At 38.2% G+C, this 144,179-nt stretch overlaps 1 protein-coding gene across 1 annotated transcript; it reads left to right on the top strand.

Moving 5' to 3' along the window:
- The first annotated feature begins 45,457 nt into the window (after nucleotides 1-45,457).
- On the top strand, nucleotides 45,458-131,492 carry SNX7 (sorting nexin 7). Its single transcript, XM_080916576.1, has 9 exons — nucleotides 45,458-45,641; nucleotides 67,382-67,564; nucleotides 75,099-75,209; nucleotides 76,249-76,413; nucleotides 78,821-79,019; nucleotides 82,410-82,609; nucleotides 85,584-85,670; nucleotides 113,491-113,643; nucleotides 130,953-131,492. Exons 1-9 carry the CDS (start codon nucleotides 45,480-45,482, stop codon nucleotides 131,028-131,030), a joined length of 1,338 nt encoding a protein of 445 aa, XP_080772702.1. The 5' UTR covers nucleotides 45,458-45,479; the 3' UTR covers nucleotides 131,031-131,492.
- The last annotated feature ends 12,687 nt before the right edge of the window (nucleotides 131,493-144,179 follow it).

Below are 144,179 nucleotides of genomic sequence, written 5' to 3'. Positions count from 1 at the left end.
CAATGGCATCACTGAGAACAAAGAAATAAATGGGCAAAACTAAAGCAATGGAGACTTAACAAGCAAAAGGAACTCTTAGCATTAATGAAATACTAAAATAATCTAAATATTGTTAGAGTATTACAAAAATACAATACAATTAATAAGAATTAATAACATGGCATGGTATTATATCTTGAAATATGAATAATTACCCAGGAGCCTTCATTAAACTAGTGAGAAGTGTTAACTAATGGTTCTTCTAAATAAACAGTAAACATTCTAAGCACTTCCACATGCAACACTTTGCAATCCTGCTTTGATAGCAATCAATAATTTATAAAATTTACGTTTTTATCTTTTTACATGAGCTCTCACTATGTAGCCCATGCTGACCCCAAACCATGATCTTTTGGCCCCAGCCTCCTAAGTTCTGATATTGCACATAGGATTGTATACATGGGCTTCCATGCTTGATCCAACCATAGTTTTGAATATTTAATAAAGACATATGTACTCAGAAAAATTCATAAATATTTGAATTGAACCATTTCTCCAAAAATGGAAATCATGTGCTGTTTTGTTTCTTCTAGACTTGTGGAAGGAATGAAGGAAGAAAAGAAAAAAGAAAGGACAAATGGAAGGAAATGCTGGAGGGACAAAAGGGACATCTTGCAGTATCTTTAATTGTTTAGAGAAACACCATACAGAACTCTTGTTTTCTAGTAATTTTTTTGATATGATTTACCAAAAAAACCAATTGGAACTTAACTCTCCTTTGTGGAGTGGATTTTTAACTATGAATTCATTTTCTTTGCCATGAGGTTGTTGTTCAGTCTATGCCTTGCTCTCTGTTAATTACAGAATTTCCACTTCATCCAGGCTGTTAATTGCCTTATCAGAGTATCATAAGATTTTATTCTAATGCATTTAATAACTAAAGAAACCATAATTCATATCAGGCTACTTCTCCCATTTGTAAGGTTGGTAATTTGTTTTCTTTTTGTTCTTTGATCAACCTGAACATTTCCTGACTATACTATTCTAATTCTTTTTTTAGTTGAGTTTCATTTTCCATTTTTCCAACTTTTAAGGTAAGAGCTGTGGTTTTTTTCTTCCAATATCAATGTTTAGTGATATGATTTTCTCCAAAGCACTGTATTTGACTGATCCCACCATAGTATAATATATTATTCATTTTTTAAAAAATTTATTGGTTATTTCATGTATTTACATTTCAGATGTTGTCCCCCTTCCAGATCTCCTTGGCAAATCTTCCATCCCAATCCCCTCCCCTTCACATTTATGAGGATACTCCTTTCACCCACCCACCTCTTCCCTCCTCACCTTTCTAGCATCCCTCTATCTTGGGGCATCAAGCCTACACAAGACTAAGAGCCTCCCCTCTCACTGGTGCCAGATAAGGCAAGACTCTGCTTCATATGTAGCTGGAATCATTGATACCTCCATGTATATACTCTTTGGTTTGTTGTTTAGTCCGTGTGATCTCTGGGTAGTCAAGTTAGCTGATATTGTTCTTCCTGTGGGGTTGTAAACCCCTTCAATTCTTTCCCTTCACTCTTCCACTGGGGTCCCTGGACTCAGTCCAATGGTTGGCTGTAAGTATCTGCATTTGTATTCGTCATGGCCTGGCAGAGGCTTTCAGGGACCATCCTATCAACAACCACTTTTTGGCTTCAGCAATAGAGTCAGGATTTGGTGTCTACAAATGGGATGGATCCACAGGTATGGTAGTTTCTGCTTGGCTTTTTTTTTCAGTCTCTGTTCTGATTTTTATCCGTGCATTTCCTTTAGACCGGAATAATTCTGGCTTAAAATTTTTGAGATGAGTTGGTGGCCACATTGGGGGATGTGCCTATCTACTGGAGGTCTCTACAGATTCCATCTCTCTTTTGTTGGGTATTTCTGATAATGCCATCATGGCCTGGTTCTGGAAATCTCTAACTTCCCTGGTATCTAGAACTTTCTAGTAGCTTTCTCCAGTTCCCCACTGTGCACTGCTACATATTTCCATTCATTTTCCTGATCCTTTGTATGTCTCTCCTGTCTCTCCACTTCCCATACCTGATGATGCCCCCCTTTTTTTAGTCAGCTGAAATTTTATACCTGATTTCCCTTACAGTTCTGTTACTGAGCAGTAACTCACTTAGATGTGTGTTATGTTGTTCATATGATGTTTACCTTTCTATGTTCACTTGGATACAGTTTTGTAAAGCATCGTCTGGTCAAACCCTGGTGTGTGTGTTTTTCAGACAGAATTCACACGAAAGAACAAAAACTCTTTGGCAAAATATGAATGATTTCACCTGGTCAGATGATAACTCTCAAAGAAGAACTCTGACTTTAGCTCCCACAGATGGATTCTGTCTTCAGATAGAAAATGGATATCTTCTGCAAACTATTGCTCATTGCTCTCTCTTCCACTGATTCTCTTTCTGTGAAAATCATGACAAAAGTGGTCTTTAGAAGCTGGGAAAATGGGAATGATGGCACACTCCTGTAATCCCAGTGCTAGGTGGCCAGACTTGGGTAGACACCCAGGGCTCACAGCTCAGCCAGTCTTGCCTTCCCTGAGCTCCAGGAAAATAAAATTCTCTCTTAGAAAATAAGATGGACAGTTCTGTAGAAATGACCCCTAAAGTCTGACCTCCCCACACAAATGTATACATGTGTGCATGCTTCCTTCTGCACAGGAACAAACCAGATACATGAAGATAAATAAACAAAAAAAGATTTTTTGTCAAATATTTGTGGATATTTAAAAGATCTTGCTATTTTGTGGAATAGTGAATTGTGTATTTTATGTGATTTTATCCATTTGGAATTTAGTGAGACATATTGAGAAGAATGACACATGTGAGTAAATATTAAATGTTCAGTTTTAAACAGACTATTCTACTATTTGGAGGTGGAATGTTCCAGAAATGCAATTGATGTCAGCCAACCGAGGTGTTTGGTTCAACTTTACTTGTTCAGTATTTTTTGAGTAAGTTCTGGGATTCCAACTATGGCTCTGAGCATGTCAGGCAGACAGAAAACTGAGCTACGTGTCTGGCCAATGTGTAAAGCACTTTTCTTATTATCTTCTCTTTTAGAAATAGGAACATGAACATGTAGTTCTATAATTGTAAATTTGCCTGGTTATTTCTACAGTTTTATTAATTTTTCTTTTATTATTTTTGCATTGCTATGGATAAATAAAATGATTAGGGACATGATGTAAGATTTCAACTTAGCATCTTTATGACTATAACACAACTTTCTTTTCCCATGATAATCTTTTTATTCAACTAAGTTCTACATTTTTCAAATTAAAACAGCCCTTCCAGCTTCCTTTGGCTGTGTAGTGTTGGCTTTATATTTGTTCCTTCTGTTCTCATTATTCTCCTAGTTTGCCTTTTCTGCAAACATTTCCAATTTATGCATTATGAATATTTTATTCCTCTGAGTATATGTTAACATATTATCTATAACTTGTCTGTGTTTGTGCATGTGCATATGTATATTTCTGCATGTGCATGTATGCATGTGTATTTGTGTGCCTGCATGTGTGCGATTAATATCTTGTATAAATGTACAGGTTTATACGCTTGTGAGAATGCATGCACATGTATGCACTTGCATTTCGGCCCACAGAACAACCTTGGGTGCCATTTTTAGGTGTCATATACATATACATTATTCTATGAGATAAGTACTATCATTGGCCAGGGTCTTACCGAACAGACCAGGACTGATGGCTAGCCAGGGGGATTTGCCCATTTGCATCTTGCATCTTCCAGCCCTGGGATTTCAAGCAATAGACACCATGTCCAGGGATCAGATCCCTTCTCATGCCTACAATATGTTCCCTGTACTAACTGGGCTAAATCTTCAGCCCCTTTGGGTTTGTTTGTTGGTAATTATAATAGTCTATTTAGCATTGACAGAATATATTTATTTGTTGCAGAATTATTTGGGTAACATCAAATTTACCTTAACTTGAGCATGAGTTTCTTACACCAGTTTCCTTTCATTTTCTTTCTCCAGGATTTATTTTTGCTAAAATTCCCTTTCCATGTTGTAAGTTCCCACACACAAACAGACCATGCCCTCAACATGGTGCATTTAGTTTTGAAGCAGATTTTGATGTCAAAATATCATACTGATGGTCAAACAGGATATCCTCTTCTTTAGACTGGAAAGGATGACCTCTCCTTATTCATACCTAAATAACCCCCCCAATAGAAGAGGCAAACTGAGTTCCTAAGGCTTTTAGCAAATGATCTTCCACTTGAGCATAACTATTAGGTTAATGTTGAGTTTGATCTGTTTTGACAACCTTCAGTTGAGGGTTTTTCTTTTTTTCTTTTGATGATAGTAATCAATACACACACTTGCATATAGTGACCTTGTATTTTACTTGACATTTTGTGTGTTATCACTAATAATTAGTAGGTGATTGCTAAGAGCATGCAATCCTTGTCCTTTAATATTAAAATCTCTATATTATGAAGCACTTAACATGTCACCTCCTTTGCATCTTAATGTAATCCACATGATGGCTATGGAAATTGTGGGCATGCCAGATATCTTGGCTCAGACACTTGATAAATAAGTTCATGTCCTCTGGAAAAAAATGGATATAATCACTGGCAAGTACATGGCATGGCTCAAGTAATAAATCGTGGGGCTCATTAATTATTATATGAAAAGACAATGAAATACATAAGTAAGTGAATAAATCATTCCAGTACCTTAGCAAATTAAAATGTAAGTGAATGGCATATGCTGTACTACAAAAGGCAATTTTAACCAGAAAAACATGATTTATTATAGAAAACCATAGAATCTCATTGAAAGATGTACAATATTATCCAAATAGAGGTTGAAATTACCCATGGTCAGCTTTAATTTGATCCAATGTCCTTAAAGTAACAATCCTTTACAAATTTACATATTTCTGTTTACATGCACATAGATAAATGAAATCAAATTACATGGGATACACTTGGTAAAACAAATTTTTAATTGTACAAAATCATAGAAACTGCACAGGAAACAATAAATATATGACAATGTTTAGGAAATTGGCTTACTACGAAGAATACTGGATAATAACTTGGAAAGACAAATGAGCTGTATTTGATTGAGCACTTTCTATTCACACCTATATATTCATATACCAGTAATATCATATTCCTCATTGAAAATGGATATGTGTTTGACTGCATCTGTTTATGCTAGAAAAAACTTGGAAAGGTTATAGATCAAATTATCTTCAGCAATACATGCTGATGATCTATATGGCAAGGCTTGGTGAGATATTTAAATCACTGCTTCATTAAATCCTTGGAAACACTTGCTGGCATTGCAGCGCGTGGCTGTTCCTATGGTCCAGGTTCAAATTCCTGCCATAAAGGATGAAGGAGCAATGCTTTCAAAATAACTTCTTGTCCTTATCTGCCTTTCTTGAAAACTGTGAAGGGGAAACGTGGCTCCAAATCACACTTCCTGTAATCCCATAGGCTCCACTTCCTCACACACAGACTATGCCTTCAGGACTCACTGCTTTGAGCCTCTCCCAGACCCAAGCCTAAATGCACAAATCTTGGCCTCGCTCACACTCACTCTTCACACTACTCTGTCTTCCCAAACCAATAAAAGGAAAATTCCAAAAACCATTTAATCAAGTGTAACATGATTTAAACCAATTTCCTCACTCAAAAATGTCATAGGGGATATATATTTGTCTTCTGTATTGACATTGTGCTTTTCAAGGGATGCCTTATGACCAGTTACTATGTACCTTCTCACGCATTCCCTGCTCAACAGCAATACAAAAGAGAGATGCCATTAAGTATAATAGACCATCTACCACTAGTTTTTAACAATGCTTTGGATCTTGGAGTGATGGCCCCTGCCCAGGGATGACCCCAACTGCGATGGGCTGGGTCTTCCCCCATCAATCATTAATGGAGAATATAGCCCTACAGAAATGACCACAGGACGATTTAATGGAGGCAATTCCTCAAATGGAGTCTTCTCTATTCAGGTGACTGTCATTACTGTTAAGCAATGCTTTCGAAAAGTAAACTAGCATGGACTATTTCCCAGAGAACAAGCAAAGAAATCAGATGTTTAAATATTTTCAAATCACTTTCTTAGTTATAAAGGGATACAGAGGAGAAACAGATCTATCACTTCATCTATTACTTCAGGAATGAACAAAAATGTTTGAAAAACAGCATTGCTGGAGAAATGTTTGACTCCAGCGTTGCCAGTGGAGCTTCCAATTGACTGGATAAAATTTTGGGTTTTTTTTAATTGCGTATTTTCTTTATTTACATTTCAAATGCTATTCCCTTTCCTGCTTTCCCCTCCATAAACCCCTTAACCCATCCCCCTTCTCCCTGCTTCTATGTAGGTGCTCACACACCCAGTCCCTTCATTCCCTTACACTTCGACATCAAACCCCCACAGGACCAAGGGTCTCTCCTCCCATCCTTGCCCAGCAAGGCTAACTATCCTCTGCCACATGTGTGGCTGGAGCCATGTGTCCCTCCATGTATACTCTTTGGTTGGTGGCTTAGTCCCTAGGAGCTGAGGGGGGTCCGGTTGGCAGATATTGTTGTTCTTCCTATGGATTGCAAACCCCTTCAGCTCCTTCATTCCTTTCCCTAACTCCTCCATAGGGAACCCTGTGCTCAGACCAATGGTTGGCTGCCAGCATCGTCTGTTTTTTTCAGGCTCTGCCAGAATCTCTCTTTATCAGGCTCCTGTCAGCATGCACTTCTTAGCATCTGCAATATTGTCTAGATTTGGTGACTGCATAGGGGATGGATCCCTGGGTTGAGCCTTCTCTGTATGACCTCTCCTTCAGTCTCTGCACTACACTTTGTCTCTGTATTTTCTTCTGTGACTGTTTCGTTCTCCATTCTAAGAAGGACTGAAGCAACTACTCTTTGGTCTTCCGGCTTATTGAGCTTCATGTGTTCTGCGGATTGTATCTTGGGTATTGTGAGCTTTTGGGCTAATATCCACTTATCAGTAAGTGCATACCATGTGTGCTGTTTTGTGATTAGGTTACCTCACTCAGTATGATATTTTTCTAGTTCCATCTGTTTGCTTATGAATTTCATGAACTCATTGTTTTTAGTATCTGAATAGTAATCCACTGTGTAAATGTACCATATTTCCTGTATCCATTCTTCTGTTGAATAACTTTTGGGTTCTTTCCATCTTCTTACTATAATAAATAAGACTGTTATGAACATAATAGAGAATGTGTCCTTATTATGCATTGGAGCATCTTTTGGGTATATGCACAGGAGTGATATAGCTGGGTCCTCATGTAGTACTATGTCCAATTTCCTGAGGAGCTGCCAGACTGATTTCCAGAGTGGTTGTACCAGTTTACAACCCCACTAAGAGTAGAGGAGTATTCCTCTTTCTTCATATCCTTGACAACATCTGCTGTCACCTAAGTTTTTTATTGTATCCATTCTGGGTAGTATGAGGTAGAATCTCAGGGTTGTTTGCATTTCCCTGATAACTAAGAATATTAAACATTTCTTTGGGTGTTTCTCAGCCATTTGGTATTCCTCAGTTGAACATTCTTTGTTTAGCTCTCTCCCCCATTTTTAATAGGTTTATTTGTTTCTCTGGAGTCTAATTTCTTGAGTTCTTTGTATATATTGAATAGGAACCTTATATTAAATGGTGTAGATCTTTTCCCAACCTCTTGGTTGCCAGTTTGTCCTACTGACAGTCTTTTTTTGCCTTACAAAAGCTTTGCAGTTTTAAAATGTCTAATTGGTTAATTCTTGATCTTAGAGAATGAGTCATTGGTGTTCTGCTCAGGAAATTTTCCCCTGTGGATAATATTTTCAATACAAATTTCTCTATTTTAATGTATATGTCGCTTTATTACAGGGAAGCATGATAGAAAGAGTTGCAGGTAGAACACTGCTACCTGCAACAGACAGAGACATTCTCAACAGGGTCATCCACTTGTGTGAAAACAGAATTCACCACTGAGAAATAGTAAAGAATGTCAGGATGAACCAGTATAAAGCAGACTTGGAGTTTCTTAATAAAAGCTTTTTACACAGATTTAAGTGTGGAAATTAGTAGAAAGAGAAGCACACTAGAAATGAGGAAAGGGACAGGGGGGAGAGGAAGAAGAAGAGACAGACAGACAGACAGACAGACCGACAGACAGAGAGAAAGGACCAGATGCCACAATAATAGCCATATTTATGGTTTTATGGCTTCTGAAGTTATAGAACAATGTATGCTAAGCAAAAAATAGTTTTTAAAACCCTCCTCTGAAAAGTAAGATCATAGATTGATTTTTGAGGTGCCCCATATAGAAGTACAATCTAATACGACAAACCATTCAGGCATAAAACTCCCAATAAAGGGCTTAAACATGGCTTTTGCTATAAATAGTTAAGGCATGATTTCCCTTCTCTGTGGTTTATAGTCTGGAAGCACAAAGGCCCTGAACCTTCTCCCTGAAAGTTCAAAATCTAAGTTTTTAGATGTTCTTTATCCTTTTTTGTTTTACTTTGAGCTTTCCTTCTGAATTCATGTCTTTTTTGTCATGCTTGTGTTCCAAACTTTCACCTTTCTGCTAAGGCCTCTGTCAGCTCCTCCTAGTTATTCCCCTGAACTGTAAATTTGATATGACCATGAGAAATCATCTGTGGACTTACTTATATTGTCTATTTTTGTCTTACTTTCAGTCAGCAAATACTTTAATTATCTGGGACTTTTATTCTAGTATCATTTTAGCATCAGAGATGTGTAAGTACTTTGACACTAATAAGAGTTCCAAGATTATGACAGCTTCTCCTAAAGATTTATATTTGTTCGTCTGTCAATCTGGTTGGGAGTTAAGTTTCTTCATTCCCTTTTAGAGTGAAGTTGGAAACACGTTTTCAGTTTGGGGGAGCAATAGCTAACTTCTGTATATCTTTATTCCTTGGAATCTGGCTGAATATCTTGGGGGAAAGATCCAGGTTCCTTATCCTTTGCAAAATTTGATTTAATCTTTCTCTCTCTCCCTCCATAAGGCCCTGTAATTTCTGCTAGATTTCTCAGACTCTCAGCTGGTGCTTTCTGTCTGACTTCTTACTCTTTGCAGCAGCTTTCAAACAAAGCTGTGCAAGAACAGTGAGGCCACATGCGCAGTTGGCTCCACTGCATGAGTCTCTTAGAGATCATAGACACACACTTCCTGGACACCTTGCCAGTTCCTAATGTATATAGATAACTCTCATGTTTTCTCCTGTAAATCCTTCTGAGTAGTCATTTTAGAAATGTTGTTCTCACATATTTAGCTGTTTGTAGCCTAATTAGAAATCTCAAATAATTATAGCTTTAAAATTAGGTATTTTTCTCATTTGTTTTTATTTTTGTTTTGATATGTATTTGATAGCCAGGGTATCATGGAGTTGAATCTGGCCTCAAACTCACAATATAGCCAAGGATGGTCTCAAACCCCTTGTGGGCATCTAAGACCATGCTTAGTATCATTGGACTAGGGACTGAATCTGGTGTCTCTTTCATATTAGATTAGCACTCTACCAACTAAGCCACGTTTTCAATCTCCAATACCAATTTCATAGGTATATGGTTTTATCATTATCCTCAGGTAACAGTAATAAATTCAATTTCTCAGTTATAGATGCTATAAAAATCCATCTAAAACATATCTCTTAGAGGAATGACAAAAATTTCATACAAAATTAAAGCCAAGACAATGTACAGCAATGAAAATCATGAGATAAATGTTATTCAAAAATATATAGATTGGGAAAAAAAGGAATAGGGATGAGATTTTTTTGCTGACAGATTCTGAGAAATTAGAGATGAAAAAGAAAGAAACTTGCACAAAGTGATGACTGTAGTTATTGAAACACCAATTATTGAGACATTTTTAATACATGTGTGATAACAGTGTAAAGTTTCTAAAATAAAACAGAAAGCCTGTTTCACCATTTGTTCCAAATAAGGTGGCATAAGCAATTACAACAATTAAGTAAATGGTTTAGTTATATTATAACCATTAATTAATTAATTAATCACTGTGACTCCTTTCTCTAGTTTCTGAAACCTTTCTGCTGTTTCAATAATCAGACTCTGTTAGCTCTTCTCTGGGATCACCAAGAAAAACTATTGATGTTAAGAAAATGGTTGCAATTAGAGAATATCATCCTGAGTGAGATAACCCAGTCACAAAATAACAGACATAATATGCAGTCACTGATAGTGGGATGCTAACCCCAGAGGCTTGGACTGCCCCAGAAACAACTCACAGACTGTGTGAAGTTCAAGAAAAAAAGAAAAGAAAACAAAAAAAATTATGCTTAATTTTTACACACCAAGAAAATGTTGACTAATTCCAGGTTACATTCTGTTTTACATGTACTTTTTGCTCATTGTAACTAGTAAGACCTTAATGCAGAGTATCAAACGTTAAAAAAAAAAAAAAAACAAGCACTGACAAAAATGTATTTGTATACATTTATGCAAAAATGTTTAAAATTTTTTCTTTTATCTTTGTTTTTTAAAATAAGGTTAAAAAAAAAGATTAATGCATTTACCATTATAGAACACTTTCAAAAATACCTTGCTCATTTTCATGCACTGACTCTACCATTAAACATAGCCTTGTGTTTCATTGACCCTTTAATCCATGGTTTGAGTTGATCCTTGGGTATCTGATTGCATTTCTCAACACCCCTTCACGGGAGTCCTTTCCTGGAACAAATTTTCTTAAACACTTTGTCTCAAAAAGCTATGAAAACAGCCACTCAAATGCAAATTTTTAAAAAGAATAAACTCAAAGAGACTAAAATCCATATCTCATTAATTTGTATAAGAATAATTCATATTATGTAGGTCAGGAAGAAACATAATCACTGAATAATCAACATCCTTGAGACGGTCCGAAAGAGGTAGTTGGCTGCTACTCATCACATTAAAAACAACACATAGTATGTGCAAAGTGAAATGTCAAAATTCTGTATAATCTGTGCATGGTTTATTAAAGCAACTTTATATAGGCATGGGTTGAACAATTATACTTGTTAACTTACTTAAATTACTTACATATAGTTTTATAAAAATTGAAAAAAAGAAAAACTATTGATGAACAAACACCTTACTAAAGAACAATAAGTTCCCTGTGGTGGGAAGGGAAGTCACTAGCAAAGCTTATCCTCCATAGAAAATGAAAGTGCCAACTTTAGTATTGATAACGTGATATTGATAACATAAGTCTGCATAATATTATAAATATTTATTTTCCCAAATGAAGTGTGACTTATTTGAAGTCTTCCATCTTACTAGTTTTTACATTTATGTTAATATACTATCCACTGGGAAGAGATGAAGAGAATCCACTTTCCAAACACATGCCAATTTTACTTAATAAACAATGACTTCACATACATTCAAATTTCAAATAGGTATAAGTACTAACTAAAGACTGAAAAAAAATGATTTTGCCTGTACCTGGAGCTGATTCTGTGCTATAGATCTCTATACCCAGACTCCACTGGGAGACAGCTAGTCCCACAGAAGTGCTGACACGTCTGAGATCACAGGTAAGACCACAACTTCTACTCTGAGGGATGCATCTGTAGCCTTCAGAATACAGGGATCAAGAAGCAGGTTGGGACAGGATCCTTCCAGTTTCTGCTGTGCCCATAGCTCATCCTGTGCCACAGCTCTCTGTACTCTGATCCTGTTGGAAGAGAGGTGGTCCCCCAGTAGTGTTGACACACAGGCTTACAGGAGGGTCAAGACATTGTCAGAATCAACAAGACCAGCTAACACCAAAGATAAGCAGATGGCGAGAGGCAATTCTAAAAACCTAGGCAACAGAAACAAAGGCCACTTAATATCATCAAAACCCAGTTTCCCTGCCACACCAAGTCGTAGATACCCCATCATACTGTTAAAGCAAGATTTTGACTTAAAATCAAAAATCATGATGATGTCAGAGGACTTTAAAAAGGTCACAAATAACTCCCTTAAGGAAATACAGGACAATACAGGTAAACAGGTAGAAGCTGTTAAGGAGGAAACACAAAAATCCCTTAGAGAACTACAGAAAACATAACCAAACAGATGAAGGAATTGAACAGAACAATCAAGTATCTAAACAAAGAAATATAAACAATGAATAAATCACAAAGGTAGACAATCCTGGAAATTGAAAACCTAAGAAAGAAATCAGGAGTCATAGATGGAAAGATAACCAAGAGAAGACAAGAGATAGAGGAGAGAATGTCAGGGGAAGAAGCTACCATAGGAAACATTGACACAACACTCAAAAAAATGCAAAATGCAAAAAGTTTCAAACTTAAAACATACAAGAAATCCAGGACACAATGAGAAGATCAAATCTGAGGAGGAAAGATATAGAAGAGAGTAAAGATTCCCAACTCAAAGGGCCAGTAAATATCTTCAACAAAATTATAAAAGAAAACGTTTCTAGCATAAAGAGATGCCCATAAACATACAAGAAGCCAACAGAACTCTAAATAGATTGGACCAGAAAAGAAATTCCCCTTGTCACATAGGCAAAACAACACATGCACAAAACATAAAAAGAATATTAAAATCAGTGAAGGAAAAATGTGAAATAACATATAAAGGCAGTGACTTCTCAACAGAAACTATAAGACCTAGGAGATCCTGGGCAGATGTCATACAGATCCTAAGAGAGCCCAAATGCCAGCCCAGGCCACTATATCAAGCAAACCTCTCAAATAATATAGATGTAGAAACCTAGATATTTCATAACAAAACAAAATTTATACAATATCTTTCCAGAAATCCATACCTACAAAGGCTAATAGTTGGAAAACTTCAACACAAGGAGGAAAACTACACCTACCCTAGAAAAAGCAAGAAATCTTTCAACTAACCCAAAAACGGACAGCCACAAAAACACAATTACACCTCTAAAAACCAAAATAACAGGAAAAAACAATTATTAGTTCCTAATATCTCTCAACAACAATGAACTTAATTCCCCAATACAAAGACAAAGACTAACAGACTGGATATAAAAAGAGAACTCAACATTTTGTTGCATACAGGAAACATAATTCAGTAACAAAGACAGACACTACCTGAGAGAAAAAGACTGAAAAAAATAATTTCCAAGAAATTGGTTCCGAGAAAAAAGCTGGAATAGACATTCTAATATCTAATAAAATTGACTTTCAACCAAAAGTTATCAAAAGATGAAGGACACTTCATACTCATCAAAGAAAAAATCCACCAAGATGAACTCTCAATTATGAATACCTATCCTCTAAATGCAAGGACACCTGCATTCATATAAGAAACCTTAGTAAAACTCAAAGCATACTTTGCCCTTCAGAAAATAATAGTGGGACACTTCAACAACCCACTCTCTTAAATGGACAGATCATAGAAATAGAACCTAAACAGAGACACAGTGAAACTAAGAGAAGTTATGAAACCAATGGTTTCAAGAGACATCTATAGAATATTTCATCCTAAAAAAAAATAAAAATAAAAAGAATATACCTTCTTCTCAGTACCTCATGGTACCTTCTCTAAAATTGACCATATACTCAGTCACAAAACAAGCCTCAACAAATACAAGAAGATTGAAATAATTCCATGCATAAAACCAGATGACAATAGACTATGACTGGTCTACAATAACAACAAAAATGACAGAAAAACCCATATGCACATACAAGCTGAACAATGCTCTAAGTGATAACCTGGTCAAAGAAGAAAGAAAGAAAGAAATTAAAGACTGTTTAGAATGTAATTGAAATGAGGGCACAACATACCCAAACTTATGGGACACAATAAAAGGAGTGCCAAGAAGAAAGCTCACAGCTCTGAGTGCCTCCAAAAAAAAAAAAAAAAAAAAAAAAAAAAAAAAAAAAAAAAGAAAGAAAGAAAGAAAGAAAAGAAAGAAACAAGAGAGAGCATACACTAACATCTAGACAGCACACCTAAAAGCTCTAGAACAAACTGACATAAATACACACAAGAATAATATAACAAGAAATAATCTAACTCATGGCTGAAATCAACCAAGTAGAAACAAAAAGAACTATATAAAGAATCAATAAGACAAGAAGCTGATTTTTTAAGAAAATCAAGAAGATAGATCAACCCTTAGCCAGTCTAACCAGAGGGCACAAAGATAGTATTCAAATTAACAGAATCAGAACTGAAAAAGGAGACAGAACAACAGAAACTCAAGAATTTCAAAAAATTGTCAGATCTTACTACAAAAGTCTATGCTCAGCAAGACTGAAAAATCTGGATAAAATGGAGAATTTTCTAGACAGATACCCGGTATCCAAGTTAAATCAAGATCAGATAACCCATCCAAACTGTTTCATAAGCTCTAAAGAAATAGAAATAGTCATCAAAAGCCTCCCAACCAAAAGAAGCCCAGGACCAGATTGGTTCAGTGCAGAATTCTATCAGCCCTTGATAGAAGATCTAATACCAATACTCTCCAAACTATTTCACAAAATAAAAAAGGAAGAAACATTACCCAATTACATCTATGAAGACACAATTATGTTTATACATAAACCAAACAAAAACCCAACAAAAAACAATAATTCATACTCTTTTCCATCATGAATATCGATGCAAACATACTCAATAAAATTCTTTCAAACTGAATCCAATAACACATCAAAATATCATCCATAGTGATTAAGTAGCCTTTATCCCAGGGATGCAGGGATGATTCAATATACACAAATCCATCATTATAATCCAGTATATAAATAAACTGAGACATAAAAACCACATGATCATAAAAGGTTGCCTTTTTATTTTTATAGCAACAATCATCTCAATGCATGCCGAGAAAGCATTTGACAAAATTTAACACCCATTCATGGTAAAAAGTCTTGGAAAGATCGGGAATTCAAGGCCCATGCCTAAACATAGCAAAATCAATGCACAGTAAATCAATAGTCAACATCAAACTAAATGGAGAGAAACTTGAAGCAATCCCAGTAATATCAAGGATCAAATAAGGATTCCTACTCTTGTCCTATCTATTCAATTTAGTAATTGAAGTCTTAGAACAATTTGACAACAAAATCAGGTTAAATGAATACAAAATGGAAAGGAAGAAGTCAAATTGTCACTGTTTACAGATGATACGATAGTATACTTAAGTGACCCCAAAATTCCATCAAAGAACTCCTAAATCTGATAAACAGCTACAACAAAGTATCTGGATATAAATTAACTCAAACAAATCAGTAATCTTTTTTGACTTTAAGGATAAACATGCTAAGAAAAAATTTGGGAAACCATACACTCACAATAGTCATAATTATCTGAAATACCTTTTTGTGATTCTAACTGAGCAAATGAAAGATCTGTATAAGAATGTCAAGCCTGTGAAGAATGAAATTGAAGAAGAAATCAGAAGATGAGAAGATCTCCCATGCTCACAGATTGGCAGGATTAATATAGTAAAAATAGTCATCTTGCCAAAAGCAATCTACAGGTTCAATGCAATCCCTATTAAAATTCCAACTCAGTTCTTCATAGCATTAGAAAGAGAAATTTGAAAATTCATTTAAAATAACTAAAAGCCCCGGATAGTGGAAACTATTCTCACAAAAAGTGAACTCCTGGGGAAATCACCATCTATGACCTCAAGCTGTATTACAGAGCAATAGTGATTATAAATTGCATGGTATTTGTACAGACACAGGAAGGTAGTCGATGGAATAAAATTGAAGACCTGGAAATAGTGACCCAGAAACTTATGGTCACTTGGTAATTGACAAAGGAGCTAAAACCATCCAGTGGAAAAAAAAGATAATATTTTCAACAAATGGTGCTGGTCCAACAGGCAGTTAGTATGTAGAAGAATAAAAATTGATCCATTCTTTTTGACCTGCAAAAAGCTCAAGGTCAAGTGGATTTATGACCTCCACATGAAACCAGATACACTTAAACTAATAAAAGAAGATGTGGGGAAGAGTACTGAAAACATGAGCACTGGAAATAAGTTTGTGAACATAATTCCAATGGCTCTAAGATCAAGAATAGGCAAATGGGATTTAATAAAATTGCAAAACTTCTGTAAGGCAAAAGACACTGTCATTAGGACAAAACATAACCGACAAAATGGGAAAAGATCTTTATCAGTCTTATATCCAATAGAGGGCTAATATTTAATATATTAAAAAACTCAATAAGTTAGACTCCAGAAAATCAAATAATCCTATTAAAAAATGGGGTACAGAGTTAAACAAAGAATTCTCAACTGAAGAATATCGAATGGCTGAGAATCTCCTAAAGAAATATTCAACATCCTTAGTCATCATGGAAATGCAAATCAAAAAAAAAAAAAAACCCTGCCCCATCTCACACCAGTCAGAATGGTTAAGATAAAAAACTTATGTGACAGCAAATTCTGTTGAGGATGGGGAGAAAGAGGAACACTCCTCTATTATTGGTGGGATTGCAAGTTGGTACAACCACTCAGGAAATCATTCTGATTGTTCCTCAGAAAATTGGACATAGTACTACCTGAGGATTCAGTTATGCCACTCCTGGGCATATACCCAAAAGATGCTCCAATGTATAACGAGGACACATGCTCCACTACGTTAATAGAAATCTTACTTATAATAGCCAGAATATGTAAAAAACCCAGATGTCCTTCAAGAGAGGAATTAATACACATAATATGGTACATTTACAGAATGGTATACTATTCAGGTATTAAAAATGACTTCATGAAATTCTTGGGCAAATATAATTAAACCATATCATTCTGATTGAGATAACTCAATCAGAAAGCAATACACACAGTATATGTACTCACTGATAAGTGGATATTAGCCTAAAATCCCAGAAGACCCAAGATACAATTCACAGACCATGTGAAGCTCAAGAATAAGGAAGACTATAGTGTTGATGCTTCAGTTCTTATTAGAAGGGAGAACCAAAACATCCACAGGAGGGACTAAGGACACAAAATTTGAAGAAGAAACTGAAGCAAGGCCATCCAGAGGCTACCCCACCTGGAGAGCCAGTCCATATACAACCACCAAACCCAGACAATATTGTTGATCCCAAGAACTACATGCTGACAAGAGCTTAATATAGCTGTCTATGAGAGGCTCTGCAAGATCATGACAAATACAAAGAGGGATGCTCACAGCCAATCATTCAACTGAGAACAGGGTTCCCAATGGAGTAGTTAGAGAAAGAACAGAAGGAGATGAAGGGGTTTGAAACCCCATAAGAACAATAACACCAACCAACTCCCATGGACTAAAACCACTATCCAAATATTACAAATTGATGGATCATGGCTCCAGCTGCATATATAGCAGAGTATGACGTTGTTGGCCTTTAATGAGAAGTGAAGCCTTTGGTCCTGCCAAGGGTCAAAGCCCCTTTGTAGGGAATACCAGAGTGAGGAGGTGGGAGGGGCTAGGTGGGTGGTGAACCCTCATAGAAGCAGTGGGATAGGGTATGGGAGAGGGGGTTACAGAAATTGGGAAGGAGATAACATTTGAAATGTAAATAAAATATATTCAAATTTTTTAAAAAACCTGAAAAAATAGAGGTCGTTGACTCAGAAACAGCATGAGCAGAGCAGATGATTAAAGGTTCTCTCAGGTGTGCAGTACCGCAGGGCCAAGTCTTAAGATGAGGATGCTCAAGAGTTCTCCCAGCCCTAGCATCAAAGTGAATCCCAATTACACGTTCATTTAGGAGATAAAATAGTTTTGTTTGAGCTCTAATGAAAAACCTCCATGTTTGTAAGTGGACAATCCAAACCAAATTGCCTCTCTAGGATATGCAATCAGACATCCTTTGTTTTGTTTCCTGCCACTCTGATAATACTTCTAGGTAAAAACTAGGCTTTCAGAAATCTAAGTGAATTGCAAAGCCACATCTCCCAGAAAATGCATTAAGGCATTTATGATTCTACTAAGAGAGGAGAATTTGCAAGTCCTTATTAATTTTCAGGCTGATATTATTTCATCAGAAAAACTTTTACTTTCCAATTTATTTTATATTCTCACGCTAAATATTTTACTGCTAGTTTATCTACAACCAATCGAATGTCTATCAAAATGTTGAGCACATTTATTTCACTACTTTTAATATTGAGCAGATATGTAGACTATATAAGTTTTTTTTTTCTTCTGTGTAACTAAAGACATGTTTTCCTACTGATTCAACTTTTAAATATCACACACTCTTAGCACAATGGTGAGCAAGTCACAAATGTCAAATTGATAGTCTAGGGTTTGAAGATGTCCCCAAAATTTCATGTTTTTAAAACATAGACTCAAAATAATTTTACTGGCATTTGAATGTGAGGCTCTGAAAAGTAGCTAGAGGATGGTATATTTGATAGAATTAAAGGTTTACTCTAATGTTCCAGGCAATGCTGACTGGAGGTGAATAAAGCCAATGTAAAAATGTCATCAGACCTTCAAGGCTTGGGATTTTAATGTGCATTACACCTTAGAGTTAACAATTAAACGTTTTATTTCCTGCCCATTTGATTGATTACTAATTAAATAAAGTTTATAATTTTGTTGTTTTGTTTGTTTTTTGTTTCATTTTGTTTTTGCAGTTTTCTATTACTTGTAACTGAAGGTATGCTACTCTAATCTTTTTTTCTTCCTGCTAGCAACATGTATACATTCTAATGCAGTATCTATAGGTCTCAATTTTGACTTTTACCAAAATAAAAACAAATGTTCTAATTTTCCCCAAATTTCAATATACTTGCACAATTCTATCAAGAATGCAATCATTACAAATTAAAAAAAAAATCCAAAGTCACTCATAAATGCACATAAAACCTGATTAAGTGGAAGTATAAAGCTAAAATGCTTGGCTATTCGACTCCAGATTTAGATTTTAAACTAATAGAAATTAAACTAATCTGAAATTAAAATAACAAAAAATAATATAATAGCCAGGAGGTTATTTTTGTTTGTTTATTTATGTTTTTTGCTTTTTTGAGTTCTTGTGTGACAACTTAGCTCTAAGAAAACAATTATTACCAATTATTACCATTCTCTCTAATTCTCAGAGGACACTTCTGATAAGAGGTCAGAAAGAAGATAAGAGTCGTAACATAGACAAAGGCAGTTAAAGGACATTGTTTGGCATTACACAGCTAAAGCAGTCACGAAATTTTAACAACTATGGGTGACTATACTGGGTGTGTACCAGAATAGGCCTCTCTATATTCAGGTATGGATGGATAAATGATGTGCTCAGTGGGTATTTCCTCTTACTCTTGGACTATTGAATATTGAGGTTTTGGAAGTCAGGTTGGGAATGTCCTTGCCTTAAGCTGTGTGCCCCCTGGTGACGAATAGTCTGTAATAGATAGTTCCAAGCCCGTGGTCAAATAGATAGTTTCAAACAAATTTAGCTGGTCACTCAACAGAAGGACATGAAATTTGGGCAAGGACTTGGAGGAAGAAGCTAGAGCTGATAAGGAGGAAGGGAGACAAATAGCGTAGAAAGTAATAGTAGACAGAGTGTAGTGTGTGTGTGTGTGTGTGTGTGTGTGTGTGTGTGTGTGTGTGTGTATCTCAAAGAGAATACTTAATGCATACAAAAGTTTCTTGAACACTTAACTGTGCTGGTTCATCCCACAAATATCTATTGTACAGCAATTAATCAGGCCATGTATCAAGTAGACAAAATGAGATGTGTCCTTGTGGAGAACTCTTGAGATTCAGGGATGGCAAACAGTAAGTAAGCATATGCTGTGGCTAAGCAATTATACAGTTGTGATAAAAGCTAAGGAGAAAAATAGCAGAGAGAGACACAAGGGGGGGGGGGGAGATGGAGAGAAAGGAAGAAGGAAGGAAGGAAGAAAAGGAAGAAATGGAAAGGATAACCTCAGATAAGAGGGTGGGGTCACTTTCATTCAAACCAGCATTGTGCTTAGACATCAGGAACTGAAGACCATGTGGGCATTATGAAAGAACAGCTGCAATAACTTAGGAGCTCACAGTTCTCATTGTATTAGACACTACTGCCCCCCAACCCCACCGATCCCATGCCTCCTTAGTTCAAATGCTGTTGCACTGTTTTTTCCTATAATCTATTTTGCCAGGAGCCATCAAAGCAGATATAAGTTTTTGATTGTGCTTTTCTTTTTTTCTTTTTGTCCTTGTTGGAAGATTCCAAGCTGGCATCAAACTCATGATTCCCCTACCTCTGCCCTCCTTCAACAAATTCCACCAGTGAATGCCACCACAAACAAACAAACAAACAAAAAAAAAAAAAACAAATATGATCAGTATGCTGCTCAGTCTTTAGCAGAAAAGCTTCCTCCTACAGTAGATGGGAATAAATAGACACCTACAGTTGGGCAATGTACATCCTGAGTGTCCCTAGAGGACCCAGTTATAACTAGGATATCTCTACCAATCTCCTCTTGGACCTCAGGAAACTCTGCTAAGCCTTCCAGCAGCAGGACTGACACATGAAGTCACAGAGACTGCAGTGTCATATATAAATAAGGTCTGCACAGGTTCAAGGCAGATGGGATCCCAGCACTGAGATGGGGAAGCAGACACAGCCCCAACCCCTAACCAAGAAGCTATCTCCAACTGATAATTATTCACAAAGATATAGTTAGTTGTTTTCAGTAGGGTTTCATTGGGTGTAACCACACTCCAAGGCAGGCTGCATGCCCTGCACTAGACAGGTAACTCAAAATGAACCCATTGTTATTTGGGAAGATACTTTTTGTTTTATATTGCTTTGTCTGGCATGTTTTGTTGGTGCTGTTGTTTTTAATCCTTACTGCTACTTTGCTTACACATTATTGTGTCCAATTTTGTGTTTTTATGAGTGATAATTTTGTTTTTCTGCACGTGTATGTGTTTCTGCTTTTCTTTTTCTCTGTTTGTTTGGTTTGTTCCATTCTTGTTTATTTATTGGATCTGGAAGGAGACAATAGAGGGGAAATGGTGAGCAGAATATATTGCATGTGGAAAAATGTATGGTCAACAAACAAAATAAATAAAAATTGAAAAAGCCAAAGAACATGAAACTGTTGAATCAAAGTAGTTCAGGAGTTTTAAAGTTTATATGACTAAGTTTTTTTGTAATTTCCTATTTAGCAAATAAATTACAAACTTGAAATTAAGCAGTCTTAGAAGAACCATGAAGCATTCTCACACACATTCCTTCGGCCCTTCGTCTCTCCTACACCCCATTCCTCCATCACTCCATCCCTGCCTCACCCCATCTTTCTCTTACCCCAAACTCCTGCCCTCCTGCTCTCCATCCCTCCCATACTCTATAACCCCACTCCATCTTTCCCATACCTCATCGCTCCCTCACTCCATCTCCCCCACCCTTCTTTCCTCCAACACTCCCTCTAATTATCTTTCCTAATCTTCCTAGTGGATCAGAAGCATTTCAGCCCTTGGACTTCAAATATTTCTCTTATGTGAGAACTTATATTTATGGGTATGTTTTGTCTCCATATATGTGTATGTACCACCTGTATATCTGGTGACTGCAGATGTCAGAAGAAAGAGTTGAGTCCAGTCACCCAAGACTGGAATTACAGATGGTTGTGAGCTACCATGTGGGTACTGGACACTAAACGCAGGTCATATGTGTAAGATCCAATATTTTTAACTGCTGAGTCATCAGCCAAGCCTCTATATTTCAAGTAGTTTAAATTTTAATGACAAGCTAATACTACAGTTGAGATAAATGTGTATTATTATAACCAATGATTTCATTTTTCTGTTGCACCAGAAAGAGCACCTGTTATATATGGATAAAAAAGTATCTTCTATAGTTTGATGCCAAGAAACAAATTGTTCCTTTATTTTCTTTTTTCCACATCAAATTTCAAATATAACTTTAAAAAAGAATGTATTTATTTTTATGTATTGTGAATTACTGTTTTGATATATACTACATATATATCTCTAAGAGGGCATGAGATTCTCTGGACCCTGAGTTACAGACAGTTGTGAGCTACCATGTGGGTGCTTGGAATTGAAGCCAGACCTCTGGAAGAAGAAACATCTTTCTTAACCACTGAGCCATTTCTCCAGCCCTCTCAAATATCATTTTTGAAACCCATATGTGGGCACCAATACAAATGGGGATAAGGGGAACACAGTGCCCTGTCTTCTCTTTCTGTGACAGTAAGATCTTAGATCAAAACATGTGTTTTTCATAGCTTATGTTTTGTCACTGCTTCACTTAAGAAATGAAATAAGATAATGATGCTTAATGTATAACCGATATAAAAAGTTAGGAGGAGAGAGTTTATATTACAAGTTTCTGATCTGTCATTAGATTGTCAGACACTTGGCTGTGATCTAGTTACAGGTGTAAAAGCCTAACTGGGAATGGGTAACTTTGATTGTTTCCACATTTAATATCACTTGACAGGCAATCAAAGCATGTTTCTATGAGTGTATTCTTAGAGTGTTTTAAGTGATATAAGATGTGACCTGTTGTGAGGGCTCACAATCCAATCAGGTACCGGACTGATTAGAAAGGAGAGGGAGTAAACTACTGTTTCCTGACTGAAAACAACGGCATGGCAGCTGACTCAAAACACAAAACAAAGTAAGTTCTTCAAGTTGCTTTTTCGAAAAATTTTTAATAGCATGGAAAATAACCAGAGAACAGGGAGGTAAGTTAAGCACTACTGGCAAACTGACCTGTCAAAAACTATTCTGATTGGTTGTAAAATTTTTGTCTTTCAGACAGGTTGCAATAAATGAAAAATAAAAGCATAATATTTTATAAAAAGCAAAAAATAACTGACAAATTCTTTTCATTTATTTACAAAGAAAAGAATCTACTTTGGAGTGGGCATTTGATACTAGATTTTCATTTAAAACCCTCATATATGAACATTCAAACTGAGCTTTGACTTTGAGAAGTAAATTCATTTTCTGCATGGCTTATAACGCTTTTTTAAAATCCATTTGGTTTTGCTCCATATTCTCCCATTCTCCTTCTAGATCAGCCTACCATTGTACTTTGGACAAAAATCAATCTTGTTCTGTAACAGAGAGACAATCTATACACCTCGTATAAATAATTGATTATGAATCTGAATTTTGAGGTTAGCAAAAGACGTTGGAAACTTTTCTGCACTGACATGATACCCCATACCACATAATGGCAGTTGTGACAAATGCCTAGCAGAGTAAGTTTGCCTTCATCTGTTTCTTAGAATACAAGAAATATCCAGGCTCCAGTGTGGTGGGGAAAAAAAGAGTTAAATGTAGTGATGCGATGAGGGAGAGCTTTAGAGAAATCAAATTTCCTAGAGACCACTGAAATTCCTAGTTGTCTTCGATAAAGCTTATCTCTTTTTACATTTATTTATTCTTTGTATGGGAGTAGGAGGAGGTGTCATGTCTGTAGCAGTCAGAGGAAGTACACCTTGCCAGTTTTCTCTCTCTGTCAGGAAGGCTCTTTGGATAGAAGTCCAGGTATTAGTCATAGAATTAAGTATACTTACCTACTGACCCACAACACCATCCCAAAAATATATCTTTTTAAAAAGATGTTAAACTAAATCTGTGACACAGCTTGTCATCTTAAATGAATGCAGGAGAAGGATAAAAATTTACAGCATAAGGGTTACCTATGGGGTAATGTAGAGTCATGACCATTAGTTGAGGAAATTCCTATGCACAAACTTTGATTTTCTGGGAGCTTATGAAATTTTACTAATTCCTAGATGAGAACATCTTAGAAAAATATTCACAAAGAATAAAAACATCTATATTGTCATAAATAACAAGAGAATCATGCATGCTACAGCAGAAAAGTGTCCCCAGACTAGATTAGAGTATCTGTGACTCATGACTATGACCTGGATGTACCCAATCAGTGAAGGACATGCAGATGTGAGAAGCCAGCATGAATTTCATGATGACAAGAGCAGGTTCAGGGACAACTGGTAACTCACCTGAAGCACAGTATAGTTAATGTCAAATAAAAACATCAGGATTTGGTGACGCAATGAGGTTATTTCAACAGATTATTGTAAAGATATAATTGGAAGTGAGGATTATACCAATGAGAAGAGACAATTGGACGGAAAGAACATTAAATATGAAAGAACTGCAGTATGTGAACTCATGTTTTAAAATATTAATTGAGTGTTATACATGGGAAATGGTCTGCAGACAGCTTTGTAAATCTGAGGGGCCTAAAAAGAAATCTCAAAGTACAGATTAGGAATTGTTGCCTTGTAGAAGTAACTGAAGCACTGAATGACTGGCACAAATGGGGGAGAATTCATAAACAGAAGAGGGTCATGAGAACAGAGGACATTGTGAGTGATTGTGTATTGTTGACTTGGGCACAGCCATGTCAAATACTCCAATGCCTCACCCACAAGAGTGGCAACAAATTTTTTGGGTGAGACTAAGAGGAAAAACAAAGTCTTCCTCTGCTTCAAATACATGGAATGATTGGAGAGAAGGAACCATAGCTCCTACTAAGCAACTGCACTCCGACTCTGCTCTGCTATAGAGACCTCCACTGACCTTAGTCCATGCCTCCCCCTTGCCTCATACAATTTACCTGCACAAGAAACATAATTAAAATGATGGTTTCTGAGGTACCCTCCATCAAAGCAAGCACAGCCCACCTAATCCAAGCTTTTCTCTATGGATGCCTGAGATTCCTTCAGCTTCTGTAGTCTCTCTCTCTCTCTCTCTCTTTTTTTTCTATATTATACAATTAAGGTTAACCAGGGGAAGGCATTTAATGGCAGAGGGTAAAATATAAAATTCTGAGTAGCAAAGGCATTCAAGGAAAGGGTAAGGATGAAGGGCCTTAAAGAGAGCAGCAAGGAGTCATTAAGAAATAAAGACAAAAATCTAGATCACTGTCTACCAATTCCAATTCCAATTAAACACGTGCTTTCAGGGAAAAAAAAGAAGTGTAAACCTGCAGGATAAGAATAACGAATAAAATTGTGACACTGATTACTAATGAAATTATAATTCAGGGCCCAGTCTTGACTTGTTCATTTGGGAAACCCCATCATTCCCTTTTCCCCAGCTGGCCATGCAGGATGCTTGGAGTTCCTGTGAAGATATTGACCAGCACTTCCTCGGAGCTTTGGCAGCCTTTGTTAAAATGTCCAGGAAGCTGAATGGACATAGCCAAGCTGGTCAAACATAAAAGAGCTTGCTCCTGTGATGAGAACTGGTTCTACACAGGTTCTACACAGAAGCTGCTTCCACAGCCCAGCACCCATACCTCTATGGTGTGCAGAGCTTGGTTCCATGGCCAAGATCTATGTAGGAGAGTACAGAAACAGTGTCAGGCCCAGGCATTTCAGCAGAGGCTTAAAGGGTGTGTCCTGCCTGTTTCTCCAGGCCCTGGAGGGCCAGAAAATAGTGTAAAAGGACCAAGATGAGGGCTGCACGCTAACACTTCAGGCTCAGAGAGATCCAGACAGGATCACTAAACAGGTGGCAGCTGCCAACAAGAAGAATTAGAACAGATGCTGGGTGAATAAATTGCTTCATTCATTAAAATAGAGGAAGAAAAGAAAAAAAAGGAAAAGAAGGAAGGAAGAAATTGTAGTACAGATATCAAATGAAATAAACTTTTTTTAAAAAAATAGAAAACTAGATATAATGAACCCATAAACATCAGGGAAAGTGGCAGTGTGATGAGAAAATACTAAGACCCTGCCCACAGTAGGGGTGCCAGATGCTTCAAGTCATTCTTTAAGAAGTACTAAGTTTAAGAACAAGCTGCTCCATTATCATTTCATGGCATTCAGCAAATGGTCTCTCACTGTGTCTGCAAGCACATGATATGTCAGACACTTAGAACTTGGAACTTTAATGACTGAAGTAGAAAATCCATCCCTGGTTGACAAAAAAAAAAAAAAAAAAAAAAAAAAAAAAAAAAAAAAAAAAAAAAAAAAACAACAACAACAAAAAAAGTGTATTCCTAACCACTAACCATTCATATAAAATACATTGGATAAACTTGTTATAATCCTTCATAGTCTACAATTACATTGAGGGAGTTTTGCCATTCCTTCTATGGAGTTTGCTTTTTGTACATTTTCCTGAACCTAACATTTATTTTCCTGAAGAAAATTTCAGTAACTGTTCACTAAATAGTTCTCATGGAAGGCAATGTGAACAATACCAGATTTCTAAAAGATAATTAAACAAGAAATCCAAATTTTACTTCATTCAAAACAACAACAACAAAACAACACTACCCTAGAGATGCTAAGGATGACTTTAAAGTAGACCTCTTTGAATAAATGCTAATGGACAATTCCTCATTAATGCTTCCCAAAGGGTGATGCATTTTCCTGGTTTCTAAATAATAAACAGATCAACACCATTTGCTTTTTTTGCCCTTTACCTTTAAAAAGTCCTGATAATGACTTGTTCCTTGATAAATCCAACTCTAGATGACATATAACCGAATTAAAAATGTATAATTCTATCATGCCAATTCTGTCCGAGGCAAGTGTCCATTGCTGTACTCTAGCTAAAAACATGCCTTTGGAGTTTCTCTCATTACCTCCTTCCACTGAAGACTTCTGGAACATGATGCTCTCTATTTCCATGTCTTTCCATATCCTATTGCTCTATCTACATGACCTATATTATCATTTAAGTTTAGAGTTTACTGACTTAAAAATTCTTCCCAAGATCCCACATATGATCCTGACATGAAGCTTCTGTCAGGAGCTCTGTGGGTACCTCCTACTTATCTATACCATGTAGTTCACACTGTATTTTTATTGCCTGTTTACCTATCTACAATGCACATAGTATGAGCACAATATGTATGTCTGATTACTTAACCATTGTAGTCTAAATCAAAAATATTGACACTGAATATTCAAGTGTGTGTTGAATCTATGAAATTAATCAATCTACAAACATTGGTACACTCATTTAACTACATGGGGGTGTGTCTTAGACAAAGCTTCTGTCTTTAAAGAGCTCGCCATTTCACATCCAATACCCTGGAAGTTCATATGAAATGCTATGACAAAAAGAAGGTACTTTATTATTACATCTTTATTCATATTTTAGAATTATCACATTGTATTCTAAAATAATTTATTTTTCTTAAGCCTCTAAATATAAATCAGTATAAAAACCAAAAAAAAAAAAAAAAAAAAAAATACCCCTTTGAGAGCTATATGCAAAAATGGGCTGCAGTGTGTACTTATTACAATGGTGTGTGCAAATGAAGGTGGGCTTCCTCCTTTGAGCAGCATCTTCTCTCCCTGCCAATATGTGCAGATATGTTCATGTGTTTCATTAACAAAATGCTTTACCTGAGTTGATAACCTCTACACACAAATCCTTTCCATTTCTTCACTAAAATTATCAAAGAAATATAGTTCTTAAGATGCATAAAAAAGTAAATAAAATATTCTTCTAGAAATTATCTGCAAAGAAAGTTTAAAATATGCACATATGGTGAGTGTATTATAGTTTGAGTCAAATGCAGTGAATTTAAAGGGTTTTTAAATATATGACAAATGGTACCAATAAATGTTTTGACTGATGAGCATATTTTATATCAGGACTTGGGCTATGGTTATACAGCCTCATATAATTGTCAAAACTCATCAGAATATACATTTAAAACTGCAGAATATGTTGAATATGACTAATAACCCATTAAGGCTGATTTAAGCATAAAAGGCTATGACAGTGTGTATTTTCAGCAGTATGAGATTGGGTAACTCAGAATTCTTCACTAGAAAAAGATGAATTAAGTACTCAAAATATATGAGATGTGCATTTGTTTTGAAGTCATGTGACAACCAAAACTTTGCAATTTTGCCGGTAGAAATAGGCAAAAAAATTGTGTGTACTAATTAATATTGGGGCTAGCTCAGTTTCCAAAGTACTAAAAATCTGCTATAAGTATATCAGAAATAGAATTACCAAATTAGCTAATTCAAAATACCGATAAATTTAGTAGTTTTCAGGATAAACGTGAGACTGAAAAAAAGGTAAGGGAAAATAGAAATAACTTTTATTTATTTTTATTTTTATTGGTTATTGTATTTGTTTACATTTCAAATGATACTTTCCCCAGTTTCCCTTCCACAACCTCCCTATCTCATCCCCCATGTCTCTATGAGGGTGTTTGCCCACCTGCCCACTCACTCCTGACTCAGAGCCCTAGCATTCCTGTACCCTGGGTCATCAAGACTCAACAGGACCAAGGGGCTCCCCTTCCAGTGATGCCAGATAGGGCAATCCTCTGCTACATATTCAGCTGAAGTAATGGGTCTCCCTTCTATATTCTGTGGCTAGTGGTGTAGTCCCTGGAAGGTTGGGAGTTAGGAGGTCTGGTAGGTTGATATTGTTGTTCTCCCTATGGAGTTGCAAACCCCTTCAGCTCCTTCAGTCCTTGCCCTAACTCTTCCATTGGAGTCACCAAGCTCAGTCCAATATTTGGCTGTGTGCATTCATATCTGTATTGGTCAGGCTCTGGCAGAGCCTCTCAGGGGACAGCTGTACCAGGCTCCTGTCAGCAAAAGTCTAGAAATAACACACCCACAGATTTGTTTATTTCCATTAAATAACCATAGGATTTCTGATATAGACATGCTTAATTAAAACACTAAATACCATCACTATTGATCTATAGCATTTTCTCATCTTATGTTGACTGCCTTCACAGTGTCACCTTTATTTTCAGAATATCTTCCTACAGTTTCAAAAGAGACCCACGGGTTGAGATGGTATCTTCAGAATGGTAAACCTCTTGATCTTTATGCTACTTTAAAGAAGGCAGAGTCTTACATGTGGGAAGACGTGAATCAACCTGTGTGTTTAAAAAGATTGAGCCTCACTTCTTTTAGAAAGTAGATGAAGTGATTTGGTGGCAGAATAAAAGGTTGGTCAAACAAGACTATGAAGATATTTTAAATTGGACACCATGGGAAGTAATAATCAGAGATGAACAAAGCCCACAGTGGAATGGGCATCAGTAAGGAGGCAAGTGAATCAGCTTGTGATACGGTTATATTAGCAACCATTTATGTAGCTCTGGGGTATGATGCTTGCTTGCTTGCCTCAATGATAAAGGCCCTTGGTTTAATGCCTGGTACCATACAGAAAGAAAAGGCTAGAACAATAGGAAACTGTCCTTAGACAACACAATGACTAAATAATATAAAAACATAAACTTTTAATAATGTAAAATTCTTCATAAATCAAGAAATATTAATGTGTTCTTATTTAAATTTTAAAGAAAATTCAAAATTCTTTCATGCATTTGAGACAAAGCTAGTCTTTTGAATATGCATTTCCTTTCTCTCCTGTCTTTTCCATATCACAAACATTTAATGTTTATTTCATTGCATTAAATATATTAAAAATGTATAGTATTAGATGTGTGTGTGTGTGTGTGTGTGTGTGTGTGTGTGTGATTCATACATATTCCAAAACTTAACTTCACTCGTTGGGCTATTTGCATTAATAATCACATTTAATTCTCATTTATGAATTTACCCTCTGTTATTTTTTGACATTACTGTACCATTTCATCATAGGTCTAGCTATAATTTCACTACTGAATTTAGTCATTATTTTCATTGGGGAAAATGGTACATTTATGCCTAAGTGATTTATTTTTCTGTAAGCATCAGGCTTGCTTCAGTTCAAGAAGTAAACAACTGTATGAATTGTAATCATTTGGATAAAGTAGAATTGGACTTAACAGTACAGAAAGGCTTGAAATAAAAGATTGTCACTAGACTATCCAGGAATGCCTCTCTAAACAACAATAATGAAACAAACTGACCAATAAAAACATATACAGTCCAGAAGTTAAAACAAAACAATACCTTCCACTGCTTTCACCAAAAGTAGTACTCAGCCTGTAGGAAGCTGGAGAGTGGGCCCTGGAAGACTGCTGCTATGGGAAATTTGCATCTTTCCACTACTTTTCTAGAGTACTGAGATGATGGCTGGAGGGATGGTTCCAGTTGTAATGGCAGAAGATCTAGGAGGCTCATAACTGTCTGCCACTGCAGAGCCTCAGCCCTTGTAGTGGAATAAATAGATATGGTCCCCATAGACTCATGGGTTTGAATTCTTGAACTATGAGGAATGGAAGTATTAAGACTTACAGCCTTGTTAGAGGAAGTATGTCACTGTGGGGTAGGCGGTAAGGTCTCTTATGCTCAAGTTAAGCCTAGCTCCTTCTGTAAATCGATCAAGTCCTCCAACACTGTGTCTTTATGCACATTCCCATGCTTGTTGCCAGGATGATAATTGAACTGAAACCAAGGAATTGTAATCCAGCCTCAATAAAATATTTTCTGTTATAACACTTGCCTTGGTCATGGTGTCTCTTTGCAGCAATGGAAACCATAAAATAGCCTACTTCTGGTGTCTATGGACATCACACACATCTCCAAACATGCACCCAAACATATGCAGGCAAAATGACCAACATATATATAAAGAAAAGTAAATAAACCCTTAACATGAATAAATGAGATGAAAGAGATAACCCCATTCCTGCCTTCCAAACTTAAATGAATGCACCTTATTGATTAATACTAACTAATGCTAGAATTCTAGCAGCAAGAGTCTACAGCTTTGATTTCTAACTTTTATGAGTAAGTGTGAGACCTCAACATTGCACTCTCATCAATGGACAGATCATGGAAACAGAAACTAAACACAAACACAGTAAAACTAACAGAAGTTATGAGCCAAATTAATTTAACACACACACACACACACACACACACACACACACATAAAATATTTCATCATAAAACAAGAGAATATACCTTCTTCTCACCACCTCATGATACGTTCTCCAAAACTGACCATATAATTGGTTATAAAACAGGCTTCAACAGATACAAGAAGGTTAAAATAATCACATGCACCCTATCAAATCACCATGGACTAAAGCTGGTCTTCAATAACAACAAAAACAGCAGAAAGCCAACATACACATGGAAGCCCAACAACATTCGACTCAATGATAACTTGGTAAAGGAAGAAAGAAATTAAAGACTTGTTAGAATGTAATTAAAATGAAAGCACAACATGTCAAAACTTATGGGATACAATGAAAGCAGTGCTAAGAGGAAAACTTTGAATGCCTCCAGAAAGAAGGAGGAGAGAGCATACACTAGCAGCTCGACAGTACAGCTAAAAGCTCTAGAATAAAAAGACACAAATACACACAAGAGGAATAGAAAACAGAAAATAAACTCATGGCTGAAATCAACCAAATAGAAACAATACAAACTATAAAAAGAAGCAACAAAACCAGGAGCTGGTAATTTGAGAAAAGTTACAAGATAGATAAACCCAAGCCAGACTAACCAGAGGTCACACAGAGAGAATCTAAATAAACAAATTCAGAAATGAAAGGGGAGACATCACAACAGAAGTTGAGGAAATTTTTAAAAATTATCAGATCCTACTATAAAGCCTATATTTAATAAAACTGGGAAATCTAAACGAAGTGGACAATTTTCTAGATAGATACCAGGTACCAAAGTTAAATCAGGATCAGCTAAATCACCTAAGCAGTCCCATCATCCCTAAAGAAATAGAAACAGTCATTAAAAGTCTCACAACAAAAAAAGACCAGGATCAGATATGTTTAGTGCAGAATTCTATCAAATCTTCAAGACCAATACTTTTCAAACTATTCCACAAAATAGAAACAGAAAGAACACTGCCCAATGAGTTCTATGAAGCCACAATTATGTTTATACATAAATCACACAAAAGCCCGACAAGAAAGAGAACTTCAGACCAATAGCCCTTATGTACATCAATACAAAAATTCTCAATACATTTCTTGCAAAAACAAATTCAAGAACACATCAAAACAATCATCCAACATGATCAATTAGGCCTCATCCCAGGGATGCTAGGATGCTTAAATATATAGCAATCTATCAACGTAGTCCACTATATAAACAAACTCTAAAAAATGACTGATGTTCATATGAGTTAGTGCCTATTCTTTCCAACCATAGAAATTTCATAAGGGCTCCTTCCTTTTATTTATCTAACGTTTGTGTGTGTGTATGTGTATGTGTTCCAAAAATGTTTTATTAAATTATACTATGTAAAAAGGATTTTGAAACCACAAGTTCATGTTTTCTTTTTTGGGTAAGTTATATAAATAAAATTTTAATTTATTTTGTAAATTTTATCTATATTTTGTATGTGTTTGAGAAATTAGTACATATCTATTATTTTCTATTATTTTGTGAGTTAAAAAATAAGTTCCAGAATTGGATTAGAACATTAATACAGAGCTGGAAATAAAGAATTTAGAAGTCATCATGATTCTTAAATTAACTTAAGAAATAACATCTATCAGATTTGAATCTGAAAGAAAGCAATAATTGTGGAGTTGATAATATAGGTCAATAACAGAGCACTTGCTTAAAGTATCTGAAGATCCGGATTCCACCTGCTGTGAATCAAGGAAGGAGGGAGAGAGTAGGTCAGGAAGGGGAAGGGAGGGAGGAGGGGCATGGCAGAAATAAGAACTGAAGGTAGAGAAGAAAGGGAAGACCATTAACTTTATTACAACAATCAAAAAGAAAAACAAAAGATGAAGATGAAAGGAAGAGGAGAAGATGACAAGAACAGTAGTGAATACCAAGAAGAAGAGTGGATAAGGAAGAAAGTATTTCACCAATAACAGGCAATATATTCAAATAGCATTAGCCAGAGTGGGATGTGGACATGTGTGGTTACACAGATCATGAACTTCTTTAATGGAAAAGGCTGTGTGTTAAGTTTGAAATACTTGTTTAGGTAATCAGAATTGTCATAATTGTATAACTTTTGATCAAAACAGATATAAACTTATTCTATTTTACAAAAAAACATGAAGATTTTGCCTTAAAAAACAAATTTCTTCATAAAAATCTGCATCAATATTTAACATAATAAATGCCAATTTTTTCAGAAGAGTAAAGTCAAGGTTAAAACTTTTGATGATTATTTATGAACATTCAGCCTTGTTGCCTCTGCTCTTCAAGTATTTTAGTGTTTACTGGACATGGCTTATTTAACCCAGAATATTCTAAAAGTATGAATTTATTATATATGCATTCCTTCCTTCTTATTTATTTAGTTTTAATAAACATTTTTTAAGAAAATTTGAAGAAAGAATCTATTGGTATCTACAGTATGTATCATGTCCCTCCATTTGCAGTCCTGCCTGTCTTCAGGAGGAGGCCTCTCCAGGTTCCATGTACCTACACACTTTTAGGCATCTAGCAGTGACTCCTGAGAGCCTCCCCCTTCTGAGGTCTCTGAAACTTCCTAGAGATTCTCCCCAGCACACCCCTGGTAGCCACATATTTCCATTCATTCTCCTGGCCCACTGAGCCTCTGTCCTTTTTCTCCCCACACATCATCCTGCCCCCCCTCATTTGCCTTATGCTCTCCTCTCTCACCCAGTACTTTCTCTTACATGACTATTTTGTTACCCACTCTAAGTAGAATTCAGGCATCCTCACTTGGGCTTTTCTTCTTGTTTAACTTCTGTGCGTCTGTGGAATATTTCATGGGTACAATCTGCTTTTTGGCTAATATCCAATTATTACCCACTAAACTTTTGACCCCAAATTTGTCCTATCTAAAAGAAATGCACAGACAAGTATGGAGCATAGACAGAAATAAATAGCTGACTGCCTCAACTTGAGGCTCATCCCATGGGCAGGCACCAATCTCTGACTCTATTAGTGATGCTCTGTTGTGCTTGCTGAAAGGAGCTTAACATTTCTTTCCTCTGAGAGGTTCTACACAGCAATTAACTGAGACAGATGCAGATATACACAACCAAACATTGAATGGATGTTGGGTCCCCTATAGACCAGTTAGGGGAAGGATTGAAGTCCCTGAAGAGTACGGCAGTGCCACAAGAAGACCAACAGTGTCCATTAATCTGTACCAACCAAAGAGCTTACACAGGATGGTCCAAGGGACATACGTAGCAGGAGGCTGTCTTTTCTGGGCTCAGTGAGAGAGGATGTGCCTAGTACTTCAGAGACCCGATGAACAAGAGTAGGGACATATAGAGGGGCATCATCTCCGAGGTAAAGTGGAGGAGGTGGAGGGGAGGAACTCTGGGAAGGACTCAGATGAGGAATTAATTAATACAAAGGGGGTAAATGTGTCATTTTACATACTTGATAGCATTCAAATGCAATATTTTCAGGATTTTGCTCAAAAAGAGAGTTTTTTCCATAGAAATTATCACCAAATTTTTTCGTCATCAATTTTCAAGTCATTTTTCTGTTAAATCCTTTGAACACACAAATGTAACAACTGAAACTGTATAATTCATGCCTGCTGTTTTTCCCTTCCCAAACAAGTTAACAACCAGGAGTACTTCTGTTCTTTTCAGTCCTTTAACTGATTAAATGAGGTTTATCTAACTACCAGAGGCAGTGGCAATTTGGTTCACTCAAACTAAAATCTACACGTATCTAAAAATCAACTATGTTGACATAAAATAATAATGATCACTGGTAAGCAATTGTCTGGCTGTGATCTCCAATAATGTTGACTAGAAATTAGAGAGTATTATTCTTGATTTCATAAGAGTGAGATTTGTTGAATGCTTTTCATTATGAATAAGCTGGGACTTTCGCAGATTTTCCTACATTGATCATGGGGTCTTTACCCTCAGTATGTAAAACTATCCAATGACTATGCAGTCTGAGAATGATGTAATGCCTAATTTTTTTGCCTAGCTAGATAGCCAATGGGACCATCCATTTATAGAATTTTGGCAAGGTTCCCGAAAAGGATCTGCATGCCTAAAGCTTTGCATATTTAAAGTTGAGTGCTTTCATATTCCACCAGTAGAATATACCAGTTCAGAAGACATTATTGGTTAAAAAAAAAAAAAGTGTGCCATCCCCAGTGACTCACTGGGAAAATGTTGTTTCTTGTGCTCCTATCTGTCTTGCTGGGAAAAGTCTAAGTTACAGAAGGAGAAATGTTTCTACCAGGGAACAGAACAATGACTCCATTGAGTTGGGGATTAAGATTTCTTCATGCCTGCCTTGAATCAGGAGGAAAAGAAAGACGCTACTGTGTTGACTGCTGTGGTTGATACCAATGAAAACACCAATAAACAATTAACGGTTCTCCAGAGAGTATAGTCGAGAAGAGTAGAGTACTGAAGTGGGAATACTTGTACTGTAGGAAACCATGGGCATATTCAAAGAGGTTATGGCCAAAGGAGCCTTCTAAAGATAAAAGCGAGGAGGACTGCGTCAAACACTTTGAAACAAATGATTCTCTTTGGACACAGTCATTAGTAAGAGTGGTACTATCAGTTTGAGGTTAAACAGAGAGTTGCAAACCATGTTTTTGTTCATTTCATGAGGCTGTGTTAGTCTCTATAAACACTGGTAGATTTGATCACCTTTTGCAATAGCTGCTATCACATAACCAGAACCTCCTGGGATTCACTTCTTTCTATACGTAGGTATTTACTTATTTTGTTAGAGTTTGAGACAAATGCCTCAGTTTGGATTTTACTAACTTTCACATTAGCAAGCCAGAGGAAATTAAACTGTTCCACAACATAATTAAGGAGTAGGAAAAAATTATGTCTGGAAGACAAAGGAATCCTTGGGGCATATATTACTAATATACATTAAAGATAATTAAGGTCAATTATGATGGGGAGTTAATAGAAAATTACAACAACTCAAAGCTCGTAAAACTGCTAATGGTCTAGCCCACTCTGTTGTGAAGACATGGGTCACATACAGAAGTAAAATGATACAACCAGCTGAGGCACTTGCTTAGAGCAAAGGAAGGAAAGAATTGAAAGTGACAGAGGTGTCACAGCATAATTATAAATGTGAGTTGTGACTACAGAGTAATGACAGAAGTGTAGAGTTAAAAAAAAGACAGAGTCTGGACTATAATTTTCATGAATATTTATTCTTTTGTTATGAATATATACTGTGCGAACACAAATATCTTGGCTTTCTTTTCTTTCTTACCCTTTTGCCTATATGATGTATTAAAACTATTTACAGCATTTGAAAATCAGTGATTTTTATATCATATACACCCATGGGTTTTTCTATGGAATATTTGATTACATGTCTCACAAAGAACCATGTGTTAAAGCCTCAGTTACTGATATACCATGATGTTCTATATTTCCACAAGCAGAACCATGAAACAAAATAGACCTTTCCTCTTTATAAACTGATGAATTCTGGTATTTTATCATGGAAGTGCAAAACTGCTTAACACAGTCATCAAAGACAATAATAATCACTACTTTAGATCGATTGCTTCTTCTGTCCAGAGAAAGTCATGAGTACATTTACAGTTGTATTTGGGCTAGTTGTAACATATTTGGGAGAATCATGACTGTATTATTATCTGTGTGAGGGAATTAAAAATGAGAAAAGGATATATTTAAAGATGTCAGAGAGAATAACTCCTGAGTTCCTTCCACACTCTCAGATCTTTACTTTGACACAAAGCAACAATTTCTACTGCAAGTCAATTCAGTTCAATTCTCTAGACACTATCAAGTGGATATTACACAACTGGATGTAGTTATAAAACTACCCAGAGGAGAGTCAGATCCCAGAGGGTATGATCTCATATCCACAATACATCTGTCTGTGCTGATGCCCATTGTATGATGTCCTTCTTCAGATAACCCAAAGCATTTGCCCAACTCAACTGACATCAGAAGTTCTCCTGATGCTATTCTTGGTTTTGTTAGCTTGATAGAATATCTCACAAAAGTGAGAAAAACAGTCTACTTATTACTGATATTTTATAAGAGAGACAACTTCAGAAATAGCTAGGTGGAAGAGGGTACAGCAAAGTTATGTTAGAACACCAGCCATCAGTGCCTTGGTCCCAGCATGATCACGCTCACTCTTCCACTACATGTTCATTAATACAAAAACTCTCGAAATCTCACCTTTCAGGGGTTTGTATAAGGTTTTATTATAGAGGTGTGATCAATTAAATCATTACACACTTGTAGTTAGGGGGAATCTCTGGGTACTCTTCCCTCTCTAGAGATTGGGAGGCAGAGTTCAAAGTTCCAGTCTTCTAATCTTATATCTGGTTCTCCTGGCAACCATACTTCATGCAAAAATTGCCTTATGAACTCAAGTGCGGTTGAGAGGAGAATGTTATGTATGACAAAAGATCTTACTTTCATTCCTACCACTGCTACCTTCCTTCCTACACAGTTACAGAAGTCCGGAAAAATCAAATATACATTTATGTTTATATTGCAATTTTTTCACCACCAAGGTGACAAAGGTAGGAATTTGGATGACTTTTTAATGTTCATCAATTTGACTGGGTCATGAGATGCCTAGCTATGTGGTCAAACATTAGCCTAGGTATTTCAGAGAGTGTCTCCTGATGAACTTGACATTGAAACTGGTCACCTGAGTAAATCAGACCACCCTCTGAAATGTAGTACGTCTCACCCAACCTGATAAAGGTCTGAACAGAGCCATAGTCTACCATGGAATGGGGTAATCTTTCTCACTGTCCTTATGCTTGAACACTGGTTCTTTTATTTAGGTTTCTGCCTTTTAACCCAAACAGATACAAATGTTGCTGAATCTTGAGTTAGAGGACCGGATACTAAGATTAACTTTTAGAAATGTTATTCTTTATTAATATTTGTGTGTATATGTGGGGGTGGAGTTTGTGCAGTATAGATGGTCATACTCATATTTTACCACACTCATATAGAGGTCAGAAGACAACTCTCTAAACTTCTGTTTATACCTGTATTAACTGATCCATCTCACTGTTTCCTTATCATTAAATATTTTGTGTTTCTAACTTGTCAACTGACAATATTTGGATATATGGACTTTTATCGTTTTATGAACCAATGTCTTTACAAAATACCTTTTTGCATTGATAGATGAAAGCTAGATGAGAGTTAGAAAGATTCATACATGGATACATAGATTATACATCATAATTCTGTTTCTTTAACTCTTACAAAATTCTTAAGAAAATGAAATTAAGGCCATCCTTTCTACAAGATAACAAATGAAACCATATTTACAGGCTATTTGATTTTATAACTCAAAGTCCTAGATTCATTCAACTAGTAGAACTAATAATTGAGGTACTTAAGATTAGAGGCAACAAAAATCAACATCTTAAAAGTCTTATTTTTATATATCAGCAGTGAACAACTGAAAAACAAAAGTATGAATGCAATTCCAGTTTCATTAATGTCACGTGAATAAAATGCCTAGGAATAATCTTAGTAAAAAGGCTATTACACATGGTGCAAAACATCAATGATTTTCAAAATAAATTAAATAACCAAATAAATGGAACCTATTTACTGTTTGAGGAAGGAAAACAATATTAAGATGGCTTTTTCCCTCAGAGTTCAAAAGACTCAAAGCAATCAACATCAAAAGCTCACCCATGTTTGTTTATTTGTTAGAAACTGATAAGTAATTCCTACTCAGAGGAACTCACTATCATTCAAGCTATAGGATTCAAACCCAGGGACCCTGAAATGCATTACATTCCTATTTTAAAACGGTACTTTTTTCTAAAATGTTAACTTGGTCTGGTATCAGTTTAAGGGTCTAAAGTCTAAAGTCTTGTCTAGCTCAGAGATGAGTGAGAATCAAGGTCTGAGTCATTCTGACAAAGTTTCATTGAGCACTAAACCTGTGAAATCCAATACCTCCTGCAGTTCTAAAATACAGAGCCGGATAGAACAGCACAACAACTGCCATTTAAAACGGAGAAATAAGGAAAAGAAAATTTCCACACAAGTAAACAACAGGACCAACAATATGACCCTAAGGTTTGATCAAAACCTTTGGCACGATGCTCCAGGTCTTGCTTCCCTGGATTGGTGTCGGGGTCCACCACGGCCAGCAAGGAAGACACGACACTCCGGATTCTTCTCAACAGCCTTTATTCAGGAACACCTCAATGCTGAGTATGGGGGACCTAGAGCTTGGAGCGCGCTTGCCTTATATTCCCTCTCGCTGGGGAGGGATGATCTGTCCTCCAGGGATTGGTGTAGTGCGACTCGCCTGATTAGCATAGCGCCACCTGGCACTAGGAATGTGTATATGATTACCACAAAGCAAGCCGGATATAGGCGCCATCTTGGCGGGTGTGGTCGGGGCCGCTCCCTACAGATTGTTGCTTAGCAGTCTTATTGGTTACACCCACATCTGCTGTTCTTGTAATCCATAATCATAGACCATTGGTTCCATAAATCTCAGCTCATGAAATTGGGCTCATTTACATGGCCTCATTGGATATTATACTACTTAGAAGATATTGTTTTGTTTTGTTTTGTTTTGTTTTCCAATATACTGGTGGTTCTCTACCTTGGTACTATGGTTCTCAGAGGCATCTCTGGCAATTAGATACAATTACCTTATAGCTTACTTAGGCACATGCACTATGAATCTGAATCTATACAACTAGAGTTGCACTTATGGTGAATATAAAGTGAAGCCCGGAACTGAATTAGAAATATCTTCAGCAAGATTGTAGCCAGGGTGATGATGCTTCCTTTTGAGTAAGCCAGCCTTCAAAATCTTAAACTTGAGACTCACACATGAAAACCTTCCACAGTGGTCTTTGGGAGTCTTCTGGGTCATGGCATTTGTTCAGAACAATAGATTTTGCCTTCTGTCCATATTACTGACTGATTTCCCGAGTATCTCAATGAAAAGAAGCTGGCTTCCACTGAGCTCCCAGATCATTTAACTTGCCCCATTCTTTATATTTTCTCTGGAAGTATTTCTTGCTTTTTGTTGTGTTGTTGTGTGTGCTGTTTTTTGGTTTCCCTTTTTGATTAATAGAAAAGCTAACATTTTTCTACAATTTTGAGTTCTGCTTTATTTTGTGTTACTGTTCAAGGTCATCTTTCTTCCCATAGTCAAGGATAAACCACCAGGCCACATTGATGCTATCTTTAGAAGTTACCCTTGCCAAATATTCCATTTCTTTTGTCATGGGGTTCACAAAGCATTTAGCCATGTTTTTTGATATTTTATAGTAAGCATTCTTCTGCTTTCTAAGACCATTTTTTTTTCATTTCTAGCTGAGACCCTGTGTCAGGAAGATGTTTACTATATGTACATTCTTCCTCTCCTGACCCATTCCAATGCAATTATTTGAAACTGTTGATTCTCAGCAATCATCTTTCTTAGCCTGGAAATAAATTCTCTTTCAGTGTCTGCTTCTTAGTCAGTTTCAAAACGATTTCATATGTCTTACACATTTCTATATCAGCAAACAGCTTTATGATTAGTAATTTTCAGGTAATTATGACAAAAATACCATGGACTATGTAGTTAATAAACAACAGAAATTTATTTTTCATAGCCCTAGTGTCCAAATCAAGGTGCTGGCAGACTGAGTATCTAACAAAGGCCACCGTTCTAATTAATGGACACTCATGAAAGGGCTATTTTTGGAAAGACAGACAGACATAGCTATGCCTCTCCAGAGCATCAGAGTTTATAAAACAACAAAAAATTCATGAGTTCTAATTTTTGTGCCTTTATTTCATCATTTACTTTTAATTTAATGTGGTAAACATGATCATTGGCAGACACTGGCTTATTTATTTCTAATCTTAATTACTAGCATTAACTTTTAGATTGCATTTTTACATTTTAGGAAACGCATATACACAAGAGCCCACACATGTACTCACATATCATACATATGTACTATAGAGTGGCAGTGAAAGGATTGAATACATTTCAGTGTTCCAAGGTGGATACTCTAAGTTATAAAGCTGACACAATGGCTTGAAGAGTCATGGGTGATGAGCCTTGAAACAGCATGCTGAGTGATACAACGACACAAAAGACCGACAAATTACTTTTATTTATTTATCTATTTATTTATTGAGATGTGCACAATGGGCAAATTTAGAGATTTACAAATTACATTATCAGTTCTAAGACCTGTACCTGGAAGTACATCAGAATGAATATTAATGCAGGCAGAGCCTTCCTTTGGACATGATGACTAAGTTCTACAATTTATGATGTTGATGTCTGTACAAACGATGATTGTAAACCACCAAGTTGAGCATTTTAAATAGGCAAACCACATGCTGTAGAAATTAAACTTCAATAAAGATATTTTACAAAAGAAAAGGAAACTATCATTAGCCTCATTTTCATGATATGATTCCCCTCTATCCAAGGACATCTTCCTTCAAGGATATCAGTAGAATGTAAAGCAATACCTTAATCACCAAAATATTTTACAGAGATCACTTTTGCCAACTTTAATCAAAGAAAATTCTTCAAGGAAACTCTAGATAACTTTGACTCTGAATTAAGCTCTGACAAATGTCCTTGTCCTTGCAAAGGCAGCACAGCACCATGAAGAGGCCAGAAAACAACTGAAATTTGTTTTTATTTACAAATAAATTAACACTCTAGAAGCAAATGTGACAACCTCAAGATGTTACAAAACCATTCAGGTAACATTTATTGAACAATGATAAACTGTTTCTAGAATTCAACCTCCCCCTGAGTTTTCCATGGGGTTAAATAGTATGTTGGTTTCCAGTTCTGACTTGATGATCAGCCTGAATCCCTGTATTTGAGAGCAGGGTTAAGATGGAAGGCCACTTTGATCATGGAATTACAAGCATACTCCATGCAAATTTTCCTAAGTGAAGATGTTAAAAATGATGCTAATTTATTATTTCACAGTGTTTTTATTTGTTGCAAAAAAATGAATGACTTTCTTTTTTTTTTTTTTTTTTTTTTTTTTTTGCATTTCCCAGCATGCTACAATACTAAGGAAAACGTTTTGAAGACACGAATTTTAAAATAAAGCTGCATTGCTTGGGACTCTCACTGCAATTACAGGGCACATGTGGCAGCCTGATACTAGTACTTAAGTCAATAATGCTAGCAGTAAAAGCAATACAACAATCAGGATGTAAATAGATGCTTAGTCCCTGTGTATTAGTTACTTTGAACTTTATAACCTTTGAAGTATCTATTATTAACCACCCGACTTTGCTGATGAGAAAATTGAAGTTAATAACTTGAAATACATGCCTGAATTCTCAAAGCCAGTGAGAAATTTCATGTAAAGAACTGTGTACTCTCAGATAATTGGGTAATAATCACAGCTCTGAGGTCATAGCCCCTGTGTTAGCTTGTCTTTGCCTCCCGTTAAGCACCTAGAATTAACTGCTGAAAGGTTACAACTGTCATTTGTGCTATTAAAAATATTCTTGACTCACTGCCTACTGAGCTCACAGTCTGACTGTACTTCATTTCATATCTCTCTTCCTATTCGATAGTGCCATGGGATCGGTCTTGGCTCATGATTTGTGACCAAACTAATCCTAATACTATCAAAGGAGTAATATGCTGAGCCTCTTCTGAGTCAGACAGGATAGAGGGAAGCTGTGTTGAGAGGGATACAGTGACTACATTACTCTCCCTTTCATTGGTCTATCATGGGCCCATGTGCTCCATCCACATAAAGTCATGTTTCCACATGATTTAATGTATTGATAATGCTTGGTACAGACCGCACCTTCTTAGAACCCTGCAGGGAACAAAAACACTGTTCGCTAAGCTAGTCTGTATTTTGTTCATTGTAATGTCTAGGCCATGTGATGTATAATTAGCTGATTCCTTGGTGAATCCTGTGAGCCCATGGTGAGTCCTATGCTGTAACATGTGCTTTCTGGATCAGATGTAATGTAATATGAAATGCTTACATTGAGTATGCCTAAGACGTCATATGTATGTATTCCTTCATGGTGATATCAGCAGAAATACTAATGACAGGCAAAGCACATTCATATCTGGAATGTGTGCATTTTGAATGAACATGATTCTCTACCCAAGCCTCAAGAACAGAAGTCCAGTGTAATCAGTCTGTTACCAGAAGGAGATGCTGGATAATGTCTCATATACCAGGCACGCTGCTGCAGGGAGGGTGTCATTATTGGTCCATGCTGTAGAGAGACGAGACATGTAATAGTAGAACCTGAAGGTCAACGTGGTGAAGAAATTCTTGTATTACTGACCTGCACATGAACTCTGATTTGGGAGAGTTATCACAGAGTATGTGACTCCACCTACCTTATCTTTGAAACATCTTTACAATGTGCACTCCTGTGGGATGTTTCACATACCAAAACAAAGCAATACCAAAAACAAAACAAAACAAAACAAAACAAAAACAAAACAAAACAAAAAAAAAATAACCAAAACCCTTTTAATTGGGAGCAGACAGCAGATCCGGAGTGATAGGCTCACAGAGACTTCCCACCTTTCCAGTTAGCAATCTAGTTCCTTGAACCTGAGTGGACTTGTAGCTTACATTAAGGTGGGGCTGAGTATCAGAAGAAATGTCATTTGCCTGTTGGTTAGTGAAAGGGGTAAGTTATAGTCAATTTTTCCTGTTATCTCTTATTTTCTTCCCCTTTCCTCTCCTCTTCATCTTTAATTACAGGGATCAATATTGTTTTTTCTGCCTTGTGAAACTTCATGATACCCAAAGATTGGAGTTGAACATCGGCATAAAGAAGTAGATCAGTGGGACCATTTTTATGACAATTATAGGGATGTTATATATATATATAAAGCATAATGATGATATCAAGGACATCTGTGTCCATAGCAACAACGGAAGGTGGTTTGGCTGATTAAAATCAGGCAACACTCCTCAAAGTATTCCTACTAACACACAGAGCACGTTTTAGGCTGCGATCTGAGCTGTGTATCTGGCCTTTGTTCTATTGATCTTTTGGAGTCTGTTTTTATATGTTGTCTGGCTCATGCTATGAGTCACAGTATCATTAAGAGTTTCCTGGTTCAAAGTCTGAAAACTGGAAACTTCAGATTTCTCTCCATAGCTACAGTGAGATTAGAAAAGAAAACATAAATTGTTTTAATAACGAGCATTCTTTGTAAAGATCAGCAAAGAGTCATTTTCAATGAGTATGTGTGGAAATGTGCTTTACTAATATATTCCATGGTTCTTGACCTAAAAACCACGACTGTTTGCTTACTAAGAAATATAAGATAGGCAATCTGTAGGATAAAACCAAAGGAGAAATTGGGACCAGACTGTCATTTCACAAGTCTTACTAAAATTGACAGAACTATAGATAATTCCTGGAAGACTGGCTGAACACAGTATTTTGGGGGCAGAAACCATAAGGAAAAGAAACAAATGTGTATATTTAAGTGGCCAATGACCAGGCTGGATGCTATGTGGGTCATATCCTGAAACACATTGGAGGTCCATAAATAGTTAAAAGGGAATATATTGAGAAACTGTCTCAACCAGAAATAAAAATATTTAAATCAGGAATCCTTTTATCTGTCTCCCCTCCTCATTTTCTTTTTACAACCAGTGTTAAAACCAGCTGGCCTCAAAGTGGAAGTCCCCTAGCCTCAGCCTACCCTGTGCTGAAATTACAGGCATGAGCGCCCCATACTTGGTTCTTACATGAATCTTCCTTTATAAATTTTAAAAAAGAGAAGAAAAAAAGGTAAGACCAAAACGAATAAATGATAAGAACCGAAGCTAGTTCTAACATATATCAATGTGTACTCAGCTTTTGATTAATTTTTGAGTCTATGATAGACAAGCTATGAACAACTAAATAGTTTCAGCTTTGCACTGGCAATAGGAAAAGTCACACAAGATTTGTTTCTTTCTCCTTGCAATACCGAGGGCTGCAGGCAGTCCTTGGAGCTTGGAAACATTCTTGCACATTAACTTCAGGAAGAGTTCCAGGAGAAAGCTATATTAGAAAGTAGCTGAAAATAATTGTTCAGCCTCAACTTCCTTAACTCGTCAGTAAAAAAGACCACAGAGTTCAATCACCGGGTTTAAAAAAAAAAAAAAAAAAAAAAAAAAAATCAATCGAAAACCAGGAGGTTCTGATGTCTTTAATTTTTGCATTAGTCTCTGTAGAGACAGACTTGGGAAGGGGGCAGAGGGGGGAGGGGAGTCACAACCCAGGTAAAAGACACTTTTGGGCACAGGAAATCAAGCTGGGTCAATTGCTTGTGCCTATAGATCCTGCCACCTCGCACACAAACCTGGTAGCCCTTAGCTGTGTCAGCGCGAGAACGCCACCTCCTGTCCTCTGGCTCTCCACTGCCCACCCTGGCGGGGTTCCTAGAGTCACAATTTCAAGCCCAGCTGCGGATCAGAACCACGGTTCGGCAGGCCCTGCCGCTCTCCCGCCCTGGCCCGGTGCCGCGGGCTCCCGCAGTTCCGCGTCTGCGCATGGCCGAGGGGCAGGAGCTGGGCTGGCCAGGGAGGCGCAGGGCGCCTCGGGAGCCAATGGGCGCGCGCGGGGGAGCCGGGCTGGCGGCGGCGGCCGGCTGGGCGCGCACTGCCGAGATGGACGGCGAGCGCCTGGAGTCGGGCTCCTCGGAGCTGGCGGTAGGGGAGAGCCCGCGGGGCGGCGCCCCGATCCCGAGTGGCAGCGGTTCCTGCAGCCTGCTGCAGGCCGGTGTGCTGGATCTAGACGAGGAGGAGGACGACCTGGAGGTGTTCAGTAAGGTGAGGGCAGGGGACGTGGCCATGGCCGTGGCGGGGACTGCCTGTCCAAGGAAAGTTCCAGGGTGACTCAACTCTCCGATGGATCTGGAGCTGGGGACAGTACAACCCAAGCCTGAGCCAGTGGTTCCCTCCTCCTCACTTTATCTTACCAGTGGCCGGGCCAAGGCTCATGGAGTCTGAAAAGTTCTGATTTTTCTTCCCTCTTCGTCTTTCCATTTTTCCTCGCTTGACAGGGACATTCTTTACCGTGGGCGGGTGGCCTGAAACTGCTCCTTCTCCTCCAAGCTTCTTGATAATTCTAATGTCTAGGAGAGTGATTGCCTTAATGTAGGGAAGTAGTTTTTTGATTTACTGTTGTTGTATGTAAATGAGAGAGTTGAGTCACATTCTAATGGACTCTGGAAACCTGTGACTATTGGGTGTAGAAATCCTTTCAGCATTGAGAAAGCCTGGCCACCACCACAGGGTAAGCTGAAGATTTTAAATTGAGCAGTTACTCTGGTCCAACCCTCGGCTCCAGTATGCATATTTCCTCCCCATTTGCCTTGGAAATCTGACCTCGAAGGCACTCCCTGGCTAGTGTTATAATTAGAAAGAAATGGACATATGGGGGATAGTGGTAGACTTGCCCTTCCTGAAAGTTGGGAGGAAAAATAAAACAAACTTTCTTATGGCACAATCCAGTGTCTCAGCAGTTTTGCAGAGTTGCCTTGAGGGAACATTGTATCAATGACTGAGGCGCCTGAACAGTAGAGACATGTGTCCTTGAGGTGTTAAATCTGCCCTCCAACTTAAAACTGTTATACTGAAGTCAGCAAGTAACACACTTGGACTCCAGGGCAGAACTCACAAACATCATTTTCCCACTTAGAGCATGCGAGGTTGCCTTCTCAGTGGATGGTGTATCAGCTTAGCCTTTCTTTTGTATTCAGATTATTAAACTGGAATTTTTTCATGTTTAGCTTCAATTCTATAAAATTTTAGCATCTATTTATTATTTGTGTGTTTGCGCATAAGCACGCGCGTTCACATGCATGTTCCTTTGTGCACAGTTGGAGATCAGAGCTCAGTCTGCATTCCACCCTCTCCTTCCACCATGTGGACTCTAGGTTATTGAATCTAGGTCAACAGGCCACACAGCAAGCACCTGTCCTTACTAAGCCATCCAAGTGTGCCCAAACAGTTTAAAATTTTTCTTCATTATACACATACTTTCTGTTCAGATCAGTGTGAAGCTAAACACCCAAAATTGAGAATGGAGTGTTAGATTGGAGGCTGTCTATCAAAATTGTCTGGAACTGCTGTAAACTCTCAAGGTAGCCTCTTTTCCTAGGTTCTGCATCCCAGGCCTTCCCTGGAGAATCCCCATCTTAGTGAAGGCCTATGCTCAGAGATGGCTCTGAGATGTCAGAGCTATTTATTTGCTTGGGTGTATGGGATTGCTGGAGTTCCAGATGTTCTCAGTGAGTCGGAAATGACACATTGAAGCCATAAGCCATTTGAATGCACATTCTTCCTACTTTGCCTAAAGCAGCATCTGAACGGGGGGGGGGGGGGGGGGGGCGGGGGGAGGGCATCTCAGGAACCCAGCTGTTTGCTGAAATTTCGTTTTAAAGGTTATTGTGGGAAGTCATATACTCCTCAGACAGCTGTACTGGTGGTTTTTGTATTCATAAAAAAAATGGATTTCCAGACTTTGTATGTTTCAGACATGTACAAATGTTCTTATCCTACTTGCTACTGTTTAACTTCTTCTACTTGCTGCCTAGAGAAAGTTAGGAACTATGTATGCCCTTAGAAGTTGGAAAGTACCAGTGTAATACTGGCTAAAGTCTAAAGAGAATACTGTGCTGGAAAACTATTCAGTTACTCCCAGGCTTATTCCAAGTTGTTAAAACTTTTAACCATTAACCACAATTAGACAAGAGAAACCATGAAGGACCATTGGACCAATTCTTCCCATACTCCTCTTCTCCTCTCTGGAGCTCTGCTACTGTTCAGCCTACTCCAGGATGAGGTCTGCCCAGGAGTTGCAAAGCCAACTCTCACCGCCGCATAGAGCTTTACGATTGGTGACATTACAGTCACATTTCCTCTGTAGACTATTCTCTAATCCATACATGTATCCTTTTCAGATCACCTTACAGAATAAACACTGTGACTGATGAAAACATTTTCTTCCTACAGTGTATTCCACACACGGTCAATACATGGCTTTCTGTAAGAAGCTATTAGTATTCTTGCGAAAAACATGGAGTATTTGTTTCTTCCTACCACAGTCTTGAAGCCTAGATCACAAGATGGACAGATGCTGAGCAACCAAATACACCAGGAGGAATGGAAAGAAAAGCAAACTGGGTTGAGTTTTTAGAAATCCAGTAGGAAGTAATTGATCTCAAGTCTCAAAAATAAATAAATAAATAAATAAATAAATAAATAAATAAATAAATGTACAGAAAGTCCTTGATTTAAAAGAATAATTAATGGAAACAGAGAACATGACCAATGGCACAGGCAATAAAGTAAAAAGAAAATAATAGAAAATAAAATGTAAATAAAAGCAATCATGTAAAATTTGTCTTTGAACTTGACAACAAGGAGATGAAAGAAAAAGTATTAACTGAAAGAAAAGAAAGCAGTTTCTTGCCCCCCCCCCTTTTTTTTTTTAAAGATATAGACATCTTATACAGGTGTCTGGTTTGTATACATGTTTACATGTGCATGTGCACTTGGGGACCTGAGGATGACTTCCAGTGTCTCCCTTGTTCTCTTTCCACCCTGTATATTGAAAGAAGGTCACCCAGTGAGCCCAGTGCTGGCATTTTTGCTGTCTGGACAGACAACAGGTTTCTGGGGAGCTCCTTTTTCCAACTCCCCTGGTGGAATTAACAAGCTACTTCCTGTTAACTAATTGGCAGGCTACTTCCAGCCCCACCCAGGCTTTTACTTTGGTTCAGAGAATCAGAACTCTGATAATCAAGTTGTGCAGCTAGGACATTTCCTGCTGAGCCACCATGCAGATTCACATTCTTTCTTAGGGCAATATTGAGCATTATTTGAAAGCTGTATAAACACATAAAGCCATCCTTATTTTATTACACACCATCATGTCTTTTGAGATGTAGAACTTGTACCTCCAAATACAATAGATAAATATGCTCCTAAATAAATAGTAGACCAGGGCTGGAGGGAAGCCACAGTGGTTAACAGTGCTTCCTGCTCTTGCAGAGGTCCCAGCTCAGTTCCCAACAACCCATGTGGTGTAACTCCAGGACATGGTGGGCGCCTCGGAGGATGCCTCCACATCCACACATGCACACACACCCACACATATGCATATGAATTTAAAAAAATGTAAGTCCTTAAAAATGGACCATAAAGAAGTTGTGAAATCTAAGGACTGGGAACAATTCTAGTTTCAATCTCTATCAAGGCCAAAGAATGGTCATCTTGTGTTTTGTTTATAAATTTTGGAAAGAAAGAGTTGATCCATAAAAGCCAATATATCTTCTATGAATATAGAAATACTTAGATTGGTTAAATAGAAGTTAAAATTTTCCTAATACCATATGAAAACCACAGTGGTGACAGAAAGATATGCTATACTGGCCAACTAGTCTAACATATATTTATCTCTATTAAAATATACTATTTATATCTATAATACAATCTATTATTAATATTATTTATATTAATATTATTTAATATATTTTATCATAATACTATATATCAAATATATATTAATTACATTTTGTATTATGTAGCATATATTTATTATATATTACACATTAATTATATATTATATTATGTATTATATACCGTATATTCCATAATCAAGTTATTATTTATTCTTTATTTACAATTATATAAATATATACCTATATACATATATAATATATATAAATTTTGAAACTCTACATAGTTCATGTTTGTTTTTCCAATCTCTGTTTTGTGTTAGATGCTATATTAGTAATTACCCTGATAAAAATCAGAATTTTCTTTAATTCTTTAGATGATTTATTAATGCAGGGATTACTTACAGGATTTATGGTCTTCATTAAGGCACAGAGAAGGTCAAGCCAGGTCTGGTGAAGCACTTAAAGTCTGATAGTAACAAATATCCATTCACATTGCTCTGCTCTATAGGGACGAGGTATGGAAACTGTGGAAGGTGGAGTTGGGGAGAAGGGGGTCAACTGTGCTTGCATAGCTTCACAGCCACTGCCAGCAGGGTTGCAGCAAGGTAGAGAAATTACATGGAGCAAGCTTTCTGAGTTCCCATTTACCCTCCTTAGATAACATGCTCAAGTTTCTTCCCAGGGAAGCTGCCATGGTGAGCTCATTATAGGGGTGAGGCTTCTGGCCTAGAGGGAGCCTGAGGTTGAAAACATAGGATAACTTAGACCACACATAGTACCAGAAGGCAGAGAGTAGCTTCAGATGAAGATTACCACTTTTTTTTTATCTCAGTTCACCTGTTCATCTATGATGCAACCTACCATTCTTCTATCAAGCAACAGGATCTGTCTCCTTCCTAGAATCTCTGTGTGTCGAGGGTGTGACTCTCTTGACCATTACAACCATATGATAGAAATGATGCTTTACTGGTTCCAAGGCCAGTACCTAAAACTGACTACAGGGTCCTCTTTGTCTAGAGGGGCACTGTCTGAAAAGTCCATCCATTTATTTTCTTCAAATCTGTCTGCTATCAGGTCAGAAACACGGCAAGAGGCGTGTGTGTGTGTGTGTGTGTGTGTGTGTGTGTGTGTGTGTGTGTGTGTGTTTCAGACTGATATTACTTATTTTGAATGCAGGGCTTTATGCATGCAAGACAAGTATTCTACCATGAAGTGCCATTCTTAGCCTCTACCCGATGCAAAGGGATGGTTGGTTCCATAGCTGTAACACCTGTAACAGTTACCAGGTCTGTGTAATGTCATCAACACTGCCATGTCAACAACGTTTAGTAGTGCTTTTGGTGGGAGCAGGATAGGACACTTAATAGGGCTGAATATTAATTAATGAGGAAGATTCTAGTAGTCACTGTGAGAATACAGCCAAGGCATAATCTTGGTGGTTAAGACCAGCGATGGCTTCCTTGGCCTGTATTTAAAATCCTGGCTCCACTGATTGGAAACTTAGAAAATTGTTTCTCTGGGGAAGTTCATTTGATGGCCATGACTCAGATGAAGACAAACTAAATGTGAGGATTAGATGAATTCTCTGTCCCTCTTACCCTTAGGCCTGTTTCTGTATTATGGCTCAGAGAGATGAGAGCAGAGGGAAGGAGGGAGGGAGGGAGAGAAGAAGGGAGGGAGGGAGGGAGGTTGGTGGATGAATAACTCCAGAGCTGATTATTTCTATTCCACCTTGCAATTGCAGCTCTTTTACATGTCAAGTGCTCTTCTGTTATTTTCTAAAGGAAGGAAGGAAGGAAAAGTGTGATACCCCCACATTCTCTGTTTGAGTTAGCATATGCTCTCCAGACCACGTTGGGCAAGAACTATTTATAGGACTATTTTATAGGTAAGCATTTCATGTGGATTTTGGTGCCTGGAAGATCGATACTTAGAAATTACCACAGCAGTGCATCTAAACAAATGCTGCTCTCTGAAGGTCAAAAGGAGCATTTACTGTGCTGTAACCTGAACTGTCTGTGCATCCTCCGAGGATATTCCTCCCTCTTACTTTGACAGGGGTTTGGGGAGGCGTTGATAGACTTGTGTCAGAAATGGCAAGAATGGCGGTCTCATCTGCAAATTCGGATGCTCTATTCTTTCCTTGGAAAGCTGTATTAAGGTAGAGCCTGAGAAGCAGTTTCGGCTTATCTCTGAACCAATGCCATCATCTTCCAAGGACACACTGGAGCTGACAGAAATTTGCTACATCATTGCTCTCCCTGCAGCCCACCCCCACACACCACATGCCCTGAAGGGAAATAAGCAATAGTATTCACTCACTAAGGTTGTGTTTGGGTGGCTGTAGCTTTAGAAGAAGCAAGGTCCTTTAGCTCGGGAAGTTCGTGGGCTTATTTCTTTACTCTTTATGAAGAATCATCGTGGGCTGGGTGAGTTAAATGTTTTCACCTTGAAGGTCATCACCAGGCCTGTAAAGCGGAAAACTCAGTGAAGTGTCATTCATTTCAGAGTTGAGTTTTCTAAGTGTTTGCTCCCACAGGAAAGGCTTCTCCAATGGAAGTGTTACAACACCAATCCTGTGGGGCAGGTGCATGTGTGTTCCCCAATTTAACAGCTCTGAAGCAAGAGGTATCCCGGCACAGCCAAGGAATACCACAGAATCACACACACACACACACACACACACACACACACACACACACACACACACACGAGATTTATTGGGAGGGAAATTGCAGATTGTCTACAGCAGCAGAGAACTGAACAGGGACAGGGTCTAGCCACTGGAGCTCCTTAGGGTGGGGCCTAGCTCCCCACACTTATAATCTCTGGGTGGGGCCTGATGGCTGGAGTCTCCAAAGGCAGGACCAGCAAAGGGCATCCTCTGCCCATTGCAGAGAAAGCTGTCCTCCTCTGATTCCGGAGGTATAAACTTGTGTTGTTGTTGTTGTTGTTTTGACGCATTTTCTGAAATGAGAAGGATCAGCCAATGCCAGCCTGAGTCCTATCACTGAAAATGTTAGGACATGCTGGATGACTAAGGGTACCAGAGGAAAGCAGGGTGTGACTATTGATAAAGAAGAGTTACAGTGGAACTTTAACATGCTAAGTTAAACTGGATAGAGTGGAAACACCTTCAGTAGATGGCATGTTGGGGTCCAGCTGTGGTTCTGCATCCTCAGCTTCCTCCTTCTCAGGGTGTCCAGATGCCACTGCACACCAGGCTGGGAGGATGAACAGAGTCTGGAATGAGTGGGGTCTGCGGGATCACAGGGAGTGAGTGGGGGTGGTGAGAGAGCCAGCCTTCTCCAAGAATCTCAGTGTTACAGTTCTTTTAGACCAAGGCCTTCTCCAATGCTCTTCAATGAAACAGCTCTCTTAAACAATTTTAGCTTGTGCATAACTTTATCTGGGTGAACCAGGCCCATATATATATATATTCACTTTGGAGAGTGGGAAGACTTTTTCCAGGTAAACGAAATAATTGCCTGGAGTTTAATGCCTCATTTTCGTGGAGAGGCAGGCATTCCAGGAATCCCAGGTACTTGTTGGGCAGGTTCTTACAGGGTGAAGGGTTTGAATTTATAAGTTTGCTAAGGACTGCTCCACCTTCCCCAGGTAGAGGATGTGGGTGGTCATGATTGCAGATAAGGTCAGAGAATGGAGGTGCAATGCTGGTAAAGGGGATGCTCTGTTTTGCCCAGAGCTCAGAGGAGGTACCTTTTATCATAGACTGTGATCTCAATTAGAAGTGTTTCCTCATGCCCATCCCTTCAGCTTAATGCCTATGGCTAATAATATCCTCCATTCACTACTTCTCAGTGTGTCTTTTAAGGGAAGAAGGATTTCTTTTGGCTCACAGACTAGGACAGGATACATTCTGGAGCATGAAAGGACCATTCTCACTGTTTCTCATCAGGAAGTTCAGACCAAACTCTCCTCTTTTCCATTGAATTTTTCTGCTGTATGTATGTATCCTAGGTCCTGAGGAATCCAGGACACAATGCCCTGCATTTCCCTTATATTCCCGCACCACTCACTCAACATGTGCGTGAGCATACCCGTGTGGATGTGGATGACCCAGGTTGACTCTGGGATCCATCCTTCAATGTTCTTCCACCTTATTCCTTGAGATAGGCTCTCTCAATCAAACCTGGAGCTCACTGATATGGCTTTGCTAGCCAGTTTGCTTTGGGGATTCCCTATTTCTGTTGAGATTACAGCTGGACATCTATGCCCACCCTGCATTTATGCAGGATCTGGGCATCCGAACTCCAGTCCTCTCACTTACTTAATCACAGTTGTATTGTTCTGCCTTTAGAGTTAGTTCTGCTTTATACTCTCCCTGCCTCAATGTGAGTCGTTTCTTATGTGCTGTGAACAGACACAATGACCAAGACAACTCTCATAAAAAGCAGCATTTAATTGGGGCTGGCTGACAGGTTCAGAGGTTCAATCCATTATCATCAAGGTGGAAAGCATAGCAGCCCACAGGCAGACATGGTGCTGGAGAAGGAGCTGAGAGTTCTACACTTTGTTTCTAAGGCAAACAGAAGAGAGGACTGTCTTGCAAGCAGCTAGGAGGAGGGTCTGCAAGCTAACATCCACAGTGACACACTTCATCCAACAAGGCCATACCTACCAACAGTGCCACTCCCTATGGGCCAAGCATTTCAAACCAACACTTGTGGTTACCCCTGAGAATGACTGATAGAGTCTTGAGCTGGTTACTGCCCTCCTCTCTGCCTCTCTTTTATTGGGTGTGCTCCTACGCATAGGTGCCAGGTCATGTTCCGGATGATCAGGACATGAATTAGTTTTGATGTCTTGGTGATTATTTGCAAATCTTCAGAGCTGTTTTAAAAGGCAGTGTCTTAAAACCCATTGCTGAAGGATGACTCCGACGCTTCTGAACAGGATTCTCTGGTGGTCTACATCTGCTTCCTTGCCATTGTGTGAGCTGACTCTGGTTTTCTGTGTAATTATGGTTAGATCAAGAAAACAGATTTTTTTCCTGCAATTTGTGGTGCAACTTAGAACTATATTTTCTCAGAACTACATCTTCTTCTGTCCATACATGTAGTTAATTTTTTTGTGTGTTCTGTGTTTTTGGTAACACTGTTGTGAACAGCCTAATATCAATGATTTCTGTCTGCCTCATCAATAGATAATTTTTCTTCTCCGTAAAGCTTTTATTATTTGCATGTTTCCAAAACGGAGTAGGACAATTAAATAAGAATGTTTGGTATTTAGTATCCATTTGTATTAGCTAATGATATGGGCCTTGACAATTTTAGATTTATAGGCTCAATTATTAACAATAACTTGCTAATGATCTAGTTCTAGTAAGGTCGGTTTGCATTATATTTCTTTTTTCCAATCCAGATACGCAACCAAGTAGAAGGAAAACAAATTATGTTTAATCAGTGGTCGGTAATGTAATTTTTACATGACAGAAGGCTAGCTGGGTTGAGCCTGGACCCTGGCTAAAGCTGCCTCTTTGTATTGTATGGAGAGGGACAAATGCCAGGTATACAAATGACAGGAGGATCATGATAAACTCGCTGTTCTTGTTAAAGTAAGCCACCAGCACCTGGCTCATAGGGCTTGGCTAGAAGGCTAGAAGGCAACTCTGGACAGAAAGGAACAAGTGGTAAGAGACAGGTAGTTTATAAAGCAAAGTTTAAGGCTGGAAAACCAAATGCAGAAAAAGGCAGAGAACTCTCTAGCAGTGGTTCTTAACCTTCCTAATGCTGCAACCCTTTAGTACAGTTCTTCATGTTGTGATGACCTCAGGCCATAAAGTTATTTTATTGCTATTTCCTAACTGTAATTTTTGATACTGTTATGAATCATAATATAAATATCTGATATGCAAGATCATTTTAGGTGATCACTGTGAAAGAGTCATTTGACTCCCAAAGGGTCAGGAACCACTGCTCCACAAGGAAGGGGATAGCAGCTCCTTTAAGTAGACAAAAGTGTTTGTCTGTTTCTATCTTCTTGCTGGGAAGAAATGTAGAAAATGATCACAAATTTTAAAGTTGTTAGCAACATTTTTTTAAGACTTCAGTCTTATCTTCTAAAAGGGATATATTATTCTCTATAGTTTTATGTTTTTATCCTTAAGGGACATAGTGGTATCCCCTAGCACATCTTTGAAATGGCAGCCTGTTGCAGTTTTTAAAGTAGGTAGAGTGATTATAAGGAAACTCAGAGGAACAGCTCTTCACAATCTTCCTGTGTCTGCTTATTTGTATTATGTGTGTTCCAAAGAAAATGCACAAAGAAAGTTAAGCATTGCTTTCATTGCCTCAGATATATGTTTTAAGGTTTTCCTATTAGTTGTTGAAAAATTATGCCATGGAAATAAGTTGTTTGTTTTGGACAGAATATTTGATGAACTCTGGTAGTATATCTATCAACCCTGATAGATAACTCTGTGTTATCCACAATGTAGATAGAAAAGGGAAATAAAATTATTAGCAGCTACATTGAAATCACTAAAACACCATAGGATCAGAAAGTTAAGCCGGTAGTCTTTAGAATTAAAAAGGATATTTTAATCAATTTGTAATTTTAAGTTATTATTATTATTATTTGTGTATGTGTTTGTGTGTGGGGGTGTGTGTGTCTGCTGACTACAGGTGCCCTTGGTGACAAGAAGAAGGCATTAGATCCTTTGGAGCTGATATTAAGGGCAGTGGTGAGCTGCAAAAATCAGTGCTGTGAACTCATTCCAGTTGGGTCCTCACATTCCATTCTCCTGCCTCAGCCCTCCATATCTAGTTTAAAAAACAAACTGCTGAGCCATGCCTATCCTTTCTTTTTAATTTTTACTTTGGGAAACACAAATACATGCTAAGTCTTCTCTTTTCTTCTAAGGACCAACTGTGCTAAGGTACCTTTTACATACATTACAATTCCCCCATTGTTGTGAGAGATAATTTCTAAAGTCAGCTAATTGAGTGATACAGTGAATACAAAGGAGGCAAAGGACATTTTCATGTCCCCAATAAGATCTATCATAAATCAAGCCAAATCCACCCACTAACCTACTATCTCCAGAAATTTATTTATTATAAGTAGAACCATACCTAATATGGATTTTTTTATCTGACCTCTTTAATTGGCAAATTTTGTTTTATTTTATCTTGTTTGAACCAGGATTCTTTGTATGTCTCAGGCTGTCCTCAGACTCTCTCAGGCCTCTGTGTCCTTGCCCGGAATGATGAGGTTAAAGGTATATATATAGTACCTTGACCAATGTACTGTGATAATTTTGAAGTTAATTTTTGTTGTATTTTAAAATCATACTTCAAAAATATTTATGTTACTATCAATTAATTTTTTGTTAGATTTTGCTTTGTCTGAAGCAAAGTCTCATGTAGCCCAGCCTGACCTTGACCTCATGATCTTTCTCCCTCTTCCATGCTAAAATCGGTGCTTTCATTCCTAGACACTTAGGTGTTTTTATTGTTGTGATATGAATGGTAGACACATATGTGTTTTAAGAAAGAAAACAGCTTCAGTATTTAAAATGAAATGTGGACAGTATAAAGTCTTGTTTCTAATTAAAATGGAATCCCTGCTATTTGTGACCAAAAACATGTCAGATTCTTGGCAGATGAGTCTTCAAAGAAGAAAAAGAGAAAATGGAAAAGAAAGAAACAAAGAATTGTACAAAGACTCAGAAGGTTATAGGTGAATGTCTCTTTCCACTTCCTGAGCATCTTCTCTTTTCACTAGTTTGCCATAGTACTACCAGCTCAAGGTCTGAATGGTTTACTTACAATGTACATTGTCTTCTTGCTTCTAACTTTGTTTGCTGGGGCTGAACTGTGTTCTCTGATAGGTTGTGAGTCTGCTCCATGGGTCCTCTTCATTGTGAGTCACGTTAAGGGAATGGCTGACGACTAGGTTAGGCTGTTCTTCTGTTAGAGGGAAGAGAGGATGACAGTGGGTAATGGCTCTGGAATCTTCTGTTCAGATGCAGCCTGCTGTCCAAGGCAAGACTGCGCTCAGACCTGTTGATTGCTTTCCCTTTGTCACAGAGGCATTACAAATTGCCTGGCAGTCAAAAGGTGGTATAGTCTTCACGGGACAATCCTGCTACCTCTGACCTTGGTCGTGTAGAAAAGTTTTCGGCAGCTAATATTCTGCTGGGTCTTTCCAGAAAAAAAGAAAACAAAATTTGCAATAAAGAGTTAAAAACTTTTAGCTGCATTTGTTTTTACAATTGGTTGTGTGTAAGTGGCTAACACTTAGACCCAGTCAGACCATCCTGGTGACACAGCTATTCAGCAGGGTCCTGCAATGAGATGCTGTTGGACTTCAAGGGCCATTCATTCTGGACTTCTCTCTCCTCTGTCTCTGAAAGATCTACAACACAAAGATGTGAATACCTGAAAGTCTAACTAACTCAGTACATTTTTAACTATTTTTTTGTTAATTCGTCTTTCATCAAAACTCATTATCCATCCCACCATCTCCTGTCTGCCTTCAGCATTTACCTCTGTCCTGCCTTGGGCTAGTGGATCACTTCCTATACTTCTTCCTTGGTGTTTAACACAGTGAGTGACTTGTGAGTGTCTTCTTAGAGCCCACTGACTCCAAGACAGCTTTGCAACACCCTTCCTTCCTGCTCTTTCACCCCTTTCCTCAGCCAGGCTCATTGTTCACTAAAACCTTTCTTCATTAAAACTTACTTTTCCCCCCTTGGTTTTGTTTTCTGGTATTTATAGACTGAGTGCAGCTAAGTAATTGAGTTGTACCTCAAACTCACCGTCCTCCTCCCTCAGCTGTCCAAGGGATAGGAATAAAGTTGCATGCAACCATATCGGGTTTAAAACAAGACAAAACAAGGTCAACAAAGCTTACTGTTGTCTCACAGGAACATACTCTTATTTTGCTAGTGTTCATTTACTGTTTATAAATAAATTTAATACATCCTCCCCACCCACCCCACTAATTTCCAAGCTCCATAGGAGCGGAAGTGCCCCCAGTCCTGACCCCTGTTGCATCTTCAACACAGTGCCACACACATAATCACATAATGGGTACTTGGTGAACGTCCCTTAAATAAAATAAAACCGTGATAGTAGGTGCTTTATTTCTTCATGAGTAGTGGCAATGGTTATATGTTAGCGCTGTAAATGTTAGTGTTTCAATACAACATAAAACCTGCATGGCAGTTAAATCACACTGACCTGTGTTGGGTTGTTGAGGGAATTAAGCAAAATAATACCTGCAACTATTGCTCCTCCTTAGGAGGCTCAATGTTCACCATGGAGCTTAAGATGGCTGCTTTTTCTTGTATAATCATCTACTTTAGATTTGTAAGGAGACCTGCTGAGAATCATGCCAGCATATTTCTGTCTTTCTGGAGCTTATCACTTTTTCAAGAGTGGATATTGTGACAATATATTGATAGTCTAGGTGGAGATATGAATTATAACTTCTTAGTTTACTATGGGATATATAGCAAAACTTTCCCTGTACTAGGAGGAGGCTCTGTAGTGAAAAAAAAATGTGATGGAGTATACTTTTAATTTGGAATAAGTAGAACATATATTTCCTCAATTATTACTGAAAAAGATACCAAAAATCTGTAGATGTATTCTAAATGCTGTACCTCGTGCATAATTCCTTTTTTAGAGGGAGTCACTAAATATTGAGTGTGCCTGTTGGAATTGTCTGTGGACTTTTTTAGAATGTGATAAGCATATATTATGTCGCCCCAGAAATGAACTGTAAGCATGAGCTTTCTAGGCCCTTTGCCTGGAAATGTCTATCTAGCCACATCTTTGTTTAAAGCACTGGTTTTAGTTAATTATGTTGTAAGACCCACTTACCCATGACTTGAGAGCCTAATCCATGGGCTGTGCTAAAAACAGTTCTGCCTACATGGCCCAGTCAAATGTGCAGCATTGTGTGTCTAAGGATTCATATTGCCAGCCTCTTTAAAAGTTCTAGTTGGAGTTTTTTCCTGGCTGATTCTGTTTCCAGTTAGTCATCAACATATCCACAATTGGAAAGTTGGCTGATGTTTCCTCTCTGCATCCAATAGCCCAGACTGACTTTTAAAAGGCCTGCTTTAGGAGGCTTGTTATCATGTGCAGACTTAGCATTCCTGGTGTAAATAGCTTTGGAACAATAAAGTAGTATTTGTTACTGGGGCACACATGTGGATGCCAATCATTAAAAAATAAAATCTTAATTTGTGTCTGTAAATTTTATGAGAATACTGCCAAAAAACTTGTAGACAATTTTTTTTTTCCAATCATGACTATACCTTTGTTATACTTAAATGAGCCATTTTTACCTTTTAGGGTGAGTTTTATGCTGAGGATAGAGCTAAGTGGTTAAGCACTTGCCTACCATAAATAATGCCATGGGTTCAATCTAATCACTACAAAAAGTAAAATTTAAATATGAGTATATGAGTCTGATGGAACATTCTATTGCATTTAACACATAGACAGTTTACATATCTGTGTATAGTGTTTATAACGTAAGCGGGTATATATGGTTGAACTTATTTTTATAAGTAAAGTTTTATTAGAGCACAAGTTCTCACAGTCATTTATATACTCTCTGTAACCAATTTCACTATAAATGCCAAGTTGAAAATTTTAACCAGAGAACAGATAACCTAAGAATTTCCAAATATTTACTGTTTGGCCTGTTAGGAACACAGAGAACGCACATAACACCCTCAAACAGAAATTATACATGCCGCATTTGTTATTTATTTATCATCTTCTCACTGCTCTGCCATCATTCAAGGTAAAATATGAGTTTTCTGATAGTTTGCCAAGTAACGTGATCAAGTTCACAACTCTAGTTGAAACTTGAGATTAGATTTTCCAGAGTGAACAGTTTTTGTTTTCTTTTTCTTTTAATGTACTGTGACAGAAAGTTTTTTTTTGTGTGTGTGTGTGTGTGTGTGTGTGTGTGTGTGTGTGTGTGTGTGTCTTTATAGTATAGTACTTGAGACTGGTCAATTTATAAAGAAAAAAAAAAAACTATTGATGTAGAAGCTGACTGTTCTAAGATCAGGAAGCCTCATCCAGTAAGGACATCTTGCTATTTCAGTTGGTGATGGAGATGGAAGGACAGAGCTGGCATGTGACAGCCAAATGTAGGAGGCAAAAAGCCTAGTCTCTTCAATCAACCTGTTCATCAACAAACCAACAAACCTGTGGCCCCTGTGAGAACAGGACATCTGATCGGGCAGTAGATGAGGGAGATGGCTCTAAGTTCCACCACCCAGAGCTCACAGCAGTCCTTGAGGGACTCTGACCTCCACCCCTAGGCTGCAGCCTGTGGCCCCACCCCCACAACTCATTTTAGCATTGTAAAAAGAGGAGGCATGTTCATGGCCATCCTGTTGTTTGATCCCAGGTCATATAGAACCTTTCTCAAAGACTGTAAAGGAGCAATTAAACTTCAGAAATCTCAGGATCTCACTGCCTTTCATTATCATTACACTGCTAATTAAATCTCCCCATGAGCTTGGGTAGAGAAAAAAACATGCTGTAATTATATAGTATGCCCCCTTCCCCAGGAGAGAAAATTGTGTCAAGTAAAATTATGCAAAAATGTCTTTGTTCAGAATGTTACCATAGTGTACAAACCCAGGGAAATGCAGTCGTATGTCATATCCAAGGAAGCACTGTTAAGAAATTGAAAGATAAAAGAAACTGAGGACCGGGTAAGTGAATTGTGGTAAATGCTACATGCACACGAGGATGTGTACACGGCCGAGAAATAAAAAAAAATATGTCAAACAAGATTAGGATGTCCTGTGCTCCGTTGTAGAGAATGGCTGCGGTGGCTTTTCCTCCAATCACGTCTTTGCTGCTCTTCTCTCAGGCTTGTTTCATTTATTATTATTATTATTATTATAAGCAGGCAGACTGGAAAGATTTGTAAATCAAAACACAGCTGGGAAGCCTAACTGTAGGTTTATCAAGATGAGTGTCCTTCTCAAACTCCTTCTACTTGATGATACCTGTTTTGTTTTTTTCTTTTGTGTTTGTTTTTGTTTTTTTTTTTTTTTAATCAGATGTCTCTGGGTGTTTCTCATGCCCCATCATTTTCATTCGCATGGCTCTTTCGTGCCAGTATTCTGATTGATCACACTTCTCACACTGATTTCTCTCCCCCCTCTACTTGTAAAAGGAAAATCTTTGTTTGGGAACAGATGGCAGGTGCGATTTAGCATTATCAGAGTATTCGTGTTATATTCATGAGCCATCCAGAGTAACTTGTTAGTAAAGGATATTACAGAAGAACCCAGCCCCCCCTCCCAGGTCATGTCTCACCTTTGAATGTATTTCTCTTGGTTTTTATCTTCTGAACGTTCAATAACTGACACATCCTCCTGGATTTTAAATTTCAGTTGTAGGTTTCATTTATTTCAATTGTAGAGTTTAGAACCTGGGAGAGAGACAGAGGTCTGTCCAGGGAACCCTTACTGGAGTTGGGGATTAACCTATTAACCTATTTAAAAAAGGAAACACTGGAGCTAGCAACTTCATCACGTGTCTTCCTCCCTGCTCCTCTGCCCTCCGGTGTTTCCTATGTACAAAGGTAAAAGTGGAAGTACTGCATTAGTTTGCTAAGGCCCTGGAAACACTATTAGTTTGCTAGCACTGCTGTAATGAATGATCAGCCTGGGCATGTCAACAGCAAATAGTGGTGCATTTCCCAGATATGGAGGCCAATACCTCAAGAGAAAGACTTCTCGGGCTGTAGGTGAAGAACCTATCCCATGATCCTCACCTGGGCTTTTTCCATAATAATCTCTGTGTTTCTTTTTCTTTTCTTTTTTCTTCTTTTTTCTTTTCTTTCTTTTTCTTTCTACCTTTCCCCATTTTACAAAATACTTTTTACAAGAATACCAGTTATATTCAATTAGATGTTACTTTGATGAACTGATTTTACTTTTATTGATTTATTTTTCCCCTTGTAATTGTGTAAATGTGGGTACTGGTATGTGGACTCAAATCTCCCGGATCAGTGCAGGAACTTGAGTCCTAATTTTTTCAACAGCTCTATAAAGGCCTTGTCAGGAGTGGAATGATAGTTCAGTTGTTCAAGTGCATGGATCTTAGTTTGATTCCCCTAAACCCATGTTCACCAAAGAAACAAACAAACCAAAAACCAACCAACCAACCACCACCACCAACAACAGAAAAAAAATCAAACCTAAAACTCCAAAACCAAAAGAAACAAGTAAAACTCCAGGCTTGGTTACATGCATAGAGCTAGGGTGATACAGGTTGATTGTTAGGCCCTGGTCTTCCTTTTTCAGCCACTGCCTCTGGGACAAAAAGAGATGGTGTCTAAAAGGAGGTAGACAGATCCTGAGGAATGATACCTGTCCTTTTCTGTCCTTCACATAGTCACGTACTCAAACACATTGGCACCCCACATAAGTGCATCCACGGAGACCTGAGCATGCGTGAACACACAGGCCTATGAAGACCCTCTCATTAAAAAGCATATTCAAAGGTACTACGTGGTAGGTTGTTAACATATGAGTTTAGAGAATGTTGTGGTTTATGTTAGAGGAAACTGTTGAACTGAGCAGAGACAGTTATTGAAGCAAGAATTGAAACAGGGAAACCTGCATTTAATTTGTAGATGATTTTCCTTTGTAACAGTGATTTCAGAAGTTACTTGAATATTTTCTCTAACAGTGGACTGTTGCTTTGAACTAAAGGTAGAACTTAAAGAGTTTCTGCAGTGTATATTTGGCTTTCTTCTTTATTATATGTTCAGATCTTGGTTTTCTTGTTTTTTCTGCATGTGCCTTGAATTGTCAGTGAAAAGAATACTAAACATAATTCAAGTATAGATCTAAAATCTAAAAGTTATTTTCTTTTCAATGCATAAGAGACTAAGGTTGTCTTGAAAAACTATAAGTTTCCAAGTTGAGAGACAAGGAAGAGGGAGAGGGAAGGGGAAAGACAGTGGAGGTGAATCCTTCCTTAGAGGAAAACCATGTGTTAAGGATCCATTTTTCAAACCCAGCAACCACGGAAAGTTAAATGTCATAGTTGCTCCTGTGCATCTCATTTCCCTCAGTTATCCATGTCAAGGTACGTTTTTAAGTAACGTCACCATATTTTCTTTCCTCTTTGTGGGAGAGAACAAATCTAAAACACATTGGAGAGCTGGTTTTATTGAGGTTTTGAGAATGTTCTTGAGGGATTCATAGTCATTTAAATCCTTCTACTGCAATCATCCATGTTGCTAAATATTCAGCCTGTAATTTTCCTCCTTTGCTGGATCTGGAAGCATATTTTTATGACATTGCACCACATGCACCAGGATTGTGAGCCTTCATAAGCCAGCCAAGATTCTTCCCACTCGACCAAAAGGATGCACTGGAAGCAGAGAAAATAGAACACAGAATTACCTAGTAGGTAAAAGAAGTGGGCTGTGGTGAGCAAATTGGGTGGGCACCAAGAGCACTGGAGGACAGGATTGCAGGCAGTGTCAGGGAAATTAAAAGGACATTTGCCTACCAAAGTGAAACTCCTCAGTTTAGAAAATTACTATTTACATGGAATGCTTTGTGAGAGGCATTTTTGTACATACCAGTGGAATGTTTGCTTGGGAGAACCAGATTCAGTTAATGGCTTCTTAGGGTTCTGTTGTATAGCATCCCATATTTTATTTTAAACAATTATCCTAAGGTAGTCTTTGGTTTTTATTATATACTCTCTGTATTTACATTTGAAATGTTATCCCCTTTCTATACACTGTACCCCGTGCTCCTATCCCTACTCCCCTCCACTTGTCTCCAGGAAGGTGCACTCACTTCTAATCTTGCTCTTCACCCCATTGCCTTGGCATTCCCCCACATTGGGAACACATGCTTTCCCTGGACCAAAGGCCTTGTCTCACATTGATGCCAGACACTGCTTTCTTCAGCTACATATGCAACTGGAGCCATAGGTCTCTCATGTGTGCTCAATGGTTGGTGTTTTAGTCCATGGGAGTTTTGGAGGGTTTGGTTGGTTGATGATGTTGTTCTTCCCATGAGGTTGCAGACCCTTTCAGCTCCTTCAGTCCTGTTTTAGCACCTTCATTGGGGTCCCTGAGTTCACTCCAATGGTTAGCTGCAAATATGCTCATCTGTATCTTTATGACTCTGGCAGAGTCCCTGAGGAGGCATCTCTCTCTGGTTCCTGCCAGTAAGCACTTCTTGGCATCAGCAATAGTGCTTGGGTTTGGTGGCTGCATAAGGGGTGGATTCTTAGGTAAAGCAGTCTCTGAATGATTCCCTATTTCTCTATTTGACATTGTGTTTCCTCTCTTGAGTGTTTTGTTCTCTCTTCTAAGAAGAACTGAGGCATCCCCAGTCTGGCATCCTTCTTTTTGAGCAAGGTCTGTAAATTGTTTCTTGGGTATTCAGAGCTTTTTGTGCTAGTATCCGCTTCTTGGTGATGTTCTTTTGTGACTGAGTTACCTCATTCACGATGATAGTTGATAGTTCCATCCATTTGCCTAGAAATTTCATAAAGTCATTGTTTCTAATAGCTGAGTAGTACTCTATTGTGTAAATGTACCATACTTTCTGTATCCATTCCTCTGTTGAAGGACATCTGGCTTCTTCCAGCTTCTGGCTATTATAAATAAGGCTGCTATGAACATGGTACACCATGTGTCCTTGTTGTATGTTGGAGCATATTTTGGGTATATGCCCAGGAGTGGAATAGCTTACACCACATAGGCACAGGGGAAATTTTCCTAAGATAGTATTTTTGTGATTGTTACAAACTTTAAAATTATTTATTTAGGCATCTATCATGAATGAACTGAAAAAACATAAAATAAACTGTATTTCAAAGACTCTGATAGACCTAGCACCTCTTTTAACTTATAGTCATGTTTCTTACTGGTTCTGAATAGTACCATATACAAAGTTGTTTATTTCAATTTTAATATGATTTTTTTATTCTAAAATCAAATGCATTGATTTCTAAAATATTTGCAAAACATAGAAAGTCCCATAGGAAAAAAAAATAGAAGCAGAGAACAACATCTTTGTTAGGTAATAACAAATTTTAAGGATCCATTTCTTTCCAACTCACCAACCATGAAGGACTAGATGGATCTTAGTTAACTGGGACGAAATAAGACATCTCAGCATCTGAAATACCTTATGCTAACTTACTTTTTGTTTCTGTCTGGTTGATAAGTGTGTTCGCTGTCCCCTTCTCAACCACCACCCTTTGTTCTACTTACAGTTCCTTGGTGAGACATATAATAAACAATGGGATTTAATTGAACACAGGTTTTTTTGTTTTTGTTTTTGTTTTTTTGTTTTTGTTTTGTAACACCATGAAAATTTTTTCTAACAATTTCATTGGGCAGGAGAGAAGGCTCAGAAATTAGGAATGTTTAATGCTTGTACAGAAGACCCAAGTTACAATTCATTCCAAACATCCACATAGTATGGTGCACAATCACCAGTTACTACAGTTCTGGGGGATATGACATCTTGGAAAGGTTTGTGCAGGTTCCTGCACACACATGTACATATGCACCATGCACATACATTATACAGGCACACACACACAAACACACACACACACAATTAAAATAAAAATAGATGTTGAAAACATACAGAACATTATTTTGGATCATTGTAGGCACAGTTTTTTATACCCTATCATAGAGGTGAAAATTATCTACTTCATTAAACTTTTGTCTCAAGGAATTTCTTGTTTCTGTAATTTTGTGTATCTGTATAACAATAAAATCTGCTCTTTACTACTTGGCTCATGTCATTCCTGATAGGTTTGGTACCTTAACAGGACTACTCTGCTTTGGGATGGTGTGTGTTTTATTTTATTTTTTCTATATCTTCCCATGTAGAAAACGAAAAAAATAAAAGCTACTTGAGACTTTACCTTCATAACTCAGTCCTGCTTCTTAATACCATTGCACTAAGGATCGAGGCTCAATTTGTATTTTAAAGAGAATGCAAATATTCAAAACAAATGAACGTTCATGACATTTTTTATCATCTTTAAGGTTGAATTTATAAGCAAGCATGAAAATAAATTTTTATTATCCACATAAAAATACTTACCAAACATGTTTGACTATGAGTCTAGCAGTGTTTTTTGTTTTAACCATATTTCGTTAATATTAGTAACACCTCAGAAATTGAAAATTGTTAGTTTCTTCTGAAGTCAGTTTTTTGTAGAAATGTGTGGGTTATATATTTATTATGTTTTGTGCATATATATGCATATACATATATGTTTCAGTTATTATTAAAAAATGGTTGGCTTATCTCTTTATTGGCCCCCACGGTCTCACTCTACGGATGCTACTCTAGTTTGTAGCTGTGAGCACAGACACTGTCCCTTAGTCCACGAGCTACACTCTCCATGAGATTCCCTTCCCAGGCGGCTCACTCAACCTGCCCTAATGCTTCTGCCCCAGAGTGTTTCTTTTACCCCACCGCCCAGCACAAACATGACTCTAAGGCCCGATAGCTTTTCTTACAGGTTTATATATTACAATCTCAGTCCACAAACCCTCTATACCATAAGATTACATAAAACAGGCAAAGATACAAACTTCCCTTCTGTAAGAAATAAAAGACCTATAAAATCCCTTAAAAATATTCAATTCTACCTAACACCAATTATGGTCAGCAAGGATGGAGGCCGGTTTTCTCTGGCTCCATCTTGATCTCCTCAATCCCCGTTCATCTTCCATTTTCCTACCTTTTCACCACCTATCTCTCCACTGTCGAATCATTTATCGACCATAAATCTACATAACACACTTTTTGTTTACTTAAAAAACCAAAAAAAAAAAAAATAGAAAAACAAAACTACCTTTAAATGTAAGCTGTGTAAAATTATTACCACTTGAAAATATTTTAAATCTATGTTTTTTCAAGGTTAATTATCTTGGATAAGTTATAAAACTAAATTAGTCTTCAACTCTGTTAGAAATCTGAGAAAGGTCAAATCAGAATTCATATCCTCATGCTGTGCAGCAAGCCAACTGAGCTGCCTCCCCAGTGTATAATGTTAACTTTATAAGTGCTTTGTTCCTTAGGATGCCTCACTGATGGACATGAACTCACTTAGCCCTGTGATGCCAACATCCCCTTTGTCAATGATAAACCAAATCAAGTTTGAAGATGGACCAGATTTAAAGGATCTCTTCATCACAGTTGATGCACCTGAGAGCCATGTCACTACAATTGAAACTTTCATCACTTACAGGATCATAACCAAGGTAACTTCTGAGTAAGCAAAATTCCATGTGCTCTTTGACCTCCTGGAAACACATTTTGGTCATACAGTACTTTTTAAAAAATTTGATATTCTCTGTATTTATATTCAAATGATATCGCTTTATGCCCCCCACTCCCACCCCCTTCCTTTAGCTTCCATGAAGATGCTCCCTCTCCTACCCACTTACTCCTACCTAAGTGCCTTGGCATTTCCCTACACTGGGAAAACAAGCCTTCACTGGACCAAAGGCCTCTTCTCACATTGATGCCAGACAATGCTGTCCTCTGCTACATATGCAGCTGGAGCCATGGGTCTCTGCATGTGAACTCACTCCTTGGTGTTTTCATCCCTGGGAGCTCTGGAGGATTTGGTTGGTGGGTAATGGTTTTCCTCCCATAGGGTAAAAAACAGCTCCTTCAATCTTTTCTTTAGCTCCTTCATTGGGGTCCCGTGTTCAGTCAGATGTTAGCTGCAAACATCCACAGCTGTATATGTATGACTGTGTCAGAGCCTTATTGGGGGCATCCATATCTGGCTCCTGCCAGTAAGCAGTTCTTGGCATCAGCAATAGGGCTTGAGTTTGGTGGCTGCATATGTAATGGATACCCAGGTGAGGCAGTCTCTAAATGATCTTTCGTCAATCTCTGCTCCTTTATTTGTCCCCGTATTCCCTCCAGTGAGTGTTTTGTTCTCCTTTCTAAGAATGACTGAGGCATTCCCATTCTGGCCTTCCTTCTTGTTGAGCTTCATAAAGTCTGTGAATTGTTTCTTGGGTATTCAGAGTTTTTTTTTTTTTTTTTGGGCTAGTATCTGCTTATCAGTGAGTGCATACCATGTGTGTTCTTTTGTGACTGGGTTACCTCGCCTGGGATGATAGCTTCTACTTCTATCCATTTTCTTAGGAATTTTATGAAGTCATTGTTTTTAATAGCTGAGTAGTACTCCATTGTGTAAATGTACCACACTTTCTGTATCCATTCCTCCACTGAAGGACATCTGGGTTCTTTCCAGCTTCTGGCTATTATAAAAAGGCTGCTATGAACATGGTAGAACATTTTTTGGGAGTATGCCCAAAAGTGATATAGCTGGGTCTTCAGGTATGTCCAGTTTTCTAAGGAACTACCAGACTGATTTTCAGAGTGGTTCTACCAGCTTGCAACCCAACCAACAATGAAGGAGTGTCCTCTTTCTCCACATTCTTGCCAGCATCTGCTGTCACATAGTCCAGCATTACAGAATCTTTTTATTAAAGCCATTTGGGGTAGATTTCATCTTTATTTGGTTCATATCAAATTTGATATTTGAATTGACTTTATAAAGTGGCCTCTTTATTTAGACTGCTAAGAATTATAAGATCTAGATTTTCGTCATAAACAATGACAACTAGCCTGGTGTGTGGTGCCATGTTTTATATCCTAGCACTTGAAGGCTGAGTCAGACAAAGCTCTAGTCCAAGGCTACCCTGGCAATTCAGAGTTCAAGGAGAACCTGGACTTCAGGAGACAGTATCTCAAAATAAACACTCCAAATAAGTAAATAATTAGAATAATTAGAATTCCTGTGCAAAGGAAGAGTCTTATGTTCCTAATACAGAGAGTAAATCACTAAAACCAGGACACAGTAACATTTTATAGTGATAGGGTTTTTCCTGAGGATTACGAAGTGTACTACTCTTTGTTTCTTAGATAGGAGCCAACTGTGGCTGTAGAGTGCAGGCAGAATGCTTATTCAACAATAAAAGAAACTGATTCAGAAACCAAATTTGTCATTGTCTACACAAAGAAAGCTAATGTCAGACAAAACAAAACTAAATACAGTCTGTTACATTAAGTCCATTTTTTAATGAATAATTTCTTTCTGCAAGTTAGATATCTTTTTTTTTTTTTTTTAAGGAAGGTTCATGTATCACCAATATATGGCTCTCTAGTGCTGAGGCACATCTTTTTACCTGACAGGGATCTGGACTATGCCTCTGAAATCTCATCTTTCAGCACAGTTGCCACACTATGGCCCTGTGTTCCTGAAAGTGTATATATGGAATCTTGCTCCTTGGCTCCTCATTTCTTTCAGTGCAAAGTGTAATTCCTCTGTCAAGTCAGATGACCTCAGGTCAGGACAAGCTCCCCACACAGGAAGCATCTCTCCTACCCTTGAGCCCTTTCTCTGCTCAGGTAGAACTGTTTCTATGCTGTGAGGATTCCAGGAACCCCTTGGTCTCATGAATCCAAATATGTTTTTCCATCTGTTTGACATTTCCCTCTTCTAAGATGGAATGAGAGCCTCAAAACCCAAGGCATTAGCTGCCTAAGAAGGCTTTTAGAGCTTAAAACACAACACACATACACACACACACACACACACACACACACACACACACACACACACATACACACACACAAACCCAGCCATTTTTAGTAGATGCTAGGTGGTTCTGTAAATCAGAGCTAACCTTGCTCTGAGAATCGATTTAAGTGAAGTAATCAATGTAAAACATTTAGCCATGTGTAGTAAACGGTCATTAATGGCCATCTACCCAATAGTAAGTAGAAAAGTGCAAAGTGCATGTTGATTTGTTGATTTGTATTTAGGTTGAGGGGGTGTGAGCTTAAGGAAGGGTTTTATATATGTTTTATCTATCTGTCTGTCTATCTATCTATCTATCTATCTATCTATCTATCTATCTATCTATCTATCTATCTGTCTGTCTGTCTATCTGTCTATCTAATATATTTTCTTTCTTCCTTGTTTTTGGTGTATTTGTGGTTTGTCTACATATATGTCTGTGTGAGGGTATTTGATCCTGGAGTTACAGAAGTTATTGGCTGACAGTGTAGGTGTGAAGAACCAAACCCAGATTCTCTGGAAGAAGTTAAAGTGCTCTTAACTGCTGAGCCATCTCTCCTGCCCCTTGAGGAAGGTTTTATAATTCCAAGTACAATTCTTGGGATCTATTTAATTAAACTCTAATTATTTTCTTGAATTATTGAATAAAGTCTTTGTCTTTTTGTGGTATCGAGAGGGATTTTAGCAAGGGAGCATGGAGTTGAGTAGAGATTTCTTGCTATGTGTCTTGGGCATTTTAATCTACCTTTTTTCTTTTTTTAAAATCAGTTTCTTAATTTTTAAAAAATTTGACAGCAGTAACTTTGAAGACTTGTGTAGAAACCTGAATAAATTAATATAAGAATTCTGCACAGAGCAGACCCAATGCTCCTGGGCATCCTCTTCTAAGACTGCCCACCTTCACTGGATCTGTGAAACATTTTTTCCCATCATTTACACTTCTCAGAGATACCGTTCTTGAAATCCCATGAGATCTGATTCTGATCAGTGACATACAGTAATTTATTCATATTGATATCCTAGTTTTGTCTTTGTCATTTAAGTTAATTTAGAATGCCAATGGTGGGTAGGCAGGAGTGTGTGTACTATGTTGTCACTGTACATGTGGACGTTAGAGGACAACTTCAGGTAGTGGAACTTTTCTTCTTCCATGTGAGTTTTGGGATTGAACTCAGGTTGTGTGAGTTGGTGGTTGTTGTCGTTGCCTTCGGAGGCATCTTACTGTCTTCCTCCATCATAGTTACATGGGCTGCTTTTACCATAGTAACGTTAACAATGACATTGGGACGTCGGATCCAGATGGCATCCATGGTGGAGACTCTGAACACCTTTGGAACCACTGTTTACATTTATTAATGACAGTGACGTTGTGAAAATGACATTGGAATGTATTTTACCAGCTGACATCAGTGTTGGCTCCACTAAGGGATAAGGCTTTAAACATGCTCTACATAACTGAAAACAATTAGAGAAGTTACACGTTATTACTTGTCCTCATTTTTTTTCCATCATAAAAGGGAACTCAAAAACTTTGAAAGAGTTGTACAGCATAGTCATAGATAGGCAGAGCTGGATTTAAGCATAAACCATTTCCTTTCATACGTCTTTATCCATTAATTTTTACCTTCTGTGTATGGCTGTGGCAAACTTTTCTTCCACATTATTATAGACTGTTTCCCTTTCTACTTTCTATTACTTTTATCCTATAAGCTGCACACATATGTAGTCAATATTCATTGGATATATAAATGTATAAACATCTGTTAGATATAGGTTGTATTATCAACATAGTTTCTTTATTGTCTGTTTATTGTCACTCATGTAAAAGCTTATTCTATAAATAATTTTTGAATGTTAGTGTTGTTCGGATTCTTATGTACTAAGACTCTATCTCTGGCCATGCCATGCTTGATGGACAGAGATTTGTGTTTCAAAATACAGATGATGACAGAGAATACAATGATGTTGATTGCTGAATATTTCTTTAATTTCAAGTCGTATGAAGGAAGACACAAACTTCTTACAAACATTGGACATGTCAGATGGCTTTTCTGAGAACGCCTTGCTTGATCTTGTACAGAATCTCTAGCCCAGGCTAGCCCAGGCTAGCCATGACATCACTAGCTGGCCAGGATGAGTTGAACGGAGGAGCCTCTTGTCTGTACTTTCTGAATGCTGAGCGGACTCATGTGCACAAGCCTGCCTGGTCTGTGCAGTGCTGAGTATCATATCTCATTGCAAGCTAGACGTGGATCCGAATACATCCTCAGCACCTGTTTTTGTTTTACAGTATTGCCCTTCATGCATACTGAGGTCTATAAAGGTATACACATATACAAAGTCATTCGTGCACAGCAATAACCTGGGCTTGGGCTTATACAATAGTAATCCAGCTATATAAAGATGATGCACATGACTCCCACATTCAAGATATCTGATTCGTGAGAAATTCATTCTTGAAACGGACACTCTATTTTTTTTTTTTAATTCACTTTGTAACCTGCACATTGCCTTCCTCCCTGTCACCCCCTTCCACAACAAGCCACTCCCCAACCTCTCTCCCCTTCTCTGAGAGGGTGTTCCCTGGCGCTCAGTATTCCTCTATCCTGGCACATCAAGTCTCTGTGGGTCTAGGTGCTTCCTCTCCCACTGAGGCCAGACAAGGCAGCCCAGCTACAAGAACATATCCCACAGATAGGCAACAGCTTTTGGAACAGCTTCCACTCCACTTGTTCAGGACTCACATAAAGACCAAACTACACATGGGCTACATAAGTGCAAAGGACCTAGGTCTAGCTATGTATGCTCTTTGGTTGGTGGTTCAGTCTCTGAGAGCCCCAAGGCTCCAGGTTAGTTGATATTCTTATAAAGTTTCTATTACCCTCTGGGCCCAAAATCTTTCCCAATACTCCTTCCCAATACTCTTCCAGAACATTCTGAGGTGGTCGCCCAGACAAACTGCTTTGTCCTTTGGGCATATAGAGATTACTTTCCTTTAAGGATTGTGGGATAAAACCAAGAGATTTAACTGTGGTCTTTTCTCCCATATTATCATCATGAAGCATGCAGATGCATGGTAGAATGTAGACAGTAGCTGTTGCCCTCCACTGATGAATTGATTATTAACATTCGTTTATCTCGAAAGCAGTTTTGTAAATCTTCTGAGCTTAGAATGCCTGCATTTGATGAGCAAGTGCATTTGTAGTATTATTCCCATGGATGCATGCATTTCAGATAGAAGCACACTCCTTAGAACAAGTGTTCCTTCTGTTGGGATTGGTCACCAGACCCAGTTCATCTTATGGCTATGAGTGACCAAAATCTGATTGTTCTAGGTGGAATGGTGACTCTAAAGTCAACTGTAGGGAAATTAGTCATCATCTAAGCTGAGTTGACTATATCTTCTTTGCCTTTTTATTACCTGCAGAAGTATCAGGTCCTGACGTAGAAGGAAATAGAATATCCTACTTAGATTTGGACTCATTTCCTATTTTCTTCAATTGTTGTTATATGACCATAAAACCCATTTAAGCCAGTGACCGATTGAGGAGGACAGAGTTACCTGATTCTCTGTCTCTTCTTTGTGCTAGAATTTTTAACAGATTGGTTTTTTGTTTATTAAGGACATTGGAGTGGCTGAAAATATATACGGCTGAATTACACGTTCTCACCGACCATTGCTTGAATGCATTCATTGGGATTAGGTCACACCAGTTAATTGCTTTGCACTATGAACCTGTTCATAGTGCCTGGTGCTCAGTCCGAGAGAGAGTGACTAATTGATAATTTGTGTGTGGATATGCAAGCATGATATATATGCCCCCATCCATATATATATATGTATATATATATCCACACACACACACACACACACACATATATATATATATATATATATATATATATATATATATATATATACTTGTTTTTATAGGATGTAGATTTTCTGTTCTTCTTTCTATGTCATGTGTCATTTTTCAAAATAACTATATTTTTGAAGTGTTTTGTGAACATTGAGATTCTTAAGCTGCAGCATCTGATGTACCCCCACCTTTTCCAACTGCAAAGAGAGCGTTTACTGGTGTATACTGTATGATACCGTAAATATCAACTCTTAAGAATGGTGTACTTTCACAAGATTTTTACTAATTTCTAGACCATTAAAACTGTACCCTGTGGCATAAACTGCTTAATTTTCAAGTGGTTTGTCCTCATAGGTAGTTGTTATTTTCTGTGATGAGAAGTGTGTGCAATATTTTACATTTTAGTCCATCTCTACTCCTGCAGGAAAATCTCAACCAAAATATCACTGTATATAATTTTAATATGCAAAAATCCAGTTAAGTGGAGCATTGGTATAGGTTTTTATTTTCTCATGAGATGTTTAGTAGGAATTAGAGAAGTGCTACTTTTATTTTGGCCTGAGGTTTCAGCAGTAGCTGTGGGGTTGATGTTGAACCCATGTCCTTGCTATATGAGTTGGCACAGATTCTTGGTTTACTAGGAAGAGCAAAATTAACATATTTGCTAAAATTTTAGGAGTTTAAGTGTGGAGCTCAAGAAAAAATATAAAACCTTCCTAGAGAAATAACAAGAAAAAAATCATTTCACATTAAATATCCATTAATTATATTCCTTTGGAAAAAGTGGCAAAATCACTCTGAAAAAAATTTTTTTAGGAGTTTTTACATACCAATAGCAGATTTTAGTGAAAGCAGCTCACTTGAACACATTCCAAGAAAACAGGCTTCTCAGTTATATCCAGGTTATTTTTCAGATTTTAAAAATAGAACTTTCCTCAAATTCTGAATTCCAATCATGTCAAGAAAAGAATAATGTTTGAAACCTACATTCAGAGCACACTTTCTAAGTGAGAAAGCCACGCCAGGGTAATAGTAGTCAAAAGCCTGTGTGAGCCAGATGGCTGTTGGAAGACAGATTTTTCAGTTTCGACTTCAGATTTAAGCATGGTGTTTGCTTTCTTTGTGGAAAAAACCGGAAAGTTCGCTTAATTTCATCTGCTGCATGGATAGATGACTGGAAAAAGAAAATACAGGCCGAGAAACACAGAATAATTAAGATTCAAGTTTTCTTAGAGACCTAATTTTTTTTTCATAATATCTAAAATAGAATTAAGCAAATGTCTTCTGTCTTATATTGTATGGGCTGTTATATTTTTCTGCTTCTCTCAGACGTCTCGTGGGGAGTTTGATTCCAGTGAATTTGAAGTCAGGAGACGTTATCAAGATTTCCTTTGGTTGAAGGGTAAACTGGAAGAAGCCCACCCCACTCTCATCATTCCCGTGAGTTTATAAGGGTTTGCGATCTTGTTGTTTATAACGTAGCCTCTCTGTTTTCTTGAGTGTTTTAGAGTATCTAAAACATAATGCCTTTTAGTCCCCTAAAATGTGCTTATCTTGGGAACATTTATTTCCAAACTCCTTAAAAATTTAACTATAGGTTTTTTTTTTTTTTTAATTTATAACATAGAATGATATTTTATTTTTTCAGACTATAGCTTTGTGGCTATATGTGTGTGTGTGCGTGTGTGTGTGTGTGTGTGTGTGTGCGTGTGTGTGTGTGTGTATGTGTGTGTGTGTGTGTGTGTGTGTGTGTGTGTGTGCGTGTGTGTGTGTGTGTGTTATATTATACTTAGTTAGTTTTTGTGTGGGTAGCCCAGGTATGCTGTCATGCACATGGGTGTCTCAGAACACTCTAGGGAGGGAGAATTCTTCCACCACAAGGGTCCCCAGAAATTGAGCTCAGGTCATTGGCCTGACAAATAGGGGTATTATTTCCTTGGCGAGTCATATTCTAAGCCTGTGCTATGGACATTTTAAAACTTATTTTCATAATAAAAAATGAGGTGTTCAACTGATCTTCAGAATTTTTTCATCCTGGTGTGCCATGTTATATGCAGGATACTGGTGGTGGGGAGGGGGCTTTTTTGGGTTTTGTTTTGCTTTTATTAATTGTTATTTGTGTGAGAGATGCTCACGTATGCAGGTCAGAGGGCAATTTGCAGGATTCGGTTCTCTCCTTCTACCCTGTGGATTCTGGAGTGCACACTCAGGTTGCCAGACTTGACAGCATGTGCCTTTACTGTGCTGGGCCATCTCACTGGCCTTTGGATAGGTGTTTTAAATAAATATTTTATTTTTAATTGGTACAGGGTGGGTCCTAAGAGCATTTGCATCCATACTTGGCTGTTCCTCATCATCCTCTATGACCTCTGCCCCTATACTTCTCCTATCTGTCCCCGTCTCTCATTTCCACCCTTCATCCTCCGTCCACTGCCATGGGCATTTGTTTTCACATAGTTGTTTTTGCTTTTGGTCTCAGCCATTGCCAGAAAAGTTTATCGTGAAAGGCATGGTGGAACGCTTCAACGATGACTTCATTGAGACCCGCAGGAAGGCACTGCACAAGTTTCTGAACAGGATCGCTGATCATCCAACTTTAACATTTAATGAGGATTTCAAGGTTTTCCTCACTGCGCAAGCCTGGGTAAATGGTTCTATTTTACTTTCATATGGTCCTTTGATATCTATTAATGCAACAGACTGTATAGTCCCTCTTTCTCACCTTTAAAAATTGGCAATGATATCTTTGAAGTATTTCAGTGAATTATTTTAGGAAATATTGGAGAAATACTAGAAAATGTTTTACATATAACCCTCATGCCAAATCAACATGGTAACGAGGTGGAAATCTGTTGTCTTCTTCACACACACATATTAATAGTTCTGTTAACTTATATTTAATGACAGGATATTCTTTTTGTATGTAATCAGTATTGGCCATACATGAATATGTTGTTCTGTGTATGTAATGTGTGTGTGTGTGTGTGTGTGTGTTTGTGTGTGTGTGTGTGTGTGTGTGTGTGTGTGTGTGTGTGTGTGTGTGTGAGACCATTGGCATGTGTGACCTTTCTTGTGTCACCATATGCACACTGGATCACATAAGTGAGGGTCAGAAGTCCGAAGGGGGTCATGGAATGACCTTTCAATGGCGTCACATATTATACATCCAGCATGCCAGACATTAACATTATTACTACACCAGAAGCAAAATTTCAGATAGACAGTAGCAACAAAAATATGGCTGGTGGGGGGCACCACAACATCAGGAATTGTATTAAATAGTTGCAGCATTGGAGAGGTTGAAAGCCACTGCTCTATAACCTTAAAAGCTTGTTCCCCAGAATGTAGTGTTTGCATCACACCCAGAACATGTTAAACCAAAGACTGCAGCAACAGCTTGGCAGATACAGTTTGTACTGGCAGTGGTAAGGTGCGCTTTCTCAGGGAAGTCGGGCACTCCTCGGTGGATGGGCTGTCTGGTCAGTGAGGGTTACTCTTTAATCACACAATGCATTTTCATGTGACTTTTTAGGAAGAAAGCCTATGGGAATACAGACAAGATCTTATTTCACATTTGGGTAAATGATATGTTGCTTATAAATTTACAAATCAGGAATTATTTTTAGTCATGGATTATGCATCTCTTTCCTATGTGTTTTGCTCTCTCACTTTTATTTGATCCTAGACAAGCTGGGTTTTTTTTTTTTTTTTTTTTTTTCCCAGATGCTGCAGGTCCCCCCAAGAACCTCGTGAGCTCTGTTGTGTGTTTTGTCATTTGCTTCAGCACACTGTATTTCTCGAGGGATGATTTCTATGGCTGTGTGTCTGTCTCTTTTTCCAAACCATCGCTGTCTCTCCCACGTTAACTCTGAAATAACTAAGTACGTGCCTTAGTAAAGAGCTTTCTTTGCAGACAGCTAGTCCGTGGAGGTGGTGTTCCAGTTTACCCACTCCAGTTGGCTCAGAGCTGTGCTCAGAGAGTCTGGTTATACACTAGAATGAGAACACAATGGAAACAAAGTGTGCCCTGTGCAGAAGCCGAGTGTGTCCTGTGCAGAAGCTGAGTGTGCCCTGTGCAGAAGCTGAGTGTGCCCTGTGCAGAAGCTGAGTGTGTCCTGTGCAGAAGCCGAGTGTGTCCTATACAGAAGCTGAGTGTGCCCTGTGCAGAAGCCGAGTGTGTCCTGTGCAGAAGCCGAGTGTGCCCTGTGCAGAAGCTGAGTGTGTCCTGTGCAGCAGTGGAACCTCTGAACTGAGCTTGCTGTGTTCCTCCCACCGTCCTGTTGCTTAATTGCTTGTGAACCTTGAACAAGTTATTTGCCTATATTTTCCTTCAGAAAGTGGGTAAAGGAGTAGAACTTATTGTGGGTTTATTGTCAGGTGTGGGTGTAAGGCTGTAAGTGGAGTTACAGGGACACATCAAGCTGTCAGTAAACATTGACTAGTATACTTGAGGAGCTAATTAGAGTTTCCACACTTGTCAGTAATTATGTGGGTCCTATGAAATCTTTTCTGGTTCATTTGTGTATAGAAATCTCTTTTCTAAAATGCTGATTGGGGACTGGAGAGATGACTCAGTGGTTAAGAGCATTTGATACTCTTATAATAGAGGACCCAGTTTCAGCTCACAGCAGTCTCTAACTTCAGTTGCAAGGTATCTAACATCTTGTTTTCGCCTCTAAGGGCACTGCATATGTGTACTGTGCATGCATACATACATGCAAACACACAGAGATGCTCATAAAATAAAAATAAATTTAAAAGATATATATTACTTATCACATCTTAATCACTGATCTCATTCTTTCTTTGAAAGATTTAGGCTCTGAGGAAAGACTGTCCACATGTTTCACATGAGCACTTTGAAATGGAGTATTATACAGTAGAATGGGGTGTAGGAGGATACTACCTCTCTCCCCAAAACTTCAGAGGCTTTAAAAGGGAATGCTTTAAAGACACACAGAAGTGTGTTGTCATCATCTCTGTCTTTGCTTTACTGCAGCTGGGAGTGCTGCTGATTGACTCACTGTATTTATTTCACTTTCTGCTTCCAGGAATTCTCTTCCTATAAGAAGCAAGGGCCTGGCCTGCTCAGCAGGATGGGGCAGACAGTCCGAGCAGTGGCATCTTCCATGCGAGGAGTGAAGAACCGGCCAGATGAGTTCATGGAGATGAATAACTTCATTGAGACATTCAGCCAGAAAATAAACTTAATAGATAAAATATCTCAGAGGATTTACAAGGAAGAGAGGGGTATGTCATTCAAGACTGAGCATTTAAGCTCAGCCTGTCTCTCATCACTATGTTGGCTGCTGTGGTGTGGTGTGGTGACACTGGATTTTACTTACACATAATGCCTCATGCCCCTGACATCCACTGAAAATGTTTGAGGACCCGGCTCCTGCTTTAAGGTGCTTGGCCTCCTCTCAGATATAAGGACTTGAATCAGTCTCCAGCATCCACTGGAATGCTGGGTACCGTGGCAGTTGCATGGATGTTCAGAGCTGAGAAGACAGAGGCAGGCAGCTCTCCACTGTTCATTGTTCAACAAGGCTGTTTGAATCACTGAGCCTGATGTCGTACTGAAGGGCCCTTCTCATAAAACTAAGTGGGCAGCTCCCAATGGACAGGCTGTCTTCCGACTCTGCCCATACCTGATACTACATGTGTGAACACCTGTTCATACAAACGGACATGTACATACACGTGCACACATACACATACCCTTCCCACACATACAGACTCATTTCCTTAGGGAATGAGTTTAAGGTAGTACTGGTCAGTTCCGTTCCATTGTATGGGGCTCTAGCTGTCCTTCCTTCCTGTGTACCTACACATGACATAACAGCATAAAGCCCTGGGCTTGAGATGTTCAGTTTAGTTTATGAAGTTGATGTCAAATATACAACAAGGACCATCTCTCAAAAATCAAAGAGTGTATTTCAGGAACTGAATTTCAGTATTTTACTAGTGGTGGAGAGCAGGATGTGCTAGGTCATAAAGACTTACATATTGGGAAAATGGTGGTCTTTCCTATTATCTGTCCTTGAAAAACCATTCTAGTCTTTAGTCTTTCATGACTCTAATTCCTTAATAACATTTATTCTCTAATTTTAAAATTATAAAGAGGTGAGAGAACCAACAAACATGTTTTTAACATATGTTGGTACTGAAAAAAAGCCACTTAGAAATATATGTCACTCTCCTGATGCCTCATTGTAAATTTGTAACCTGTCTATATCTATCATTAAACTGGAAATTTTATTTTATTTCTAGTGTGTACTATGCAGGTAGCAGTCATATGACAGAAAAAAAAATTGACTCCTTAAAAGTGTCCTCTGCCCTCCACGTGCAAACAATGGTGCATGTGCCACACCCCTTCCCAAGTAAATACATCAATGTATGCAGGGGGAGGGGGAGACTGGAAGTAGGGGAGGGCTCAGTGGCTAGAGTATTGCTGTGGAGGCATGAGAAACTGAGTCTGGATCTCCAGCAAACATGTCCGTTCTGGGCTCAGGCATGCATGTGCCCCACAGTTGAGCAGCCAAGTGATGATCTGAGAGTCTCGATGTTCAGTCACAGTAGACCACAACTAGGGGAGCCCCAGACCATGTGCCTGAAAATAAAAGGTGAAAAGCCAAAGAAGAAAACAAATATAAACACTAGTCTACATGTGCAGACACATGGAGGAATACACTCATATATATGCATGCATGCATACATACATGCATACATATGCACACATACGTGCAGAGAATTAACAATAAAGAAATAATTTAAGTATAAAACAGAAATGCTTTATTTTCCTAAAAATATCTAATTTTCTAAATGTCCACTCTGCTTTATAGTATCTGAATGCAGAGTAAGGATAGATTTTCTTTACAGTTCTCATTTTCTTTCTTTCTGTCTGTCCTCCTTCCTTCTTCTTTCTTTTTTGGCTTTCCTTTCACTTTTGTGTCACCCTCCCTTTTTTCTTTTTGCATGGGGGTCTCAATATGTACTCGGCCTAGTTTCCCACATGCTAAGATGTCACGCTCATACCCCCACCCCTGCCTTACTGTTTTCCTTAATCTCAAGCAGCTAATTAGTTAAGTAGGTTCTGTGTCTCTAGTTCCGTGAAGCAGACTCCTTATGCACAGCTAGGCTGGGCAGCAATGCAACGCAGGCTCTGGAAACTGCTGACTCCTAAGAGCCACAGAGATGTCCCTAAGCTTTGAAGATACTGGGAGGAAGGTCTTTAATGGCTTTAGTCTTTCTAAAGGAAGCTCCATTCTTACAGACTTGCTAAATCTGAGCTCTTGTTTCTAAAGTGAATGCTAATGGCCAAAACTTGGAGACTTCTCATTATATAAAATCAGGAGGATATAGGGAAATTTGGGAAAGGGGAAATCATGATTAAACTGTACTGTATGAGAAACATTCCTTTTAAAAGGAAGGAAAGATGCAAAGCATACTTAACAGAGTTAGAGACAGGATTCCATTCATCAACTTGGAGATTCCATTCAGAATTTTGGAATCTAACCTGTGCATTCAGATCCCTATCTGGAAACTAGTTTTAGAGAGGTAACTCTGCATGTTAAAAAAAGGGGGAAGGGGAGGCTTGGTTTTATTTTCTTTTCATTTCTTTCTCCAAATTTATTAAATTTATTCTGCAGAAATCTGCTAATGACAGGCTGTGTTGTTTCTCTGGGCTATGTTATAAAGATGTACCTACCCAGACCTCACACTATACTTGATACATATATTACTAGTAGAATATCAGGGCTACTTACTAAATGTTGGTGTGTAGGTGTGGTTTGAAAGCTGTGTCATGTTAAGAAGGCTCTGTAGTAAAAATGGTTTAGCTGCCTCATGAAGACCATCAGCATACACACACACTGAGGACAGAACTATTGGAATTTTTGTCTTCTGTTTCAGGGTCATTAATCTTCAGTAGAGATGAACCTAGTCTCTGAAGAGTAAAGTTAAGAACTTGGAGTAAAACTTTCATCTTCATGAGATAATCTTAACTTCTTGAGCCCACTTGATTAGAGAAAAAAAAAAAAAGGTGCTAGTTGTAGATTTGTGTGGCAGGGTATGTCACAGTGAGTTTACACGGAGTAGAAAGAAAGTAAACTTTGGAGGATATCATTGTGTGTATGGTGATTCCCGAGAGTAAAGGAAGGAAGCCTATAGTTTTCCATAGGTTAGTAGGTAGTAATTACTTTTGAGTTTGTGTAGTTGCAAAGAAGGGAAGACATGTTTTGTTTAGAGCCTTGGCTCTACATATTGAGATATAATATCTATATGTACGTACACGATAGGTAGAATTTTATAATAGTTATGATAGTTGTATAATACAGTTTTCCAAGCTAGGATATTAGAAAAGGCATCTAAGTTTGTTTATACTTGGTAGCACTTCAGAAACTGACTTGTACAGTCTGCAAAGGCTAGCCAGTTGATGGAGGGTAATATGAGCATTTCCTTATAGCCAAGTGTAAGAACTTGTGGAGAATGAGACAGGGTCCTTTTATGCTGTCTATGATATGGGAATTTTCCAAAACGTTTCATAGAAACTGAAGCGATGGCTCAACAGTTCTTATGGGTCTACCAGAGGATGTGTACTCACAGCAGCCAGCAAATCTAGCCTCACTTTTCTTTCAGACTATTTTGAAGAAATGAAAGAATATGGCCCTATTCATATTCTGTGGTCAGCCTCAGAAGAAGACCTAGTTGATACGTTGAAAGGCATTGCCAGCTGCATTGACCAGTGCTGTAAGGCCACAGAGCAGCGGATGTCTGGCCTGTCAGAGGCTTTGCTCCCTGTCGTCCACGAGTATGTGCTTTACAGTGAGATGTTAATGGTAAGAGCCTCTAACAAGAATCTCAGTGCTATTCACTTCATGATGCTGTCTCTGTTTCCACCACCCTTTTCTTTCCTAGTAGGATGTTTCACATGTAGATACCCAAGAGATAGCTGTTCCCTGTAGCCATGAATCAATGGCTGAGAGACCACATAGACAGTAACTGGGCTACTCAATAGGGACACCAACAGTTTATGTGATGGTCTTCAATCCAAGCATCCTCAATCAAAATTTATTTAAGGAACAGTCTTCTAACATTTAGTTTTACTTTAACACATGTGATTTTTATGCTTTACACATTTATTCTCTTGAGAGTTACTTTTCTGTGCCGTTTATGATTTTAAAGCATATTTCATGTGTTATGTATATATCATATAGAAAGTGCTTGTGTAGGATTTTGTTATATGTATACTGTGCCTTCAGGCTGCTTCTGAAAAGAAATCCTCTGAGTTAAATTGCTCTGTTACACTATATAGAAAGCTATGTGTTTTTATATATTCATCTTACATTCTTCTTCCTCAGTTCAGTTTATGATTTCCAGACTTGCACTTGTTCTGTAATATTGTCTGCAGTGACAGTGGCTTTTGTCCACTATTGCCCTGTGCTCTCAGAATGCAGGCTCCTTCTGGTACCTGGTCTTTCAGGAGGATATCGGAAGATAGAATTGGAGATGTTTAAACATATATTCCAGCATATCCCCTTCTGCTGGAAATCAGAGCCACGAGTGATTTAAGGTGTTATACAGCTTGATTTCTAGTAAATTTTTTTAATTGGTGCAATCTTGGAAAGAACATAGCTATGTTATTTCTCTTGTTTCTCATGTTTAGGCTTTACTTGAGAGTCATTAGATCTTGCGTGACCTTTTCAGACTTTTAATGATTCCTGGATTCTGAGGAGTTTTCTATAAACAAACACTTCTTGTTTCTCAGACACTCTCTGCTTTGAGGCTGAGAATTCTTTCTCTCCATCCATTGCCTCAGCTGTATCTCTTGGTTTCCTCTTATTAGTTACCTCTCCTTGTAATGTTTCATGGAAATATTGTTTGTCTGCTTTCTTTCATCAGTTAGGTAGTACTAACACTATGTTATGTTAAGGTAGACACCATGAAAGCAAAATTTTATGCAATCAAAGCTCTGGAAAAAATCATAATAGCCAATAGAAAGACTCATTATATAGCTCCTTGATGGATTGAATTCTTTTATAGATACCTAGGACATAATCCCTAGTTTTTATATTACATTTTTGCTTCCATTTCATAAATAATAAAATAACCACTAGTGATAGCTTAATACATAATGATTAAAATTATATGACTTTTACTGGCTATCTTATAAAAGATATTTATATTAAAATATATTTATAAGTTAATGTATAGTACAGAAGTAGAACTTGAGAATATGGGACTTAATGATAGTATAAATCATTTAGATTAGAGGAAAAAACATGTCTTGATATTAATCAAAGTAAATGATATAAAGGAATTTGTGACAATTAGTTGAATTTTCAATAGTTTTTGCTGAAATTAGAGAAAATGATACTGTCTTTTTAAATAATTTATGTGTCTTATATAGTATACTTTAATTATGCAAAATTGGTTTCATTATGATGTCTTCATACATGTATATATTTTATTACCCCCTTCCTTTCACTCTGGATGATACTTTTTCTTTCCAACTTCTTCTTCCATGTCTTGTTTATTGATTAACTGAATGATGCACTAAATTCCATTGAGCTGCTTACAAGTTCAGGGGTGGGGTAGCTATAGAAACAAGAACAATTTACAAGTACTAACACCACTGAGGAAAATTTCCCTCCCCTAGCAACTATAAACTGCCTATAGATTATCATAGACACATGGGGCCTTATGAGTTTTGTAAGTGTAGCAGCTCCTAACTGCTTATAAAATTACCAGAGAGAAGTAATTCTGCTCAGAGAGAAACTTGATTCAGTATGTCTCTGGACACACTTTTAACGCACCTCTTCCCAGTTCTCCTAGGAATGCTTCAGAGCTTTGTTGTTTAATATGCATGACCTTGAGTCTAGATGCTTCCTTCTATAAAGCATCTCTTCATGTGCTGCATTTCTTCTGTCAATGGTTGAGTTCATTGCTTACCCAGAGTCAGTTTTAATATTCCTTTAGTTAACATTGTAAAGCCCAAGGAGGCAGGACTACAGGGGCTTAGCACTCCTGCCTCTGATGTGAAGTCCAAATCTTATAAGACAATTGAGTGGCCCAAAGAAAGGCAGTGTAGAAAACAGGAGGAAATGTGTCCAGGGTGTAGAGAGGTGCCACATTTCTATTGATTCTCAAGGGTGGTTGAGGGGTAAGAACATTGAAACATGAAGTTATAATTATTCAAGAAAACAACACTGGACCATCAGCTAACACAAGAAGGAATGACTTCATGACTTTTCATTGAATCTCAGCTAACAGGTGAATGTTTATGCATTTTTGAGTTATGGTGAAAATTTTAAGGTGTGAATTTATGTTCCAGCTTTTTGGTTTTGTGCTGAAATTAGTGATTTGATTAACTGTCCTTTTTGGGTCAAAGGAGATGCTCCACAGATTATAGATATTTTGAGGTTAGTGACTCAAATGACCTCTCAGGTGTCCCCATGGATGATGGAACATATGTCTCTATTGCTCTCACTGACCTTTACTGCTTTTTTTGTTCTGCTCTTTGCTCTCTTTGAAGACTTCACTATCAAATATTAAGCATGCTTGAACTGATAAAATATGTACTGGGAAGCCTAATACAAAATTGATAAAAAATAATTTTAAATACTTTATTAAAGTTGAGATTTTAAAGAGTAAAGATACCTACTCTATAAAAATATTGTGATTCCAAATGACTGATTACAACAGAAAAGCATTCCTGATGATTATTTTTATTCTAAAATATAAACAGTTGTTATGGTCAATGATAATTACAGCAAACCCCAACTTGATTTATCCTTTTGTTTTGATATGAAGGGTGTTATGAGAAGAAGAGATCAAATCCAAACAGAACTGGATTCCAAAGTTGAAGCTTTGGCCTACAAAAAAGCAGACACTGATTTGGTATGTCTTGAAGTTTGTTAACAGAGTCATTTCAAGCCAATGTCTAAAAAATGTATTAACAATGCAGAACCTCATTGTATGGGTACTTCTAACTATTCAGCAACTAATACTTAGAATTCTTCTAAAGACCTATAACATACTATTCTTTAATTCTTCAAGCTTGGCTTACTTGTTTTTCTGTCTTTCTGACTTGTATTTATTTGATCTGTAAGGAAATGTGAATCTGATGGTTTCAAAGGAACAGTGATGTGTTTATAAAAAGTACTTTACATCATTATTAGGTTGGGAATCAGCGCAAAAATTCACACTTTGCAAGTATCTTGGCAAATAAACTCCTTTTTAAAGTTTATTTCTTATTTAAAAATATGAGAGATTTCAGTCATAAAATTGGTTATTTTAATGAATTCTTATGTTTTGCAATTATGGGGAAAAATCATTAATTGTTAGTTTTGATAATTTTTGTTTTTTGCAGCACCTCCCATTTTTTGCTGGAATATTCTAAATTAACTGAATTTATGACATTACATTGTTGGGTTCACAGCACTGTAGTATCTATATTTTGTTGCATTTGAATATTCCAGCAAAGAATTACCCAAGTAGAATTTCCATTTAAATTTTACAATTGAACACTTGGGTGGGAGAAGCCCTCTAAGCATAATTGCTGTTGTACACAGTAGCACTGGTTGGGGTGGGGGTTACTGCTGTCTGTCACAGTCCATATTGCTTCAGGGTGAATACATAAGAAGAAGAATTGACTCATCCACATCCTTTACTCAATGAAGAATACAGTTTTTTTAGTTTAAAAAGATACTCAAATTATCATTGATTAGTAATTGAGTACACTTGATCGAGTTGGTGGTAGGGGAATCCTGAAGCCCTCTGTGTACTATTGTAGCCTCTTCAACTGGAGACTCCTCAACTTGACCTGGTAGTGGTTTTTGATTCCTTCTTCTTGCATTAAATACTTTATAACATAAATATTTATTTCTTAATTCCCTCAAAATCTCCTACATCCTCTCAATCCCAAGCCCTGCTTTGGCTCTTCCCCAAATCTCCCACTATCTAAACAGCTTAAAGGATTGGAGATTTGTTCCCTGAGTGCTCCCAGCCCATACTGTGTGGATGAGGCAAGTCAGTCAATAGATATTTAATGAAATAATAAAAGTCACGATGACTACTCTTATCCACGAGAACTTGCTGACGGCTAAAATTAAGAAGTCTCTACAAACTCAGCTTTGTGAAAAACAGACACTTCATTCAGATCTGACTGGGAACATTACTGATGTCTCTTACTCTATATGTTTTCCAAATTGAAATTCAGTTGTCGGAGTGGAAGGTGAGTGGGGAGTGGTTGGCTGTGGTGGGCAGAGCTGGAGAAAGGCCTTTGTAAGGGAGGATGGTGGGAAATATACATGGAGGAGCATAGTGATCAAAGAGAGAGCTGGAGTTTTCTTTACCTAATAATGAAGAGAAGTGAAAAAACGAAATCAGTCTTTTGTATTTAGGCTTGTCTTGTTCCCTTTAGAGTCTGCTGGAAGGAAAGAAAGAGTGGACACATATACAGGAATTTTAAGTACATCATTTGAACATTAGAATTAATTTTCCTTTTGAGAAATTATTTTAACGATGATTAAGACTAGTGGTTTGATGCATTTTTTTTTCTTGATTAAATACTAGAGACTTTCAAGTTTCCAGGGAATAATAATGTGGCTAATAAAAGCAGCATTTGTACAGAATGGTCCATCCTCCTATATTATGTTCTTATTTTTTTAATTTAAGTAATTTGATTGATTTATTAGCATGTGAACATATGTGTGTGTGTGTTTGATATCCATTATGTTAAAGTCCTCATAGTTATGAAATTGTGAAAACTTTAAAATTTAATCATTTCATTATATATCCCGTAACATTTGAAATTAATGTTTGAAAGCATCATACTTAATGGAAGTATTGCAAGTTTTCTTTTTAAGTTGATGTATAAGCATGAAAGGTTTTAAACTTTTATTTTTTATTGCTTTTACTCATCACAACCGATATAATGATTTATAAAATTCTCTATTGTCAAAGAATATGTTTCTATGTCCTTACATTCGTCACATACATATGCCCACCACAGTCATGTGTTTTATACAAACTAAAATCCCTCTGGGCCATGATGCATTGTTAGTGGCCTTGCAGAATCACCCACAAATGAGTCTGCCACAATTGGTTGCTGGACAACCAAAAAAGATGTTGCTTGGAAATATGCAAGATGGGTGTCACCATGGAAACCTGCCCTTGTGAGGTCCTTCTAAGGAGCAGGCCTTTGCAGTCACCATGGCGACCCTGGCAGAGAACTGAATATAGCAATCTGCTTGGTTGTTTACCATGGCAACTGTGACAGGGCCACTTTGGAGACAGCATTGGGGCCATTTCTATGGAGACCTCCTGAGGCCACCTTTGGAGGCTTTATCAAACCCACATTGGGATAGGATGTCACACGCACGTGCAATAAGCAGCAGTAGGCAACTTCTTTTATTTTTTAGCTGGCAAAATGATGCTGCTATCAAGTATTCCAAAATTAGGAGGATAATAGTGACTGTAGAAAGACAACAGCAGAGTAACACACTGATTGTATTCTGATGAAAACATCAGGTGGCCTTTAGCTGGGTTATGTGGTACATAATATCAGACTCCAGTCATTTCACATTCCTGTAACCATAACTGGGGCTAACTACTGACAGGATGTATGGCCACTTTTACTCAACACATAGATACGTCCACCACAGGCAAATGTTTTTATATAATCTTAAACTCTGCTTGAGAGTGTAGTTTTGTACTTACCACGCTGGTTATTGTAAAATGGCTGCTTTTTTTTTTTTCTTTTGAAGCAGCTAATAATTGATTTCAGTATGGCCTCTGCTTCCTAAAGACAGAATACTCTTTTCAAATTCAGGTCAGCTGTTTACTGAGGGTTTTGTTGTTTATGCTTTGGAATTAGGTGGACTTACATACAAATATTAGCTCACCTACTTATTAACTGTGACATAGGACATATTCACAGCTTCTTATGTCCTCCTTTTACACCATATATATTTGCAGAAATTATTAGCACCTTTGTAATCGGCTTGCTGAAAGACTGGATGATAGGATGCTAGTAAATTGCTTATATTGTAGCACACACAGTAGTTTTTGCCTGCGGTTATTTTGATGCTATGGAGAGAATAGGTATTTGTGTTGGGTCCTTAATAATGACAAATAATGTTGTTCATTGTGGTGCAGGGCGAATATTTTTCTTTTTTGCAAAATGGATATTATTAAAGGTGGTATGAGTTCAGAAAGCATACCAAATTGGGGAGCTAGGTGGCTATGTGGAGTCAAGGGTGCAGGGAGCTGAGGAAATATAGCTAATGGGGGATAGAGGCACTTGGGCAGGAAGCCTTTCTGCTCAAATAAAGGAAAGGAAAACCCACATTTTGATCATTGTAAATCCGAAGGGATCTTGAACTTACGTGGGAGCAGTGGGTTGGAGAGAAGGGTTAACTGGAGAGAGGTAGATGGAGAACAGATTCCTGTTATCACAGATGGGGAGACACACTATTACTTTCCCAATCCTAGCTGGTAAGTGGTAGGTATCAACAGTGAGAAGAGTAAGCAAGAAACTTAGAAATATGCCACTTCAAGTCACAGTGAAGTGACCTTTTGTGAAGAAATGATACATTCAACAAAATTCTGATCAACTTCTGTTGAGTACCTGCTGTGAGAATGTCTGGACAGGCAGGACCCGGACAAGAAGGGAGGTCAAAAAGATAGGTCCTTATATATCCAACATTTAGAGAGTAGGGAAAAAAAAACATTCCAGAACAAAACAAAAATACTCACTTAAAAATTACTGTTTCTGCTGATGTGAAGAAGAAATACACTTGGTCATATTTGGACCTTGTTTGGTAGGTAGAGCTCCCCATTAGTTGATGGGTTATACACAGTGAAATTAGGAAAGGTAAGAAAGATTCTGCAGTGTGGGGGCTGAGTAAGTGGAAGGAAGTAATTAACATCAATTGGGAAAGTGAAGGCCCTGGGAAGGGGAACTTAAGGAGGAGTACAAAGAAAGCAAATTTGGACTTTTAAAATTGATATCTCTATCAGGTGTGAAGGTGGATACCTGTAGTGGTGAATTATATAAACAGAGGCTCCATGGGGTAGAGCTGGTGTGTAGCTAGAAGTGGTATTTAAAAATGATGAGCAAGAGGATGACATTCAAAGTCTTGGGATGAGCTGTGCTCACTAAAGGGAGAGAAACTAGTGAAGAAATATCCTGACCTTGGCTTTGACATACTTGAACTTTAAAAGGTCAATGAGAATGGGAAAACCAAATAACAAATAGGTCATGAGAAGGAAGAGAGGAAATTTATACAGCTTGACTTCTGGTAGGCAATTCAGTGGATAAATGAAATAAACAAAGCTAATCAGAACTATTCAACATTTTAACCAGTTTTTTGTTGAGAGGTTCAAACGATTTGGTAGAGAATTATTTACGTGGATATAGGTAGGCCAATTCATGATGCTCTGAGTGGTATTCTGTGCTCTAATAAGAAGAACTTTAATGAACTAGAGACATAACATTGAGGAATAGAGAAGGAGAGGAATAGAATAACAGTTATTAGAAGGAAAAATGGAGCTCTGGGGAAGCTAGTGTACTTTGCAGCTTGGTTAAGTTTTCAGTCAGAGCTTCTGTTTGAAAATGCTTATTCACTTCCCCACCTAACTGTAAAATAAATAAAGTTCATCTGTGCTGCTAAATATGGCTACATATCCTTTTTATTTTTATTTTTATTTTGGAATGAATGATTTATAGTTTTCCACTCAATGCAGCATTCGGATATAAATGAATATGAATACTTTTGACATTTAGCAATATGTGCATAGACTGAAATTTGGATCTAGATATAATGCCATAGCTGTTTAGCACTATATTTATGTGAGCAAAAATAATACATTTTCATAAGATCATTATAATATGAATTTGCATATAGCTGTTTCCAGTAGCTTCAAGCAGATACCAAATTAATTCAGGCTGGTACTTGCTCTGTGTGACTTGCTATTTTTGAAACAATGTTTTACTCTCATCCTCAAATGGTGGTTATTAATTTCCAAATGTTCTTAGTGGTGTGCTAAATCTGCACAAAGGAAGATTGCCTTCTCTCTGATTCTAGAAAGCCAAGGAGATATGAATATTGATCTGTTGAGCTGTTATCAAGACAGGAGAAAGGAAAGCTGCACCTTCTTGGGTATTTGCTGGCCCACCTCTCTTCCCTGACCGTTTATTTATTTTTCTGTATGACTTATTCCTAATATGATATACATACACGTTTTTGTATGTGTATCACAGTATAGTGTTCTTGCATGTATGTACCTATGTTCCCATGTGTGTAGGTGCACATGTATGAGTAGAGGCAGAAGGATGATGACCATTGTTCTCACTGATTGCTCTTTATCTTGTGTATAAAGCAGGGTCTCTTACTGAACCTAGAACTTACTGATCAGACTGACCAGCTTGCTTTGGGATCACTGATCTTTTGTCTACCTAGTGGTGGCCATTTATGTAGGCTGCTATCCCATCCCATCCCCCACCATTCATATGGAGGGTGGAATCTGACCTCTGGTATTCACACTTAGGTAGCAGATACTTTATACACTGAGCCAAATCCCCAACATGATTTTTTTTTTAAGTTTTCCTCATATTGTTGTGTGTTTTGAAAGATCGACAGGCAACATGTACGCATGCTCACATAGTCACAAAGCACATGAGTGTTTGCTGGAAGGAAGTTTCTTCCTAGTATACTTTTTTTATCAATTTATCCTAAATGGCTTCACACTAACTTTCTTTCAGGTCAGTATTATAAAAAGAAGTTGCATAACCAATTGTAGAATGGTGATGTGACTTCCGGACTTGAATTATTTCAGCTACCATACATTCCAGCAAGCAGTCCTCTCGGAAAGCACTGACAGAATAATGGGAATGCTGGGTCAAAATTAAAAACTGCTAAGCATACCTCCTTCCATACAAGTACGTGGCAGCAGCTTGCATCCACACATAAATAGCTGAGTGGGAGTGTGGAATGAATGAGAGAGATGCTGTAACAAAAAAGGTCCTCTTCAGCCTTCTCCCGTCAGAATGTTCCAGGGGATGCTATGGATTCCTCTCCCATTCAGTGATCTTTAGACTTCTCATTCATGGATGTATTGACTTTACATAAAGTGTGTGTGTGTGTGTGTGCATGTGCGTGTGTGTGATATATTTATAGAAACTCATAAAAGACAGTTATAGAGAAAATACTAATATATTTGATAAGATGATGGGGAAAGTAATCCACACAGGAGGCTGTTGAGCATGAAATTGCTACGTGTGCGTTTTTTTCTCTGCCTCTAGCACTTCTAATTCAGCGTCCCTGTAGAGAATTTTAAGATAAGGCCTTGACTCCAGCCCAGGGATTGCCTGTGATGGTCGAGAGCACAGGCATTTCCTGGCAGAAGTCAGGGCCAGATTTTGTGGCTTAGGATGAGTTCTGTACACTCTATTATATTTCCCTCAGGTACGAGCGAAGCGAGGGAGAAGTACCTTCCTAGAGTTCTGTTAAACCAACTTATTCAAACCCTTAGCCAATGCTGACCCAAAGTTGGCTAGCAAATTTTAAAATGTACTTGGCCTTCTTTGGAGTGTACAATGTGCTTTCTCTTTCTTCTGTATCAAAATGTAAAAAGTAGAAAAGTGGATTGTTTGCTTGATAAACTTTCAAATTGCCCAAACCCCAAAACAGAGGAAGAAAGAGCCTTGGGGGTCAGCACCATGGTACAACACCTGTCCAACACCAAGTTCTTAACTGATGTTTTAAAAGGGAGTGGGGCAGTATTCAAAGTACTAAGCAGTATATTAGGCACTCTATTCAGTGGAATAAATAGTACTCTCGTGAGTTTTTTAATACAGACAATTTCAAAGTTGTGTTTGAGGAGCATGGATGGGAATTGCTTTAGCTAAGCAGCACTTGGTCCTGTATCATTCATATACAGTGAAGGCCATTTGACAGCGTGCCACAATTCCACTTGAGCTGAGCATCAGCAGCACTGAGCACTATTGCTTTCCTTTCTGAGGACGCGTGAGACAGCTTTCATTTCCTCTCGGCGGCAGCAGTTGAGCTTCCTGTGTTTTGGGCAGTGTCCTCAGTTTTCTTAGGTCTTGACTTTGCTACCTGATCGAATGTCACCTCTCAGCCCACATGAGGTATCCACTGCCGGGATGCTGATCAGTCAGTTCTGCTGCCTGACACATGGTTCCTTTGCAGAAGAGAGCACCACACAGCTGGCATTACCCTGCCTTATTGCTGTACTTAATTCTTTCCCACTATTGTCGTGTTAAAAAGGAGTTTTATTTTATTCTGCGTATGTGTGGGTAGGTGTCTGCACAGGCCAGAAGAGAGCATTAGATCCCCTGGGGGTGGAGTTAAAAAAAAAAAAAAAAAAAAACTGGTTGTGAGCCACCTCATGTGGGCGCTGGGAACTGCACTTAGAACCCCTGCAAGAGTAGAATGTGCTCTTGAAAGCTGAGCCATCCCTCCAGCTCCTGTACTTCTGTCTCTTTGCACTCACTAGTTTTAAACCAGTAAAGTCTAATGTGGGGAATTATGCTGAATCCAACATGGGGCATGTGAGACACATCTTAGCAGGAAGGAGAGGTGAAAACCCCAAATCTACAATACCAGCCGCTTTTATACAGTGCATTCCCGACAAATTTAAGTTACTTCTTTTGGAGTGAACAGACATCAGCATGGCATCTGCACATACAAACATAAGCCCTAAATGGCTCTTTTCACTCTGACCGAGAAAACAGGAGATACTTTAGGGGCAAGAAAAAAAAAGTACTTTTTGCCAATGGAATTATGTGTGGAAGTAACTGTATATTGCTCTGGTGGGGCAGGGGGGGGGCATGATGGTGTTCCAGTGGCCTCTGTGTGTGGTGGGAGAGAACAGGAAGATGGAGAGGCCAGCACACACTGGAGTTGTTGTTGTTGTTTATTATTATTGTTGTTGCTTTTGCTGTTATAGCTCATTCTCCTAGGGGCCAGCTTAAGTCACACCTTCCCCAGGCCACTTTCCCTTCCCTGTCTTCACTGCACCAGGAAACACAACAGATGGGATAGTCAAAAAAGAAACTGGAAACTGTAGCCTCTTTTTTTTCAGTATTTAAAACAACCTTATCGTTCTGGTATTTAGATTTGTGGTTTTCTTTGTGGGTTCCTCCTGTCATGACTAATCACCGGGTAAACAGCTGTCCTATCCAGACATCAACAGAGATTCTGTTTTTTTTTTTTTTTTTTAAACATTTTGTTAATAAAGAATGTGCCCTGAGGTTCTGTCTTGCATATCTCTTTCACTTCCAGCTCTGCTTGGACACTCAATAAATATTTGATTATCCTTACAGCAATAACACAGAGGGAGCCAGAGGCCTGCAGAGGGCTTTGATTCACCGACCCTTAACTTGTAACCTTAATTAGACATTAGCCATTCTTTATCTGTGAACACCCAGAAATAATGCTTCCTTTAAAGAAAGTTAATTTTTGAGGAATTTGTTTTTGGAGATATATAACTTTGGGTAATGAACATGTGCTAAGTTACACTAAGTACAGATGTATGAACTATTAGATGATGCATAATAAAATCCTTACACACATCTTTTTAGGTATGAACAACTTTATTATTTATTAGTACTGAAACATTTTTTTAAATGATGCCAAATATATACCCACAGACTTAGCACTGGTCAGCCTAGCTCAGGGAACACATAAATTCAAGGTCTGATTTGGCTCCATGTGGTGAGATCTCGTCCGAAAGGAAGAAAGTTGCCAATAGCTTTGGTTTGTTTCCTAGCATATTTCAGTTACCTTTGTAATCAGTGCATCTTGGTTTCTTATGAGTTTGCAGGCTTTGGGTAGTAAGCCTTTGCTTCTACTGAATCGTTAGCTGGAAAACCAACTGGGGAGAAATTCATGGGCACATCATCATCCAAGCTTACACACTAGAGGGTTGAAGAGATGGGTCAGCGGTTAAGAGCACATGGTACTCCTGCAGAGGACCCGGGTTCAGTTCACCACGTGCACTTGGTATCTAACAACCTTCTGTAATGCAAGTTCTACGGGATCTCACGTTCTATTCTGCCCTCCTTGGGAACAAGATATTAACATGGTGCACATGCATATTTTTTAAAAAGAATACAGAACGTGTTCTTAGGCCCAAACTGGTACTTTCCATCTGAGACCATGTTCAATATTTTTTGGTTGCATATTATATGCCAAGCACTGTTTTAATCTTTTGTTTCTGTCATCCAGTGGATAATCCAGTGAGGTAGACAGTAGCTATATTCATATCCCTGTTTTAAGCATTATTCTCCTTTTTAAATTACATGTATATGGGTCTGTGCACCTGAATGTAGCGGCCCTCGGAAACCAGAAAAGGGAGTTACAGATGGTTTTGACCTTCCTGACGAGATTGGGTATCAAATTCTATTCCTGTACAAGAGTAGCAAGTGCTGTCAACTGCTGAACCATCTCGCTAGCCTCAAATCCCATTTTTATATAGAGAAAATTGGGGTCTAGAAACTCAGTAAATAGATATGGTATGCATACTTATGCATATATTTAATATATATAGGCCACATCGATAATGATCAGTTCATTTAATGTCTAGGCATTTTGTAGAATATAATCTGTGGGGAATAAGACTGAGAACGTTTCTGTCATAGGAACATATCTACCAGAAAGGCCTTGGGAACAAGTAGAACAAGATACTGAGTGGCTGGATGAGTCAGATTGATGTATTTGTGCTTTGAAAACAATAAAGCAAAGGCCATCCATAGCCATGAGGATGTGTGCCTAGGGAGGCAACATTAAGAGAAGGTAAGTAATGGTAGGAGACATTTGGTTCAAAATCTGAAGCACAGCATTCGGTATTTTAAAAAGGTTGGATCCACTACTCTCTGAAGGGAATAGGCTCAGCAGGGTTCAGGAGCTTGGCTAAAGCACTTGAAGCTGGAGGGTAAGACAGGACTGGCAGCTGAGGCGGGAAGAATCAGAGGAAGTAATATATTCTGCAGGCCTTGGGGCTTACCCTCAGTCTGATGCATCACCTCCCCATCCTGTTAAGACAGGAAAATAGAAGCCATTCCTATCACCAAGTGGCAGACTTCCCAGCTTTTCTAAGTACAGCTCTTTGGTTTTCTCCTTGAATCATTGAAGATGAAGGTGCAACCCTCATAGTTGTGACCCCAGAATAGTTGTGTCTTATAAACATGGCCATTATTCCCCATAGCCATGAGATTCTTTAACAATATCAGTAGGTTCCCATTGATCCATTCTGAGCATCTAATATTCAGATACCATAGTTCACTACTGCTGTCAACAGCACCTTAAGGCCACCTTCCCCTCTTCTTTCTCATATTTCTCCTCCTCCTCCTTCTCCTCCTGGAATAATCCCTTCTTGCCTAAACCTTCAGGACCATAAGTTAGACATTCACCAACTATGGGGCAGGTGTTTTGTGGGAACCTAAGTAGTAACTTATTGATTATATTATAATTATTAGTACGTGTGATTTCACTCAAGTAGTTGTGACCATCTCATTGGTTCCCATTGGCAGGATATGGCCCTGTATGTATCTTATTACTAGTGATGCCCACGTTAGAAACTGGTGAAAGTTTTTACCAAGGTTCTCTAGAGAATCGCTCCTTTTCTTTTTGTCATTCAGAAATTATGTGGGGAGCATCTTTAAAATGAAACTTGCTTGTTGCCTGTATGTGGGGTATGTCCTTCCAGCTGGGCTGACTTGTGAGGCCTCAGTGGGAGAGGATGCATCTAGCTTCGCAGAGACTTGATTTATCTGGGTTGGGGGATACCTGGAGGGGCCCTACCTGCTCAGAGGAAAAGGAGAGGGAGGATAACGGAAGGACTGTGGGAGGGGCTAACCAGAAGGTGGTCAGTAAGCAGGATGTAAAGTAAATTAGTAAAATAAAAGTAATAATAATAAATATTTTAAAAATTAATTTCTCAGCTTGTTGTATAGGTCCTGCACACTGGTTTTCACACTTATGATTACTTTTTATGATTGCATATTTGAGGTACTCAGAAACTTGAAAGTTTTAATTGAATTGTCTGCCAATACATCTAGTAGTCCCTCAATTCATATATCATCACCTATGACGACTCTTAGATAACCATCCAGATTTGCCAGAACCTTCTCTAGTGATTTTTTTTGTTTTGATTTTGATTTTTGATTTTTTTATTCAACGTGTATGTGTGTGTATGTGTGTGTGTGTGTGTGTGTGTGTGTGCGTTCGCGTGCACGCACGTGTGTGTAAGTGTGTGACAGTGAATGTCATGTGCACTTATGTGAAGACCAGAGATAAAGTTTAGATTTTATTCTTGGAATCCATCTACCTAGATTGTTTGAGAAGCTCCCACTGGATGTTCAGCCTCCCTGATTTGGCTAGACTGATGGGCCAGGAGCCAGTGACCAACACAGTGATGATGTCAATAAGTGCACGGCCATGCCTGGCTTTTAACGTGTCTGGCAAACACTTTTCTTACCAAGCCATTTCCTCTGCTTCCTACTTTAAATGCTACTCCTTTAAGACCTTGATCTCTGGATACGGCAACAGTGGCAAAGAGCAAGCTTGCTCTTTCTGCAAATCACCACATAATTCAGGTATTTGAATAATGAACTACTCTACAGACCTGAAAATATTATTACCAGTGTTTGATTTGGACTGATATCTCTTTTAAAATATCCATCATACAGAGTGAAGTGATTGAGGGTCCCCATAATACCAGAGGCTTTTTAGGAAGGCAATAAAAGCAGTGCTCTTTAAGGATCCTGTTGGGATGGAATCCCTTCTTACTGACCTCACCATATCAACTCTTGAATATAGGCACTCATGACCTTCCAGAGTGGTACTGCCCAATATGGCATACAAGAAACATAAAAGAACATCAAAGTTGAGTAAATTCAAATTAAATATAAAACTCTGATTCCTCACTTTCACTAGCTGCATTGCCAGAGTCGCATGTGGCCACTGCTACCACACTGTGGGGTTCAGTGTAGAGCATTGCTCCTTGTGGGGTGGTCTATGGGATAGTCCTGTTTCAAGTGTGCCGTGATTTTAACAACTGAGTTTAATCAAAGCAAAGTCATTCTCATGAAACATTAGCTCCAATAATGATTCAAATAGGGGTGATGGATGTCTAAAGACACATCAGGGGAATTTTCTTAATTGAAGTATAACTTATATGCAATATCAAAAAGCAAAGTTACCATGACAATCAATCACCAGATCTTTTTTTTCCTACACTGGTTTCTCATCACTATGACAAAATACTTGACATTTAAGAAAGAAGGGCATATTGGGGGGGGATCACAGTTTTAGAACTTTCAATCAGTCGTCAGTAATGCTATTTTATTTTAGGGCCTCTGGTGAATCATTGCCTTATGGTGGTAGGGTGGCAAAGCATGCCCCTTGCCTCGTGTGCCATAGAAATAGAACAAAGAAGAGATGGACATCCTACAGCTTAGATTTGGGAATATCTTCAGTCATGTAATACCTTAAAGATTCTACCGATTTTCTATGCCAGAGTTGAAGCAGTCACGGTGTGGCTCTTAGAGAATACATTCAGACCTGTCCTGGGAACTCTATCACCTAAAGACCTTTGGCCATCGTGTTCAATACATGTACATTTTAAACCTGTGTTTTTTATCTATACTTCTCTAATTGTGTATTCAGCCTCTTTCATAAGCAAGTTCTGATTAAGCTAAATGAAAATAAAAATTCCTCGATGCAGCCCGAGAGCTATCCTGAACACACTTCTGCAATTTCATCAGAGGTTAGAGAACCTGGAGTCTAGGTAGAGGTTGGTTTCTTTTAAAGGGTTTTGTAAATGGACAGTTGGGAGCTTTAGAAAGAGAAAAATTCTCGATGTCTCTGTGCATATTTGCTGTGTTTGCCTGTGCAGAAGATTCAACAGGGAAACCTCATCATTTCCTAGAATTGTGTTATTCAAATAATTGGCTTTCTGTGCCTACAGTGTACTGAGAAGCCATAATTACTATTTAAAGGATGCTAATGCCGATGGAGATGCTGGCTTCAACAGTGATTCAGCAACAGCATTAGTGGGTGTTTTCAGACTCAAGTTGTCATTTTTAGAGAATCCATTGTGTACTATTGAACACGTTACATTTGGATAATAAATCTGCAGTAGATTTCAAGGAGAGAGGTTTCTACATCTTGAGAACAGTGTGAATTATGAAGTATGTTAAGAAAGGTACTACTTAGCAACCACATGTGCGCCTGAACAGCATTATATAATCAAGCATTTAATTTCTTCAGACACATCTTACCTCTCTTATGAATCAGAAAATAATACAGTTTTATTGTTAGGAGCCCTCTTCTCTCTCCCCTGCAATTTAATTAGTGCTTGTTAAGGAGAGGTAGCTGTCAGATTAGAATTTAATTTTTTGAGTCATCTATTGTCTTCTGATAGAGTGGCAATCTAAATCTTTTTATTTAGGTATGTTATTTTCAAGAACTTTTCCGAATGATAATTTCCTCAGCTTGTCTTATTGTGAAGAAAAAGTTTTAACATTTGAATAAATTGAGTGGCTAGGCTTTTCCTTTTCCATAAAAGGAAATAACAGAGAAGTCATTTAAAAAAGAAAACAGAGATATTTTGAGTAAGAATAATAATTCTCAGATTATATTATTTTATTGAAATCTTGGTGTTATGTGCTTTTATGGATAGGATCATTCGCATTTTAAGTTTCTATGGTAATTTCAGGTATTAAAAATTATTTTAGAGAAATAATAGAAAGCAAGTTGAGCATTTCACTTCTCCCAAGATTAATTCTTCAATCTACAATTTCCTGTAATTCCCATATAACAAAAGGGAGATGGTGTGAGTCAAAATGTATCAGAGTCATGTGCTGAGCACAGAGACAGTGGAAGCGAACTGGTTCAATGCTGTTCCCTCCTCAGCTAAAAACACACTTCTTATGAAGTTTCCAAGGCTATGAGGTTTTGGGTCATGCTTGTCCCTGAATTTTAAGACTGTCACAGGCATGCTGAGAGAAGATGGGTTCTTTTACTCATGTTTTTTCCCAAACCGTAAATAATTTTTTCTTACAAAAATATTCTGTTTTAATTCCCTCAAGAATAAAGGGAAACAAAGGCAATGGGTCTACCCTAACTTGATGACCACATCGGTCTGAAAATAGTGATTCAATAGGAATTTTACCCCATGGCAGAGTTTACATACGAATAGGAAATGCGAGTATACTGAAGGAATTGTGGTTTGATTGAGTGTTGCAGGGCATTGGCTGGAGGTGAAATAACTCACCCCAGAATGGTAGAAAAGAGATTTATCACTGAGTAAATGGCAGGGCAGTAGTGGGCAGGGCTAAAATAGCAGAGCCCTCCACACAGTATCCTGGTGTTTACTTGCAGGCTGTCTGCCTTTTCCTCCAAGTTACATCATTCAGTTCCTGGCATGCAAATTAGGGAAATCCTGTTTGACTATGGGAAGGCACTAATCCTGTCCCAGTCCTCACTGGTTCATTGGATTGGCTGTGCTCATTCATGCCATTTTTCTGCTCAAAGTTTGGGTGGGATGAAACTCTCATTTTCTTCACTGGGAGGGAGGGTGAAAGAGCATATGTCTATGCCAGTGTGTGTCTATACATATGTTTACACATATCCTAAGTACAACCTGCTCACTCTGTATAATGCTACTTGCATATCTGTTCTCAGTGCTGCCCTTTTGTTAATGGACAACCAGAAAACTATCTCTCCTGTTCTCAGTGTTCCTTGGTTCCTGGTAGTGACTAAGTAGTGTAGCATTGAAGTCTCATTGGCTTTCCCCATCAATGTTAGCGTGTCTATAAGCCAAGGGATGCAGGGAGAATAAGACATGTTTACTATTAATATTGAACATTATAAAATCAGGACTCAGTGGTTAAAGGTTCAGTGATTCAAAAGTCAGCAACAATGATTCTTTCTCTAAGAAGCGGGTATAATTGCCCCTACATTATTATATTTTTCTTATTTTCTAATTGAAAATAAATTTTTCTCATATACATCACATCTTGAGCAGAGTTTCCCCTCCCTTCACTCCTCGAGGCTCCTCTCCACCTATCCTCTCCTCAAGATACATCATGCATTAATTTCCCTTCAAAAGAGGACAAGCTTCCAAGAGACAACAACCAGAAACAACAACAAAAACAACAACAAAACGCAGCAATACAAGGCAAAAGCCCATTGTTAAGGCTTGACAAGGCAACCTACTAGGAGGAAAGAATTCACAAGAGCAGGAAAAAGGGTATAATTTTTTAACAATGATAACCCACAGGTATTGATGAAAATTGGTGGAAGTCAACTGCACAAAAGTGCTCCCTCTCCCCCTCTCCCCTCCCCCTCTGCTCCTCCTCTTCCCCTTCTCTCTCTCCCCTGTCCTTGAGCATAAGCATGATAATATAAGCATGTGATACACTTGTGGTTCAGAGGACAGCCGAAGTAAAGAGTCTTCATTTCCACCATGTGGTTGAGAGGACTGAGCTTGGGTCATTGGCCTCTTCAACAAGTGCTTTCCTGAGGAGCCACCTGACCAGCCCATATACTATATTTATATAATCAATATTTTGACACCACTCATGTCAGTCAAGGTAATTAACTCCTCTGGAATTATAATGCTGAAGTATATAAATTATTTATTAAGCATATAACTAAGGGAACACATTTTCTTCTGACACATAGTTGAATGTTGTATACAGTTCAAAGTTTTTTTATATTGTCAGGATAGTTGAAATTCTGTCATGTAAAGGATGCAGAACGCATCCCCCAGCAAACCTCAGACACACCCATGTCTAATGCAAGCTCTGCGTTTCTTAAAGGCTCTTTGGCTTTACTCATTTGTTTTTTATAATTCTGTACTCAGTACTTGTGCTAGGTGTATGTAAACATGTATGCAGGCATGCGTGCCTGGATGTAGAGACAGTAACTTAGGCTGTCCTGCTCTACTACTCTCTGTAGGGTCTCTCATTGAACTTAGAGCAGAGCTGGCAGCCTTTAGTCTCTACCACCTACACCATGAGCTTGCCTGGCCATGGCCTGCTTTTTATATGTATGGGGGAATCTGAACTCTGGCCAGTGTGCTTCGTCAGCAGCTGCTCTTGTAGCCAGCCATTGAGAATTCTGGTTTTTAAGTTTCACATGAGTGTCTCCACTCAGTCCAGGATATCCACTGGTGAAAATAACTGTAAGAAAAGTGTAACTTTAATTTTTTTTTTTTTAAACCTTGATTTTTAATGATTGTTCTTTAATGCTTTAACCTCCCTTTTGGTCCACCACCCACCAAAGGTAGTGGAAAATAAAGGATACAGGCAATTTGACTTGTTTAGAAATGTTTTTTTTTTTTTTTTTTTTGGAGCAAGTTCCAGAGGTATTGTCTGGAAATTGGCAGTTCAGTTCACTGGTCACCAGCGACAGCTCAGTCCACTCACAGACACTTCGTGGATACATCAACAGTCCAGTTCAGTAGAGTCAGGTTATCAGCAGCAGTGGCATGGCCTAAAAGAGACAGCCTGTCCTTAGCACTAGTCAGCAGGAGAGACCAGCAGGAACACAAGAAGTTCTCAACTGAGCCTCTCTCAGTGAAGGGAAGATCTACAAAGGTATGAGACCAACAAACATTCCACAGAGAGCTATACCAGCAAGCCAAGCTCAGCGTCCAACACTGTCTGTTGAATCCCTTTTTATATCCCTCCAAATACCCTGTGTGCTCCTCAGCAGCTGTGTCTGTCACAGCTGACATTGCTCTGCCAATCAGCCCTAGTCCAAAAAAGGAACCAGAAACTGTAGCAAGCCACCAGAAGGTTTTCTCTCTACGGTGTTGCAACAAATGCAGCTCAACTAAGCAATGTAAAGTGAACCAATACATGTGTGTCCTTCGAGAAAAATCCTTCATCACATGTCCTTTCACATGTTTACTTTAGCAGAACATCTTTTCCCCTGTGTCTGCTTCAGCAAAATGTTTCTTCATGAGTCTGCCTTAGCCTTTCACATGTGTCCGGTTCAGGAAAATGTTCCTTCACGAATTTGCCCCAGCAAAACACCATCCAAAACAACTGACTTTCCATGGAACCCTTAAGTTTCCACTTCAGAAAGGGCAAGTGGAAGCTCTTATCTTGCTTTGTAACTTATGCATTGGACATCTGCTGTCCTAAGTAAAGAATGATTCAGCCTCTATATGGACCTACCTCAGTTCCCAGAGGATGTCCTTTTCTGGTCTCTTCAGTGTGTCTCTAACACTAACTTGTATAGTGAGGAACAGCTTGATGTGATTAGCCCACGATGCTAGTTGAGACCATGGTGGGGTCCTGTCCTGTGTTGTCACTGGGAACTATGTCTGGGTTTGTGGCCCTACAGCAGCAGGTGTCTGTTACCAACAAAGATTAATATCCCTGATCTGAACCAACATCAGTAGACATGTTTAGTGGAGATGAGTATCATTTGGATACATGATTTAAAACACACACACTCGCTCACACTAAATAGCTAAAAACCTAGAAAAAGAAAAGCTTGGGTCCCAGGCGTGTTGTTAGCAAATTCCATAAGATCCTGTGAAGTTCTTAGGCAGGACTGAACTCCTAGAATCTCAGAGCCTTGTGCTTTAAATCCTTGGTCTCTCATGTATGACTATGAGATTTTAATTTTAGACAAAACTTGGGAGGATGAAGGAAAGCTAACTTGCTAACATGCTAAGCAAGCCAGCCAAGTGAAGTAGACAGTAAATGAGGAATGTCAGTCCTGTAGCCAATCAAATGTCTTCGAGGGTGGGGACCTCATCAATGAATCAGGTGCTTCACCAGCCCAGTACAGAGACACCTTTCTCCCTCACCTCTGGGAGAGCTCTGCGCATGAAGAAGCATTATGATAATGATCATCCCACCTGAGTTTGATTACCTTTGATTGTTTACTACTTACTTGAGTTTTCCTGTACCTTAATTTCATAACATGGCAATTGGGAGCCATTTGAATATATATATATATATATATATATATATATATATATATATATATATATATATATGTATATGTATATATTCTAATGTGGATATTAAGTCTCTGACTCCCTGTGACAAGGACCTTTCCTTACATTTGTCCTCGATCCCTTGATGTGTGTAGACCTATACTCAGCTCACCATAGACACTTTAAAAGAAAGATCTTTATAGGAATGAACATTTTATGCCAAAACCAATTTTTTAATCTCTTGTTTTTAAAGGGTGCAAGAACATGCATTTTAACAGCAAACATGTTATAAAGGTTCTTGGGTAAAAGATCTTAATCTGTTGGTTGTGCTTACATGGATATGTAATGTTTTGTAATTTCTTTTTTAAAAATGTAACAGGGAATTAAAGTTTATAAAAGCCATTAGTGAAGATCATTTAGATTCTGTAGACTTCTGAGTTAGTTTTACTTCAAATAAGGGTTTAGGAATTAAGAAAGAAGGACTCAAGTTATTTAAGGGTTTGGGAGACAAAGCGCTGCAAACATTGATAATTGTTAAAACAACTTAACAGACTATAGTTGGAAAAATGCTCCCAGGAGGCCATTCGAAGGGGAGACAGGCATTGTGTTTTTATACACATGACTAATGTGCTGGGATTCCTCCACCTTCTCTCCACTATTCTGAATGACACACAAACCCGGATGAGCAGGAAGACAATACTGTAATGAGGTTTGAGGAAGCAGTTCTTCCTAAGCCATTGGAATTATAGAAAAACCCAGTAGACAACCTTAGTTAGGCTGATTGAAAGAAATAAACAGTAATGCCAACCCAACAAGTTAGTGAAGGGACTTTCCTACTTCAACTGGAACTCATGCAAACCTCAAGTATATTTTTCCATAAACGCTTCCTCGTACATCATTCATAAATAACTAAATTTAGTCAACAAATATACCCTTAATTCGTAATGTTTTGATAAAAGTGGTTGACTTATCTTGGAGTCTAACCTCCCCCCCTTTATTTTATTTAATTTTCTCTGTGACTTTGTCTATTCTCGGGTATCACCAGAGTTTAATTTTACTTTGCATGAATAATAACTGCCAGAATGTATATTCCAAGTTTGCCACAGTTTGTTCATATTCTTCTGTCATGGAAAAAAGAAGATTGTTCTGATTGAGTGAAAAATGAAGTTTAATTCCACTTTATTATCTTAGTACAAAGAACTCCAAAATTTAAGAATCCTACTTTCATAGAATGCCTCATGTGCCTCAAGAAACTTTGTGGTTATTATATTGGTTATTATTTCTTACATCTACTATGTACCCTGATGATAGAATAATGTGTTGATTAACTAAGTGAACAGAGACCATTAAAATTTTTAGTATATGCTTTTATTTTATCTGTATGGATATTTTCCCCAAATGTATACCCATGCACTAATTATATTTGTTCTCGGAGTTCCCAGGAACAAGAAGAGGGTCTGGAATCCTCCTGGCACGAATTACAGTAGGTTATGTACTGCCCTGTAGGTTCTAGGAACCAAACCCAGGTCCTCTGGAAGAGCAGACATTGCTCTCAACTACTGAGCAATCTCCCTACATGCTTCTCTTAACTTGTTTAATGAGCTACTTCTGAATTCTCTAAATACTCTTTCTCTCTCTCTCTCTCTCTCTCTCTCTCTCTCTCTCTCTCTCTCTCTCTCTCTCTTTCTCTTTCTCCCTCTTTCTCCCCCCCTCTCTCTTTCTGTCTCTCTCTCTCCTTTGGTGTTTTGTTCAGACAACAGTGAATCCTATGAACTGGGCTACTCTGTGGGTAGAAAGAAATGGTCTTGGGGGTAAACTGCCAGAGAATAGAGGACAACTAGTGAGGAAAGTCTCATCAGTTTTATGAGAAAGGTGGTGTGTTGAGGTACGACATTTATTTTATAGAACAATCTGAAGGTTGACAGGATGACATTTGACCTGTAACAGACTGTGTGGCTTAACCAGGAGCTAGATGCCCTTGCCCAAGGTAGTAAACACTAGGGGTAGATAAAGGTGATAGTAGCTTTCTGGTGAGCAGAAACACCTTTTCTCTTTATCTAGTAAGAGTCCTATGTGGATTAGGCCTTCATCTACAACACTATCAGCTGCATTGCCATTTGTGTGGGACCCGTGTGGCTTGGACCTAACAGTGCTGAGATTACGGGTGTGTACCATCATGTTGGGCTTCTTTCGGGGCTTTGAATGGACAAAATTAAAGCTATGCTTACATATTTTCTATAACCTGGTCACTATGCATACATTTCCTGAACTTGTTTACATTTCTGAAATTGGTTCGATTCTATTATAGGTTTACCAGATTTAATGATTGTCTCAATAAATGTGAATATTACTCAAACTACTTAGAAAAGGTAAAAATGTTTACCATTTTCATATAACCATGTACTGTAACAATTCAAAATAAATGATTATATCGGGGAAGGTGACAGTCAGCAAATAGAAACAGTTTTATCTACTTGTGAATTTTAACAATATGAGCATTTATTTTATAGAACCAGTGTTTTGATAATGTACAAGTGATTTCTGGCACTCTGTGTTATGTCGTTAATTCTAGAAAAAATTATAATAGCATTCAAGAGTGAAAATATAAAGGGAAAAATCATAGGTAACAGCCAACTTTCCAACACTCTTCCAGAAACTTCTTTCCATAGTCATGTAGCCTTTTTGCTTTGGGACTATGGTGAGACAGAACACCATGTCCTGGGAAGGGTCTCTCACCTTATGGCATGGAGAAGGAAGGGGAGAAAGAGCAGGGACAGGGGTCCCAATATCTGGCTCCTCAGGGGTATGTCTCCCTCAGCTTAATTTCTCATTAACCCCTAATGCAAGGTTCTGCCACCTGCATTAGCCTTAACTCATGAGTCTGTGGGAAATGGTTCACTTGCAAATGATAGCTTTTCTGTGAGGGAGAAATGTCTCTTCAGAGTGAAGCTGTGTGTCTGCTGCTGTGTTTCGAAAATCTCTTCTCCGGATGGTCCCCATTCTGTTTTACCCCTTTTCCTGAGCTCTGTTATTTTCCCACTTACATATTCCACTCTGCTGAAATACAGTCAAGATGGCAGTTCACACAACCTGTCACTTTATAGCTTGACAAAACTACAAACATAAGCACCCAGGGTCAGTCTGGAAATTTCAAACTATCGGTGTAGTACTGAAATTCTATATCTTGAGCTCTCCTGCCTTACCAACATTGAGATTGAACATCTTTGTGCAAATGAATGGATTTTAATAACTTGATACTGGGCAAGAGGAGAGGTTTGGTAAAATGACCACATTACTCTTGTTACCTTGCCTTGTTTCTACAGTGCCTCTCCTGAACATTCATTGCTGTAGTAAATATTAAATGGTTGGCTTATCCCTTTATTGCTGCCCCCCATCCCCCGTGGTCTCCACAGATGCTGCTCTAGTGTAGAGCTGAGTGCACGGATTCTGTCACTCAGTCCACAAGCTGTATTCTCCACTAGATTCCCTTCCCTGGCAGTTCACTCTGCCTGCCCTGTTACTTCTGTGTCATGTGGATATAACTGCCCCAGGGTGTTCCATCTCTTCATTTTCCAGCACAAACATGACTCCAAAGCCCCATAGCTTTTCTTGTTAGTTTATATATTAAATTCTCAATCCACAAACCCTCTACACAACAAGATTATATCCAGTGGACAAAGATACAAACTTCTATATGAGATAAAAGACCTATAGAATTTCCATGTTACCTTTTGTTTTACATGTATTTTATACTCATTGTAACTAGTAAGATTTCAATGCATACTAACAAACCTTTAAAAAAATCAAGTACTGATACAAGTACATTTATATAGTTTTATGCAAAAATGCTTTTAAAAATCTGTACATGTATCTTTTTTTAAAAAAATAAAGTTAAAAAAATAGAATCCCTTAAAATACTCTGATCTAACTAACACCAATTAAGTCCACCTGGATCCAGATCATTTTGATTTCTTTCCCCTTCTTCCTTCTGCCTACACTTCCGCTCCTCGACCTTTTCTGCCATCTCTCTTCTGTCCAATCTTCTATCAACTTAGCATAAATCTACACTTTCATTTCACATTATAAGCCACTTAGACTTTTCTTCTCCTGGTGCCCAGTCCTAGAAGGTCCTGCTTCTCCCTTCTGGTGGTCAGTCTCTACTTTCCCCTGGTGTCACAGGAATGTGTGGGTTGAGCTCTTTCAGGAACTCTTTGTTCCCCTCACACCTCCCCAGCAATTTTCCATAAGAATCCAGAGTCACCCACCTGCTAATCCACCACTGTGCTGCTCCAGTTCTAGGTCCCAACAATAAAGAGCCATCCTTGGTTCTTCTGAAACTCCAGAGTAAGGGTGTGTCTGGGAACCTGTACTTGCTGTGCACTTCACAGGAACTGCTCCTCACATTGTCTTTAGTCAGTTGCTTTGTATTTCTCCTGTCAGCCGGAGATTCCTGAGGATTCCTTCTACTCCCCATCTATTAGCACCTCATGTAGCCGACATGCATGCTGAGTGAATACCTAGGGTGGGTGAGTAGTGTCCGAGTGAATGAGAGCAAACCACATCTTCCTTGTTCTTTTACTTAAGAATTTTCTGAATTTTCTGAGTCCCTTTTTTCCAATCCATTGTTTTACTGTCTTCTCTCCTCCCTCCCATCTCTTTTAGCCACTATGTCTATTTTATCCAAAGCAGTCTTGACTGCTGGACAAAGCCTCCAGTGATTACCCCTGCATAATCTATTTCACAGGAAGCTCATACTACCTTCCAGTCTTCTGTCGACTTTCCCTACTGCATCTCTGACCTTTCCCCTGGTCCACTCCAACTCTACCACCATTTCTCCTTTCCTTGTCTCACTGACTGCTCATGCTGGGTCTTCACCCAGGTCTGAGGCCCTGGGAATGAATGGTCAACATAGCACCTGTCCTATAAGCAGAATTAACCTTCTATCCTGTATCTTTAAATTCACTTGAACACTGTCCTCCATGATGTATTATGTCCTTTCTTTACTCATAGTTCTTGGCTTTCCTTTATTCCATGTACATGTATTTTTATGTGTGGCAGTCTTTGAGAGTAAGAACTGAATTAGTTCACCTATGACCATCACAGGCAAGCTAGGCCAATGCATGATCATGCTCTTGGCATACAGAGAACACATATGTGGGACTTTTTGACTTGAAACACTGTTATGTAATAGGTAGTCTTTGTTAGTCCTTTCTCCCTGGTTTCCAGCTTCTAATAGAAAGATAATAAAACCCAATTTACAGCATGTTTATATAGATTAAATGTGACAATATTTGTAAAGCTTATATGTTAAAATGATAGCCAATGGCATAAGTGCAGTAAGTGTCCATTGGTGCTATTGTTACTGTTGCTATAGGTATATGCTGTTAGAAGGTCTTGTTTTGTCTCCTAGTATTAATGAGTTTCACTTAACTCTACGGCTGATATTCAGCTGAACAAAAGTGAAACTAGAACTTACCCATTAGCCTTACTATTAAATATAAACGTTTTCTCATTACATTCCAATATTCTGTTAGTACATTTTTTTGGATCTTAGAACATTTTGCTGGTAATTGCTTGCTCTTTAAGATATCACCTGACAGAGGACCAATTACTGGAAGAGTTAGTGCAAAGAAAAGTTGGGAAAATATTCAGTTCTCTCCACCCAACCTTCTCTGCACTATTCTATAATCGAGAATATTAAATGAGTTCTAAATGGGCACAGCTAGCAGAGCTGCTACTTGTTAGTGCCCAATAGACCAGGACATCTGAGGGGTTTTCTTGGCCTCCCGTGTCTCTATTTTCCTATTGTCTGATTTTGTTAACTTTTATTGGATGTATATGAGCTGTCAGAATTCAGAGAGATGGCAGACTCAGAATATCTCATCTTTGTAACAAAACAAGTAATAAGGGCCTGGGATTGTAGCTCAGTTTGGGGAGAGCTTGCCTAGAATGTAGAGCCCTGCATGAGATCTTCAGAACTGTATAAACCTGGTGTGAGGATACAGGAAGGAAATGAAGGCAGCAGGTGTTTCAGAAGTTCAAGATAACCCTCTGCTTTGTATTGAGTTTGAGGCCAGCATAGATAATATGAAGGCCAGTCTCACAAAGGAAGTGAGAAATTCGAAGACCATTGAGCAACTTAGGCATGTGATGCTTTCACAAAGGGATAGCATGATACAGCGCATGCCATGACCTGAGTGTCTTGTGCTTCTTATTAAGCAAAGTTCTTTTGAATTAAAATCACAGAAAGATGATTCATTGTGCAGAAATATCCTCATTTTTCCTTTTTGCAACTGAAAGAATGAACTCATCAAGAACAAGGAGGACAACAAAATTCAGCAAGGAAAACATTAAGAACTGATCATAGTTATTCAAAGCATGTGTGTCATCCTCCACAAATGTAATGACAGAGTTAAAAATGGCTCTAGGGACTGAAGTAAGACCCAAGTGTTTACAAAAGAATGCCACAGTGCCAGAGACCAAAGTACCAGAAGAGGACTGGATGCGTATGTCCACTGTAGCAGCCAGTGCTAATGGGGTAATATTCTTGGTAGTGATGGCCAAGGACAAACATCTAATAGGCAAATTGTTAGACACCATAGAAGTATGTGTATTGTATTTCGTGTGCTTTTTTTTAAATCCCTATGAAATGCTACTATTATTTCGGTTTATCTTATGGATGGAGGAGTTAGGACTTCAACCAGGAGCTTTACAGTATCACATACCTCATAAAAGGTAGTAGCAGGACTCAACCTGAAGCCAACCCACTCTGAACCCTCTTAGTCCTGATGCTCCATGGAGAGACTCATGAATTTGTCCGTGAGGTCAGAAGACAACTTCTCTTTATATCCACAGAGCTGTTGGATAGAGCTGGACCATCGCCAGCCCATCTCTGTATGAAGGGTTTCACTGCAGCAGTGTCTAGAGTGACAAATGACAATTTGGCTGTGACTTGGTTATAGCAGTGGTAACATTTTAACCTTTACAGAAAACAAAACATAAGAGTAAAATATTGTGTTCCCTGAAGTCAGTTTCTGGAGAGCCCGCTGGCCAGTCATTCCATGCAAATGTATAGTACTGTACAGATTACAGAGCTGGGCAGAAGAGAGTAAGGTCACACTTGGTGGGTAGACCACTGGACTCTAAATATTTGTTTAAACTCTGTGTGGTTCTGCAGCTGGTTAGACTCTAGCTCTGAACTCAAAGAAGTAAGACTAACAGCCTCTGAGTACTTTTTCCTGGGTGTGGATCCTGCGGGAAATTGGTCTTTTAACAACTTTCCTTCAGGCTCTAGCTGTGAGCACCCACTGCCTGTCATTACTAGCCATTCAGTTAGCACTCTGCTAGACAGTCTTCCTAAAAGAACACACTGACTCACAACGTGATTTGTGACATCCCTGAGATAGTTCTACCTAAGAAAGCAAACAAGAAAACAACACAGCAGGAATCCTACCCCTTAGAAATGTGAATCTCTCACTGGGGATATAGGATTGTCTATATGCAAACACAGAGGTGTGTGTGTGTGACTGGGTGTGTCTATGTGTGAATCTGTGTGTGTGTGTGTGTGTGTGTCTGTGTGTGTGTGTGTGTGTGTGTGTGTGTGTATAATCAGTTCTTTAAGAAAATAAAGTGTAAAATTACAAATACAAAAATAAAATTTGATATTAAAAGAAAAAGTTAATTCAGCCATCAGTACAAATAGTTTTTACTGGCTTTTCACACTTTAAACGTTTTTACATTGTCATTTCTTTGAAATAAGAAATGCTTCTGAAATGATGTCCCTTTATAAGTCAGTCTGACCTCAAATAATATCAGCATATAATGTCCCTTTTAAAACACAAAAACGGTAGTGTCATTAACCTTAGAGAGATGTCATTCCTGCTCATGCCTCTTGGTTTTGCACTGGTTCAGTAAACTCCAGAACCTTTCTATGGAGGGTGTAGATATAAGACCTGCTTTCTGCTCTTTCTCTCACCACCTTGAGGGACTTCTGCCTTTTAAATTTGCCCTAGCCTCTTGCTTGAGTGATGTCAACCATATGTCCACGTCTCCATCTATGTCTTATCCATTCCCTCTGCTCAGACAGCCTTAATCAAGAGAACCCCCATATTGGACTCTCAAATATCAGCTCTCAATTCTAATGGTATTTTTCTACTTAGAGTTCCTTTGGTCACTGTGTCTAAAATTTCAGTAGCCTAGCATTTTTCTCTCTAGCATTGGGCTTCATTTTCTACTTAAGCTTTTATTACAAGTTGATGGTTCATATTTTATTTATTTTGCGTATAGTCTGTCTCTCCCCAAGAGAGAGTAAACTCTAGGAAAAGCGAGATTTTTTTGTCTTAAATCTTCAGTGCTGAATCTTTCAGCCCCAGAGGCATGCCTGATGCAGATGAGACACTTAATAAATTATTCTGAGTATATTAACAAACACATACATATGTGAAATATGTCTCAATGTGCTCAATATTAAGACTAAAATGGTAGACAGTGTGTTCCAAGTTTGGTGGGGATGAGGAGGAAAATGTAAATATTGCTCTAAACCTGTGTTTAGAGAGACTAAAGGTCAGATATGTTTAGATTATTAACTTGCTTATGTTCAGTGTGCTAGATAGTTTTATTCAAACTTATCGTAAGATTCAGATGAAAGTCGTTTCCTTAATTAATGAGTAGTGTGTGAGGCCCAGCCCATTGTGGGTGATGCTATCCCGAGTCTGGTGGTTCTGCATTCTGTAAGAAAGCTGGCTGAGCAAGCCATGAGGAGCAAACCAGGAAGCAGCACCCCTCCATGGCTTCTATATCAGCTCCTGCCTCTCGGCTCCTGCACTATTTGAATTACTGTCCTGACATCCTTAAGTGAAGGAATAGAGTATGGAAGTGTAAGCCAAAAAGCCCTTTCATCCCTAACATGCATCTTGGTCATGGTGTTTCATCACAGATACAGTAACCCCAAACTAAGAAGTAAAACTATATAACTTAATCTCCTGGACCAGCATATCTGAAAGCATAATCCCTGTGGCTATGCATGTAGTAACTATTTTACCTTCTGCTTAAAAAAGAAGAAGAAGGAGGAGGAGGAGGAGGAGGAGGAGGGGGAGGAGGAGGAGGAGGAGGAGGGGGAGGAGGAGGAGGGGGAGGAGAAGGAGGGGGAGGAGGAGGAGGAGGAGGAGGAGGAGGGGGAGGGGGAGGAGGAGGGGAGGAGGAGAAGAAGAAGAAGAAGAAGAAGAAGAAGAAGAAGAAGAAGAAGAAGAAGAAGAAGAAGAAGAAGAAGAAGAAGAAGAAGAAGAAGAAGAAGAAGAAGAAGAAGAAGAAGAAGAAGAATTAAAATTGGGAACTGTGCCTGAGAAGCTAAAAAAAAATAGGACATCTTATATCTATTAATATAAATTAAAATATCATCACCGTTACTGATAGTGATCATGAGAATAATAGTATAATTCTTGTGCTGTTCGGTTTTCCTTATTTTGTAAATAGTAAAATTGAAGCATAGGGTTTGATATCTTATCCAAACAGAAGGACTCATGTGGCCGACTCTCCAGCAGGACGTATGGAATGCAGCATGCTTTCCTCTTGTGACTACTGTGTATGGTCAGTACTTATGACTTCCACCCCAGAAATAGGGGGAGCTATTCTTAACCTTAATATAACGGTCAGACTCCTTGGACTCTGAATTCTCCACATGGCCAGGCCACACGTATCGACTTACCTTTCTCTATGGTGTCTTCAGCTTACAGAGGAAATTGGAAAACTTGAAGACAAGGTGGAATGTGCTAACAATGCCCTGAAAGCAGACTGGGAAAGGTGGAAGCAGAACATGCAGAACGACCTGAGGTCAGCGTTTACAGACACGGCAGAGGAGAACATCCGATACTATGAGCAGGTAAACCCGCGGTTCCGGAAGCACTTCCTGGTCATGTGGTCCACTCTTGACTGTCCACCTGCTTTGTAGGAAGAGTGATGTCACCGTGAGAAGCCTTCTCGGTGACTCTATTCTGCGGTGTTTCCCCCTCTGTTGATTCCTCTGGACGAATTTGCAGTCCCCAGAAGAGGGACGGATGTTTCTGATGGTACCCTTACTTTTCCCTTTTCTATGTCTATCTTCTAAAGCAGTCGAAAAGGAAGAAAAGCAGCAGATGTTTGATGGGGCACAGAATCAATACACAGCTATCCCTGAACCCGTGTTTCTTCTTTCCCACAGCTACTTAAAAAGCAGAGTGGGGAGCGCAGCTGACCTAAGAGATCTGCCTATACACAAGTAACAAGCATGTAGGGGAAAACAGGTCATGCTTTCTTAGCATTGTTCTCTTTGAATAATCATTTTGAATTTTATCCCTAATAGTCTTCGAGGATACTTTCTCAAATGAATTATACAATGTTATTACTTTTCCGCCCAACATAGTCTAAATATGCTTTCCTGGAAGAATATTTAAAATTCATGTCTCTAACATTTCCTTTGACAAAAATAATAAATATATGAAAATGGTAGATTAGGGAATTTATACTTCATAGCTACAATAATCATTGTCTTATAAGTAGCTTACACTCAGTAATTTCTTTTGAAAGATGAACTAATAGGAACATTTTCATAAAATAAGAATTAAATGTACATTTACTTTTAACCAAGCATCTTGCAGTAACCCTGAAGAGAGAGCACAATGACCGTCCTTTTTCATTGAGTGATACCCAGTACAGGATGCAGTTAAAACAAGGCATCCTAAAAACCATGATGAACATTCAAGTATAGAAATTGTGCAGAATCTAACCTAATATAAAAGAGATGTGATGATCCTTGGAGAATAGTTTGAGGCTGAAATCTGATTTTTGAGTAAGACATCTCTAATTAAAGATGTAAAAAACAAAAATCTAAGTACCAAAAACCCATGGACAAGAACATGGAATTAAGGGATGTGTTCAAACCATTTAGTTGCCTTGGAGGAAGAAGTGGAGGCAGTATAGAGATAAAGATTCAGCTGAAGGACATAGTATCAGTTTAATCTCATCATTCCTGCTACAAAGGCTAATGAGTTTCCATCTGAAGATGTTCATACTCTCTCTTTATTGTTGATCCTGAATTCATACTCTTCAAGTAATCCAAACACCTCAATATGTCAGTAAACCTCAGGTTTAAATGATCTAAAATATTTCTCTTTAATGAAGTCCTTTATTTACACAGGGTGACAGTTTATCAGTTGTTCAAATCTGCAGTGATCATTACTTCTCTTTGAAGTCCAGTCTAGGCATATTTACATTATGGCATCTTAGTGACAGCTGAGAAAAGGCCATAAGCATGCCTTGTAGAGTTGGACAGGTGCACAGTAGTTAGGGGGCACGCCCTTTCCCTGCAGAGACCCTCAGTTGGCCCCCAGTAGCTATATCACACTGCACACAACTGACTGACAGTGACTACAGCACCAGGACATCCACTGCCCTCATCTGCTACATGAGTACACACACACACACACACACACACACACACACACAATTAAAAAAGAAATAAATCTTTTATTAAAAAAGAAAATGCCTTGAAAATGAGAATATATAATATAGTGAAGCATAAATACATTAAGATATTAAAGTTATATGATAAATAAATTGATTTTTTTAAAAATGTAATTCCTGATGACTTTTCTATGTTTGGGTTCTTTTGCTTGGTTGGGTTTTCTTTCCATTATTTTGTTTATTTTTCTTTATTTTGTTCATTTTCCTTTATTTTTTAAATTTCTTTTCTTTTCTTTATTTGCTTCTATTTTGAGATGGGGTCTTGATGTGTAGCCCCATCAAATCATGCTAAGCATGGACTCATAGACATTTGCCTGCCTCTGCCCTCTGCCCTCTGCCCTCTGCCCTCTGCCCTCTGCCCTCTGCCTCCAGAATGCTGGGGTTAAAAGTATTTGCCACCACACTGGGCTTGAGATTGAGCTTTATAAAAAAAAAGTAGTTGTGAGTGAATGTTCTTACTAATTCAGTTGGACCTGAATAGAATGTTTGGAATTTGGCATGCATCCAACATAAATGTGTATTCGTGTCATTTTTGTGCTAAAACTTGGTTTATACAGAAGCTTCACTTCCTGGACATCAAGTAAATTAACATTACCATGCCTTATCACTGTAGATGTCATTCACAGAAGCTCAGGTCACCCTGCTGTGTTTCTAATTCTGCCCCAACAGAGAACTGTATTTCTGTTCTGAAGACACATCTCGTGCACTGCATCTTGGATGTGTTGTTTGGAAGAACAATTGATTTCTGTTATTATAACTTAAAAAAGACCTTGCTCCAGATGTTCCTTGTTTCCTAGGTGATAAATTTTAATATATCTGGCACATCAGTCCACCAAGGCAAGATAAAGAAGTTGGCACCCTTGAGTGATCAAGAAGTCATAATTGGTAGAAAAGCTGCAAAGGCCTAAAGATCAGCAGTGTGTTGTCATCTGTTCACTTCAGACTGTCTCAGACACACTGAAAAATGAATGGTTTTATGATCTTTCTGTCCCCTGTTTAATTAATTCATATTATCACAGAAACACCTCCTTTTTCTTCAACATTCACAAAGCTAAATCCCCAAAGGGACTATTCCTACTGCAAAAGATAAAATAGAGTTCACACATTTGCCTTTGGATTTACTTGTAGGAAGGGAAATGATCACAGCTTGTATAACTTCAAATTTAAATATCAAAATGACAGAGGGAAATGAGAGTACACATATGTAGAGCGGATCTGAGTCAAATACTACAAATTGCCATTCTAAAATATCATACTTAGATTCCTGAATCTGTGCCAGGCATTTGACTCTGGCTAAAGGATAGATATATAATGTTACTCCATTATTTTTCTTCCACGAAACCCACAGCCAGCTTGGACAGTACCAGCATGCATCTGTTCGCATAGGGGACTGGTGTGCACAGTCTGTCTGCAGCCAGCTTCACACGCTGAGAACATTGTGAAGTGTGTTTACACAATCAAAGATGAGCATGACATCACTAGGAGATGAGATATTCTGGGGATGCCATCATGTGGGTGCTGTGACCTTGACTGAAGCGATATAAAACCGGGCATGATTGTATAGTAGCATATAAACAAATTATTGCTAATGTGGGTAATGTGACAGAGATATTGAAACAGTACAATGAGGCATGTGGAATTAAGTGAGTGGATGTTTTTCAGTTTATGATTGTTCTCGATAGTAATAATGATGAGAAAGCTTCAGAGAATGTTGATCCAGAGAAATGGTGGATTACTAGAGTTCATTCTTACCAAAGTTTTATTTTAGCATCACTGACTCTACTTGGCTCTCCTACCTCCTCTTACACATGAGCATTGGGTACCTCCTTGAACTTTGTTTCAGAGTAGCTTTAGAATGGCTCTAGGTTTGACCGAAACCATAAAAGAGAACAGTGTCCTTTTCCCTGGTAGAAACTTGTCTAGTGATATCACTGTGAATTTTAATTAGGTTACAAACAGCACTGATTTCTCTACTGTTCTGTTGAAGGCTCTTTGATTATGGAAATGTCTTTGCTTTTTTTTGTGTGCTAATACACCAAGAGCACAATTAAGGGATTGGGAACTGGGTTCTAGGACATCTGTAGTTCACAGATTCTTATGGATTTTTTGTTTCTTCTTTGTCTTTTTATTTTGTTTTGTTTTATTTAGTATTACTAAAAGGTATATAAAAATCATTATTTTGTAAGCCTAGTGTTCTATTTAAAAGAAAAGTAATACATACTTACTGAAAACCACTGCATAGAAATTAAGTAGTTGGTAGGTGCAGTCCCCGGTTGGTCCAGGGAAGCAGAAATTCTGCCATAGGAACACAGTTTCCACTCGAAAGGCCCTTGTGTGCAGACCAAATTCTCAAGCCATTTACCACCTAAAACAGCTGAGATCCAGGGACACAGGCCAGGTACACAGGAGAGACAGGAACCAATCACTGACAATAAGACCACTTATGATCACAGAAAACATGATGACAAGAGGAAAGCAAAAGAACATACCCAATAGAAACCAAGACAACTTGACAATGTCAGAACCCAGCTCTCCCATCACAGCAAGCAGTGGAATGCCAAACATTCCAGAAAAAGAAGACTCAGACCTGAAATCATACCTCAAGATGATGATGGAGATCTTTGAGAAGAGCATGAATAACTTACTTAAACAAGAACGGAAGGAAAAGCATAAAGAAATAGAAGCTTTTAAAGAGGAAACACAAAAAACACTCAAAGAAATCAAAGAACTAGAGGAAAACAGAACAAAAGAGATGAAGGAATTGAGGAAGGAATTTAAAATGGAAATGGAAACAATAAAGAAAGCACTAAAAGAGACAACCCTGGAAATAGAAAACCTAAAAAAGAAATCAGGAGTCACAGATGCAAGCATCTAAAACGGACTACAAGAGATGGAAGAGAGAATCTCAGGGGCTGAAGACAACATTGAAAACGTAGACAAAACAGTCAAAGAAGATGCAAAAGCCAAAAAACTCTTAACCCATAATGTCCAGGAGATCCAGGACACAATGAGAAGACCGAACCTAAGGATAATAGGAATAGAAGAGGGAGAAGAGTATCAACTAAGAGGCACAGTAAGTATCTTCAACAAAATCGTAGAAGAAAACTTCCCAACCCTTAAGAATGAGATGACCATGAGTATAAAAGAAGCCTACAGAACTCCAAATAGAGTGGACCAGAAAAGAAATTCCTCCCGACACATAATAGTCAAAACTCCAAGTGTCCAAAGCAAATAAAGAAAACTAAAAGCAGTAAGGAGAAAAGGTCATGTAAAATGTAAAGGCAGACCAATCAGAATCACACCTGACTTCTCAACAGAGACTATGAAAGCTAGAAGATCCTGGACAGACATCATGCAGACCCTAAGAGAACACAAGTGTCAGCCCAAGCTGCTATACCCAACAAAACTCTTAATCACTACTCAGCTATCAGAAACAATGAGTTTATGAAACTCTTAGGAAAATGGATGCATCTAGAGAATATCATCCTGAGAGAGGTAACCCAGTCACAAAAGAACAGACATAATATGCAGTCACTGATAATTGGATACTAACCCCAGAAAGCTCTGAACACCCCAGAAACAACTCCCAGACTATATGAAGTTCAAGAAAAACAAAGGCCAAAAAAAAAAAAGAAAAAAGAAAAATCATTATGTTTAATCTTTACACACCAAGAATACTTTGACTATTTCCAGGCTACATATTGTTTTACATGTACTTTATGTTCATTGTAAGTAGTACGATTTTAATTCATACTATCAAAACTTAAAAAAAATCAAGTACTGACAAAATGTATTCATATACTTTTATGCAAAAATGCTTTTAAAATCTGCACATTTATCTGTTTTTTAAAATAAAGTTGTTCAATTTAAAAAAAGAGAGATACCCACCCAAAAAAAAAATACTAAAAACAATAAAATAAATTTAGTAAAATTAAGTAGTTATCCTAAAGTAAAGAAGACAAAAAGTTAATATTCCCATTTCCTACAGATAAGTAGATATTAGTATAATTATAGAAAATAATTTGCTAGCCCAAAATTGTCACAATGATTAAATAAACATTTGCATGGCTTTTTTGAAAGTGCCCACATGAAGAATATTACTTTTTCATTTTGTGCCATAAATATATTTGTTTTTTTCATATTTTTCAGTTGTTTTACATAATATTTAAGAAGTCATAATTGCCATGTATCTGTAAATCATCATGCAACTAGATATTTATTAATATCTAGTCTTATTTTTTTCTATCTTACATAACATTACTAAGCCAGCTGTGCTCAATGTGTGTGTGAGGGACACAGGAAAGGAATGGGTCCCTGGGAGTAGAGAATGAGAGTCAGGAGGCCAGCGTGGACTTGGACATGCTGACACCTGTCAGACTTATGTCACTGGAGAGCCATGTGTGTATTGTCCAGAGATAAGAAAAATGACTCTTATTTGCATACAAGAACCTGTTTTCCAATTTTATGAACAGACAGAAATTCTTCTGTAGTCCAGCTTTGCCAAGGACCATCCTCCGCTTGGAGAGGGGTTCTGAGAAAAGGGGTACATGAGATCTGTTATAGAAGGACTCACAGTCAAATCCTGGATCCAAGCCGAGGGATGATTTGCATTCTGCTTGCTGTTTAAGTGATCTCTGCATCCACATCCCTTGCTTGTTTGTCTGGCAGTTCTCTCTTTGTGTTCTAAACAAAACAAACAAACAAAAACTAAACAAACAAAAGAAAAAAACTCATCTCTTGCCAGAACTCAGGCCCAGTCTTCTATTTTACATATCAATCCTGTCTTTTACTGCAGGTTCCCTTTTAGTTTTCTTATGAATCTAGCATACCTTTTTTTTCTTACACTTGCAAAAGATTTCACAGCTCTGCCTGCCTTTGTGAAGCACTGAAGGTAAGATAATTGGGTGGGGCCCTGCCCAGAAATTACTATTTCTACCATTCCTGGGCCTAACCTCCTAGGCTGACCTTGAACTCAGGAATCTGCCTGCCTTTGTATCTTTTTGACAAGTTCACCTATAGTGTAGCTGCCTTTGTTCCTTTAGATTCATAAAACCCTTCATTGTTCATATTGTATCCTTATATTTCACATAGTTGAGAAATTATATATATTTGAACACATATATTTAGAGCTCTTTTTCATAGGCTTAAGGCCTGTCTTGAAGATACCAGTGTTTACTATTTTGATGAAACATAGCCAGACCCTCAGCTCCTGGACTCACCAACATTTGCTGTCACCTGTTTTTGATCTTAGCCATTCTGACTGGTGTGAAATGGAATCTCAGATCTCTCTTTGGACAGTCAGTGGAGAGAAAGTGGGGCTTAGGAGTAAGAGTGCTCCTGGCAGACCAGCTCTCTGTGGGTGGGTTTTGGGTCTGGAGTGCTGTGGAACAGCCCCACCTCAGGGCACAGATGGAGATCAGAAAACCTGTGCTGATATTTTTAAGGGGCAATTGTTTAAATGTGTCTTATTCAGTTGCTTGTAATGGACAGACCTATAGAAGAATTTTGGGCATACTGGGCACCACAAATATTTGAGTCCACATGGACATCTGAGAAATAGAGAAGTATTTGTGGTGAAATGCATTTTCTGGCAGGTAAATGAAAAATAGAAAAATATCTTAACAAGTTTCAATCTCTATCCAAATGGGCACTAGTAGTGAAGATTTTATGACATTTTCCAAATCTAGTTATTTGTGACGCATTTAAAAATTCCATACATGTACAAAAAAAAAAAAAAAAAAAAAAAAAAAAAAAAAAAAACTTAGGTTTTCTTCTACAAACTAAGTAATAGACAGACAGACTGGAAGGGTTCTGAATGTTCTTCAAATGTAGTTACCTCTATTCCAGAATGCAGTGCAGCCCTTGTTTTGTTTGCAAAATGGGAGCCTACAAAGGGTTGCTTTAACATCGATTTTACTCTACACACTTGACACATTTTTCTGATGTGGGAAAGAAAAATGCTGAAAGCCAGCCTTGCCCAAGATAGAATAGCTCCCAAGAATTCTTATATGAGGTAAAAGTGCATTGATTATAATTATAAAATTGCTACCTAGGAAAGATCATGATCTAGATTTCTGTCAGAAATTTCATTCTTTTGGAAGCTAAAAAATCAGAAAAATTACTTGAGTAAAAGAAGCAAGTAGAGCAGCCTCCCAAAATTTTATTCTAACTAGCACAGAAGGGATGTCATCTTCATCTGCTTTCAGCCTAAGGATAAAAAGTGCTTTTTAAATCCAGAAGGAAAAACCAAAGGAAGGAAACTCTAACCATTTTCATATTCCCTAGAATTTAGTAAAGTGGCTTGAAAAGTTAGTTATACTTTGAAAGTCACTGACTTTGAAAGAGGTTGTGACTTAAGAGGAGTGAGCAGTTAGAAAGACAGAAATGTGAATCATAGGGAGAATCAAACGTGATTGCACCACGCGAACCTCGGACCATGAAACATGAAGATGAAAGCACAGTTCGCCTGAGGATGAGTCCAGAGAAGAATGGGAAGGGTCAGGGGTCACATTTCAGGAGAGAGTGAGGTCCGAGGAGGGGGGAGTTGAAAAAACTTCCAAATAGTACCAGAGTCAAGTATGTGGAGCCTCTTTCAACTAAAGAGAGGAAGGTCTAATATGCTCATAAAATTATCGCAATGAATGATGGAGACCATCTGAGAAAGAGAAAATGGCTGCTTGGCTTCTGTTCTGCTCTGTGCTGTCTCAGTCAAGGATGGATATAGAATAGATTTGCCCATCAGAAAACTAAAACCTAACAACAGAGTGTTTGAAGAGGTTAAATGGAAATCACCCATTCCACAGAAAGGGAAGGCTGGTTGTATTATTTTCTTGCGGGGTGTTATGAAAACCCTTTATCAGCTAGAACGCAGAGTTATAGCCTTAACTGAAGCTTTTCATTCTAAACTGACTCTTAGTAGGGAGGTTGACAGGTCTTCTACCCACCCCCTTTTCCCTTTTTAGATGACTGTGATAGTTGACTCCTGAAACTTGGCACTCTGATACCTGTTTTTAATTAATGTCCTCTGCCATTTGGAAGAATGTCATCCAGAGACACCAGGACTACTCAATTCCCTGTATGAGTCACCTTGGAAAGACCAGGGCAGGCATTGGAGCAACTTTACTCATGTAGTTTTTCCTGGGGTTTTGATCCTGAGGAATGCAGGCAGTATTTGGATTTTCTTTTAAAACCTTGGGACAGAGATCTAATAGTGTATTAAATCATTAAGACTCTTTACATATTGGCTCTCTCAGGCTGACTGTGAGTAAAGAGGCACATGTTTTCACAGTTAAAACCTCACTCTTACTTCTGCAAAAGCAAAGCAGAGCTATAGGGCGTAGAAGGAGCCAAGAGCACGGTCCTCGGTGACTTTGTACTGCTAACAGGGGCGGGCATGTTCCTCTGAGGGACCACAAGGCCTCAAAGCCATTGAAGGGACAAATGTCCCTAAGTGAGGCTCAACAGGAGTAGCAAACTTTTCCTACTGTTGCAGTGGGTTCAAGCAAATGCCCTGTGTGTACAAAAGCTAGCAGCAGCCGCTTCCTCCCCACTGGTGTTCGAACCTGAGACTGCTGCCCACAGAGAGCGCCTACAGAGGCCAGTTAACCCTTTCCCCCTCTGCCCTGTGTTTATTAGAAACATGCACAGAATTCAAGTAGCTCTGCTAGTCATGTCATTGTCATGTCGTTCCATTTCATCAGAGTGAGCACTCCCCTCCCAACCTTCTCCCCCTCCCCCCACCAAGCTTTTCTGTGTGTCTGTCCTTTCTTGGTTTACATAGCCAAGCTAGAAGACTCTAGAATGGGCTTGACTAGGGAGTTGGAGTCCATATCTAAGTGGGTTTTTGTTTGTTAAATGTTCTTTTAAAAGATTTTCCTAACATTTCTAGCGTCTGACACGCAGGAAGACAAATTTCTTAATGATATCAAAACAATTCCTCAAGAAAGCAACTCTCAATGTCTAGGTCACTGTGGGAAGACTGTCTCAGAATGTAAATATACACTATAGGATTGGGATGTCGAGTATGTGTGTGTGTGTGTGTGTGTGTGTGTGTGTGTGTGTGTGTAGGAAAGGAGAATAATGTGAAGTATGCATGCCTTCTTAAGCTTATAGGCTCAGAAGATTACAATTTTACTCAACCTAGATATTTTTAAGCCAGTTAAAAGTTCTAATCCATTGTGCTCCTGTGCCTTAGTATATTTCCCTCTTAGCTTCTGGAGGACACTTCTAGAAGCCAAACTATCTCAGGGTTAGGAAATTCAGGAAACCATCCAGTTGACATGGGTGTGGCCACCATCATCGAATAGAAAACAGCCTCTTCTTTTTATCACAGTGCCCTGTGATGGCCAACTATTGAATAGCTAGAAGCTCTTTCCTATTGTTTTTTTAGAAAGATCAATATTACTGATTGTTCAACAGTTCACTCTGTCATCCTTTATGTCATCTACATCATGGAAAAAGAGTTTTATCTCGTGAGCAATCAGTTCTTATTTCAAATCCAACCAGAGGTGTGCAGTAAGAATGAATAAAGCAAGAGAAAAGAAAATCCTATTGCCTTGGGATGTTAATAAGTCCTTTCTTACTGTCCACAGGCTCTGTAGTTGACTAAAGATCCGAGTTTTCAGTGGGTAATTTTTTAAAATTATGTTGGGCTGCTCACTGGAGGCAATTGTTGTTCTCCCTCTGCAAAAGAAATACTACAGGGAACAAAGCTTTTGTAAGTAATAGGAAGCGACCTTAACAGGTAGGAAAATAGTCACTATAAATTTTGTATGAACAAAAAGAATTATAAACTGAACTCAAAGAAATGTACATTTAATATCAAAGGATGGCTAGGTGTGGTGGTATATGCCTATAATTATAGTAGTGTGGGAGGCTGAGGCCAAAGAAAGGCACACCATGACTTCCAGGTCATCTTATGCTACATGGTACCTTCCAGGCTAGGCTGAGATATAAAGTGAGATGCTCTCTGAAAATTAACCAAAAAAAGAAAAAAAAAAAGACATTTAAAAGTAGTAGTCCACCCCATTGCTCTGTATAGCTATGCATTTATTTTTTTATTTTGTCTCATATAATTAGTAAACATTTTTGGTATTTTGGAGGTTTCTGCTGTCTCAAAACTTTTACTAAAATAGTCTCATCACCACTTTATGTCCTGTAATATGATCATTTCGAAATTATCCATGCTAATGAAAACAAGTTTATGTATGCAATGGGGAGGTAACCTATACTTTAAACTAGGCATGTATTTCCGAGGCTTAGTTGTTTAGAGATGTAATAGGAAGAGATTAGAAAGGACTATATACTTTAGAACATACAAAAGGTATATACAAGGATATCACATCTTAAGGGAATCAACTAATGAAAAATTTAGAATTGGCTGTCAACATTGCCACTCACTGATGATAAAATCCTAATCATCTTCTGATGCTGCTCACTGGTTCCTATGTCAGTGAAAAGCAATAATTTTATCCTATGTCCCATTACACACGCATGTTCACACATACACGCACACACACACTCACTTACATATACAAATACTATAAACCTTTAGGAGAACAAATGAAGAGAGCATGGGAAATGCTTTAAAATGAGGTACAAAAATATTATCATTGTGCTGTGGCCAGTTATTGAGTGAGAGAAGGCTGGATGTTTTCACTGCCATTATCTGTAGGGTCAATATATGGTTAAACAAAAATTAGCTGGCAAACGTAAGCTTCGAATGGCCACTGTTAAGCCGATGAGCCTCCTGTAGCTGGCTGAATACAGCAAAAGCAACACTGGAGTATGGAGGACACAGGAGCTGAAGAATTATGAGTGCAAATTTATGCCCTTAGTAGCCCATTATAAAAGAGAGAAAAATCGAAGAAAGTACCTCAGGCACCTTTGTTAGGCTCTGAGTTCGGCATCCACAGACAACTATAGAATAATAAATACGTGGGCCACAAGATGGCGTCTGTAGCTAATGAGTCTTTTTACTCTCACCCTTGCAGCTGCTCAGCTGCGCACACAGCTTAAATTGTGATTGTAGAAAAGCGGAATATAACTCCTGTTATTCTAAAGTTGCTAATATTATGAAGGTTAAAACTTGCAAGATAGCTCTCAGGATCTGGATTTCGACTTTTACAAAAGGGTTCCTCTCCCCCTTTCCCTTCCTGCGTGTTTGGTTGGGTTTGGTAATTGTTGCTGTTTGTTCTCCGTTTTGGCAGTACAGGGAATTGAACTCAGGGCCTTTCATATGCCAGGCAAGTGTTCTCCCACTGAGCAACATATGCAGAATATTTGAATACCTGCACATTTTTATTTTGAACCAGAGATTCATTGGCTTGTCCAGCCTTGAATTCACTCTGTGGTCTGTCTATGCTTTGAAGTTGCAATCCTCCTGCCTCAGTTCCCAACTAGATGATATTAAGTTTTGTGCCACCAGGACTGACTACTCATTTTACTTGAGGCTGAAACAACAATATGGCCAACAGGCTCCCAAGCCGTTAAATCCTTAAGAAGAGGCAGCAGGTTGAAAGTCTCCCAATTAGGAAGCAGTGAGCCTGTGGAGGCTCACAGGAGTTACTATGGTGATGACTGGAAAGATTGCTCAGGTGCCTCTGGATCTTACCTTTGTAAACCATATGATGGTAATTATCCTGCTAATACCAAATCCTTGGTAGTTCCATTCACCAACTTATTAGCCTCAGTCAGACCCTGGAACCTTCCATTTCAGTGTAAGCCCATTTATTGAATAAGTGGATGAAAAGACCAAGTGAGGCAGAGAGTCACAGTGTGGTGTAGACCTCCTCACGTCCCATAAGGTGACACCATTTGAGTATCAACTCCTCACTGTGGACGCTTCCATGGAAGGCTCGTTGAAGCAGCAAGAGATTAACTTTCAACCAAAAGTTGGTTTTGGAATTAAAGCCTACCTTTCCTAGGATCTTCTGTTTATGCTTTGGCTCCGTTTCCCAGCTACTATCGCTCCGAATTCTCTGCTCTCAGAGAGTTTCAGTGTTTGCCCTTTGGCTCTAGAACACAGCCACCAGGGGAAAATACTTGCTGGACTTTCAGTGGATTTGTGGTGAACCTCATTTCCAGTCCCACCCCATCCTGGCTAACACACATCCACTTCCTGACTTAACTTTTCATCGTGTGCATCATTCGCTCTGTGCTCTTGGGAAGACTCAGCACAGTGTCCTGAGAATCGGTTTTGTTTGATTTTGTTTTTAACATTGACTGTTTCCCGTGTGTGCAGGTGTGCACACACTAGGGCAGGTCTGGGGAGGTCGAAGGACTACTGTTTGAAGCCAGTTCTCTTCCCCTGCCTTTGATCTGAGGTCAGCAGGCTTACATGGACCGCGCCTTCACTCCCTGGGCCATGTGGCTCCTAAATCCAGACTCTTAACTAAAATGGAATTATCTGATTTCATAAGAAGCCACTTAAAGGGGAAAATGTGACTTTATTCATAAAAAGAGAGCTCTGTGTTTTTGTAAATTATCCCACAGTTGTATAGGAAACTAAACTTGGTAACGCTAGCTGACACTGCAAAGACTAGGCTGCCTGAGATTAATATATTTTTTAAATTTATTTTGTCCGTATTCTGGTTTATACACATACTAACTAGTGTGATTGACAGTGATGATTTTAAAAAGTACCTGCTTAATCTCAACTGAAAGCCAAATAAATAGGAAGACCTTACCTACAAAGCTAACCTTCAAAGCAAATACCACAAGGTTTTGAGTTATTGGTGACTTTCTCCTTAATGTTTTTCAACTGTCACCGTGCTGATCTCAGGAGATGCTCTTGGTACTAAGCTGCTTAGCTGTGCTGTGGGAATTGCCTAGTGCTTGAGGTCTTACGTACATTCCCCAGATCAAAACGAAGTAAGAAAATAACAAGAAATGAGAAAAGTTAGGCATCAGCTTTTTTATATGCTTATAACATTCATTTATTTGCTTATCATTTGTATGTGTGCATGTAGAGATCTATGGAAAACTGGTGGGAACTGGTTATTTCCTTCCACCATGTGAATCTGGGGTAGTGATTCTCAACTATGGGTTGATACCTCTTTAGGAAACCACTCCAAAAATATTTACATTAGGATCCATGACAATAGCAAAATTATACTCATGAAGTAGCAATGGAAATAATTTTATGTCTGGGGGTCACTGTGGCAGAAGGAAATGTCTTAGGAAGGTTGAGATTCCTGATCTAAGGGGACAGACTCAGGCTGTCAGGCTCTGCCACAAGCGGCCTATCAACTGTGCCATCATGTCCCCTTTTTTGTTTCTTAGAAGAGGTTTATAGATTGACATGATCTCTGTGCCAGTTATTAGATAACTCAACTGTTACTGCCACATGAGTAGGAAGGAATTGTTAGTTAAATATATTTACTTAAAGTAAAATAATGATGATGATGATGATAAAAATAATAATAATAATTTGAAAAGAGGGCCAGAAAAAAATGACATAGCACCTAAAAATACTTACAACCAAGCCAGGACCCAGATGGTATAAAGACAGAACCAGTTCCTACCAGCTGTCTGTCCTATGCCCTCCACACATATGTTATGGCATGTGCTCCACACACTTTCATACAAAAGTAAATCAATCAATTAATAGATGGAATTAAAAACAATGTAAAAGAAATTTAGAATCTCTGAAGAGATTAGATGGCATTATGAGTTACATAGTTCAAGACCAAATCTTTAGCTTTGCAGACCCAGAATTGTCACTGAGTTTAAGCCTGAGCAAAAATGAGACCAGAGGACCTTATTACCTTAACATTTAGAAATTAGACAGCAAAAGAATCCAGGAAAACAGTTCATGAGAAAAGGGAGAGTGCAGACTTCATGTTGATCAACTTGTTAGCATTAATGGTTCAATAAATTCCTTCTTCATGGCCATCTGCAGTTCCTGAGCATTTGCTGAACTCCTGGTATATCTAGACTCCATCATCTTCAGTGAACTCTTGGTGGATCTAGACTCCATCATCTTCAGTGAACTCCATTAGCTTCAGTGAACTCCTGGTGTATTTAGACTCCATCATCTTCAATGGTGTGTCTACTACCAGAACTAACACATGGTTAAGAAATATAGAGAATCAACTTTCATATACACAGATTTCAGTATTTTTTTTCTTAAAAATTGTTCACCCTGATATCTTCTATACTTTCATCCCACCTTTCCTCCCAAATAGCCCTTCTTCTACTCTGTAAAAAACATCTCTTGTTGTGTTTGCCAGTGACTTGTATACTCCAGTGGTGATGTAGCTCTATCATTCTCCATGTGTTGATGAATTAACACTAGCTATTATCTCCAGAATACTACTGATGCTTTAGATATACCTAAGTTATTCAAATCTCGGGTTCCTCACTTATTTATAAAATAAAGTTTATGATAACAATGTGCATTCAAAGTATGATGTAGAAAACAGCCATTGTAATGCCTGTTGAGTAGTCATAACAATGTATGCAATGTTGATTATACATCTTACTCTGTTGGAGCTGTTATGTGATTTTTCATTAATCAAAATCCATAAAATCTCTTCTCTGCCTCACGTTGGAGGATGGCAAGGAATTCACTCAGTAGCTAATGTCTCTTCACCATGTCCCAATATTCTTAGTGCTTATATTATAAATAAATGGTGGCTCCCTATACTACTGTGTGTGGATGGTGTTAGCATGTCATAGTCATTATTAGACTGGCTTAGGATGGTGACTGAAGACAATCTGAGGGCCAGTGTCATTCTCAGTACAATTCTGAGTCTTTATTTGACATGAATTCTAAACAGAGAAATTAAATATAGAAATTAAATATATTGATTGAAGACCTTTTTCCTCTTCTCTAATGTAGGCAATTAGTCTTTTGCTGTTACTCCCTTAGTGGTATTTAGTGGTATATAGGACTTTTTGATATATTTGTTTTTCATTCTGTTAAGAATATTTCCTTATTTCACTTTTGGTTTTCTCTGTGGTCTAGGAGTATTTAAAATTCTTTTATTTATATTACAAATACTCAGGGTTTATTAGGGATTTCTCTGTTTGTTTGTTTGTTTGTTTGTTTCACTTAATTCTGTATCATTCAGGAACCAAGTTTCATCTGGCATATACCAATGATGTTTTTGTGACAAGGTCTCATTCTATATCCTAGACTGGCCTGAAACTCAAAATGTAGCCAAGACAGATATACTAGCAATGAGTCAAGCATCAGTCTGTGTGTGTTGGAATTATAGTTATTCCACCACACCACACTATTGAGACCTCTCATGTGGTCCAGAGTATAGCGCATGAAAGACATGTGCTTTCTGGTTTTGTTCTTTAGATATGCATTAGGTCAACTTGATCTATCATATGCTTCAAATCTATATTATTTTTCTGTCTACATGTTAAACATAAAAGGACCTGAAAACCAATCATAAATATGTTTATCCTTCTCTTTCTATTGGTATGTCTTTATTCAAAATATTTTGAACTTCCAGCTCCTACTCTTATAAAAGATCATCGTTATCTTGATAAGGCTTCTGAAGGCTTTGATACTAATATAGTATTATTATTCAGTCTTTTCTTTGACATGTGTTTTATACAGCCATATACAATTCTTTTTTGTGTTTTATTTTGCCATTATATTTAAAATACGTAATAAATTTAAACATACTAAAGGTGCATATTAGTTTTCTGTTTCAGTAGACAATCCATTTTACTGAGATGTGTGCTTTGTAGACATTTAAATTGACTATTGATAGGATTAGGTTTGAGTTTATTTTCTTGCTGTTATTTTTATTCATCCTGTTTCCATTTTCTTTTTGGCTTTGAAGGATTAATGGACACTTTTATATAATTTATTTTTCCACCTGTTACTGTACTATGTGTATTCTATTGTTATCTCATTTTTATGACATTTTAGCCATTAAATATTGAGTCCTGACACCTAGTCCTAGCACATAATAAAACAGCTAATACCTTTCTCAGAACTCTTGTGCTAGACAGGGTGCATGAAGTTTATGTCAAGTTACAAACATACATACCTAATATCTAATGTAATAAGAGCCTAAGGTACCTGAGCCTATTTGAATCAGCACCAGGTCTAGATGACAACATGCACCTTTTAAGGTTCAGATGAGTATCTGAGGTTTTTTTCTCTCCTGTCAATGGGATAACATTATGTTAGCAAAATATTATTTCAGCCTCTGATATGCTTTCCTTTTATTTCTCAGTAGTATTTCTCAGAATTAGAATACTACACCAGAGAGATGGTTCACTTGCCAAGTGCTTGCTGCACAAGCTTCTATACCTAAAACACCCATGTAAAAAGCCTTGAGTAGAGACACAAATCTGTTATCCTAGTACTAGACAGCTGGAAATAGAAAAATATGCCATACTTTCTGGCCTGACAGTCAAGCTGAGTTAGTGAAGTCCATGTTCAATGAGAGATCTTGTCTCAATATACAATTTACAGAGCAATTAAAGAAGATACCCAATGACCTCTGTGAACACACAATGAAAATGTGAACATCCATGCAAAACACACACACACACACAGAGGCAGGAAAGATACTAAAATATCTGAGAAATAACAATACTTCAAGCTGATAGGAATAGGACAGATTTCTAAAGGAGTGTATGTACTGGATTGTATTGTGAATCATTTAACACTGACCATCAACTACTGCTAATCCTTCTCGTGGTGTTTCCAATATACAGTGCCTTGCTACATGGGAATCATTCCTCACATCACAGACTGACCTCCCCTTGGAAGAAGATTCTGAAGATAAACTTTAATCCTATAGAAGACTCCTGTTTGATCATTGACAGACAGCATCTATCAACCAAAGTTTTTTTGTTTTTATATTTTCTGGATTGGTTATGCCCTTTAGAAAGAGGATGACATATGATTTTGCACTGTCTGGAAAACCAATAACATAAAAACTCAGGTATTCCAGGTCATCAACATAAATTTGTGATATAAATATATCTATCTGGATATATAGGTCTATTATATGATATATACTCTATAGATCTATAGATCTGTTATATGGATAGATATTTACCTATGTCTATGTGGATAGAAAGATATTTAGTGTAATTTTAATTATGTTCTTAAATTTATGTGCCATTAATTACATATAGAGTTTTTTCTTACATATTTTACTGTGGTATATTAAATTTTTCAATATGTTGCAAAGACTTGGTTTTAATAAAATGTTTAATAAAAATTGGTGTCTGTGATGTGTTCATTTTCTATTAGAGGTAAATCTTCTGGAACAGTTTCAATGTTAATTTTTTATGTATTATCAAGCATATTATGCATGTACTTTAATGCCATTATAAATTACTTTGATATTAAGAATTTAAAGTAAATGTACAAAATGATTAACCATGAATAGCAATTGTTTAAATTTTTATTAAATAAAATGGTTGTTTTCAACAATGTAAAATTTTTCCAAAGTAGGTTAAAGTTGTTATTTGTCTTATTATTTGGACATTGTCATACAACCTATTCACATTAATAGATTCTCTCTTTTGTAAAGTTTTGCATATCTTCACAACTTACAGCTTTTATTTTTAGTGCATACAGTATCTTGAGTCTACCTGTTACAAATCTGTGCTATGAGTACTTGTGGTCCACAGTGATGAAGAATGTTCATGTGTGGATCTATTCTGCTCACAGATACAGAATTCCACGTTCAATGGTTTATATGCCTTCTCTTTTCTATTTATTTTACTATAGTTTTCTTTAGATAAGGTCTCACATTGTAGCCTTGGATGGTCTGAAACTCAGAACTGAGTGAATAAAAAATATTAGGTATATTTTTTTTCAAAACCAGTCAAATACAAAGTTATAGCCCAGTGTAACATAAACTGAAATTCACAATCTTGGTTTAAAGCGGAGTAATAGCTTCCTGTTCACTAGTTCCCACTCTGCACAGGGAAGGAAAGAGATTGTCTCTTCCAGGATAATGTCAGTTAAAAATCTCCAGGTACAAACTGGTTTGGAGGAAATAGCCAAGCCTCTTATTACCTCCAACATCCATAAATGCCAATTTATTCCTTGTGCATAGGAACCAAAGTCAATTCATTCTTCTAACTAAACACATCAGATAGGAGTGTTTTTGCAAAATTATAGGCATGTTATAGGTTATATCAGACTACGAGACAAATACTCATCATCCAAAAGAAAGGGCATCTTTGCCCACAAGAAAGAATCCCGGGCCCGAAGCATTTGCTGCTTACAGAGGTCTGGAGTTAGGATCTCAGCACAATAACCTGTGACTGCAGATCCAGGGGACCTGACACCCACTTCTTAACACAGAGGGCACTAGAAACACACCTGCTGCACTTCTGCAAACTCTGGCAAATGCACAGGGAAAGTGGAAATTAAAACAGAAAAATAAAAGGGTAAAGAAATTACATCACATGTCCACAATACAATTTTAAATGAATGTGAATCTTGTAGAATTGCATTACATTTACTTAGTTAGCACTGTTCTTACCCCAGCAGTTCTTCAGCAAGCCAGGACTCATGTAACAATGGCTCTTCAGAGCACACCAGTGAGAGATTACAAGTGTAAATGCAGTACCTGTAGTTACATGGAAAGTCAAAATTTTGTTGGTTAAGAAATAGCACAGAAGTGTGAAATTAGAGCTGTTAGTGAATAGAATATAATGAATATAATAGTCATCTATATTAAGAATAACCTTTACATTAGATTTGATTTAACATGAGCTCAGTATCTGAAACACATGCCTATACTAACTACTGAGCTGAGATTCTATCCCTGTGGAGAAGACAATGAAAGACAAGGCTGTGAACTCCTCTTTAACAAGGAGGTTGAGCTGTGATTATGTTACCATGAATGGAATAAGCAGGAATGGCTACACCCACCCTTTCCTGAAGATCAAGTTAAAGCTAGTATTTACAAAAGCTTCAAAGTCATGACATTTTCTGTGGTTTAGATATTTCTTTCTCTGTGTATCTTAATCCGGGCTAGTGCCTAGTAGTTTAACGGTATTTGGTCACATTTAGATAAGTGTCTACATAATGGTAACATGAATCTAGTAAAGAATCAATCGATTGCTAAACCCCACAATCATGTTTCAACCCCTTTTATGGTCCATTCAGGAGACAGGAGACAGAGCTGGGCTCTGTCTCGGATTTTGGAAACAGTCCCATTTTAACACATCTCAAATGAAACCTTCACAAAAACCACATTTCACAGAAACAAATCGTGACTAAAGCAGTAGCATTGTGCTCATTTAAACCCTTCTATGAGACTAAGTTCCCAAAGGACTTAATGTAGCATCTTCTTTTGATCTGTTTTTAAATAGGGGCCATCTTATTTCCATTGCTTCTGAGGCTAAGGGGACACTTAAAGAATTTATGACAGCTGTAGAGTCACAAGAGCAATCCTGGTATGCCTTTCAATGTATCTGGAACCTTCTATCAACCTTAACCAGATGAGAAAAACTCCAATGACATGAGGACACCTGCCAACTGTCATTTTATCTCAGGCCTTGCCCATTCTCCAGCATTTTCAGCATAGTGGCCCTTCCTTGCTACACTCTTTCAAAGACTTTCTGACATTTAGGCAAATGGTCATCCAAATACAAGGTTCTGACTTATTTCACCCCGAAAGTTTTCCATGCTCCATCACATAGTAAAAGAAAATGTAGGGATGATGTACTTTGGTATTCATATAGCCAAGCCTAACTGTATGTGTGAGTATTGAGATTTTTTTCCTTTTAAAGTCCTGAGTTACATTGATTCTAGAATGCAGTAAGATCTGCTGTAGTATCTTTGCCTGAAAAAAAGTATCTGTTTATAGGGCCATTTTCACAAGACTATAGGGTCCTCAGATATTTTTGTCAGTTGCTATGAATTTCTGTGTGTGTGCAAATGATTTTAAGACTACCTCTTTTTTAATTTTTATTTTATTTTTTAAATCATTCATTTTACATCCTGCTTTCTGCCTCTCTCCTAGTCACCCCCTCCCACAACCTTTCCCCCATCCCTCTTCTGAAGTGGTGAGGGCCCCTGATTATCCCTATACCCTGGCATGTCAAGTTTCTTCAAGATTAGGCACTTCCGCTCCCCCTGAGGCCAGACAATGCAGCCTAGCTAGAAGAACATATTCCACCTATAGGCAACAGGTATTAGGATAGCCCCATTCCACTAGGTGCTTGTGTAATTGTTTGAGAGTCCTACAAAAACATGCAATTTAATAGTTAATCAAAGTTGGTTCAATAGTAATGATAGTTACGCGTCAAGATCTTTTACTTGAAGTATCGTCATGACTGGTTTTAAGAATAAAGTGTCATTTGTTTATTTGAACAATCTGGAATTCCAAATTGTCAGAAGCACTTTACATTAAAATATCACCATTTATGCACCAAATAATTCAATTATTCTATATTTATTAGTTCCAGAAATATCCCTCCACTAATAGATCCTAGAAATTGTCATCCGTGCTGCTGCAAACAATAACCGTTAATGAAGCAGCCTTAAACAGCCCCAGCAAAGCCAAACATCTAATGAGGACACAAACATCCAGCAATATGTAATGAATGCAATTCAATTAATGTAATAATTTGTTTCTAAGGTTGCCTTTTAAAGTGTAAAGAATGAGGTGGCTTAAGAAAACAATCATACAACAATTGGGGTGCCAAAGTACAAGGCAGGAAATCAAAGTACATGGAGAGACACATCCTTGCTTATGACTCTGACCATGACCTAATTTGTGGTGCTCATCATCTCTTGCCTTATAGGTGCATCTCTCTAGCACATGACCTTCTTTCTGTGTATCCACACTATCTTTCCTCTCAGAATCTCTCTGTTTCTAAATTTCCCTATAATGAGGGCACTGGTAATTCTGGATGAAGTCTGTTTTTATGACCATATTTCAAGTTGATCATTTGCTGAAATAAATTCATCCTGAAGCATTAGAAGTTAGGACTTCAACATATCTTTGTTTAGAAGCACACATTTTTCTCTGTAATGATGCATCATAACCAGACATAATATATTTTAGGCTCAGTAGGGGAACTTAAAAGTAACCTGCAATATCGATTTCACACTAAGTGGAGGACTAGTAAAGGAGCCACAAAGTAAGAACCAAGTACCAAAAGGAAAAAGGTAGGGTGGAGAGACAGTACATGCAAAGGTGGTGAAATCTTGATTGCCAGAAAGAAAAAAGTTAATTAATTAACTAAACCAACAACAACTACAAAGCAAACAAGCAAAACAAGCAAGCAAACAACCAATAAGCCACAGTGATGAGCTAGAGAACAGATGAACTAATAGATCTTGCTGGACTTTGTCCAGGAATTGCCAGCCATTACCAAAACTTAGCTAAAGATACTGTCTACAAAGGACTCAACCAGAATGGGTTTTACAGTGCACATCAGCAAGTGAAATAGGTATGGCACAGAACAGGGGTCCTCAACCTCTGAGTCACAACCCCTTTGGAGGTGAAACAACCCTTTCACAGAGTTCTCCTAAGACCACCAAGAAATGTAGATACATTATGATTCATAACAATAACAAAAAATAGTAACTTTGTAGCCACTGCAATATGAATAACAGCATTAAAGAACTGCAGAATTGGAAAGGTTGAGAACCACTGTCATGGAAGGAAATAAGCTAGAAACAAAATCAGGGAGAGAAAGCCAGTATAAATGTGAACACCAGCAAAATCATAGGCAACTTTGAGGACCAGAACCTGTGCTCATATTCAGGATGGGTTGTACTACCACAGCAGACTGATCATTAAAGTGTATAATTACCTCAACAGTAGTTGGAGGGTAGTCACTGTCATAACTCTCAAATACGTTAGTGGAACCTTCCCGAGAAGGCCTCAGGGTTTCAAAAATAAAGAGTATCTCATGATTATGATTATGAGCTCAGGATATCTTGCATCAACTCTATCACATGCTTTTCTCTATTATGATTGGGCCATCTGTGATATGCACTTCACAGAAAGGTTTCAAATATGATGGGCAGACATAAATTTAAAGAGACATAGTAGATATACATATACACATAACACTATATGACCTCATATTCATCGCAATATTTTAAATGTAATTAGAGTAAGCTCAAACTTTAATTACCTCATGTACCTGTGTTTGACATAATCAGTGAAACCTTAACCTCTACTAAAAGTCTTAAAACATTGACTGATAGAGGATGTTTCCAAAAGATAAAGACTAATGTATCAGGACATTTGTTTTAAAAAGAAAGAAAAAAGGTAAGAAAGAGAGAGGGAGGAAGGGAGGGAGGAAATGAAGGATGGAAGGAAGAGAGGGAAAGAGGGAGGGAGGGAGGGAGGAAGCAAGGAAGGGAGGGAGGGAGAAAAGAAGGGAGGGAGGGAGGGAGAAAGGAAGAAAGAGAGGGAGGGAAGAAGGAAGAAAGGGAGGGAAGAAGAAAGAAAGGATAAGAGGAAAAATGGAAGGAAGGAGGAGGGAGGGAGGAAGGGAGAGACCAAAGAAAGAAGGGAGGGAGAGAGGAGATAGGAGAAGACAGACATACACAGGCAGTCAGACAGAGGTTAACAGGCAGACAGGCTGTCAAAGACTCAGGCAGCAGGCAGGCAGGCAGGCAGGCAGGCAGGCAGGCAGGCAGGCAGGCAGGCAGCAGGCAGGCAGGCAGGCAGCTGGCAGGTAGGCAGGTAGGCGGGGAGGCAGGCAGGTGGGCAGGCAGGCAGGCAGGCAGGCAGGCAGGTAGGCAGGAAGGTAGGCAGGCAGAAAGCATGCCCAGACAATGCTGCAGCCATGATGGAGGCTTGTAAATGCCCATGCATGTGCATTTTCATTCTTCTGAATGTTTTTTTTTTTTTGTCATTGCTAAACTCTTGTTTGTCCTCAGACTTACAGATATCCTCCTGCCTCTGTTTTCCTAAGTGCTAGAATTCCAAGTATGTTCCACCACACAGTCTATGAATACAAGATACATTATCTCTCCTTGTTTAATTATCTTTGTACTTTGGAAAATTAAATCACTGTAGTCAGATTCCAGAGACATAAAAGATTGTGACTTTACACAATCTTTTGTTTCTGACTTGAAGGGGAAACAGGAAAGTAAATGTGGCATTTTAAAAGGAAGGACAATTCCACAGTATTGGAAAAGAATAAGTTTAGGAATATTTAGGACTGACTGCCTAAAACCTGCCTATGTCTGAATCTGTCTTAGACATTTTTTTGTAGTCCCAGACTTAAGACCACTGTTTTACACATCCTTTCATGCCCTACTTTCTTCCCTTGACATCTTAGCCATGAACTTCCTCACCACTTTCTAACATCATCTTGTTCAGAAATTTTCCTTGACTTTCTTTGGCTTGATAAACTGCTCCCTCTGCCTTTTAGACCCTGTACACTCTTATGTCTTACCTAATCATACCCGATCTTTGAATGTCCTTCTTTCTCCAAGGATTACTTTTCCTCCCACCTCTACATAGCACACCATTGCTGGATTTATTTGTGATAATGTGCCTCCCTGTGGCTTGATTTTGCTTGTGGAGATCATCATATGAATAAAAGACTTGAAATAGCAATACTTACTCTCTAATTCTTGGCCTCGGATTTTTAGCTTCCAACTGTGATAGTTCATAGGTACTGGAGGAAATAGGAAACCAGTCAGTGTGGAACAAACTAAACAAAGCATTAAATAAGAGCCTGGATGATCCCTAGGGAGTAATTGCTGAAGCCCATACAAGAAATGACTGAAATTGTGACTAAGGGTCAACAGAGGATAACAGAATGGACTTGCAAAAGTATAATATAAGCAAACAAGCCATATAATATAATATTAGTAATGTTTTAAAAACAAAGGAATAGGTCCTGGAGAGATGGCACCATAACTAAGAGATCTGTCTGCCCTTACAGAAGACCTGGGTTGGATTCCCAGCACCCACATAGTGACTCAAAAATATCTGTAGCTCCGATTCTGGGGTATCAAACACCCTCTTCTGGTCTATTTTGGCACTACATGCATGAAGTATACGTATATATATGAAGGCAGGAGACTCAAACACATAGAAGAATTAAATAATTGTTTTTTTTTTTTAATGAAGGAATAAGAAAATGTCAGGATGGGTATAAAACAGACTGAGCTACTGCTGAGAGAGCACAAAATGGGCTTACTGAACTTAGCAAGTAGAAAAGGAACCTCCTTCCTTACATGACTTTGTTTGCAACTTCATGACCAGGGTTTGCTACAGTTCAGTGATTAGTCTATACCACATTTAGATTCAAGTGTGGGTGTAGAACTCAATGTGTGTTTGTACACATCACTTCCACTGAATAAAAAAAGAACTCTGGAATTCCAGGAGAATAGTTTAAACATAGGATGGAAGTGTACAGTTTAAAAACAAGACATATGAATGACAGTGTATCAGCCTCTGATGGACAGTCCACAGATGCCATATTCCACCCCTATGTGTCAGCTGCACATCAAAAAGCTGAGTACTATGCTATGTCTATGTGCATGGGCCCAGACTTCACTTGTAACCTGAATTGTCCCCAGAGATACATACTGATTCTTTCTCCTGTTTTGCAGTTTACTAAAATTGTCATGGCAGTCACATAGTTTTGATTTCATAAAGGTTTACTGGAAATGACCCACAGAGTAACAGCAACACACATGACACTTGTACCTTCCATAATTTTTGCCTTAATTTCTCTCTTTCATGTCTTCCTCTTGGTGTTGAATTGCGCATATATTTCTGTCACCCTGTACAGCATCCTGTCAAAATGAAGCCAAAATCTAGCAATATTTTTAGGGTGAACCTTTTTGTTTAATTATTATATCACAAAACACAAAGAAGTAATGGTTTGATGGCATATCTTGCATCCATTGGTGAACTGTAAGGTGCTAAAATAGAAAATGCAGCCAAATGTTATACTTATCCACTTTCAAACTCTCAGCCTGAATGTAATGGCTGTGTTTTTCCATTTTCCCAGGGTTTACTCAGATTCTTTTTTCTTTCCCTTAGCAGGTGAGATTCTCTAAGATTCAAGTTCAGAACTACATGACAATCAGCCCAAGCTCTACATAGAATGTAGAATTTTTTTTCTCTCAGGTAAAGACAGTACAAATATTAGAAGATTTAAAGGGTAAAAACATTATAGTAAAATTCTCCTAAAACAAGTGAACATTATAATTTTTCTATCTGAGAAACAAAGTTTCAGCCATGACATAAAATTCCAAATGCTACAGGGAGCCATGCAAAAGCACAAACTCCAGGACTGAATTTTCAGATAACTTACTCATCTCCTCTTGTATACTGCCATTTGCTCTGATAACAGGGTTTTTAATGAATTGTCTTTGTCCTTTTGACAACCCCCTGACACACCATGTATGTTCTGACACCTCTGCTAATAACACACAAGCTTTGGCTACCAGTCTCCTTCATCACCTCAAAGATAGACATACGTTCAAAGTTCACTAGTACACAGGGGACATACAATACTCCTATCTCTCAGTACAGTTCCATGCAAAGTAGCTTTATAGAGACTTAAATAAGACCTACTTGACATAGTATGGGGCATGACTTAAACCAAAGGTTACTCTTCATATGTTTATGAAATACTTTGACTTGCTATTTTGAACTACATACATAGATGGAGGTCTACTTAGTAATAGATTACAAATCTTTGGCATAGGGAAAATGACACAGAAGTACAATGTTTAATTACATTTTTTCTAATATAAAATTTCCCTTCCACTGAGGACAGACCAGGCAGTCCTCTGCTCTCTGTGTGTCAGGGGCCTTGGACCACCTAGCGTATGCTGCCTGTCTCTCAGTTTCTGAGATATCTCAGGGTCGACATTAGTTGAGACTGCTGGCTTTTCCAGTGGGGTTGTTCTCGTCCTCAGATTCTTCCAACCTTTCGTCAATTCAAACACAGGCATCTCCAACTTCAGTCCAAATGTCGAGTATCCCATTTTCTATAAAAATATTTTATCAGTCTGCAATGACTTGAATAATAAAATATAAAAATTATGTATGGCAGAAGTCGAAGATCAAGTGACAGTAGGTTTGGAGTCCTAAAGACCTCACAGACTGACCTCAAGGATGACTGTCCTCTTACTGTGAACTCACATGACCATTGTTCTCAATTATAACAAATCTTGTTGGAAAGAATAATGTGAACAAGTACCTTCTAGTGCTTGCCCAGAGACTCAAGGAGGCTACAATGCATACCCAGAGTTATTGATCTTAGAAGACGAAATTTCTTCCATGGGCTCAAAGCTCAATGGGGGTACAAACAGGTCTATCACCTCATTGTTTCCGGTTCCTGTATCTATCCCTGTTTTATGTCATGAAGGGTTCACTGTGGCATCAAACTCTTATCTATGTTTCATCAGTAGAGGAACTTTCTCAAAAAAAATAAAAATAAAAAACCTTGTTTGCTGAAATGCCTTTAGCTGGAGCTGTAGAAATAAACTTTGAGTCTTGACCAGGAAACAAACAAAACAGAACAAATGAAAAGGGGTCTGTCATACTGTCCAAGAGACTGAGAAAGAAGGAATGATAGCAATAGTTTTGATATTTTTAATTTCTTGTTATTTCTTATTAAAAAATAGATGCAACCTATTATAGTTAATTTAAAAATAAAAATTATATCACTAAAAATGCTCAGAAGAAAACAAGTTCTAGAGGCTCAAAACCCAACATTTTAAATGAGAAGGCAACTATGCAATTTCATATTTCTGACTCGTTTTACATTACGTTTGAGAAGGATTATTCTAAATAGGTATTTCTATTACTTGCTTTTAGACAATTACTATCATAGTGAGTCTAGACAACAGATATGATTCCATGAGTAGAGTGTCTGTGATATAACATATAGTGTCCTTTACTTATGATGATGTGAAGGTTTTGTCCTTGTTGGGAATTCTTGTATAATAATGACAACATTAACAATTATAGGGAGACTAAGCCTTGTTACAGTTAATTATTCTGTGGAGCATTCAGAAACCTTCCTTGAAAGTAGACAACAACAAGTCTAATGTATAATCTTGTTGTGAGTGGGAGGTTATACATCTAGAGATCTGACACCCAGTTGTTAGAAGATCAGGAAAATGCGAAGCTCACTGAAAGGCTAATTGTGTTCTGTGTCACATGTGGCACAGCAATGGAAGAGAGGCCCATTGTGTGAAAAATACTTCTTGTAGAGAATATGAGCTATGCATTTTGCTACATAAACAAGCAGATGTTACAAAAAAGAAAAAAACTTCTGTCCGTCTTGCTCACCTTCATTCCTTTATGGAATTGTCCATTCACCAAAGATCATTAAGGAGTAAGAGAAAAATAAAATTATATATGTACATTTTCCTTTGTTCTAGCAGAAAAAGACACTTCAAAAACTATTTTTATTTGTGGTATATGTATGCATGAATGTGTGCATGCATGTGTGTGTGTGTGTGTGTATGTGTGTGTGTGTGTGTGTGTGTGTGTGTGTGTGTGTGTGTGTGTGTGTGATGAATGTGCAGTCACCTGCAAAGACCAGAAGGTAGAACTAGAGCTGGAGATCCAGTTTTAAGTCACTCATCATGGGAACTGAGATGCAAACTTTAGTTCTTTGTGAGAGCATCAAAGGCTTTAAACTGTTGGGCTTCTTCTGCAGCACATTGAGGTGATGAGGTGACTCTCAGAGTTTCCTCTCTTAGCACTTCATTTCCCCCATTTTACTGCTACACTGAGTTTTTAGAAAATGCAATTTCTTCCATTTGCAGATATCAGTGGGTCACTGTCGTCCCCACAACACTGACTGGAGCAAGCCAGTGATTCTATTTTCAAGCTCATAACCCTTTAGGAATCCTGTGACCATAAATAAATCTAAAAGAAGCTTGCAATCAATCTAGTATTGATTGCTGTGTGATATAGAATGCTTCACACTTGTATGTGACAACTTCTTTCATGACCACTTCAATTACTCTGTAAACAAGAAGAAAGATCATTTCTACCACAGGGGCTAGCTAGTGGCAAATATCCATAAAGAAGCAAAGACTGTTGCGATCTACCTTGATTCTTTTTTTTTTTTTTCAGTAACAATGGTGATTTTCTTGACAGATTTTATGTCCAGCAGTTTGCAAGCAATCAATCCTTGCTCCATATCAATAGCCAGGACAATTATGTTTTCTAAGATAAAGTAAGTCTTGGACAACAAAACGGCTGTGTGACTTCACCCATCTATGTGATTCTTTCCTAAGTCCCTACCCAGAGCCTCTACCTTAAGCTACTGTCTATAGTCGAGTTGTCCAACAGTTATAATTTGATGTCCAATAAACAAATAAATTTACATTTCCATAAATTGTTATACCCACCATGATGAGTAGCTGCAGAGTGTCCCAGAAGTATCCCTCAGCATGGGAAAGCAGGCAAAGCCATATCTACTGCCACCATAGTCAGTAACTCTCACACTTAGAAACCTTGTATTACTGCAGTGAGCAGGATGAATGTTAGTATATTTGGTGATCACGTATAGAAGACTTTCAGGACTACTGATGGACAGAGTCCTTCCTACTCACTAGGGAGGACAACTTGAATCTCTGAGAAGTCACTTCATTTTCTGAGATAATATCACATGTAGGATACAGATTGACTTCTGAAGTATTTCATAACTTCACAAGGACATATATCCCTGAGCTACTGAGATTGTAGGTTACTTTCATACATACCCAAGTCTACAACTTGCATCATGATGTTTCCTTCCTAACAGATCAGTCTGTCTTGTTTCTTTCTTAGCAGAACCTCAATGAGAGGAAAGATTGAAATAGTGAATGTGTATTCTCAGTGCACCTTTAAATCACAAGGTCTTGAAGAAAATGCTCAAAACTGTTTGTTTTCACACTTAAGCTTTGTCAAGGTTCTTAAATCTCTTATAAACAAAATCTTGCGAGGAAGAAGGAGGTTCAAGTAGGCACATTATCTCTGCAAGGCTAATTGACATTTAAAAGCAGTAAGTGTCAAGGTATGCTTTATAAATTCAGAAAGGGAATACACTGTAGTTTCATTCCCTGATAAAACAGGTATCCCAAACAACGTAGTGGTGGCAAGGGTTTTCCAATCTGAACACTTGCAGGCTATAGTTTTAATGCTAAGTTCCCCCTCACAAAGGCTCATGCTCTTACTCCCCACTATGATGTAAACCATGTGAATGACAGTCTTTTCCATCCAGCCTCCCTGATCCTGTCTTGATCATTATTGTTCTTGTTTTTTTGGTTTTTTTACCAACATTTACATATGTGTCTCTCTTAGGTTCTACTCTTGGGCTCATAGAAGATAGACATTTTCTTGGACAAGCAATTCTTTATTCCTGGAGGCATTTAAACCATGGGGGAATTCCCAAATTAACAAAATTCAAAGACTTTTGTAGAAATACATTTTCACCTTAAAAGTCAATTTTAGAGACATTTGTGTTTCCTATGGAGAGAATTTGAAAACACAAAATAAAAAAAAAAAAGTACTATTCTCCATCTCCTGTATATGTCTAACATAATTTGCCTTTTATAGTCATATATATATATGTATATATATTTGTATAAAGTGAAAACATGACTGTATGAGGCATCTGGAAAATAACAGAATGGGAGAGAAAATAGTATCTGAACATAGAAATAATGAACTCGGACATTTGGGTGATGGAGGATCAAGAGAGAGAGGAGCAAGTGGATGAAGAGGGAGTCAATAGGGTTGAGATGATAATAGAATTATATAGGACTGACAAGCTAGAGAAAGGGAAGCCCATGAGCTGGAGAAGGTTAGGATGGGGGCAGGGTAAGAAGAGCTGAAAGGAGCCACGGGTACTGAGTGAGCCTGGTGGCCAATATGCACTTTGATAGGCTAATAGGCATCATAGATAGCCATTTTTTTGCCAGGTCTTCTTTGGACCGATAATATATTAGTTTGTAGAATTGTGTATCTTGTG

The sequence above is a fragment of the Micromys minutus genome, assembly GCF_963924665.1.
Source record: "Micromys minutus genome assembly, chromosome: 4".
NCBI lineage: Eukaryota > Metazoa > Chordata > Mammalia > Rodentia > Muridae > Micromys > Micromys minutus.
This window is presented reverse-complemented; position numbering and strand designations above follow the sequence as displayed.

What these genes read in the sequence shown, in the direction of transcription:
- SNX7 (XM_080916576.1), top strand. Translation starts at nt 45,480, where the DNA reads ATGGACGGCGAGCGCCTGGAGTCGGGCTCCTCGGAGCTGGCGGTAGGG. An exon ending in ACCTGGAGGTGTTCAGTAAG is followed by an intron (nt 45,642 to 67,381) that starts GTGAGGGCAGGG and finishes TTTGTTCCTTAG; the next exon opens with GATGCCTCACTGATGGACAT. An exon ending in TTTACAGTGAGATGTTAATG is followed by an intron (nt 82,610 to 85,583) that starts GTAAGAGCCTCT and finishes TTTGATATGAAG; the next exon opens with GGTGTTATGAGAAGAAGAGA.